This window comes from Marmota flaviventris, chromosome 6 (genome assembly GCF_047511675.1).
Source record: "Marmota flaviventris isolate mMarFla1 chromosome 6, mMarFla1.hap1, whole genome shotgun sequence".
In the NCBI taxonomy this organism is placed as follows: Eukaryota; Metazoa; Chordata; class Mammalia; order Rodentia; family Sciuridae; genus Marmota; species Marmota flaviventris.
In genome coordinates this window covers 31,778,256-31,922,434 of record NC_092503.1, presented here as the reverse complement: position 1 = coordinate 31,922,434, position 144,179 = coordinate 31,778,256, and the positions used below count along the sequence as shown (strand labels likewise).

General features: G+C 36.5%; 1 protein-coding gene across 1 annotated transcript; it reads right to left on the bottom strand.

Annotated features, from left to right (window-relative positions):
• Nucleotides 1-60,550: 60,550 nt before the first annotated feature.
• Moxd1 (monooxygenase DBH like 1) lies at nt 60,551-134,469 on the bottom strand. Its single transcript, XM_027938529.2, has 12 exons — nt 134,206-134,469; nt 113,482-113,628; nt 111,732-111,899; nt 111,508-111,591; nt 80,859-81,038; nt 80,468-80,570; nt 78,798-78,964; nt 77,534-77,725; nt 76,004-76,063; nt 73,375-73,517; nt 61,174-61,342; nt 60,551-60,715 (listed from the first exon to the last, which is right to left on the bottom strand). The coding sequence occupies exons 1-12, from the start codon at nt 134,467-134,469 to the stop codon at nt 60,551-60,553; spliced, it is 1,842 nt and encodes a 613-aa protein (XP_027794330.2).
• Between the last annotated feature and the right edge of the window lie 9,710 nt (nt 134,470-144,179).

Below are 144,179 nucleotides of genomic sequence, written 5' to 3'. Positions count from 1 at the left end.
ATTGGCCAATGTAAAATGAAATAACCTATTATGATTCCTATTAACAGCCTTTTCTGTTTTTTTTTTTTTTTTTTTTTTAATCACTAAGCTACTAGAAAATTCAATTCAACAATACCAAAATAAAAAGTGTTAGGCTATTTGACATTTTGCATGATGAACATTCCCTTTCCACACACAGCAGAGATAAGATTCTATCAGATTAAATATATTAATTTAAAAGTGAACTCTAGATCAGTGTTTTTTTTTTCTTTTTCTGGCTAGAGTATGAGTCACATGAAGAAATAAATCTTACATCAGATTTTATATATGTAATCTGAAAAAAATTATATGTAATTATATTCATGGTTATCTTCAATATGTTTCATTCTTTATTCATATGCCATTTAAATAAATGAAATATCATTTAAGTAATTTGAAATACAAAGCTTTAGATAGTGTTTACTCTGGAGGTCAGTTTGGCACAAAATAAAATCATACCTAAAGTAATAAGGAAATCCAACTCTTATTGAACACCAGGACAAGTGATTTTTTCATGAGTTTATAAATCCCCATGATAATCACTGTGTTAGTCAAATTTTTATTGCTGTGACAAAATATCTGAGAAAATCAACTTTAAAAAGGAAAGATTTATTTTGGCTCACAGTTTCAGAGTTTTCAGTCCATGGTCAGCTGGCTCCATTGTTATGGGCCTGTGGTGTGTCAGCACATCATGGTGGAAGAGCATGAAGGAACAAAGTTGCTCACTTTGCCAGGAAGCAGAGAGAAGGAGAGTTGAAAGGACAGGGGACAAAATGTAGCCTTTGAAAACATGCCCCACATTACCTACTTCCTCTAGCTAGGCCCCACAACTTAGAGAATCTACTACTTCTCAATACTCAATTATGAACCATTGATGCATCAATCCTTTGATGGGATCAGTGCTTTCATGATCCAATCACTTCCCCAAAGCCCCACCTCTGAACATTGCTGCATGGAGAACATTCCAGATCCACACCATAACAACCATATAAGCATTTCATAGATAGAAGACAAAGAGGGGCATTTGTCTTGCCAAAGGTTACATGGCTCATTAGTGGTAGAGCTTTGATGGGAACCCAGGACTTCTGTTCTCAGCCACTAAATTAACACCAACACAGAAGGCTGAGTCTTGGGTCATCTCCTAGACCTGAAAATATTGAATTTTCCCCAGACTCTCCAATGTATAGTGTTCTTTAGAAAGTCCTACTCTGTTCTGACAGGATATCCATATCTCTAGAATATTTGTAGCCTCCTCAACACGTACCTTCTTCAAATGGTACAGTTACTCAATGGGTAGACAAACATATGGTGGAAAATATACATCAGAAGGAGGCTATAAGAGTTCATTGTCTGGGTTGGCCTTCACATGAAAGCTGGTTCATTCTAATGACTGAGAGAACAAATGTACTAATGATTTATTTTAGAACTAATAGAAGGAAAAGTTGAGCTGTTATATAGGCCTATGACCAATCCTAGGGATAAGACATTGGTTTTATCATGGCTCAGAGCCTTTTCTTTGCAGTAGCTAGAGTGATCAAGGTTTCAAACTGCCGCAGTCTGGCTGGGCACAAATGCCGCAGTCTGGCTGGGCACACAATCACGAGCCACCACACAGCTTGTAGATTCAAACAGCAATTCTTTATTCCCGAACTCACACCAGCCGTCTACAAACACGTTCTGGGGAAATCCACGTTCTCTGCCCAAATCCACGTTCTCTGCCCAAATCCACCTCCACTGGGCTTCTGTCTCCCAAAAAATACTGTCTGAATCCCGTGAGAACTCAAGGGGAACTCAGGCAGCAGGATACGCCCTATTCCCAGCAGGAATAATCTTAAACCTGGAACGCCCTAAACTGGGAACGCCCTAAACCCGATTATCCTAAACCAGGAACACCCTAAACCCGATTATCCTAAACTGGGAACACCCTAAACCTGGAACCGCCCTGGTCCTTGAGCAAGGTCACCTACATGCAATGTCACTGCAAAATGTCCTATTTCCATGAGTCCTTCCACTAAGCAACATGGGGTACGCTGGCAAGGAAATTGTCATACCTACTTGGTTAATGGCTCCCAGCATCTCCCCCCTTCTGACTAATTAAACAACAAGCAATGTGGCTTAAGGACCGTGCCTGGTAGGTTGTCCAATTCAACATATGGTTCTTACCCGTCATGGGAAAAACTGACCTTTAGGCGTCAGCCTCCTGTCTTAGGTTGATACCACTGCAATTGGATCATACCCATCACTGACTACCGGTCCAGCATACAGCCATACTTGTGGATAGGTCTATGCACCAGTGGGGGGGTGAGGTTCTTTGCCTCACCTCTGTTGGCCTCCAAATTTGGCCTTGGTGCCAGTGGGGGAGTGAGGTTAATGTGGCTTAAGGACCGTGCCTGGTAGGTTGTCCAATTCAACATATGGTTCTTACCCGTTATCGGAAAACTGACCTTTAGGCGTCAGCCTCCTGTCTTAGGTTGATACCACTGCTATTGGATCATACCTGTCACTGACTACTGGTCCAGCATATAGCCATTGGCCCCCAAATTTTAGACCATCACTAGCAGAAGGGAGGAGGATACAGAAATGCCACGACACCAAGCCAATTGACGGCTCCTTGGGAAAAATTGCATCACTGGTGACACCATCAGCAAAGATATGCCAGCACTACCACAATTAACATGGGGTGCGCTGGCAAGGAAATAAAAATTGCATCACTGGTGACACCATCAGCAAAGATATGCCAGCATTACAACAATTCGCTGCACCAAACGATAGTTACATAGTCCAGGCAAGTTCTGTAAGCAGTTCAAAGCGGAGGAATCTATTAATATGTCCATTTCCTCCCAAAATCCGTTTCCTCCCATAGTAAGTTGACTCCTTGATTGAGCATTACTTGTTGAGTTATATTCATTGATGCATCAGTTTATACAGTTTACTGTGATAGCTATCATAGAAGCTGTAGTTTGGTTTTATCTTTGTCTTCACCGACACTGGGATGAAGATAGGAATTCTGGCAATGATGCTAAAAAGACATTATCCTGAAAAGAATTATTGAATATAATGAAAAGGAAAGGTGAAAGTAAACAAACAGATCTGTTAACCTACTTTAAAAACAATCCTTAACAGCTGTTTACCTAATTTAAATTAAGCCATTTAAATCACGTGAATAAAAAAAATAATAATAATTCGGATCCATTTTTTCATGAGCGCTCCTCATATAAGAAATATGGACATACGCACATACAGACATACAACACAAAACACAAATGTGCACACAAACGTACAACACATAAGAAAATAGTAAAGGCCTTGTAGCTTTACCTAGGTGAAATCTCCATTGCAATGTTTAAAAACTCCACAGTCAAAAAATAAAACTGATCAGAAAAACATTAACCTAGGTTTGTATGAGCTCAAAAAATAAAAATAGAACCTTATGATGTGGAAAAATGCAATAATAAAATAGATATTGAAAAAAGCATCCTGGTTAATCACTGTCGCAGATGTAAGAATGGCCAAGCTGGAGTTCTGGATATCAGCTGTTATGGATTTGAGTCAAATCATCGATCTGTACAAATTATTTTAGTTAATCTCTCTGGAATCCAAATCGGCTGCTGTTCTCCCTGTGGAAACACACAAACAAAACCCCGACTCCAGACAATCACTGGGTCAGGACCTTTCCATTGTCCTGTTAGAATATCTTTCCAAAGTACCTTAGGCTTATGTACATTTTTTGGATACATATGCCTTTCCGCAGTACTAAGTCCTGATGAATCCAAATTTTAAAAGTTTAGAGTAAAAAGGGTTATTTTAAGTTTATCTTTGGGGGATATATACCCCTTTCCAATTCCCTCTTTTTGCTTTAATAAGTATATGTCTGCATCTAATAGTTGTCTTAGCTTTTTGTATTTTCTATCTGTAATACCTTACTTGATATTTTCAACCATTTTTTATCTTATTTCTATCTTCTAGTTTTTTTCCCCCCTAAGGTTTGTACATTCACCCTTAGTTGCTTTTTTTTTCCTCTTAGTTTTCTTGTTTCCTATTTTGTGGGTTTAAAATTATTGTCTTCCTACATCTTTTCTATCTTCCTATATCTTTTTTTTAACTTTCTATACTTCTGTCTTTAAAGTTTTCCACTTCAAATTTTTAATCTATCTTTCTACATCTTCTCTCTTTTTTTACCTTTCTGTACTTCTGTCTTTAAAGTTTTTCACTTTAAATTTTTAATCTTCTTTATCTAAATATCTTTTATCCTATTATCTTCCCATTTTTTTTAAGTAATGCCTTTAAGATTAACTAGGCTTCGAATGATGCAATAAAGCAATCTTTTTTCCGCCATGAAGGTATCTCGACCACCTTCAATTTAACCTTTTAAAGCCTTTTAATTATCATCTATACTGTACTTTTAAATGTACTTTTTCACCACCTACAACTTCACTCTTTTAAACAAGGCTTAGATTTTGTTTAAATCGCTTCAATGTTAGTTTACATGGCTGCCCTTCAACCAAAGGCTTTTTTTTTAACTCCATTGAGAAGCTTTGTCTCAATCTGCCATGTACAAATACCTTTTTCTTCTTTCTTCCTTTCTCAAGCTTTTAAAGTAAGTCTAGTTTCCTCAAAATCTTTTTAAATGGCATTTTACAACTTTTTACTTTACCACACAGAGATTATCTCATCTAGAAACATTTCTTTTTTTTTTTTAACCTTTATATAAAAATATATTTTCACATCTTGAATCTTTTTATATCTCTTTTGTAGCTGTTAACCCTTTTTATAAATTTACATTTTGAAACAACCCTTATAAAATTTCTGATTTAGACAAATTACTCCACTTTAATAAGATGAAATACTTTCATGTTTTTTTTTATGGTACTATAATACCATAATTGAAACCCAACTGAAACTTCTTATACTCTTTGTATATAAATTACACATGATAGAATCTTAACTCTTAGTAACCTTGTTTTAGCAAAGACACAGACACAAAGCAATATTAAACCTTTTTTCCATTCACCAATTTATGAAAACACACGTTTAAATATATTACCTTATGTAACTTAATAAGTAAAGAGTGGTTGATGTTTCAACATTTTAGCTTTGTAAATTAATCAGAACTTTGTAGAAACCAAGATCTTAGACAAGTGTAGCAAACAGAACTAGCCATCTCTTTCTTGTTGAAGAAAAATCTTTCTACAGGATACCATGATGGTCCCATTGATATACTTAATAACTCGTCTTTAAAAGGCCATGTGCTACATTTTTGTATTGTATCAACATATGCCCTAACTGTTGTTGGTCTTACTGGGGTGCCTCCTTCCTCTAACAATTTCTCTTCCTCGGAGGTGAACAACTTCAAATCTTGAGTCAACCATTTTCCCCAGTTTGCCTGAGAAAGTTCTAGGAACAGGCAACTTGAAATAAAAACAAAATAAATCAAAACAATAACACATTGTTTTTTGAAATGTTCACCCATTCTTTCTCTCTTCCTCAAGAGCGAAAAATTTCACTTACCTCCAAGCTTCAGAAGTTGCCCGCACGAGACGCCAAATGCTGCAGTCTGGCTGGGCACACAATCACGAGCCACCACACAGCTTGTAGATTCAAACAACAACTCTTTATTCCCGAACTCACACCAGCCGTCTACAAACACGTTCTGGGGAAATCCACGTTCTCTGCCCAAATCCACGTTCTCTGCCCAAATCCACCTCCACTGGGCTTCTGTCTCCCAAAAAATACTGTCTGAATCCCGTGAGAACTCAAGGGGAACTCAGGCAGCAGGATACGCCCTATTCCCAGCAGGAATAATCTTAAACCTGGAACGCCCTAAACTGGGAACGCCCTAAACCCGATTATCCTAAACCAGGAACACCCTAAACCCGATTATCCTAAACTGGGAACACCCTAAACCTGGAACCGCCCTGGTCCTTGAGCAAGGTCACCTACATGCAATGTCACTGCAAAATGTCCTATTTCCATGAGTCCTTCCACTAAGCAACATGGGGTACGCTGGCAAGGAAATTGTCATACCTACTTGGTTAATGGCTCCCAGCATCTCCCCCCTTCTGACTAATTAAACAACAAGCAATGTGGCTTAAGGACCGTGCCTGGTAGGTTGTCCAATTCAACATATGGTTCTTACCCGTCATGGGAAAAACTGACCTTTAGGCGTCAGCCTCCTGTCTTAGGTTGATACCACTGCAATTGGATCATACCCATCACTGACTACCGGTCCAGCATACAGCCATACTTGTGGATAGGTCTATGCACCAGTGGGGGGGTGAGGTTCTTTGCCTCACCTCTGTTGGCCTCCAAATTTGGCCTTGGTGCCAGTGGGGGAGTGAGGTTAATGTGGCTTAAGGACCGTGCCTGGTAGGTTGTCCAATTCAACATATGGTTCTTACCCGTTATCGGAAAACTGACCTTTAGGCGTCAGCCTCCTGTCTTAGGTTGATACCACTGCTATTGGATCATACCTGTCACTGACTACTGGTCCAGCATATAGCCATTGGCCCCCAAATTTTAGACCATCACTAGCAGAAGGGAGGAGGATACAGAAATGCCACGACACCAAGCCAATTGACGGCTCCTTGGGAAAAATTGCATCACTGGTGACACCATCAGCAAAGATATGCCAGCACTACCACAATTAACATGGGGTGCGCTGGCAAGGAAATAAAAATTGCATCACTGGTGACACCATCAGCAAAGATATGCCAGCATTACAACAATTCGCTGCACCAAACGATAGTTACATAGTCCAGGCAAGTTCTGTAAGCAGTTCAAAGCGGAGGAATCTATTAATATGTCCATTTCCTCCCAAAATCCGTTTCCTCCCATAGTAAGTTGACTCCTTGATTGAGCATTACTTGTTGAGTTATATTCATTGATGCATCAGTTTATACAGTTTACTGTGATAGCTATCATAGAAGCTGTAGTTTGGTTTTATCTTTGTCTTCACCGACACTGGGATGAAGATAGGAATTCTGGCAATGATGCTAAAAAGACATTATCCTGAAAAGAATTATTGAATATAATGAAAAGGAAAGGTGAAAGTAAACAAACAGATCTGTTAACCTACTTTAAAAACAATCCTTAACAGCTGTTTACCTAATTTAAATTAAGCCATTTAAATCACGTGAATAAAAAAAATAATAATAATTCGGATCCATTTTTTCATGAGCGCTCCTCATATAAGAAATATGGACATACGCACATACAGACATACAACACAAAACACAAATGTGCACACAAACGTACAACACATAAGAAAATAGTAAAGGCCTTGTAGCTTTACCTAGGTGAAATCTCCATTGCAATGTTTAAAAACTCCACAGTCAAAAAATAAAACTGATCAGAAAAACATTAACCTAGGTTTGTATGAGCTCAAAAAATAAAAATAGAACCTTATGATGTGGAAAAATGCAATAATAAAATAGATATTGAAAAAAGCATCCTGGTTAATCACTGTCGCAGATGTAAGAATGGCCAAGCTGGAGTTCTGGATATCAGCTGTTATGGATTTGAGTCAAATCATCGATCTGTACAAATTATTTTAGTTAATCTCTCTGGAATCCAAATCGGCTGCTGTTCTCCCTGTGGAAACACACAAACAAAACCCCGACTCCAGACAATCACTGGGTCAGGACCTTTCCATTGTCCTGTTAGAATATCTTTCCAAAGTACCTTAGGCTTATGTACATTTTTTGGATACATATGCCTTTCCGCAGTACTAAGTCCTGATGAATCCAAATTTTAAAAGTTTAGAGTAAAAAGGGTTATTTTAAGTTTATCTTTGGGGGATATATACCCCTTTCCAATTCCCTCTTTTTGCTTTAATAAGTATATGTCTGCATCTAATAGTTGTCTTAGCTTTTTGTATTTTCTATCTGTAATACCTTACTTGATATTTTCAACCATTTTTTATCTTATTTCTATCTTCTAGTTTTTTTCCCCCCTAAGGTTTGTACATTCACCCTTAGTTGCTTTTTTTTTCCTCTTAGTTTTCTTGTTTCCTATTTTGTGGGTTTAAAATTATTGTCTTCCTACATCTTTTCTATCTTCCTATATCTTTTTTTTAACTTTCTATACTTCTGTCTTTAAAGTTTTCCACTTCAAATTTTTAATCTATCTTTCTACATCTTCTCTCTTTTTTTACCTTTCTGTACTTCTGTCTTTAAAGTTTTTCACTTTAAATTTTTAATCTTCTTTATCTAAATATCTTTTATCCTATTATCTTCCCATTTTTTTTAAGTAATGCCTTTAAGATTAACTAGGCTTCGAATGATGCAATAAAGCAATCTTTTTTCCGCCATGAAGGTATCTCGACCACCTTCAATTTAACCTTTTAAAGCCTTTTAATTATCATCTATACTGTACTTTTAAATGTACTTTTTCACCACCTACAACTTCACTCTTTTAAACAAGGCTTAGATTTTGTTTAAATCGCTTCAATGTTAGTTTACATGGCTGCCCTTCAACCAAAGGCTTTTTTTTTAACTCCATTGAGAAGCTTTGTCTCAATCTGCCATGTACAAATACCTTTTTCTTCTTTCTTCCTTTCTCAAGCTTTTAAAGTAAGTCTAGTTTCCTCAAAATCTTTTTAAATGGCATTTTACAACTTTTTACTTTACCACACAGAGATTATCTCATCTAGAAACATTTCTTTTTTTTTTTTAACCTTTATATAAAAATATATTTTCACATCTTGAATCTTTTTATATCTCTTTTGTAGCTGTTAACCCTTTTTATAAATTTACATTTTGAAACAACCCTTATAAAATTTCTGATTTAGACAAATTACTCCACTTTAATAAGATGAAATACTTTCATGTTTTTTTTTATGGTACTATAATACCATAATTGAAACCCAACTGAAACTTCTTATACTCTTTGTATATAAATTACACATGATAGAATCTTAACTCTTAGTAACCTTGTTTTAGCAAAGACACAGACACAAAGCAATATTAAACCTTTTTTCCATTCACCAATTTATGAAAACACACGTTTAAATATATTACCTTATGTAACTTAATAAGTAAAGAGTGGTTGATGTTTCAACATTTTAGCTTTGTAAATTAATCAGAACTTTGTAGAAACCAAGATCTTAGACAAGTGTAGCAAACAGAACTAGCCATCTCTTTCTTGTTGAAGAAAAATCTTTCTACAGGATACCATGATGGTCCCATTGATATACTTAATAACTCGTCTTTAAAAGGCCATGTGCTACATTTTTGTATTGTATCAACATATGCCCTAACTGTTGTTGGTCTTACTGGGGTGCCTCCTTCCTCTAACAATTTCTCTTCCTCGGAGGTGAACAACTTCAAATCTTGAGTCAACCATTTTCCCCAGTTTGCCTGAGAAAGTTCTAGGAACAGGCAACTTGAAATAAAAACAAAATAAATCAAAACAATAACACATTGTTTTTTGAAATGTTCACCCATTCTTTCTCTCTTCCTCAAGAGCGAAAAATTTCACTTACCTCCAAGCTTCAGAAGTTGCCCGCACGAGACGCCAAATGCTGCAGTCTGGCTGGGCACACAATCACGAGCCACCACACAGCTTGTAGATTCAAACAACAACTCTTTATTCCCGAACTCACACCAGCCATCTACAAACACGTTCTGGGGAAATCCACGTTCTCTGCCCAAATCCACGTTCTCTGCCCAAATCCACCTCCACTGGGCTTCTGTCTCCCAAAAAATACTGTCTGAATCCCGTGAGAACTCAAGGGGAACTCAGGCAGCAGGATACGCCCTATTCCCAGCAGGAATAATCTTAAACCTGGAACGCCCTAAACTGGGAACGCCCTAAACCCGATTATCCTAAACCAGGAACACCCTAAACCCGATTATCCTAAACTGGGAACACCCTAAACCTGGAACCGCCCTGGTCCTTGAGCAAGGTCACCTACATGCAATGTCACTGCAAAATGTCCTATTTCCACGAGTCCTTCCACTAAGCAACATGGGGTACGCTGGCAAGGAAATTGTCATACCTACTTGGCTAATGGCTCTCAGCATCAAACATTGCCAGATGCATGAAAATAGATTCCTAGAGCAGTCTCTCTGTATAATAAGGTGCTCAACTTTCTTGGACCACTGACCTCTGTAATCACTTTGGAATGGTTAAGTCAGAAAACTCTTCAACAAGACTTATTTTCCTGTTAACAGATAGTACAATACTAAATAACACAAATCTGTTGAGGAACAACCTTAGTTGGTGCCACAGAGTTTAGTTAAACAAAAGTATTTCCTTATAGATACTAGGGCAATGTGTTCTGATAAAGGTAATCTAACCAATGAACAAGTGATTGGTTCACAAAATGGTCAAAACAATTAGGTAATATAACAGAAATAACTAATAAATTGTTCAACAATTTAAGTTAGTTCTGAGTTAAGTCAACCCAAACTGCAGATCTAAGACCACACAAATTGATAAAAGCCAGGTGTGGTGGTGCACGCCTGTAATCCCAGTGGCTAGTTGGACACTGGGTAGGAGGACTGCAAATTTAAAGCCAGCCTTGGCAACTTAGCAGCGAGACCCTAAGCAACACAGTGAGACCCTGTCTTTAAAAAAATAAAATAAAAAATAAGGAGGATGTGGCTCAGTGGATAAAAGTCCCTAAGTTCAATATCTGGTACCTAATAAAAAAATTTTAATAAAAGAATAAATAGGAGCAAATGGCAGGTCTAGCTGCAGGGCCAAACAATGAGATGTAGATTTCTTATAGACAGGTAGTTGTTGCAATTTTTCCCATTTATTTCTTATATTCGAACAAATAAAAAAAAATCTGAACTTGAGGGTCTTTTTAAAATCATCTTCCCTGGAATGTCTAAGGAGAATTTTATATGATATGTAATAGTTTATGATCTATGTTTCACTTGAACTCATTAAAATCTATGCTTCAGTATCATTGGGATAATTATGTACACTAACTGCTAGATTTTAATACTACAGTTTTGTGATAAATGTGCCCACATGTAGTATATATGTCTCATCTTCCCCTTCTAAAATGTAAACTCCATGAGGACAGGACTGTTTTCTCTCTTTTCTTGTGTTATATCTTCAACAACTACCCAGTTTTCTAGAGGGGATCATAATATACATGTATTCTAAACAGCAATTTATAGATAAAAATTATTTAAATCATTGAAAAATTTTACAGGTCTATTAAATGTTCCTTTAAAATATACATTTAGCCAGGCACAATGATGCATGCCTGTAATCCTAGCATCTCGGAAGACTGAGACAAGAGGATCACAAGTTCAAAGCCAGCCTCAGAAATTTAGCAAGGCCCTAGGTAACTTAGACCCTGTCTCAAAATAAAAAAATAAATAAATAAAATGGGCTGGGGATATAGGTCAGTGGTTAAGAGACACTGGATTCAATCCCTGGTACAAAAAATAAAACAAAGCAAAAAAAAATCATTTAAAATTATCTAATTATTCTTTGTTTTTAAATAATACCTGAGTTAATTCCTACAATACCAGCTGAATATGAACTCTGCATGGCATTCTCAAATATTTAAAGAACTTGAGATCATCAAAATCTGCACTTCAAGATGCTAAAATATTCCTTGCAACTTTAGAAAATAGAGACCTGTTTTTTGAGAAAGTGTCTCATGATGAATTTGTATGTTTTGGGTAGTTAGCAAAAAATATTATTGAACAATAATTCTTGCAGTGATTGTAAATCATTGCTAAAATGGTCAATGATGAAATAATATGAGGTACCAAAGCCAAGTGACTAAACTATTCCCCGAGGGAAAAATGTTCATTTCTGAGAGATCGTTTCCTAAATTGGACCTTGGTAACTGTGCTGGTCTTTCACACAGGTGTTTTAATTACTCAAATCATCGATCAAGTAGAAACAAAAAGTCTATGAACTCCTTGTGAGATGGAATATTTTTGATGTATTCAGGAAAACAACATTCTAAACCAAAGTTTTTCTTAGAGATATAAAATATGAATAGAATTTGTTTACATTTAAAGTTGTAGAGCCAATTTCCAGACAAATCACAATAAAAGTGTTTTTATATTAACCACAGAGATAGTATAATAAAAGATCCTTATGAAAACAAATTCTCATGCATTTCCTAGTTGATATACATTTGCATCTCTGCCTAAGCTTGGTCTAGAAGTCACATAGATCCTAAAGAATTTACATAGGGTTTTAGATGCTGCTCAGTTCATCTGCAAGGTTAATTTGAGATTTTTTTCTAAACCCTAAAACCACTGCTTAAATAATTTGCTTCAATGGAAAATTCTATAACTAAAAGTTCTTTAAGACGTGTTTAAGTCAACACCCCCATCTTGGGGGGAATGTATGTGTAAGTATGCTATAAATAGACTTATATGCTATTGATATATGTGTATATATGTGTGTATATATTCATTTAAATATATGTATGTGTGTATGCTATAGATTTGAATATTATTTTAAATATGTATATACATGTACCATAAATAGACATATTCTACTTATATATGTGTGTGTGCTACTATTAAATTATTCATGGTTTCAGTAAATTATATAACTTTTCATTTTATAGAAAGTAATATGTGTAATCTGCCTAGGGTGAACAACTGATAGGGTATATCTCAAACAAGTGTTTGGGTCAAGTGGTCCTGTCCAGACTTGTGCATGATCACGCTTACGTGCTATAACTTTGCAAATATATTCACATGATAGAGCAATCAGCACTTTCCCTTAAGCCCTGTGCTATGCTGCTTAACAACAATTCAGCCAAGAAATTCTGTTTTGCAAATTTTTAGTTTTCTTGTTGTGACATTGTTAATAAAGCTGCAAAACATTTCTTTCCTATCTGTTAACTACTGCTGAGAGAATTTGAGAGATACACTTATGATATGGGGCTAAACTGCTATCAAGCACTGAAACTGAAGAAGTTGTGTAATTTTTATTCACTGCTGCAACCATGTTTCTAACCCTACCTCTCTTTCCATCAGATGCTATTCATTGAAACTTAGATGACAGAAGTGCACTACTTAGGGACCAGAAGATACAGTTCCTGACCAGCCGGTGTGTGGTCTGTAAAACTCACTATTCCTTTGCCAGCCATCTCATTCAGTGAAGTGGTCAGAAATAGCTCTATTATGCCAATTCATGCATAGGGGTTCTTTATGCTAATGATCAAGTTAAATGAAGTCCAGACAAAAGAGTTCCCTTTGTAACCAGTCCAATTCTGGTCCCATCTCTTTGTGAGGTTTCCCCCAACTCCCCTTCATTCCTTTTCACCCTGTTGATTAGTGCTATGAAATTTAGCAATATTTTGTGTGTTGTTCTGTTCTTTGATTCAGAATGCATTGCAATAACTTCACCTCTCTGCAAGCAACAGATTGTCACTTCTTCCATGCCCATCAAGACTCCAAGTTTATGGTTTATAACATAGCAGGCCATAAAAGAAATATTTATGTTTGATTTATTTATGCAAAAACATGGCTCAAGAAAAATCATATAATATATATATATATATATATATATATATACATATATATATGAAATGTATATATATTATATAAAATAATATAGTATTTTATGATATATCTAATGATTACAAATACTTTATAACATTTAAATACTTTAAAACATTAAAATACTTCATACATATTGTATTTACTTATAATTTATATTTACTATGTAAATATTTATAATATATTTAATAATGTACTTCTCTTCCTCCAAATTAGGAGTATTTTCTCATCGGTTTCATGTTATATATACCTTAGAGTAAATTTTTCACTGTACTTATTAACAGGTCACTTGGTTTACTGCCCTTTAAAAGAACTGTTTTCAGAAGGGCTGGAGAATGTTAAACAGATTTATGAAAACATTCAAGAAATTTCACATAGTAAGCATTTTGGTGAGGGGTTATGAATCACTGGGTCACAAGCAAGGCATGTTTTGTATGTAAAGGAGGGTTGGATTAATTAGTCTTTAAAATCTTCTACATTTTTCACATTATGGAACTTCCTCTATTGAACAACAAGGGCAAATCTCAGACCTTGCTAGGAAGGCCCTTTAGATCCAGTACATTTCAATGCACATAGAGGTCTACAAAAACTATGCTCAATAGCAAGGTGACATTTCAAATGCCAACCTCCTAACATTCCTGAGCCAGTTTACAGAGGAAGGGTCCAGCAGGTCCTCATTTTTCACTGATGAAAGACTGTCTGAAAAATAGTGTTTACAAAAACATTCCTTTGCTGATTGTCTGCATCCCCTGCAAGGTCCAAGTGAGGGGTCTAAGAATTTGAGGAGGGCAGAGTCAGTGATGGGTGAATGAATCCTTTCTCACCATTCTAGAGCTCATCCTCAATAAGGCCACTCTTCCATGGGAGGTGGAAAGGAATCTGATGGTGCCTATTTGTCTTGGCAGCCCATGCCCTGAAGATGCACACGTCCAGAGAATGACAGAGAGCCATTTTTCCAGGCCAAGACTAACTTGTGTTTCCATAACACTGTGGGAAGTTGAAAATGCAAGCCACACAGACTTGTCCCCAGCCTGCGAATAAACAGCCCTCTGCTCCCAGAGATACCGTCCCTAAATCACCTTTCATCCACTGAAGATTCATTTTAAAAATTAAGGAAACAAAATGCTGAGGAGATCCATTCTTTAGATTCCCCGAAATCCAGGTCATCAGGGAAATAAGATTTTCTTAGTCATTATTATCACCTGTATGCCAAGCAAATGACAACTGCATTAGATTGTCAGAATATTGACTGATCACTGTTCTTGACTTTCACGAGGTTACTGTTCTGAGGGCCCAGATGCCAGCAGCTCTCAGATTTAGTATCCTACTCAGCAATGACGACCATGATTATGCTTTGCTGACATAAATCTCATGGCTTAGACTTCTTCACCAATCACCTACTCAAATCCCCAGATTCTCAGAATATAAGGTATCATAACAGTTTAAATCCACAGAAGACATGAAGCATAGAAGTTAAGGAACTCTGTATTAAAGTGTTTGTGTTATTAAAGAATTTTACACAGAATGTTTAACTGCCAACAAATCACAAGCATCACTTTTCTGAAATAAGGTTTAAACAATCCAATATGAATTACTTCTACTTTTTTCTTTAATTCATTTTTCATGGACTATGTACCCTGATTTTTTCCTTTAATTACTATTGCAACTTGATTATAGATGCACATTACAAATGTGTTTGCCATTTTACTGAAACCATTGATGGAAGTTTCTTCTATTTTATTAATAATAACAAAAAAAAATCTCTGGGTGCTGCTCAGATTTCTGTTAGTTTCAAATTTGTGTGGACATATCTTCGTGTTCTCCCAGCTATTTACAGAAAGCTTACTAGCTGCCCTTTATTTTCCCCTATAAATACAGAAATAATAAATCATAATAACTCACCTTTTTTCAGCACTTAATACCATATCAAGCACAATACTATTTTATGAACATTCATTTATTTAAACTTCACAACAATCCTAAAAATAGAGACTGGGGTTATTTTCACTTCAGATGGAAAATAAATGTTAAGTAACTTGCCCCTGCAGAAAGGAATATGTATTGGAGAAGAGATATACTGACACATAGCCTAAAGAGAAGAGTGACCTAATGATATATCTTTATAAATGTCACAGTTAATTTTTTTAAACTATGAAACAGCTATTGAATATGGCATTACAGTGGACTGCTTACTGATCTACTGAAAATGACAAAAGTGCTGGAAAAGACAAACATTTTTTGTATCAACCTGGCAATAATAATAATATCAATAATCAATAATAACCTGGCAATAAAGGATAATTAGAGGGCAAATACCAGGCAAAATAGGAGTCAGAGGGGAAGCTTAATTCTACTTTCATGCTAAAGGTATTCACTAAAACCTGGTGGGTTTGAACTTAATACCATGGCATCCTATTGCAGAGAGGATAGGAGATAGAAACTAGCACCTATTCAATTGAAGATCAAAATGTATCTCCTACCCTGTAAGAATATATAACCACAAAGCCTACACCTCAGCAGAAGATTGAACTATAAATAAAATTATTTGAATTCACTCTGGAGACTCCAAAGAAAAACACATGTACAAACCCTGGTGCTAGGTATTGAGGGTGAAATTTTTCTTTGAAAATTTGAATCAAAAGTTATATCTCATAAAATTTCACAGACCATTTTTCCACTAACTAGGTAGCATTGGAGAATTCTCTAGCCAACACTTTAAAGTGGTAAAAGGTCAAAAAAAAATCTCTAGGCATGTAGTAGAAGCAAATCTAAATCTTCCTTGGAAGAATTCTTGAAACCTAGACTTCAGTTAGTTTCCACAGATAATGCTCCAAGAAATGTGCATCCAAAAAAAAAAAAAAAAACACAAGAAATAATGCATTATGTGAGAAAGCCAGGCACAATAGACAGCAGACTTATTCATACAGGCAAAAATTAAGATCATAATATGAAATAATGTGTTTCTATTTTGAAAATAACAAAAGATGAAATCCGAATATTATTTCAGAAAGTATAAAATTACTGCAAGGCACAATTTCTAAAGGTAAAATTGAATGTCTATAAAAAATTAAAAGTTGATTTTAGACACTCAGTGGTTAACATTAATTGCTAAAAGTGATGTTCAGTGAATTAAGACATATGGAAATAAATTATGGAGCAAAGAAATAGAATATTTGAAAGAAAGTTTAAGAGACATGGAAGAAAAAGTGAGAAGATGTAGCATACATTAAAGTGTAGTCCCAGAATTAGTTGTGATGAATTTTCCAAAAATGAACAAAATCTCCAACTCAAAATTTAAGAATCCAATTAGTCAATTAACTCTTAAACAGGATAAAACAAACAAACAAACAAAAAACCTTATATTGATACAAAGAGTAAATTTTTTTTTTAAAAGGCAATAAGAAGAGAATCTAGCTAGAAAATAACTCTATGCTTGCTATTGGTGAATTTCAGTGTATGTAATTTTACCTAAATCTAGCTGGAGAGTGGAAAAAAAAAAAAAAAAACCCTACAAAATACTGTCTCCAAATGAACAGGCAGGAGCTGATTTAATGAATAGCAACACAAGAAGGTAGAAGGTAATGTAACAAAATCCCCAAAATGTTTAGGAAAAAATAAGTATTGCCATAAGGTTGCAAAAACATTAGAAGTAATTTAAGAATGAAGATTAAAGAAATGTTCAGGCTAACAAAATTTGAGAGAATTTTCTCCTAACATTACCATTTCTCAAAAGTTAAAAGTTATAAGATGTATTTCAGGCATAAAGAAAATGATCCCAGGTGTAAGACACAAAGAAAATTAATGATTAAAAATGGGAAAAGGGGGCTGAGGATGGAGCTCAATGGTAAAGCACTCACCTGGCATGCTTGAGACCCTGGGTTCAATCCCTAGCACTGCAAAATAAAATAAAATTAAATTAAAATAAATACATACATACATAAATATAAAACAACAATTTACCGTATAAAACTATTATAGCAACTTGTTTTTGAGCTTAAAAATCATAATGGGAGGAAAAAGACATATTTAGGACAAATAGAAAATACAAAATAAGAAAGTAGAAATAGATCCAAATATATAAATAATAATAACAAATAGGAGTAAATGCTTCAAAGAACGAAAATATTTTCAGATTGAACTAGAAACTAAATCTAGCTATATTACAATAACCACAAACTGTACTAGATCATTAAAAAATAAAATTTACAAGAATGGAAAGCATATACTTGAAAAATACTAGTCAAAATAAAGCTGGTGAAGTACATTAATATTAGACAATATGAACATGGGAATATTCATTAATTAGGTATAAAGGAATCAATAGATGAAGGAAGAAATTTTAATATTAAACTTGCTTTCTACCTAATAAGACTTCCTCCAAATATATAAACCAAAAAAAAAATGATAGAAATACAAAAAGAAATAGATAAATTTTCCAAAACACCAGAAAATTTTAATATACCCCTCTCAATAATGAATAGCAGGAAAGAATTAATTTGAGCAACAGCATTAACATAAATGATATGATAAAAATATAAAATAGTACACACAAAAAAGATACTATTTACACTTCTTAAGAAGAATTTCTGAAAATTGACTACATACTGGGCCTTAAATCAGATTTCATGCTATTAATAGGTTGACTTATAGATAATACCTCCACCACAGAGAACTCTTATACTTGTGCATCAAAAAGAGACAAGAATTTCATAGCCATGCTCTTTTCAAGACCAATGACAATGAAAAGTAAATTTCTATTGGCTTTAGAATCAATCAATAAGTTTTGATTTTTCCAAATAGGACTACCATATAATGGAGAAAATACATCTATTCAGTTATGTACCAAGATATATATCTTAGGAATATAACTGTGAAAAAGCTTGTTTCAGATTAAATGATCAAACAAGATTCTATTCACAGAGAGTTCAAAAGCACACAAAACTAAACAACATCTTCAAAAGGACAAAAAAATTGTATTGACAACTATGTGAAGAAAAATTACAGTGAAACATGGCTTCCGGTGATAATAATCATTGATTATTCTTCCCAATTTCTGTAGGTCATTAATTTGCCCAGGGAGGGGAGACACATTCCAGGATGTCGGGGCCTTAGCTGGAAGGACCAAGGTCATGACAATGGAATCACCTGGAGCATCTCTCACTCATGTGTCTGGTGATTGATGCTGGTTTCTACCCCAGAGATCTAGCTGTCAGCTAGATTGGCAATGCCCAGCCTCTCTGTGTGTGGCTTTTTCACAAATGGAGACTGGGTTCCCAGGGCTAGTGTCCTGAGAGGAAAAAGCCAGGCAGAAATGGCATCTTTTTTATGAATTGGCTTCAGCAGGTACAGATCATCATTTCCACAAACTGTGTTGATGGGGCCAAACATGCCCTTGGCCCAAATCAAGAAACAACTCAAAAATAGGCTGCTCAGGGTTACTTCTGAAGAGGAGGAAAGGAAAGGGAATGCTAGGTAGGCTCTTGGAGGTCTTCTCAGGCAGTGGCTAAGGTTCTAGTTTTAAACTGGGGCAGGGGGCATCTTGTGATTGTTCTCCCTGCATCTCTTCTCAAACCCTCCGTGGTCATATACCTGGCTTACTTAAACTCCCTGCCCCCAAGGAACCATCATTGATCTAAAATTAAAACGTAATGTTCTTAAGCATATCAAAACAGAATAACTGTACTCTAGCCCTCCACCTAGCTCAACTGTCTTTCACTGTGGATCTCACATTTATTTTTATTATATGGTGATTTTTTTAATTGTTAAAAAAAGTAGGCCCATACCAGTTATAATTAGAGAACAAAGACACTAAACTACTCCAGTTGGACAAATTGACATAAGTCTGCATCCTACATTTGTGTATTGGCTTTTTAGTTGTTATTCTTCCTGGTACCCCATGTTTTTCTCAGGAGTGAGGCCCTGAAGACAACCCCTTTGTTGAAGTTGATTCATCAGGTTTCTTCTAGATGCTGAGAAGGGAAGATGTGTTTCACATTTGAAAAGCTGGAAATAGCTGGTGAGGCTCTGGTTTTATTCAAACCACTGATTTCTAATTTGTATAATTCTTCAAGTGATGTGGACATAGAAGGCTCTTCTAAAATTCTTGAAGGTGTTAACTTCTCTGAATTATGTATGTGCTTTTCATCATTTCCTTGAGGACATTGCTGCTAGTTAGCACCACTAGTGCTTGCCCTGCCTGTTGGCTGGGGATACATCCCAGACCTGACTTGCATTTATTTATTTATTTGTTTGTTTGTTTATTCATTTATTTATGTATTCATTCATTCATTCAGAAGATATTCCTTATGTTCCAGTAAGTCAACAAGTATTTGTTGTGAAATCTTGCATGCCTGGTATTGTGCTAAGCCCTTGGCATTCTGGGACAAACAAGATTTCCATTGTTCCTGCCAATGGGACATTTATAGTCTAGTGATTATGTATGAGGTCTTGGTTTTGTTGTTTTAAACCCACACAATTATCATTTTATTATTATCTTGAAAACTTATTAAAGTGTGAATTCTCTTTACTACTCCTTCTTAAATTTAAGATAGTTTGACTATTTGATCCTTAGTTAAATTGAATAGAGTTTAATTGAAAGGAAAGTAGAAAGAATAAAATAAAAAATAGCATGATGAATTTAATGAATGGGTCTAGGTGATCATGGGTTATCTGCTAGGGAACCAATTCCTCTGTGGCAAAGATTGCAGTTCATAAAACAACTGAGAGGTCATTTGTTAGTCAGATACCTTGTGTATCCTGTATGATATACATTTCAGACTGGATGTTTTGGGTTATTTTTGAGAAAACCTTATTTCCTTCCAATATAGAATAAACATAACATTTAAAAAGAATTTGTCACACTTGATAAAATATTAATACCTTCAGATGCCAAAAGGCACCAGTAAGATGGTCATAGGATGACTACAGCTTTTCACCACCAAGAGGCATGCGTGACTATATCCCTTTGCCAGAGACACAGCATCAAGTTTGCCTCCATAACAACATCAAGTAAAATAGTTGAAATGTTTTCAACTTGCTTGTGAGTCTTTCTATCCTAGCCTAAAATAATGTTCCTTCTCCTAATTCTAAATGCTTTCCCAAACAATAGAGGGAAACAGTGATACTCAATAATACCCATTTGTTATTTTTATCCTTCAATTCATCAATCCATTTCCTTTCTGTGATTGCTACAAAATAAATAAAACCTACTAGGTTTTGGAAATTTGAGTGGACCTTAAGAAATGTTCTCTCAGGTGAAAACAATAGTAAGACCACAATTTGACATTTTTTTCTTTCCTATAGAGTTCATAGAGAAATGATCTGAATTCGGTATTTAGGTCATGTCTCACATACAGCTAACTTTTCATGGGATCTTGAAGCTATGTGGAAAATATTTCTCCCTTAATTAACTTTTCTAAGAGTTTTGTGGAAATGATAGACTAAGGTACATGCCACATTTTTTTCTAGTTACCTGTTTATGTATGTTGCATGCATGTGTGTATATCTGTATATAATATTTATCTGTAAAAGAACAAGGCAGACCTGAGAGAGGAAAAGAGAGTTTATTTTGCTCTCTCTCTAAATACTACCAAAACATCCTCCTTTGCTGCCTATTCAAACACTGGCAAATTACTTAGCAACAAGAGCACATATTTGGAATGTATTTTTTTAGTTACCGCATCAGTGTCAGGGATAAGAAATATTATCAGGTATGTGTGACTTCCAAAAATACCACATTATCAAAAAAATAATATTGTACCAAGTGGGTCAATCATTCATTAAAGTCCGGGTAACAGCAGTCACAGTCTAATGTCAAGAAAAATTAGGTCTGGCACAGCACAGAGAAAAGCAGTTTGTCTGCAGCAGACCAAACACTGAAGTTTGGATATAAAGGAGGAAATTACTTCCTCTTCAAGGATTTTTTAAATAATCTTTAAGGGTTCATTCATTCACAAATATTTATCAAATTTCTCCTTCATTAAAGACACTGTTCTGGGCATTCAGGATGTAGCAGTAACAAACCAGTCTTTGTTCACACAGGTTTTGCTTTCTACCAGGGGAGCAGAAAATAAACAGATTGATAGGCTACAATTACAGGGAACATTTCTTAGAGTTTATCAACAATTATCATCATACCCAGTGATAGCATTGGCATGACCATCTTCAGATGACTTATATTCAACACTCATTGGAATAACCACCAGGCCAGATAATACACAAAATAAGTATAAAGACATTATTTCTGTACTCTGGAGTCTACCTGATGCAGATGAAATTGGCACATATTAACAAAGGTACATCTAATTTTATGCAAAGGAATACTTACTATTTATGAAAATATTTATATTTCATGTTATAAAATAACACATGTACATAGCATTTATAAAGTAATATATAAGTATAATACACATAAAATGCTATATGTGTCCATTTGTAATCAACAATTAGTATTATAGTTATGTGCTGTTATAATTATAGAAGGGACAAGAAGTTAAAATGTTGATTGCTTGTCTCATTCCATGGGTCACAAACTGACTTTGTTGCCACCAACATAGGAACAAACTCTCACTAAACTCAGAGTTGCCGCAGATGTTTTTCCTTTATTCAACTATTCTGAGAACTCTTGGGTAACCCCTTGACACTTTGTGCAGTAGAGCAGAAGGTTGGCATAAGCAAGACAGATTCTTTCCTGGGATTCCTATTCTAATCAATATCACCTTACTCACAAGGAAAGCTCCAGCCCAGAGACAGCCTATCAAGATTTTATTTTTTAAAGTCAAAAAGAATGGATAGGTAGGTCATCTGGGCACTGAACCAGAGAATTGGAAATTAAATTTTCCTACTCACAACCCCCAGTCAGCTACATCATCACTCCTCAGTTCAGATCATAACAATTGGTGGCCTTCTTCTTTAAACTTCCTGAGAAATAATAATATTGACACCAGGCCTCTCTATTTAGACAGAGTCTGTATCAGATGATGCTGTAGGGTGTTGGTCAGATTGCAAATTGCTCTTCCTTAGGCCAGGCATTAATTCCTAATTCAGTCAGACAGAGCAGAGCATCTATGGCTTGTGTTACTTCAGCTAACTGCTCCAGGTGAGATGTTTCTCAGGATAAGGATGTGAGTAGGAGAGCCAGTGGAAAACATGAACATGGTAGTAACTGGAAAAAAATCACCTGGACCCCACCAAAGGCCAATGACTAGACTATCAAATGAATGAACCCTCAGGGTCCCCATGCAATGGGAAAGAGCTCAGTTTAGTTGAGGTGAAGGAGAATGAAGCGTTGAAGATATAGAGTGATCTGTCCAATCTGGAGAAGGTATATGTAGGGTGTGGTGAGTGAGTGATTCTTCAGGAACTTAAAGATAAGGAGATGGGAGTCCCATCTGAAGATGCAATGGGAAAGAGCTGAGTTTAGTTGAGGTGAAGGAGAGTGAAGCGTTGAAGATATAGAGTGATCTGTCCAATCTGGAGAAGATATATGTAGGGTGTGGTGAGTGAGTGCATCTTCAGGAACTTAAAGATAAGGAGATGGGAGTCCCTGAAGGAATAGGGAGAGGTTGCTATCATGTACTCATTCAAGTGGGGGAAATACAAAAGCCATATTCTCCCCTCTCTTAATTTTACTAGAGGCCAGTCATGTTTATGTGACACAAAATGGCAAATTTACACTTTTCTTCTGGATGATTAACAATATAGATGCAAGCTTGTGCATAATCTAGCAAAAGAAAAAAAAAAGGTGAAAGCAGAATATGCAGAAGCGGGCAGAATCCTTCCCATTCAAAGGAGGAGTAAACAAGTCCTCATAGGAAAGAATTGAACACATCTGCCCAAGCCACAATGTCCTTTCTGAACATATTCAGACACTCAACTCCTTGTCTTCTACAGAAGGAGCTGTGATACCTGCCAGTAAAACCACTTACCATGCACTCTGCAAGACCTCTGTTCCTTCCCGGAGGGTCCAACTATGCTAAAAAGCATGAGGAAGAGTAAATGATTTGGAAAGAAACGTTGTTGATGTCTCTCCCCCAAATGTACCTTAAGCAATAAATGAATACACACAATCTGTGTTTATTTTCTTTCAAATATATTTTTGAAAATATTCTGTGATCCAAAATATGTGTTTTCAAGTTTGCTTGCCATTCCCTGGCCATGAGTGATGTATTTGATCCATATTCATAACCATGCACAAACTTTCTATTCATAGCTCACTCTGCAGTATGAATTCTGGCTGCAGGGAGTAATTTCCCTGCAGGGCCACATATGGTAATCCTTTACCAGAGGCCTGGCTCCAAATCAGTGTTTGCATTCCTTCAATGGGTCAGGTTAAATGTAAAGGAATGAGGTACTTGGGTTTTTCTTCAAAATATTAACTGCATTTAGATGTACTGGGAGGATAGGACAGTGTGTTCATAAACTCTTGTTAGCTTCAAGAATGTCTAACCTGATTTCCTGTTATAAATATTTCATTTTTCAAAAAAAAAAAAAAAAAAAGGCTTTAAAAATAGGCCAGTTCAAACTCCGTGCAGACCCTTCCAGCACAGCTCTCTGCAGTGGCAAACCAGCACCACAATCCCCAGTGCCCAACGCCGGGAGGTCATGGGCATCCCCTTGGTCCTCCTCTTCATCCTCAGTGTGAGGGAAAGTCATCCCATCAGGGGTTCCTCCTGGGTGGCAGAGGTAGAATTGTGGGTGGCAACTCAGTGTGTGTGCACTGCTTGGAGAAGAGGCATGTTTACTAAGGGGCAACTTCAAAGCTGTCTCATAGAGGAAGTCTCTGTCCCCATGTCCACCTCTGCTCCAGAGAAGGGGCCTTCAGTTTCAGGTAGGAATCTTGGTTAGATTTCCCTCCTTTGAGGAGCTGTTGCCAGCCCCTCTTCTTGCCCTTTGATCAGGCAGCACTGAGTAATCACAGTTCCCTCTGGGGCCCAGGGTTGGAGGTTGTCATGAAGGGTGTGCCTGTGGGCTGATACCTAGGATGCTCTGGACTTTGGAAGTGAAGGAAGCTGTCTCTAGCTTAAACCCAGGAGGCCAGGCACACCGCTGTTCCCAGGTCTTCACTCACTCACATCTTCCCACTTGGCGTTCATTCCTGGGGCTGCCGGTGAACTGAGACGGAGAGGCTATGAAAATATACACAGGAGAGAGAGGTGGAGGAAGGGCTTGTATTGCTCCCCTGGGATCCAAAGTCATAACTTTCTCTGATTTCTTGTCCTTGCCTTTCCTCCCTTGGCATGCCTGCCCCAAATAAGGCATACTCCTGCTTCCTTTGACTTGCCCCTACTGGGAATGCAGGGTAAACTTTGGGGAGGAAGCAAAGGGATGTGTTTAAATCCACTAGGAAGCAGCCACAGAGTGCTCCTTCTTTCTGCTGGGTGACATTCCTCTGAGGCGAAACAGGAGCAGAATTTGGGTGTTTTTATCGTACATTTCCCAGAGGCAGTTCTCAGGTTTCCCGCAAGCGCAACTCAGGAAGATCCTGTTTTTACTATTAAACTTGGGCCCATTCATGTAGAGAGTTGTTGCAATTGCTGTTTTGACTATTTTCAAACCTACTGGCATAAAGTTAATAACATCGACCAAGGCCAGCTGTGTCAACAGAGCCCAAGGATTTATTGAATGGCTAATTCATTGATTTTTTATAACTCATGTATAATGATGGGTCAGTAATTATAATAAACAATAGGTAATGAAAAGTTAATCTACATTCTGTATATACCAAAGGCGATTTCATCAAGAACCTCCTTTATATTTCTGACTTAAGTTTACATCTCCTTTCAGAACAAATTTACATTCTGATTCACTTGTCAGTTATATACACAATCACTTATCTAAGAAAGGATGAATTAGCACCTACATTTATCTGGGGCACTGTGTGATCTGTGAGGATAGAAGGCAAGTAGATATGACTTTCTTTTTTAGCAGATAATACAGATGAGCAAAACAATAATTACAATACAATGCTACAAATACAATTTGGATGTATGCTTCAAGGGAAATAAGAACAATTGATAGTCAGTCTTGGAAGTGGGGTGTCCAGAAAGATTTCCTTATAGAAGAGAACACTCGTTGAGTTCTGACTGATGGGTATGTTCTAGCAGGCCTGGGATGGTGTGGGCAGTGTGGTGGGTCATTCCTCATATACAAAGGCATGCGTATGGAAGAGTATTGAAAGTTTAAAGAATACTTGGTTGCTATCATTGAAGTAAAGTATGCACTTTGGGGATTCTGGGAGATAAGCTGGAAGAATTAGTTAAATCAATATTTATGAAAACTTTGATGCCACTCCATGGAATTGTAACTTATCCTGACACTATCACTTCTTGGAGGAAGCTTCAGGAGAATAGTCCATAGATTTTACTTTAGAAATAACACTTTGGCAGCACCATGAAGGACTATTAAGAAGAGAGGAGCAAGATGAGGAAGGGAGCCTCAGAGAGGTTATTAAATTGATAAGGAAAATAAGAATTCTAGAGCTCTGAAGGGGAAATACTCTAAAGACCTGAGCCTACTTTGGGTGAGGGTTAAGTACTTGAGTGAAAGAAATGTCAAGAACAATAGCAGCTCTATATCCTATCTGCAAGTTAGCAATTTAGCCTGCCACCATTTCATGGATGCTGATGGTAGACACAAATCTCCCAGGCCAGAGACAAAAGACAGTTCATTACTCAGAGAGATAGCAGTTCCCAGAGTGTCTGCAGTTTTGTGCTAGTTCCACGAATCCGTGACCACAGGATGAAACAAAGAAAAGTCCAGATGACACTTTCACACACAATTGATTGAATTACAAGAAAAGAACTCTGACTTTAGGAGGCCCAAATTTTCGTGGACATTAAGCATGCCTGCCCTTTTCTGTGAGAGACATTATCTCTATCTTACAAGACTGTAAGCAAATCTGTGCTTTGTTGCAGAGGAATAGGAACTGTCTTTACCTAGTGTCTCCACAGTCTTCCTTGTAATGAACTGTGGACACTCAATGCCTTGCTTGCAAAACTTACAAGAATAGGAGCTACAATGAGAACTATTTCCCAACTGAAAACAACTAAGGAAAAGGAAGCAATAGAATGACTCCTAGTTCTGTAGAATGAGCAACTGAGTTACTGCAGTAGGAGTAGGAGGAAAGGGTTTGGTTTCATGTATGTTATCTGTTATGGATTGGATTTTCAATAATCCCCAGAGGCCATGTGTTGAAAAAATTTCCCCAGTTAATGGTACTGTTGTTATGTGATGTTAAGAGGTGAGAGGGAAGTTAGGTCATCAGGGGCATGCCCTTGAAGAGGATCCTAGGACCCTTGTCTCTTCTCTCGTTTTGCTTCTAAGCTACTAAGTGGTGGGCAGATTTGCTCTACCATGTGTTCTCTGCCATAATGTTCTGCCTTGCCAAAGGCCCCAAGGCAACAGAACCAAACAATCATGGACTAAGATTTCTGAAACCTTGAGCTAAATAAACCCTTCCTCCTTTAAAGTTGTGTATCTCAGGTATTTTGTCACAGCAATGCATATCTGACTAATACAGTATCAAAGTGAAAATGGTAAAGAACATGATACAAATAAATCTTCTGTACCACAAGATAGAAATATTGAATCACGTATGACCCATGTCAATCTCTTAAGTTCATACAGTTCAGAAATGTCTTCTTATTAGTTTAGTGCATGCATCTCCTTGACCAGTATAGTTCTTTTTTTCTGAAAGAAATCCAGAACTGTTGTCAAGGTTGAAACAATGGCCAACTTAAATATCCTGGTGTCCCAGACATCCTTCTGATGCCAGTGATGAGAATCAGGGCTGAGTGCCATTTCCCTGATGTGAAGATTGAACACCTGAGAAATGCCAAAGCCAGTGTAGAAAACAAGTTTTATTTAAAGGATACAATAGAGATAGACTTCTCTGAAGAGAAGGGGCCCCAGAGCTGGGTGTCTCAGGGGGTAGGGATGTCCTGCCCCTTACATTTTGGATTTCCTTTGTTCTCATTACATTTCCTCTGTTCTCCTCCCCCATCCTGCCTATGGGACAATAGTGACACTCCCTCCTTGACAGAAAATCTTCATTAAGCTTCTCCAGAAATCTTCACCATAACTGATCTTAGGACTATCAACAAAAGAATCTCTACAAAAGAGTTCAATGTAGTTAAGCTTCCTATTTCCTGTTGCTCTATCTTACAGTCTTTAAATTTGGCCATGGGCCTGAAAGAGATCAGTACCCCAGGTGCTGAAACCCTCTTCACTAGTTTTTTCACAAACATTTATGAACTATTTTATATAACAATTTGTAAAGGTTTTCAAGGGAAGTGTGTTCACAAATGCAGAGTATGATAAGGAAAACAGATTATTTTAACTAGGCCTCTGGCCTTGGGCCAGAGCATCACACAGATGTTTACATTTCAAAATTAAGAAAAGATGTTACTAATTGAGCTCCTTGGTAACAGCTGTCAGGGGGAGGGAAGAAAGGGGAGAAGAAGCCCTCTCCTTCTCAGGCGCTGTCCTTGAAGGGTTAACTTGCCCAGAACAGTGAAAGAAAAAGCTGCTTTTGTGTGAACTTCTGCAGACTGTGAACTTCTGAGCCCTTCCACTTATGCTCTGGATATAAAGTTCTAAAACAACCTGAACTTGGGGTTCAGGGGGATTGGTGGATTACAGCAAAAGCCTTGCCCTCTGAACCTGGCTATAGACAAATAAACCTGCTTCTTGTTTCCTGTTTGGTGTCCTACCTTGTCTTTCCCAAGCAACTGGTGTGACTAGTGACCAAAGGTGGTTTAAAAGGTGGAGTGATCCGAGGGCAGGAACAAAGCCACCCAGGGGTACAGGCAGGAAGCAGGAAGGGAACCACTCAGGGAGCATTCATTCATAACAGCTCCTTGTAGAGAGGAACAATTCCCTGGAGACAGGTATCCTTGACAACAAGTAGAGGAGGGGGAAGGACTATGGAGGCATCAGCATTTTATTTTCTTTCCTTTGGAACTAGCCCCTCTCTTCCTCAATCTGACTCAATCATTGATTACCTACACTGACTGTCCTTTTGCCCCTAGCTTCTCTTCTGGCCTTCTAAGAAGAATCAGTGAAACTAAGAAGTCACTGCAAGCACAGCATTATCAGGAATGCATAACTCAATCTCTGAAATGTAGGTCCTACTTAAACTTTCCCAGACCAAGAAGAGAAACCCTTACTACTCTAAAGATTGTTAATAACCCCCTGGCTTCTTTCATGCTAAAGGAAAGAACACAGAGTTTCTTATGGACTGGTCTATGATTTGGGAGACGTGCCACCCTCATTCTCAATCCTGCTAAGGCGCTGATTTCTCTGTTTTATCTCTTCGCTTACAACCATTCATCTCCCCATATAAGTCAGACTTCTATTGAAGCTAGGGAGTGTCTAATTAATTCTTGTATTTTTTCTTACCACTCATCCTCACATGATTGTGTTATATGAATAAAAAAAGAAAAGTAAATTTAACTTTTGTATTTTAAAATTCTTTTGTCTTTCATGGCATATATCTTGGAAACTGTTCAATAAATCCAAATTTCAGGAACTAATTAGAAGGGCTCAAGCCATTTCTGCCAGCAAGATATAGAAAATCTTCCTTGTGTGCCAAAATTCTCCCATCACTAATCCAAAATATTGATTCACCCTAATCCATATGTTTATTTTTAAAGTCATTAATGACTTTAGTTACTTTGATGGAATAATAGGCTGCTTTATAAAGAAAATAGTGACATCACTGTATTAATCTTCAAATTAAGTATAAAATTTTAATTGCGATGAATTTTAACTGCCCAATTAGCATTTGTCTTGCTGTTAGCGCTTTTAAAGATACAATCTATTTACATCTGTTAATGTTTTGCAGTTGCTATAGTTTGTCTGAGCCCCAAGGCTTATGTCACTAAAACCATTACAGCATTATAAAGTGATTTTAGTGTTACTTGGAGAACAATCCGTGGCTTTGTATACCACCATTGACATACATCTAAAGACCCAAGATCTAGAATTTTCCCATAGGGCAGTTTGGTAATAAGAAAGTAAATTTTACAGGTAAAGCAGGAGACTATTTTTAGATGCACAATCAATATGGATAAAAGTAGTGCTTTATTGACACAGACATAAGAAAAGCCCTCAGGTATCCAGAGAAAAAATAGTGAGGGGATACGTGATATACTTTAGTTCAAAAGGCTGATGTTTTGAAGTGAGATGACACATGTTCAAATTTCTGTCCCACATTTACTTATTTTTTGACCCATTTTAAAAACTTTGTTTTGAAAACTAAACTTGCAAATAAAATCTTTCAGCATTCTTGTGAGACTGGGAGATAATTTATTGCAATTGCTGGGCTCCTCAAGGAGTATGTTACATTCTGGTGAATTTAACATACTGTTACTGTTTTATTGTTGGTATCATTGTTTTATATTCCCAAGAAATAATATGCTAGTTGCTGTTCCACCAAACTCAAGCATCTCTTCCTCTGCAAAAATATCCCTTTTTTTTCTTTACTTTTGACTAATATTCATTAAGGGCAACTATACACTGGCACTGGGCTTCCATTTTCTAAACATGATCTCCTGTAATTCTCAAAACATTGCAAGAAGGAAGCAGCTGTGATTATTTCCACTTGGTAGAAAAGGCACAGAGAAGATCAACTGGCCCAAGGCCCACTATTATTAAGTGGTAAGGCTAGGTTGGCAGTCTAGGCCTGTTGCCTGATCCAGAAAAAAAGACCCTGATCATGGCTCCCTCCGTTCCCTCCCCTCCTTCCTGTCTGGTACTACTGCCCTTGAATAGCGCATCCTGCGTTGCTGGTTAGTTGGAAGTCTCTGTGTCTCCCTGTTAGATTCTGAGTTCCTTGAGATCTTCCACCTTCTCTCTTTTCCTCATCAGTGTCCACTTCTGGCAATGACATAGGAAAGGATGGATCCTAGGTCCTTGGTGTTTGTTGATGTGGATGTCTTCCCCAGAGCAAAAAGTCTATGTATGTATGGCTTGATTTTCAGTTTGATAGCAAGGTCTTCTTATGTCATAAAGACACATTAATAAGGAGTTTTCCTTCTAATTCTAGTTTTCCCAGCTAAACTTTCCAGGGGTGACTTCATTTTACTGTTGTTGTTTTTTAAGCTGGAGAGAGTTATGATGGAAAAAAATAAACAGAAAACAGATTTTAACTGATATTCTGATGTAATTGATGCTATTAGTGAAGAAGTGCTCATTTTCCAAAACTGAGAGATCACAGTAAGTATGTGAAATAAAACAGAATGTTGACGGGATGCTTTTCACATTTTTGCCACATCTCCTACAGCAGATAAACTACTAAAATCATCATGTGTTCAGTAGGAAGCTGGTTTTTAAAATAATAGAGGGAAAGGTACTTGTATATTTTTTGTTTCTCAGGTAGGAACCTGTGGTCCATTATTAAAACAATCATGACTGATTGAAATTTCATCATTTCATCAGGTGGCAGCAAGACAGATCTGGACTATGAATACCTAAACAACAACAACAAAAACCAAATTATACACCATTGATTGCTAATATGTGAATCATTCTTTTTAAAAACATCTGCTATGTAAAACTAGCTATGTTGAAATACTGTAGAAAGAAAAGCCAGTCCCCATCAGCTCTGCCTCCCAGCTAAGCCTTGTGAATTGGACTTACCATGAAAGGCTAGGCTGTTCTTCAACATGCCAGCCTATAAGATGGGACTGTATGCCCAGTAGGGACCAGTTCTCCCCATTTAAGGGCACAGCACTCAGAAGTCATGCTGACTTACAAAAATAAAGAATGGGTTCAATCTCAGCCTTTTGGGCCCTTCAGGGAATATTACTTATGGATAGATGAGTTTGGGTTCTAGTGGGATATTTTCTCTCTAAAGTACTACTTTTCATTTTCAAAAATTATTAACTAATTTGAACAGAAATTCATTCACCTGTCCAAATAGTACTTATCCTTTATTCTTGAAACAATAGTCAAATACAGCTTGATATATATTTTTTAATTGGAACATTTGTTCATCTAAATGGGGGACATTATATTAATTCAATTGATACTTTCTTCATCACTAAGTGTCACCAGCGTGAACATTTCCTAATGAGCTCTGTTGCCGGGAATCATCTGTTGATGGTTCTAGGGCTTGTTAAAATCAATAAGGATCTGGGTCCTTGCACTAAATGACCCTATATGAGTTCAGTTTCTGCTGTGAATATAGATGTCAATATCAACGACCAAATCTGAATTGCTTTAGATTTGGAAAACATTTTTGTCTGCATTGATAATAGATAAGTTGTGTGGTACAATAATAATGGATGAATGATGTACATTCAGTAGCAGGAAATACAGTTGCACTGAGGGCCAGGTATGGCTGCCCAAGAACGTGGCACCAGTGTGATGATGTCTTGTCTTTATGGTATGTACATTTTAGCTGCCCTCAAGTTACTTTTTTCCCCTGATTCCTGGTTTGCAACTGTATTCTGAGTATATATGATTGACAAATAAAGGAGGTCTTTAACAAATTAGGTGCTAAAATGATGCGTTTATTTTCTAGCAGGACAATTATGCTCATCTTCAGCCTTCAAATTTGAACTTACATCATGTAGTAATTAAGATATTGGTTCTTTAATTCAATCTGGCTGTTTTTAAATCCTGGTACAGCTAATTTAATAGCTGTGACTTGGTAAGTTGCTTAGCCTTTCTGTGTCATGGTTTTCTTATCTATAAAATAGAGGTAGTAATATGATCTAACATGGGCTGGAGATGTAACTCATCAGTAGAGTTCTTGCCTAGCATGTGTGAGACCCTGGGTTCAATCCTCAGTACTTGAAAAAAAATATAATATATAATACAATGTATAATATAAACATATATTATATGTTTGTGTAATATATAAGATCTAACTCTAACTCAAGGGGCTATTGTGAGGATTAAATATGTAGAGTCTATAAAAGCACATACTAAAGACTAAATGAATCTTTGCTTTCATTATCCTTGCTATTATAACAAACCTGGGATTGTGGATCCTCTGTGTTCAATTGAGTCACTACACATGCTCAGTATCTATGATTCCTCCACAATTCAGCATCCTACAAAGACCTTTTGACCCTCCTTTAAAATACTAGAGCAACTTTGATCTGCTTTTCTTCTGATGCTTATGTGGTTGTACCTACAACTGCTGTCACGGGAATACTGACTCATCTTCACGGCAGAAAAACAACTCTGTAGAGGGCGAAAACTGTTGTATCCATCACTAGGACTTTAAAAACCAGCACTTAATACCATCTAGAACTAGTTGTGAATTGAGAAGAAACACACATATATTTATATTTTAGGCAGCTCTTTCACTCAAATTTTATAAATAAATTACTTCTTGAAGACTGCCCCTGATTAATGATAGTCCTACAGAGCAGAACTTGTCCAGAGAGTAAATAATGTTTACCAGGAAAATAAGTTTTCTAAGTGCCTTTTTGGACTGCTAAATCGCAGATCCGCAAACCAGTAGAAAAACCAACCACTCCAAAGAATTTGACTCTCAGTAAGAACAGCAGGTCTTTCCTTTCATGCCCAGACCTTTCTCTGGGAAAAGTCAAATCAATACCCTGTAGGGGATTTTCCAGATTGGTTTCCGCCAATGTTGCTCTGCTCTGGCGATGTGTGTTGACAGCCCAGATGGAAAATGTTGAAACACTTACAAGGGTGCTGGTCCAGAAAGCTAAGCCTGTGGAATAGCCTTTTACTATTACTCCACTTTTTTCCATACTCTTACAAATCTCTCAAGTTAAGAAAGGAGAGACATAGATTAAATGTATGGGTCATAGATTTCAGTACTTAGTTCATGTTGTAAAATATCCGTGAACTCTTATCTTATATGGGTTTTATAGCTGAAGAGGCAACTTTTCCTCTTTGGTGTTGTGGTTACTTCTCAAGACAAAACACATCTCTGAAGATAGTTTGGAATGAAAAAGAGGATTCCTGCCAGTTAAAGAGGAGGAGATGTCAGGTCGGGAGAACCCCTGTTGTCTTGAACAGAGGGAAGAACTTGGTTTCTGAAGAAAGTACTCACTACAGAAATGTCCCAAGTTTCTTGACTTTTCAGCACCAGCTCCAGCACTCCCCAGCCCCAGCCCTGCCTTTCCTCTTCTCCCCTTAAACTCCCTGGGTTCCTCCAAGCTACAAAACAACCAAGCTAAACTGGACTCTTCACGCCACCTAGTGGCAAAATCTGAAAACGTTTTAAAAGAATGTGTGTTTTTTTTTTCTTTTTCTCACAAGTGTCCACAGAAATGTTTGTGTAGCTCTTCCTTTTCTAATTTAACAAGCTGTTTTTAACCATTTAAGATAATTCAAAATCTGTTTTAAACCATTAGGTAGTATAACATGATTTGTTTTATACTACAGTAACATAAGTTACTGAAACTTATGTTACTGTAGTATATACAGTATATATATATATATATATATATATATATATATATATATATATATATATCACAGATTTTATTTCTTAAGCTAGGGAGACTGGAAGACCAAGATCAGGGGCCAACTTCTGAGAACGTTCTTGTTGTGTCCTCCTGGGGAAGAAGGTAAAACAGGGGAAAGGGCTGCTTTGAGAAGCCCCTTCCCAGGGAAGGACAGTCCATGGCCTAAGAACATCTTCAAATTCCCACCTGGTAACACATCATATTGTAGAGACAAAATAGAATGATATCCCATGCTTCCCAGAACATCCAAACTTCTTAGGATAACTCAATTTCTGCAAGATTTCACAAGTCATGACTTTGGATAAGACAAGAGTTAAGCTTAAGACATGGAGAGAGGGCTCCCTTCTCTGCTCCAGCTTGCAGTGTTGGATGTGGCCTTACAAGCCATTATTGAGGTTCTGCACACCAGCTCCAACTGCCCACCTACCACATTCCCAAGGGGCTGACTCACACTCAAGTCCTGAAGACTCTCAAGTCCAGAAATCAGAAATGTCACAGGAAATCCAAGGGAGATTAGTTCAAAGACCACCAAAAACATCACAGTCCACACATGCTAAAGTCTCTTACACAAAGGGCAGAGTATTTCCTTCTAAACACTGTATATCTTCTTCCTATTTTACTTCCGTTATCTCTAGATGACTTCTGATACATAATACAATGAAAGGGCAGTGTCATCCTCAGTAATGCTGTAAGATCTAGGAAACAATGATGAGAGAAGTATCTATCCATAAAGACACAACTTCTTTCCTGATAGTTTTGATTTCCAGCTGGTGGGGACCATGGATGAAGAAGAATGGGTGCAGGGCCAACTGCACTTTCTTGCTTATAGGAGCTGATATCCTCTAAGTCAACATCTGAACACATCTGACCTTCAGACCAGAAGACTTTCTTGCAGGGAATCCAAGGACTTGCCTACTGTGGAAGGAATCCAAAATAATAACTTACTTCAAAGGGCGTCAAAAAAGCACTGGTCTTTCAGGAGGGAGGGAGTCAATCCAATTGTCTAGACCACATTTAGAGGTCAGAGGGTGGGTTCAAATGCAAAACACCACAGTCCCATGGAGAATACTACACAGTGTTGGTGATTCCAGAGAGTGTGTGAACCCAGGGGTCACTAGGTCCTCTCAGCCATCAGGAGGGAACCTGCCATGAAGGAACTAGGACAAGAGGTGCAAGGAAGCCTCAGTGGGGAGAGATCTCTGTGTGGAACTTTTCAGGAAAAAAATGATCAAATCTCATGAAGCAACTCTTCTAACCCATGCACAATGCAAGGAACCTGCATGATACCAGAGGCTCAGTTCTTTCATGTCTTCTCGAAATGAATCATTAATGCTTCCTTGAAAGTGAAGCAGAGGCCTGCATTCCCAGCTGCACAGAAGTGTTTGAAGGCACCGTCTCCCAAATGCAAAGATCTATGAAGAATTACAGTCTCCATACATGAATTCATCATCAAAAGCCTTGAGGCAACAGGTGCTTCACAAAATGGCTTCTTGGCAAACTTGATGACCTCCTCTTTGGGCAATGTTTCCACCTGGATGTGTCTTTCTTTTGAATCCACCTCCCTCTCCCCAGGTCACACTTTGCTCAACCATCGCCCTCCCACTCTCCAGGGGGCCTGCAGGTCAGGGTATCTCTTATCTTCAGAAGTCCGCAGCTGAGGTGACACTGATGAGGCCATCTCATCCTGAACAGGACCCTTCTCTGCCACCTGGACCCTGAGAGACCAGACAGCCAACCGATACCTGCAGCTCTGCCACCAGGACGCTACTTCCAAGCTCCTCTGCCTCAGACCTCCAAATGATACCTCATAATATTTGTGCATTCTTATCTTTATGTTAATCATTAAGAATGAAATTTTATTAATCTTTTCAATCAAGAAACTTTGAACTATCATTGAATCAATGATAATAAGAAATATAATGATAATAATATAAAAATTTAATGTCAGAAAAGATGTGAAGAAAGAATCAAAATTGTAATCCACACTATCCACGGTCCTGCTTTCTACAGTATCAGTCACCCGTGGTCAACCATGGTCTGAAAATACAGGACAGTACAATACGATATCTTGAGAGAAGAAGAGAGAGACCACATTCACATAACTTTTATGACAGTGTATTGTTGTAATTATTCTATTTTGTTATCATTTATTGTTACTCTCTTATTTTGCCTAATTTATATTTTAAACTTCATCATCAGTATGTATATATAGAAAAAATATTAGTATATCTAAGGTATGCTACTATCCTTGATTTCAGCATCCACTAGAAGTCTTGGAACATATCCTCTGCAGATACAGGGGCCTACTGTACTGGACGTGTTGAGCTCTGCTTAGGATCTCAGAATGTTATTATCAAATGTGGTCCAGGAAGTTCGAGGCAATTAGCTGCACTTCTGCTTTCCTCCTCCTCATATAGGCTATAACAATTTCGGTTTATTATTATTATATCCCTCCCTTCCAATATAAACACTATGAATAATTGATATATACCAGACTTGGCTTTGTTCCAAAGATTTAGTAACTGGAAAAACATATGTTGTGTCCTAATTGAAACATAAACTCTCTGTAGATAATGAGTGATTTTGAAGACTTATTACTTATTTGGATTAGGTAAAAACAGAAGGGATATGAACAAATACTAGAGGAATGAAGGTGCTCATGGGTAAATGATCATGTCAACTTCAAATGAAGTGAAAAAGAGATTTCTAGATTTGGAAGGAAACTTCCAAAGCCTCATTCATTAAAGGAGGAAATGAAGAGACATAATCAAGGTCTCCCATGGCTTAGGAGAAGCCGTGTTGGACAGAAATTAAAAAATCTCGGATTTCCTGTTCATTAGATTTTCCTACACAAAGGGAGAGATTTTGGCATGTTGACATAATGCTAATGAAGTGAAACAGGATAGTGACAGTAATGGTCCCCTTCTAAACCTAGACTAACCTGGATGCATTATTCTAGGTTGCTTGTACTTTGTAGAGTTTTGTGCAGAAGGGAAGCATGGTGGTTACTCAAAATCTCTGATCCACTTTGGAGATAAACCAACCACCTTGTATAGCACCTCCAAGTGGCCAGGTGAATGAAGCAACAAGAACTACTTTCGGGTTTCTTGCCAGTCACAAGAGGAGAGTTCAGCAGAATGTGAGACTAAACCTCAGTTATAAGCGAATTCTGAACTTGTTCTTATTCTCAGGCTTGTGGCAACTGTAGACTCGCTCCTCTAGTCTGCACAAGAAACCTCTGGAGCAGGCTCAGAATGAGACACTCTATGTACAGTCTTGGCAAATCTCAGTTCCAATAAAGTTGTTCTTCTCCATAACTATTATCTGTTTAAATCTCTCTATATCATAAAAATGTCAATGGAAACTTAATTTATGTAAATATAAAAACATCACATCTGCATTTTTTCCTATGGAGCTAAGGAGAACTTTCCTCTTGTCATGATATAAATAAAAATTCTCATTTGAATTCTCACCATTTTTATACAACTATTGCATGTGCACTTGAAGGGTAAGTGAGGATAAAGTCCTGGTGTCATTTGGAACTCAACATGCTTCCCCAGCAGGTGGTATTCTCTGGGCCACATCACTCTGTTGAGCACAACAGAGGCAGACAGGTTGGGACATTCTGCAACTGGGTGATGTCAAAGAAGAGTTTGCTGCAGGCTTAGGCATGATACGCTTTGAAACATTTCCCAGCTTTTTGGAAGCATGACTATATTTTCCATGTACAATTGAGCCATTATTTTTAAGCTGCTAAAACATTATCTAAGGGAGAGACAATGTGAAAAGTTCCTATGTCTACAGGATTCTAGTTCTTATTTGTTTCTATGATTGATATGTACAAGTTAGGACCAGAGTCTGATCAGGAGAACAATTGCCTTTAACATATTACATTAATATTATGTATTACTGACATATTCATCTTTATATAATATGGTGAGTCTACACATTTGGACAGCAAAAGCTGAATAGGGTACAAAACAGTCGCTAATAGTTTTGGTCTGAGTAATGTCACCTTAATTGATTAGTATGTCAAATGGGAATATCTATCCTTTAGGTTTGCTGCAGATATTAAATTACATAATACAAGTGGATAACTACTCATTACTGATACAGATGAAGTGTTCTAAAAATGTTACTGACAGCATTATATGATGTCAGTGCTTTGGATTTCTCCCTCATGGGTGAGGAAGTGGGTACCTGTTGGAAGGATGGGCTGGCTTCGACATAAAGGCTATGAAAGTAACATATCAGAAAATAAAGACAAAAGGCAAGAATATTTTTAAAGCAGGGGCATGACCAGTTGAGCAGACCAGAAGAAGGGTCTGGCTTCTAACAAAGAAGCCCCTCCCCTTTATTTATAGAGGTACAGTTCAAAGGGATCAGTAGGTATAAGATTTTGGTGTGGGAGGAGTCATTGTGGCAAGTGTCTTGCAGTAAACAGGTTAATTGGCCTTTGGCAGGCTATGCCCATCTCGGGGAGGCTGTTTCATCCTAAGGCTGTGAGCTAAGATAGAGGCCAGCATGATCGGGGCATTCTAGAACAGGGGGATTCCACCCAGGAGTTCCTGAAAGAGTGGTTTCCCTGCCTTAATGGCTTGAACAAACCATTATTTATATATATGTATCATGGATTGAAAGTGGAAACATGACAATAATCCAGATTTTATTTAAATGATTAAGGATATAAAAATATTTTTTTTAATTTGACTGACTTTTTTTAATTTGAGAGAACACAGACTTATCTTTGAGTTGCCTTCTCTAAACATTTTCTTTCACACATTGTGCTTTGCATATAACTTGGTACTGCAATATTTGTAAGATGATAAATGAACAATGCAAATTCTCTTCATAATACATCATATGATTCGTTCTTTCAAATTTATGCAAACTGGGCATCTTGGAACGTACCTACAATCCCACAACTTAGAAGACTGAAGCCGAAGGATAACAAGTTTGAAGCCAGCCTGGGCAACTTAGTAAGACCTGCTCTCAAAAAGTAGAAAGGTCTGGGGATATAACTCAGAGCACTCCTGGCTTCAATCCCTAGTACTGTGCAAAAAAAAAAAAAAAAAAAGGCTCAAAAATAAAATAGACATATATCTTTAGCTTCCGTTATCTCAAGCACATGTGAAATGTGAAAACTACAGTAATGAATATTCTTACTTTCTTGGTCTTTATTTGTATGAATGGGGTCATTCTTAGTGACAGCTTTGTTAGTCCCAATGAGAATATCTTACTAATGTAGAGCACATCACCATATTCAAAGCACTTTCACAGAAAATATTTTGTTTAGAAGCAGATGGGGATCATTGCCATTACTTAATTTAAAAAAAAAGGAAAAATGTTAAGTTATTTTGTGATTTGTCTAAGGTCATAAAATTAGTAAATGAAAGAGAAAATGGATGGGTGGATGGATGGATTAATCAGCTGTACATACTCTAAATCTATTGCTTTTTCTACTGCATCAAGACAAAGAAATTGCCAGGCATGGTGGAATATGCCTGGAATCCCAGCAGCTTGGAACGCTGAGGCAGGAGGATTGCAAGTTCAAAAACCAGCCTCAGCAACTTAGGGAGATCCTGTCTCAAAATTAAAAAAAAGAAGGGGGGGCTGAGGACATGGCTCAGTGGTTAAGTAATAGGGGTTAAATCCCTGGTACACCTCCCCCTGTAAAAAATACCTAAAGAGATTAAAGTATTGTTCCTTTCTTAGTGTTTACAACTATTTCTTATTTGTACACCTTTCCTGTATGTTTATGACAATATTTACCATGTTTGATTACAAAATTAAGCTATGTACAAATAATTATTGGTAACCTACAAGGTATTAGGCAGTGGTATAAAATGTAACTAAGAAAGAATTTCTTCAAGCAGTTCTTATTATTCTCTTTGAAGATTGGCAGTATGGCCAAGAAAAACTATATCAGAAAAATTAGTATGATCTTTTCAGTTATTGATAACTCATGGAGAAGATCAAATGGAATATTATGATAAAAAATAGAATATAGGACCATAAAGGGAAGTTGATGATTTTGCAGGCATTACCAGGGAGAGTTTTCCAAGGAAACCACTGGAAAGATGGAAATCACTGCAATTGTGAAGATGTTAAGAGGGAGCCTTACTCGTTCTTTGTAAAAGCTTTAAGATATCTGTAAATGTCATCTAGTGGATTAGCCTGCAGTTAAACTTAGACCTTGGGAGGCAGAGTGTTATCAGTGTCACTTACCTTCAAAATGAAAGGCTATGAGTTTAAATGAAGGATTAATATATATATATATATAGGTTCATCATTAGAATAACGGCCACTCATGTTAACCAGGAGATGTATAAAAATGTGTTATTGTTATTAATATCCAAAGAGTATTTTCCAAAGGAGCACCACTGGAAATGGTGGTTCAGTAACCACCTTCAGCTGGCACCTGCTACTTGGTCTTTGAAAGCTCTGGTATTCCTAAAAATCACGAAGATAGCGGATCTACCCTTTATAGTAGGATGTTATGAGTCTTACTTTATGATTACAAAACTGTTTAGCTATTAATCAATTCATACTTCAAACTCTAAGCCAATTGAATCAATACTGAGTTCTTTTAATCAATAAAACAAAATATTTTTTAAGATAAGTAAATCTTACCACCAAAGACAACTGCTTTTCAAAAATGCACCAATTGTATTTTTAAAGTTTTTTGTTTGTTCTTTTTAGTTATACATGACAGTAGAATGTATTTTGACATATCATACATACATGGAGTATAAATTCTCAATTCCTGTGGTTGTACATGATGTGGAGTCACACTGGTCATGTTTTTAATATAACCTATTAGGATTTTGTTTTCTTCTTCCCTAGAGGTAGGTGTTTTTAGTCGAATGTAGTGACAGAATCTACAGCTTGGCTCTCCTCTCTCCAGGCATTCATATGTTCCACTGCCACTATTTTTTAGCTTTATGCAGTTGTTCCAAGAACATACCTTTTCTCAGAAAGCAATATTTTCTCCACCTTCAAGGAGAAAATTTGAGAAAAGCTCAGAAAATGCAGACTCCCTAAAAGTGGACTTGGCTTTCTTCTTCTAAGAACTAAAAACAAACAATAAACAACAACAACAACAAAAAACAAAACTGACTTTCTTTAGACTGGTCTAAATTTCAGACTCCAAAGAACTAAAGCAACAGCAACACTCATGGCCGTAACTACTTACCTTTACCATTACAACTATCAAGCATAGACCATCAGTCACTTATGTCCCTGTTAGGAAATAGCTTTTCTTGATCTGTACTTGGTCCTCTGTTGTCAGCATCTCTTGCAGTCAGGACTTAGTTTGATAGTCTAGAAAACATTCACCCAAGAGGCTCAATTACACCTTTTGGGCTTTCTGTTTAAGAAAACGGATCTCACCAGTGGAACGCTAGCTGAGCAGTATCTCTACTAAGAGGGACCAGCATGCAATGAACTGGAGGGATTTGTGTAGTAGTAGTTGCATTTATGTCCTATTTATGAGGCTGTGACATGAGGAGCTGTTGTGGTATAGATGTGAGGTCTCCCCCAAAAGCTCATGTGTGAGACAATGCAAGAGTTCAGAGGTGAAATGCTGGTGTTATGAAAACCTAATCCTAATCAGTGCCTGAATCCCCTGATAGGGATTAACTGGATGGTAGCTATAGGCAGGTAGGGTGTGACTGGAGCGAGGTGGTCCCTGGGGGCATGGCTTTGGGGTTTGTGTTTTGTCTCTGGTGAATGGAATTGCTGTCTCTGCTTCCCATTACCATGCCCTAAGCTGCTTCCCTCGGTTGCATCCTTCCACCATGATGTTCTACTTCACTTTGGGCACAGAGCATGGAATTGACCATCTATAGACTGAGGCCTCTGAAACCATAAGCACCAAATAAACTTTTCCTCTTTTGCTTTATTCTTGAGGGGTCTTTTGGTTGCAGCAATTTAAGAAAGAAAGAAAAAAAAAGGCCGACTAAAATACCCCCAGAAGCTTCTGTGAATGCATGAATATTCTGAGGTGAAATGATTGAATTACAAGAGCTGTGACCTAATCTGTCCCTCCTAGTTAGAATGGCCTGACTGGTTGGTAACCAATTGTAGACAGGTGGAGTGTGTTTAGAGGTGGGTCACTACAGGGTGGGTGTGTGGGGTGCTCTGGAAGGGTTATTCTTCCTGTGGCCCCTTCCTCCTCATTCTCTGTCTTTGTCTCTCTTTCTTTTCTTCCTGACCCCACCATGAGCTGAGCATCTTTCTTCTGCTGGGCCCTTTCCCCATGTTGTGCTGCCCGACCTCAGGCCCAGAGAAACAGAGTCAGCTGCCTGTGGACTGAGACCTCTGAAACTGTGAGTCCTAAATAAACTTTTTCTCCTCTAAGTTGTTCTTTTAGGTGTTTTGGTAACAGGGATGAAAAAGCTGACTAAAACAGGAACTTACAAAGGAATAAAGTCAAGTGATTCTAGTGTTTTGGTACACAGGCTCGGCTGGGTGGTCTCCAACACACATAGTAAGGGTACAGAGAAAGTGTGAGGAAGGAATTGGAAATGGGAAGGGAAGAAAGGGAAGAGCTTACCAGAGTGAAAAAAAAAATCAAAGGGTAAAAACTGTGGTATAGAAATATCACAAAAGAGTTGGGGGGTTTGTTTTGTTGTTTTGTTTTTGTTTTGCATGGGGTGTGTCCAGGCCAAATCAGGCACTCAGATGTGTAAGAGTTTCCAGTTTGACAGCAGTTGAGTCAAGAGAATCTGATTCTTCCCCATCTCCTCCTTGTTCCTCGGGTGCCACATACGCATCTGACTCACATCAAAACAGAGTGCTGGACTCCTCATATAAAAATGTGCTGGCAGGCAATCCCAGTGACCTTTAAAAATCAATCTTGCAAATGGGCATTGGAGCAAGAGGAAATGATCTTCAGCTGGGCTGTTTCTGTCCTACAAATGCTGGCAAAGAGGCAGTTGTACAATTACAGGCAGCACAATTTTTGTTTTCAAACTGCCTGCCTGGACCTTCCAGTATTTTCCATAGCTTTACTGCAGAAAATAACACTAGCCTCAAGTTTAACAGGATGTGAAAACTCCCTCCATGTCTTGAGACGCTTCCTTTCCTGTGTGTCTGCTCAGCCCATTGGCCTCTTCTTATTCAACCCAGTGTGATTTACGTAAGTTGTTTTAACAGCCAGACGTTGAGAGCAAACATTGGCCTTTCTTCTTCCCATGTCCCTGAGTTATCTCTTTATCCAAGTGCACATGGCAATGCACCAAAGTCCTGAATTACTGCCTGGATCGCATTTATTAGGTCAGTGTGGATAAACACAGCTGATCAGTAGTCACCAGCCTTCCATCCTTACTCAGCCCTTCCATTCCCATTCCAAGTTTGGAGCCCCACTGACTACCCTAATGGCTCATTTTGTAGAGTTGGGAGTCAGGCAGCAAATTCATCACCTGCTGAGATCTTTAAAATCAAATAGAAGATGTGTTTTCTAAAACAGTGTTACTCCTTTGGCACTTCTCAAAGTTCCTACATGAAAAATGTATCAATGTGTTGCTTCTGAATAAATGTAATTTGACAGCTCCTATTATTCTTCTAATGAACACAAACACCTACACATTCACACACACACACACACACACACATACCCACCTTTCTACAGAAAACATGTTTTTTGTTTGTTTGTTTGTTTAGGGATTAGGAAGGAGTAGATGGGGAGAGGAAGTTGCTTTGTTTTATGGTATACATATATTGGTTTAAGGCCAAAAGAAATATGGTGTATTAACTTTCAAATATTATATTGTATCAAAATATTGGTTATAGTTTATTTTTTCCTGAAAGATAAAATGTCTAGTACAAATAAAAAAGGTCAGTCAGAAATAAAGGTAAGATATTTTCTGCTGAATGTTACAGCAGAATAATAAACTTTGGGTTGATGATAAGTAATTACTGATAATAAGTAACTATTTCCCTGAAGAAATTTATACAATATTCAATAGCAAATATAAATTTGTAGATGAAATACCACTGATAAAAACATTTTTTACATTTTGAATGAATCTGTAAACTACAATGCATATAAAAGCCATTATATATCCAGCCCCCCCCAAAAAATTGTTTATGTAAATGCTTTTGAATAAAATTTGCAAGTCTCACTTTCTAAACAATTGTATTGGCATTTTCTTTTTAAAACACCATACACAGGAAAAATTGTAAAATCTCCTAATCTCTGTCCTTTCTTGTTAATATTTGTTACGGTTTGTATATAATTTAAATGGGTACCCCAAGGGCTCATCTGTGCAGAGATGTTAGGAGGTGGTGGCTTCCTGCAAGGCAGTTATGTCTTTGGTGTATGGAAGTGATTAATGCGGATCTCATAGTGTGAGTTGGTTCTCCTGAGAGTGGATTGTTATGAAAGAGCAAGACTAACGCCTCCCTGCTCTCTGGATTTCTGTCTCACCATACGATCTTTCCCTCTTGCCCACCTTCCCACTATGATTCTGTTCACCATGAGGTGACACAGTCAAGGAGTCTTTTTCCAGAGACCTAACCAAGGGGCCTCAAACTTGAACTTTCACCTCCAAAACCAGGAGCTAAATGCATCTCTTTAGTTACTCTCAATGTCTTATACTTATGGTCTCTATCATGATCACTCCAGATTATGCAATGCCCAGTATAACAAACATGGCATTATGTGTGTGTTAATCAGCTTTTTGTCACTACTAAAAAACCCTTGAGACAGTTAACTTATAAGGGGAAAGGTTTATTTTAGCTTATTATTTTAGAGCTAGTTCACAATAAGGAGTACCCGTTGCTTTCAGTCCTATGACAAGCAGTACATGATGGCAAGAGCCGTGGTAGAGCAAAACCCCTCCCCTCATGACCAAGAAGGAAATAAAAAGAAGAAGAAGGAAGAGGTTAGGATCCCCCTATCCCCTTCAAGGACATGTGCCAATGACTTAAAGTCCTCCCAATAGGCCTCACCTCTTGAAGGTTCACCACTTCCCAATAGTTCCATTCCAGGAATCAAGACTTTAACATACAGGCTTTGGGAGAATTTCAAGACCTAATCCATATCATTCTGCCACTGGCTCCAAAAGGATCACACCCATCTAGCCATGCAAAATGCATTTAGCAAATCCCCAAGAGTCTCTGAAGTCTAAACTGTTACAGCACTGCTTAAAAATCAAAGTCCAAAATCTCCCCTGAGACAAGGCAAACTCAACTGTGAATCCCTATAAAACATCAAAACAAGAGTTATATACTTCCAAGATACAATAGTGGGAAAGACGGGACAAACACTCTTATGCTAAAAGGTAGAAATAGGGAAACAGAAAAGAGGCAGCGGTTCAAGGCAAGACTGAATCCTAGAAGGGCAAACATTAAATTCTAAATCTCCATGTCTGGTGTCTGAGGCACACTGTGGAGGAATATGAACTCCCAAGGGCACGGACAGCCTGTCGATACAGACATTGCGTAACACGTGGTCTGTCTCAGGCAGGTTTTGCCCATTGCTTACAGATTCCTTTGGAAGTCATTGCATATTGCTGCCCTCTCTGCCTCTCTGGGGTCTCCATGGCAGCTTTGGCTTCACTCCTTCAGCTTCATACATCACTTGTATCAGGGACCACCTGCAGGGACCCTAATCCTACAACATACCAACTGGCCTTCCAGGCTTTCCTTTGAAATATTGGTGGGAGACTCTATAACACAATATATAGGCTCTATAACACAATGCATTTTGCATGCTTCAAAAAAAAAAAAAAAAAGCTTCTCATGAATGCTTATCTGGGCCATGTGAACCATGGCTGCAGCAGCTGTGGGGCCTTACCAACTAGACACAAGAAAATTATCCTCTTTATGATCTTGGCCAGCAGAGCACCTGGAAGCTCTTTACCCAAATGATTCATCTCCAGAATGTTTTAGAAACAAATTTTTGTTTCTACACCTTTAAAGTCTGTGATGAAATGTGGTGCCCCTGCAAATTCCTGACATGTGCTCCAGGTATCTTCCTATTGTCCCAAAGGCACACAGCTTCTTTTTATGGCACTAGCAACTACATACTCCTTGACTACACTATTATAATCAAGTTTCCTCTCTTCCAGGTTACAAATTGTTCAAAATTTTCTACTCTGCTCCTCTTTGCTTCCTATTCTCATTTGTAAATTTGATTAAAAGCAAATGCTGCCACCTGAATGCTATGCTGCCTAGAAATTTCCTCCACTGAATAAACTAATCTGTCACCTTTTAGTTAAGCCTCCCACAAAATCTAAGAGAATGGACAAAATACAGCCAAATTCTTTGCCATGGGGGCCTAAAGTTCCCTTCCCAATAGAGTCTTCTTTCCATCTGAAGCTTCCTTAGCACAGTCTTTACTGTCCATATTCCTTTCAGTATTCTGATCTTCTGAGCCCCTTCAAGAATCACACATTAAGCTGCACAAACAAAATTATGGGTTTTTCTAGCCTGCTTCTCCAATCTTCCAATTTCTTCCATAAACTAATTCCAAAGTCTCCTCCACATTTTCAGATATATAGTTATAGACAATAGCCACACTTCTTAATGCAAATTTCCTGTATTAGTCAGCTTTCTATCAGTATAACAAAATGCCTGATACAATCTATTTTTAAAGAGGAAAGGTTTATTTAGGCTCATGATTTTAGCAATTCCAGTGTTTTCTATAGTAGACTCATGACTTTTAGGATTGTGATGAGGCAACTAATCATGGCAGGAGTGTGCTGCAGAGCAAAACCATTCACCCTATGGCCAGGGAACAAAAAGCAAAAGAAGAAAAGGCTGGGTTCCCATTATGCCCTCCAAGAACACATTCCCAGTGGCCTAAAGACTTCCTACTAAGTCTTGCCTCTTAAAGATTCCACCCCCTCTAAAATGGCACCTCCTTGGGGACCAAGATTTTGGGAGACATTAAAAATCTGAACCATAGCAACATGATTATCTACTATTCTTTTGAAGTTTTGAAGTGTAGAGGAAAATGCTTTTGACCACTCCAGTTTTTTGTCAGCCTCTTTCATGTCCTTGCCCACAGGCTGAAAGAAAGGGTGACCCTCTAAGACAAGTTTAGAGGTGCCCCAACCACTGCACAGCCTCATTCAGTGGAACCAAGAAGACAGGACACACACATCATATGATGCCAGTCATGGCTGCTAGCTCCCCACAAACGTCCCCTGATCTGAGAGAGGTTCTAGGGCCACATAAGACTGAAGAGGTATTCCTGTCATGTACCCCAAGCTGCCTCCAAGCCAACAAAAACCATAAAATTTGGATCTGATTACCCACCTCACCCCTCTAGTTCTCTATTTTGTCTGAAGTGACTTCCCACCTGCTAGAATCTGGTCCTGCTGCCCTCACCGCAACATTACTGGACTCTCTTCTATGACCCATGCAGACCTGAGGTCTTGCCTTCCCGCTGATAACATGTGTCTGTGCCTTCTGATCTGCTCTCTCCGGCCTTTAGGGTCTTCCTGAAACCCTTCAAAACAAGATTCTGCTTCCTAGAAAGCAGGAAGTTGGGTCAGCACACCAAAGACGGGTGCCTAGTGGTGGACAATGTGGCAGGAAAGATAAGTGACACCCTAGGACCCCTATTCCTCAGTTGCTTCCTAGTATTACTCAAGTCCTTTGCCTATTTCAAGACCTTGTTTGTTTACCCTATAAAATATTGGACTAATTCCCAAGGAATAATTATATATTCTTTGCAAAGCATTTACTATTGAGCCAGCAATATGTTTTTTTCCTCAATATTTACTTCTATTTTATAGTGGCATTAATTAGAGTAAATTCTGAAGACACTAACCTCATGATTTGCTGTACAAACAGGGTCCCACTTCAAGTATGCTTGGGAAATGCAATGAACTGAAGCTTACCTGGGTTGCATAGAGATTTATAATGTTTAGGGGCAGTTCTTCCCCCACATAAGTTATTTAACTGCTCCATTTTCATCTTCTTATCCACAAAAATGGGACTAATGATAGTTTATCTCTCCAATTATTTTGTGTGCACTAAATTTGGTATCATATTTTAAACATTTAGCAAAATACCTGGTATATCATATGTACTAAATATTAAAAAGTAGTAGTATTGCAATTTCTACTAATACAAATATTTAACTATGTTTAGAATTCCTGCAATTCAAAAACAAAACAAAACAAAAAAGCCTTTCTAATGTTGCAGAATTGAATGTTGTTATATATTATTTGACCATGAAAATATAAAAAGCTGTAAATATTAGGGAGTTACCATGTGCTGATTCAATAAATGTGAAATGTTTGCATTTATTTATGGGTGAAACTATTTAAAATCCTGTATTCTAGACGATATATTTTTCAAATGTACAGAACATTACTGTTATCTTCTTGCTCCTATTTAACTGTAAATTACAATCTCAAAGTCTGGATTGCTTTCTCCGAGAAACGCACCACTCTTTGCAAAGTGAAAGATCTACCACAAGAGGGCGCTGTCCTCCCAGTTCATTCAAAAAAACTCAACATTTGCAGAAGCAATAGCTCTGCCCTGGCTCATCCCGAAAAGTTTTGGTGTTGCAACAGGAACGATTGCACGTGTTCATTGACTGTGGATAGAGATGGAACAGAGAAGCCATTGTGAGCTCAATAGTCCAAAAGCAAGAAACCTAATGTGACAACTCTTGATCAAATCTTAAAGTCATTTTCATTCATGCCGCACGATGGCGCTTCTTCCTCAGTTATAGTTGTTTTGCCAGCATGAGCCAGTTGTCAATTTTTTTAGAACTTTGTGTTGCCAGAAAGTTTTCATTTTGAAAATGGCCTAAAAAATAGATGTTTTATTAAGAAACATTGTAATTGTTAGTTTACTTTTTCTCATCTACTTATAAACATTTGCTGCAAAATTGAGAGAGAGAGAGAGAGAGAGAGAGAGAGAGAGAGAGAGAGAGAGAGAGAAAGTGAGCAGTGGGGGGTGTGTATGGATATTTTCCCGTTAGAGATAACCAAATGTTAGAACAAAGAAATAGACAGCTATTTTCACTGTATTCTTGTCATTTCTCACCAGTCCCTGAGCAGAGGTTCTGCTAAATGTACATGCTGCCCCAAACAAATATAAAAATAGACATTAGTTAAAAAATAAAAGGTTGGAAAAATACCAACCTTTTATTTTTTAACTAATACCACTAGCCAATATTAACTCAATACATAAAATTTGTTTGCTACATAAAATGCCACTTGTACCTAATATGGCAGGATAGATGAGAGGAGAGCTTTATTATGTAAGTATGATCACCAATGTTATAGATTTTAACTCCTATCTTGAATTTAAGCATCTTCCTAACACTATACTTTTTCACTGAGGACAGATTATGATTGAATAAGTTATTGATCTGTGTGATTTTTTCCCCAGCAAATACATAGTGAATTGTTTTCATCACATCTTTTAGTACTCTTCACTCAGCTTGCCCCAATGATAACACCTTATATAATCATAGCACATTGTCAAAAAACAATGAATTGACATTAATGAAATACAATTAATAAACCACAGAAAATATTTTTGTTTCATCAGAATTCTCATGTATTTGGGGGAGTAGTATATAGTCCCATACTTTTTTTATTATATATGTGTATGTATGAGTATATATATGTACACACATATACATATATAAGTATATACACACATATATACACATAATATATATATATATATATGCATGTGTGTATATATATACATTCTCTTTATCACATACACACATGTACACAATTGCATACAAACACTTACACATGTATATATGTAGACATTCATGTAGTTAGCATCACAGTCAGCATACAGAAATCTTCTTCCACCTCAAAGAAACTTCATCATTTTAAGTCTGACTTTAAAGTCAGACTTTAGCTCAACCCTAATTCCTGGCAATCACTGATAATATTGTCCATCACTACATTCATGTAATTGTGATAATGTGGTAAAAATGGAATCATTTATGTAACTTTTTGAGACTGGAGTTGTGTATCTATCATTCATTCATTTCTATTGCTGAGTAATATTTTATTGGTTACACCTAATCCACTTTGTTCATCTGATGGAGGACATTTGAGCTATTGTAGTTTTTTAGCTTTTATTTAAGAAGCTACTGTGGGTATTAATGTAGGTTTTTTACATGAACATAAAGTTTCTTTTCTCCAGTACATATACCCAGATGTGTGATAACTGAGTTGTGTGCTAAATGTATGCTTAACTTTATAACTGGCTGGGCATGGTGGCATACACCTGTAATCCCAGTGGCTTCAAAGGCTGAGGCAGGAGGGTCGCAAGTTTGAGGCCAACCTCAGCAACTTAGCGATACCCTAAGCAACCTAGAGAGGCCCTATCTCAAAATAAAAAGGGCTGGAGATGTGCTCATTGATAAATTGCCCCTGGGCTCGACCCCCAGTAGAAAGAAACAAAGAAAGGAAGGAAGGAAAGGAGGGAGGGAGGGAGGAAGGCGATAGAAAGAAAAGGAAGGAAGGAAAGAAAGAAAGAAGGGGAGAGGGAGGGAGAAAGAAATTGCAAAACTTTTCTCAGAGTGATTATATTACTTTCTATTCTCAGCAGCAATGTGCAAGAAATATATGCATCATTGCTTCACATTCTAATCACGAGGTGTTAAAAATGCCTAGCCATTTGAATATGTGTATAACATTATTTGTGTGATTATTGGTCAGCATATTTCTTTCCAGACCATCAGTTCCAGAAGTTCAGGCAGTGGGTCTTTTTTATGGCTTGGCAAAGTTAAGTGCCCAATCAATCTGTGTTATCGGCATGAGAGTAGGCTAGAGAGAACCAATAAATTTAAAGGGAGAAATGGAGCACAGAGAGAGGGAGAGGAGAGGACAAAGAAGGGAGTCTGTGTGGCCACAGTTTGCTCAAGTCCAGGCCATAGTCCTGTTGGCAAGAGCAGTCTGCTGGACTCTCCGGGAATGTGCCTGGCCCTCTGCTCTCACAGGGCCACTCATGTCGTGTTTTTTTGGTACTGAGGATTGAACTCAGGGGCACTCAACCACTGAGCCAGATCCCCAGCCCTATTTTGTATTTTCTTTAGAGACAGTTTTTCACTGAGTTGCTTATTGCCTCACCATTGCTGAGGCTGGCTTTAAACTTGTGATTCTTTTTTATTTAGAGACAGGATCTCCCTGACTTGCTTAGGGCCTCACTAAGTTGCTGAGACTGGCTTTGAAGGGCCCGTATGCCACCAAAGAGGAGGAAAAGCCCCTTGATCTCCTAGCCCATGATTTTGTTCTTGGTTAATTGAGTCCATTTCTAGTTGCAGAAGACTGAAAGAAAATTTCTGGTGTACACAGGGGCAAGGGCATTTTAAATTCTGAATTAGACTTTCCCTCTTGTTAAACCATAGGTTTCTGTTTTACGCTGGGATGAATATTAGGTTGCTTTTGTGGGTGGCAGCAGAGAATGCATGAAATAACAATTTTCTTGAAAAAAAAATATTGAGAGTGTAGTCCATTCACATCTGTAGTGCTAACTAAGGAAACAGGAGAGAGGATCGTCTTAAACTTCCCCAGTGCCCATTACCTCCTCTGGGCACTCTTGTTCATTCTTCACCTAAATACACCAACTAGGGCTGGGGTTGTGGCTCAGCGGTAGAGCCTTCGCCTTGCACGTGCAAGACCCTGGGTTCCATCCTCAGCACCACATAATAATAAGTAAGTGAAATAAAGGTATTGTGCCCGACTAAAAAATAAATATATTTTTTTAAAAAATACATCAACTAGTTCACCTCCTCCAGCCCTCTACCCTTACCACATTCCCGTTCTATTTCTTCTTTCTCAGGAAGGAGTTACAATAAGATTTAAGGTTATCATCTTTTCCATTACCAAATAATGATATGCCACTTTTATAATCATGGGAGACAGTCACCAAGTGGTGTGGTTTACCCTCCATCCCAGAGGCTTCTGAGTTCCTGAAAAATCATGGGAATGGGGATCAGTTTTAACAAAACAAGCCCTGCTTATAAGACATAGCCTTAAGCCAGGATTATAGTTCTATTTACTGAGCTTTTCTACCAACATTAAGATAGCCCATGAAAAAACTTTCCACAGAAAATCTTGATTTATTTAGTCTGACAGTACATGCTCTGTATCACATTGAGAGGAAACACTCTAAGTTCGAATTTTTAGGAGTTTTAAAAAGCATATTTATGCTGAGCCTTTTTATTCCACTGTGCTTTTGATGGCTTACTTTAAAAAAATTTAAAAGCATCATTGGAGATAATCTAAAATTCTAATTTCAGAGTGATACAACTAATATTTATTGCCAAATTACTATATAAATTCATTGTGCTAAACTTTATAGGGGTTTTGAGAAGCAATGATTTAAAAAAAAAAAAAACCTTTCCTAAGTTACTCAAGACAGTCTAATAGACATGGATTTTTAAATAAATATTTAAATAAATTTTTAACGTTTTATTCTGGCTGGCTTCACTGTAGTCACAATATACTGAAAGCTCGGCCCTTGTCCCTGAAGTCAGTCTAATTACAAGGTCAAAGTTTTGAGAAAAAGGAAAGAGAAGCTTTATTGCTTTGCTAGCAAAGGAGAATGTCCCAGAGTCTGTGGTACTAACTGCCAGGGGAGCAGAAGGCTTCAAAAAGGGGGATACAAGGCTGTTTGTAAAGTATCATCTAATTAGATCTAATTAGCATCATCTAGGTAGATCTAATTAATGTTTAGCACATCCTTGAAAGAGCTGTGGATCCAGTTTCAAGTCTAGCATTTTCTTGCTCTTATGGACAGGGAGTGGAAGAGCAGATGACTTGGCAGAGGGCAGGAAGAATGTTCATCTGCTTCCTGAACAGTTGGGAGGGAGATAAGGAGAAGAGGAAAGAAAAAAGTTTTAAAATAAGCTGCAAGCATCACAGAATGTACCTACATAAACCAAGATAGCTGGATATCACTAGGTGAATTGCTCTTATAGGACCAACTTGGGGACCACTGTAGTTGGCTGATCACTGTTGTGCACTGTGGGACTAAACTTAGGTCAACTTTGAATCAATCTTCTGTTCTCTGTAATGAAGGCAGGCAGAGATTCTATGCCAATTCTTTTCATCAAAATAGGTACTAAAATGTATCGTTCTCCAAAGAATAAGCATTTTATGTGAGAGTTCCAAGTACATGTGTTTTCCTATAGATACACAAAATCAAAATCAGATACAATACAGAACAGGACTCATCTCTGCTGTGGGTCCCACTCCCTCATCCTACCTCCCTGCCTCTTCACGCCTGGAGGCAGGAGGCTCAAAAAAGTAATTTATAAATTAGAGTCAAGTGGAACTAGATCACATCAAAATATTATTAGAGAGGCAGACATATCTAAAATGAAGATCTTTTACATTATTGAATTTAAATAAAGTCTCTCCTGTAGATAATATATAAAATATCATAGTTCCCAAAACACCATTGACATTGAAGGTAAATACAACAGTCAGTTGTACACAGTACATATGCCAAATACTATGACACAGAAAAATGTATTCTATAGGCGGAAAGAAATTATGTACTATGGCCATCAGAATTAATGCTATATTAGCAGACTCAAGAACAAGGTTCTTTTAAGTAAAATACCTGCAGTTTCATTTTCTCCAGTAGATTTTAGCTTCAGCTTTCATGTTCACCCATGTAGTAAGTATGCGGCAGAGTGGCTCAAAGGTGAATGACTGATGGACAGTTAAGGTTATATGAAGGCTGTTCTGGACTTCCTGCAGAGTCTACACACTGGTTAAGAAGAGGACAGGCCACGGGAAAGCTCTGTTAGCATAAAATGGGGGATTTTAAAAGATGGAAAGGGAAATTTTCTATAGCTAATTAGCAAAAATCACCCAAGTGATAGAAGAAAACTAGCAACTTGTGGAGCAGAGTGAGTAAGCCATACTGCTCTGTTTCTCATCTGCATTGATCATAAAGGACTCCTGACTTGGAGAATGGAATTGTCCTAGTTTACCCCAGGTCCTGTGGCCTTATAATTTGTCAATTGTGGAGTTCTAAAGAACACAGTCCTTCGAATAAGGACTAAATGGTCTGTGGAAAGCATGGCTGTTCTTGAGAATCCTGAATGCTCTCTGACTGACTGTGGTTATGACCCCAGCAAGGACTAGCCAGGGACTTCAAGCAAGTTCACTGGAGAATTACAGTCTCTCATCTTGCTTGGGAAATTTTTTACAGTGATAATTGACAAGAAAAAAAAAATGTGTCCACTTTTCCTTGTTTAAAAAGCATATTCTCACCAGTGTTCAGAGTACTTCCTCCAGCTGTCACTGAAGAAGCATATCTTCTTAAAATAGAGAACTAATGGATTAAATAATAAAGGATCCAATTAAAAAGTGGTCAAGATGATTAGATTATAACTAGGACTGGAAATTAAAAAACAAAACAAAGCTGGGGGTGGTGGAATGTGCCTGTGATTCTAGCAACCTGGGAGCTGAGACAAAAGGATTGAAAGTTTGAGGCCAGCCTCAGCAACTTAGGGAGGCCCTAAGCAATTTAGTGAGACCCTGTCTCAAAAATCAAAAATAAATAAATAAAAAGGGCTGTTGATGCAGCTCAGTGATAAAACCCCTGGGTTTAATCCCCAATACCCCAAAACAAAACAAAACAACAAAAATGAGACATAGGAAAACAGGAAGTTACAGATATAAATGTTCCCCCAATAGTACCAAGTAAAGTATAAAATGTAAGCTATGGTGAAAAAATTATTTGGAAATTTAAAAAAGAGGCTTAGAATCATTGTACAAGAAATCTAAAAGACTTAAGGTTGATCTTGGAACTAAACCTTCAAAAAGAAAGCTTAACTCTTAGGTAATTTAAATTAGAATTTAGCAAAAATAAAGGTAATAGGTAAAAGGAGGTAGGCAGAGTCAGAACTGTAAATAGTCAGAGCAGGTCTCAGAGCAGCCCCAAACTCCAGGCACTGCTCCAGCATTGATTGGCAGGGTTTGTACCAGACACACAAGTGCCCTCTAGTGACCATAGGAGAGAAACGCCTCCCCTCCCTTCCTTTGTTTTCCAGGTCTTTCCTTATTTTAGTTAATAGAATATCATTTTGTTCAGAAGGATTATTTGGAAAAGTGTGTTTTTCTAGACATATCCTATTAAGGAAGCTTACAGAGTAGTCAAGGTGAGGTGAAAAGACATTAATCAAATGTCGAAGAGAAAGTCTCATGAAGCAATAAAAACTGCAGCAGAAGTTTAAAGCTATCCTTAGAAAAATTTTATCGTATTAAAGACGAAAGGCAGATTGATTCAATTTAACTCTGAAGTTTTATTCATTTTAACAAGAGCAGACTATTTCCAAGAGGAAAAAGAAGAGCAAAATGTATTTTTTTTCCAGAAACAAGAGACCTAAAAAGTTCTCAGAGAGTCATCAAAGAATTCTTTTTTATTTTTTATTTTTTGAGAGTGATTGCCAAATTTGCTCAGACCTAAATTCATTTGATTAGGTGTCATTCACACAGCAATTTCAATCTGGTATATATATATATATATATATATATATATATATATATATATACACACACACACACACACACATATATATATATGTATATACATGTGTATATATATGTGTATATACATGTGTATATATGTATATATATATACATAGTTTGATTGGAACTTAGGTCTCCCATGATTATTGCAGTACAATAAGCCACATATTTAGCTTTTTAAATGTAATCATTCAGTTGCAAAAGAGGTGTTAAGCATTAAATGAGAAATATTGTGAACTCACTTTGCAAATTCCAAAGCACTGTATATAACAATATTTTGTCTGACAATATTTAATAGGTTATTAGGGAAACTGATTCAATCCAGGCTTCCATCCTACATTTGTAGATTATACTCCCCACTATTCATTATTTTTCCACATGGCATCAATTCTGTTTCCAGTATTAAAGAAACTGGGAAACAAATGTCTTCACTAAACAAACCTTAAATTGGGGCCTCAAAGTCCTCATGCTTTCATTAGTCAGAGGACAATGAATGGAACTCTAACAAAATGATGCTCAGGAATAAATGTCATTTAGTCTAAGGGCTCCTTTGTGGGAAATGATTCAGTCTCATAATGATGACAAAACAAATCATAGAAATAGTTTCTTCTTAGTAGTACAAAACAGAAGGTGAAAAGTTGTGACTGGTGAGTCACTTGGACATAGCTCAGGAATTTTATTTCTTATTCTTTTTTTCCCTCCCATTGTTAGGAAATAAGGCATGATTTTAAAATTGTCTTTTCTTGTGGACTAAAATTATTGAATAAACGTAAGCCATACTATAGGACAGAAACTTCCCAAAGATATTTAGTCTTATTATTAACATTTCTGAAATACCTTATTCATGTCATATAATTCATTTTCACACATCTTCTTAGGAAGGGTAAATTCTTTTTCCCCCTCTCCCTATTTGTTGTATCGCTCTAGATTAATAAACTAGGCTGCTTATTTGTTGGCAAATTAGAACAGTAAGTAATGAACCAATGAGCCCAAGTGGAAGGCTTGTCTGTTGGGTTGTGATATTGTAGTTACCTGTGAACATGTTGTTTGGAAGCTTCAGAATACTTGTTACACAAATGTAGATATATTCTGCTGAGTTGTGCGCCTGGAGTTTTTTCCTGGTGCAGTGTCGATGAATTTGGGAAATATTTTACAGTATGCAATTTTTCTTGGACTTTCAAAAGCACACTCACATGTTAGTGATTCTCAGAAATCCAACTGCAGTCAGCCTGCTTAACTTTGTAACAATTTTCTAGGACTCTTCATGTTTTCCATGGAACACAGCTCTCACCAGTGCACTGCTGCTGCTATGAGTTTAGTTAATTGACCCTTTCTCATAAAATGCCAGTTTGATAGTTAGATTTGGAGACAATTGCCAATTGAGGTCTCATAGGGATAATATTATAAAAAAATATTAAGTGGGTTTATGGTCCAATCATCTGGAAAAGTGAGGATCCTGGATGATGAGTAAGCATCTTGTATAAGTAAGCTTTTCATAAAGCTGTATTTATTCAATTGAAAGGGCTGACATTTGTTCTGAATCCTTCCATTTTTTAAAAAGATGTAATCTTGGAGATAGCTTTTGCTTTACTCATTTGATCTTTATCATGAGACTCTGTAGTCTCCATCATGGCAGGAACAATCCAATTTGCTCACAATTGTAAACCCAACACTGTAGTTCGGAGGCGGGATCTAAAAGTCATTAACTAAATAGTAATTATTTCATTTGTGTCTTACTTTGAAAAATACATAGTTGACATAGTATCATAATTATTTCTAAAATGCAAATCCAGGAATCATTGGACTAAAAGAAAATCAGATTTTGCTAAAAGTATATATATGACCATGGACATGGCTTCCCTTCTGTGGTGCCCAGAGATAACATTTCCAGCCCCTCTTGTATTCCAGTTGGGCCATGTGACTAATTTTAACCCACAGAGTGAAAATGGAAGTGATATATTTATGTCACTTCTTAATCCAATCTTTCTTCATTAGCAGGAATGAATACAGAGTATCCTTAATTTCTGAGAATGATGGGACCATAGATGTCTGGGTCCTTGACTCATCACAAAAAAGAAATGCAATCACAAATCACCAAATGAATCACACATATTGATCTATTTATCAAATATAAAATGAACTTTTTGCAATTCAACCACTGTTATATTTAAATTTGTTTCAGAAAGTGGTGTTACCCAACATCTCTATCCACCTCTATATATAGATATACACAAAACTATACCTTCACAGACATATACTAGAAGCACTTGCACCAGAAAGTCAATAGTGGTATCTTCCAGGTAACAGGATTGCTAGATTTTATTACTTTTCCAAATCACCATATTTTCTAAATTTTTAAGTGAACAGAGATTACTATACATTACTACCATACATTAAGATTATAATCAAGAGGAAAACAAAATAAACGCTATATATGTATATATATACACACACACACAAAAACACACACACATATATTTAATGATTCACAGCTTTAAGCCCTCTTTCTTTTGTTTTTGTGAATTCTTCAAGCCCTTTGTTTCACACCTCAAAACTGGTAACACATGTATCTTAGTCACAACATGGAAACTGCCAGTCATCCCTCCCTACTCCCAAGGGCATCTAGGGAGTAATCACCCCCAAATAGACGGGTAATGTTTTTGAAAAAAGACTCACCTGGATCACTTTACTGTAGCAGGATCCTTCATTATGTGGTCTGCATGTGCAACTTTTAAATTTTGAAATAATTTCAAATTTTAAAAAAATTGCAAGAATGGTACAATGAACTCCTATAGCCTTCTTCCAAAATTCCCAATTATCATTTTACTATATTTAAATAAAGTATCATTCTCTGTGTAGATAAAATATAGATAAATGTATGATAGATTTTTTCCCCCTACTTGAACCACTTGAGGGCAAAATGAGGACAACTAGCAATATACATCCGAATTCTTGAAAATATGCATGATTATTTCTGTAATTATGATTATAGTGACTTAGTTGCAAGGAAATACTTGGAGATACCAGAACATTTTTATTATAAGAATGTTAGCAATACTTATCATTTTGAAAAACTAGAAAAGGTCTTCATGTCCAATAAGAATTTGGTTGAGTAAATTGTCCAGTGAAATTACACACTGCTTTCAAACGTTCATTAGGATAAATGTCAAATCTCTTAACGTGTCCGCCTTTGTTGACTGAGTCACTCTTGTAGCTACTAGGATTCCTTTGAAATTGCTTCAATCACCTTTATAAAAGTGATCACCCAAGGCATCCTCAACCTTGATGGATGCTGACTTTAAAAATGTCTCCCTCGCCTTTCTGCATCTCAGGATCAAACCAGGTACCAGGATACGTGGAGAGTCCATTCTCCTCAGGATTCAGGCACTCCTGACCGATACTCTTAGGAAGCAGGTGATCTGACTGAATCCAAGACAGCAACACAAAGTCTCTATAAGAAGCCTGAGATGGTCAGGAAGGTCTGCTCAGTGTAAGAGCCAACAGCTTAGCATATAATGGAAGCTCCACAGAATTCCAACAAATGACCTATCCTCATTTCAAATAAAGAGTCAGTTGCTCAAAACCATAGATATTCATGAGTATCCCCAGGAAAAAAAGAAAGCCAACTTTCTTCTTAGTTACATCAGTGGAAAACAGGCTTTGGCTGGCTCCACAAATGCAAACTTCCAAAGCTCTTTTCCCTTTTATTGTTGGAATATTCACCCTCTGTACCAAGAACAATGAAAACAAACACAATATTATTTAATTCCCAATGAAAATCCTTTGACTTTGGTACCACAAATTCAGAAATTCTAAAATAAACATAAAATTTCAAATACAGGACATCTGGGATGGTCATATTTCTCATACAACTATTTGGATGGAAAACCCAAATGATACAGTTTTATACAATAAAAAAGTAAAGGTAACTACAAAATATATCTCATAAACATATTTCAAGCATTTCATCAAATGCACAAAGTTTAAGAATCAAGAAGAAAACACTCCAAAACATATTTATTGAAAATACAATACCATTTATGTTGACATTTTATGTGGGTCAGAAAGTAGGGTGGAAAAATGCAACATTCTCCATTGAATTAACTGACAACATCAGATGGAGTCACCTGCTTCTCTCTAGGAGTGCATGAGGTACTATACAAAAATTGAATTTCTTTTAATTCATTAATAGGACCCAAACATATTTAGCTTAAGAAATAAGAATGGGACATAAAACCAGATATGGCTGAACCAAGAAAATGACAAGATTTTCAACTGGTGGCAACTAAAAGTTAGTTTATCAACTGCAATAAAAATAAATCTGCAAGGGCAACCATGACTCACACTGAGCCAGTGTTCAGCACGGGTGAGGTGCCCAGGGCCTGGTGAGGAGCTACACAGTCCTCACGCCTCCTGGTGGAGCTCTACCTTGATCTGGGACTTCATGAAGGACCCCTCATGGCTCATGGGGATTGCAGTCATTTCTCTGCCTCAGTCATCTACTACCATTTTTATAGTTCTTATAACATCCTTCTTTAGAAGTGACAGAGCTTAAGGAAACCCTTAACTGGCCACTTCTGAGCAGAGAAGAGGTGAAAGTACTTTGAGATGGTGTGGGATGGTTTGGAGGTACCAGCAGATAAGTGGAGAGACCAGAGCAGGCATCATCAAAAAGCTTCTTTTTATACTGTTATGATGAGAGCATTAAAAAAAAAAAAAAAGAAACATGAATGTCAAGTGAAACAATGAACATTTAAATAAAATGGAGGTGGAAGGAATTCAAAAATTTTTCTTTTCTTTCCATATGACTGTCCAATCTTTTTAAATGGTCATGCTCAGTAAGGCCAGTTTTATTTTATTGGCCATCTGTACAGAACATTAGACACTTCTGAGGAAAAGCAGAGCCTCCATTGACATCTTCAGGTAGACTGGGAAGAACATGGGAGGGGATGAAGGGCGTATATGAAACCAAAGTCTCCATAGTTTTCATGCCCAGGTAAGTGGACACAGTCTTTAACCTTATGTTAAATGACAGGTTCAAATCACAGAATGTTTTCTGGTCACTGGGTCATCAAGTACATCGGCATCATAATCACAAGCACTCAGTGCCCAGCATGCTGCCGAGTAACGTAAAACACATGAGCAACTTCAGAGAGAAATTTCTGTGCAGAAAAGAGGTGGAAGACCTTTCACACACCAGAGGTTCTGCTTTGTATGGTCTGACTATATCCGGAGGTAAGGCGGTCATTCCTTGAATCTGGAAAGCAAAGAGCAGACAATGCAGAAGACATGTGATTTAAGAGCAGGACTGGGCCACACTTGCTGGCCACCTACATTTCTGCAGGGGATGAGGGGCAGGTGATGGTGGCAGAATCAAACACCAGGGAGTCAGAAACCCCAGGGCTTAGGAGGGAGATTGAACAGAGGGCCAGATGCTCCTCTGAAAGAACTACAGGGCAGGCTCCAATGCTTTCTGAAGCTCTCACCTAGCCTATTCCCACTTCAAAACAACTTCAATTTTAGAATGAATTTTCCTCTTCAAGGGGAGCTTTCATTTTCAGTCAACCCAACTAATCATAGAATAAAAATATTATCAGACACCTCAAAGGACAAGTGGATTTATAAATGTGGTATCTGATCCTGAGATTCTCCTGTTGTGGATCCAGGCAAAACATGCCACCTGGGCTCTCAGAAGTTAGATGAGTTTGGGCTCACCGACCACTCCGCGTTGTCTGTCTTAGAACATCTCACGTTCACTGGCAGGCCAAGGACAAGCTTGTTGAAGGAGAGACCTTCCTTCTTAGTCCATTTAAACTTATTCATGGCATCCATGAAAGAAAGGTTTTTATACTGCTTGGGGCTTTTGATAATGAAAGGCCATGTCCTGAAATTACATCAAATAACCACAATTACATTCAGAACAAAAGCATTGCATATTTCTTTCACTTTTCAACATTCTAACATAGATGTCATTTTTGCTCATTTTTACACACATGGATATCTCAATGTCAAATATTTATAAACTCATTAGTGGTTATTAGAAGAAATATATACCAAGTGAGGAGTCTTTTTAAAGAACTATATTTCTTCTTTGAGGAGCAGATAGGTATTGCATTTATCTATCTATCTATCTATCTATCTATCTATCTATCTATCTATCTAATCTATCTTGGGATTGAACCCAGTGTGCTTAATTGCTGAAACATGTCCCCAACCATTTTTATTTTGAGACAGGACCTAAAAATAAAGATCTTGCTAGAGCCTCACTAAGTTTCTAGGCCTGGCTTTCAACTAGCAATCCTCCTGCCTCAGTCTCCCAACCACCAGGATTAAAGGCATGTGCCACCATGTTACAGGTATTACTTTTGGAAAAAATAACATGGCCTAAGAAAACTTCCCCACAGTCTCACAATTCTAGATAACAATATAACCCATAAGTATTCATTTCTGAAGAGTGTGACACTCATAATGCAACAAAGGAACATGGAGATTCTCGAAAGATACTGTTTACAGATGTAAAATTCAAATCCACACAGTGGAGAAGCCTGATCCCTGCTGATTGTCCTGTTTCTGCTCACCTAAGATTTGAATTTTAACCAATGGTTTAAAAATATTAGTGAGACTGCAGAATGAAATTGACCCAATTATTCTATGTATGTATATGAATATACTTCAGTGAATTCCACCTTTATATACTTATAAAAGCACCAATTTAAAAAACAATAAATAAATAGAAGGAAGAATAGTTGAAGAAGGGGAACTGGGACAGGGAGGAAGAGGGGGAAAGAGAAAGTACTGAGAACTGAAATAGAGCAAATCATAATATACGCATTTTAGATTATGTCAAAATGAACCCCACTGTTGTATAACTATAATGCACCAATAAAAACATTTTAAAAGTTTACTGAGAATGGATATTCAATAATCAATATACTTGGCTTTCACTTGTTGCTTTAAAAAATGCTAAATTTTGTCCAAGAAAGAAAGAAGATATCACAGAAATATGACCTAAAAAGCTAGAAAAGATACTTTTCAGGTGCAATCTTTCATTAAATATTTTATGCTATTGATTTCTCGAGAGAGGACACGTGTAATTGTTAGCACATCAAAAAATGTTCATTAATCCATGGATACTACAGAAGATTATTATGGGTGACCAGTAGGTATTTGACTACATAATACCACAAGAAGATGGTCCAGTGATTTCCAGTAATTACCAAATAATTAGCCATCCACTGAGCAAGCCACATTTTAAATATTTGATTGTCTCAATCTCTTCATTTCTGTCATCACTTCACTTTCTCTTACATGCATAGCTGAGTAGGTGCACTAAATTATCTTATTAAGTAAATTAGACAATATTTATTAATATCTTGAAATTATGAAAGTAAATTTTAATGTAAAATTTGAAAATTATTTCTCCTATTCTGTAACAAATGGGAACATAAAAATGGTAACATATAAAGATATTTATATTCTTCAGTTCCTAATCTCCTTTTTTCTTTAATTAAGAGTCAGCATGTTTGTTGAATTTTAAATGCATTATTTCACCTAGAGATCTTAAAGTACCATAAATTAAAAGCAATAACACTACCTTAAACTTCTAGCAGTGACCCCAATCTAGAGCATTTCCTAATTGTGGTGACATATAATCTGAAGTTAATGTAAAAACAAAAACTTGAAAGAAACTTATTAACTTTCAGACAATGTTGCTTTAAATCCACTAAAACTACAGATAGGTTTTATTAAATATAACATAGTTTAAAATCAAATATTAGAATAAAATTTATTTCTCACAAAGACAAGTTACTGGGCACAGAGACACACACCTATAATCCCAGCTTCTTGGGAGGCTGAGGGAAGAGGATTTTGAGTTTGAGGTCAGCCTAGGGAATTTAATGAGACCCTGTCTCAAAATAAAATATTTGTTAAAGGAGCCTGGGGAAGTACTTCAGTAGTAGAGTGTCTCTGGGAAAAATGCCATGTACTGCCAATAAATGAAAATTAATTTTTAAAAGGTGCTTATTTTGAGAACAGAACAGCAACTTTTATACCCAGAGAAATGCTGGAGGAGATGGGGGGAAATTATCAGTCTGCAACCACATAAAACACCACAAGAGGGCACTCGCACTTGAATTTTCACTATGGTTGCTTAAGTGGGATAAATCTGAATTTTTTGCAGCCTTGCTGGTTAGAGTAATCACTGTAACCATTATGTATAGATAAAATCTAAAAACTCTGCTGCTGTAATAAATCATTAAACTATTATTTATTGATATTGCATAGCATAATGTAACAGAAGAGATGTAATCACATTTGTTAACTTATAGTACAGGCGGGACAGGGCAAACTCAATGGCTCATACATGAAGACAATGCCCTAGGCTGGAGGACCTGGAATGTGGCCACTGACCTATCTGAGATGACATCTCTGACTCATATTTTTATCCTTTGATTTCTACTAACTCAATTGCAGTCCATTCTATGATAACATTGTATCAACAGACTCTTTTCCTCTCTAACCTACCCAGCTGCTCTAACACCACATTTTCAGACTGACATCTGGAAATTAGAGAAGGCGAAGACAGAAAGATGAGGAATCTTCAAAAAGTAAATATCCTAAATATTTTTCTCAAAAAGACTAAGCTTTAAACCTAAAGGAGGTAGCCTTAAAGTAACAAGTGTTGCTGCTATTACTGGGACTAAGGGTTAGCTAGAAATATTAAGAATGCTACAGAAATGAAAACAGCTACATTATTGCACATCTGAGCATTGTGTAAGTGTCCACTCAGATATACAAGCAAAGAAAAGAATACTATTTATATATTACTGTAGTTGATAGAAACAAATTGTGTTAATATTGCAACTTAATATTCATGGGTAATTTTCCTTTATAAATCTGATCTAAATTCTGAGATGTTTTTCTTGAAACATAGAAATATTGCAATACACCATAGTGCAAAGTAAGTTTTCATTTTCCAGCAGAAATCCATTTATATCTGCAAATTTATACCAATTAATGAAAAAATTAAAGTTTAATGATTTTTATACTTGGCCTCCTATTCTGAATAAATTGGAAAGCAGAGAGAGAAAGGTTATTTTGTAGCTACATTTCATATCTGAGGCTCCCTGGAAATCCCACCCTTGTTTTAAAAGTGTTACTGCTGTAGTTTTTCTGGAGAATGACGGGGGAAGAGAAATGTGGATGGAAGATCCTACCAAGGAGCAATGCCCATGTATAATACAGCTGAATGAATAACATCCCAGACTCTCCCTTCATCAAGCAAGTAAACATATGACAAAAAACTAGTAAACAAACAAAAATTCATTAACAGACTTCCACTTCTGGCCATGCTGGAGTAAACGGTACCAATTTACCATTTAAAAAAAAAAAAAAATCACCACCACCACCAACAGCAGCAAAAAAAAAAAAAAAAAAAAAACCCTCAAAACTGGAAAAACTACATGGAATAGATGACTTTAGACATTGGAAAACAAACAGCAGAAAACTATGGTTCCCAAAAAGGATGGGAAAAAAATGAAAGGATTAAACATTATGTTCATCCCAGCTTTCTGCCTAAAAGCACTTTCTGAGCCAAGATGCAGAATGGGGCATTTTCAAAGGGGAAAGAAAAACACAATTTCAATAAGTTAAGGAGATAAAAATCAGAGTCCAAGGAGTCTGAATCACTTGAATATTAAAATTAAAGTACTACAGAGGAAAAAGTCTCCTTAGATAAGTCTCTAAAAATCTGTGCAAGGATCCCCTAAATATATGTGACTGAATAATGAGTCAACTATATTTAGGATAAAATTTCACAAGGCTGAGAAAGAAAAACCAAGAGATCATAAGTCAAACATTTCACAGAGTTCACAGGGAGCTGGAAGACATTCAAGCTCCAGAAAAGAGTATCTTTGCTGACTACACTGGCATTCAGGAGAGACCTGAGAATAGGTCATGCCACAGCAGTTAAGCTAAACAAGCCCTAAACATCTAATTCTAGGTTCACAATGACAAGGTTCTCTGGAGGAAGAAGAACAATCTAGCACAAATCAACATAGAATTAACAATATCCAGTGTCTATATTTAGTCAAAAATTACAAACTATATGAATAAATACATAATGTGGAGAAAAATCAGTGAATCCTCTAAGACTTAGGAATGACTGAGAGTTCAGAATTAAGAAATAAGTATATCAAAAACAAACGAGAAATATTGTTATCAAAACGTGTAAAATTTCTACACTGAGAACTATAAGACAGTAAGAAAAATAAAAGGGCAATAAATAAGCAAAGAAACATACCATGTTCATAGAGAAGAAGACTCAAAGTTGGTAAAGTGTCAGTTTTCTCAAAGTGATCTAGAAATTCAATATAATCCCATTCAAATATTGAGAGACTTTTAAAAAGAAATGGGTAAGTTGATTTAAATATATATGTGAAAATGAAATGAACCAAGACTATCAAAATAATTTTGGAAAAAGGAAAAAAGATGAAAAAGTTCAGAGACTTACATTCTCTTACTGAAGACTTCCTATAAAACTACAATAATCAAGTCTAGTATTAAAGTAAGGCTCCACATGCACATCCATGAAATATAATAAAGTTGAAAAAGAGTAGCCAGGCATAATGTGGCACATGCCTGTAATCCCAGAGACTTAGGAAGCTGATAAAGCAGGATCACAAGTTCAAAGCCAGCCTGAGTAACTTGGTGAGGCCCTAAACAACCTATTGAGTCCCTGTCTCAAAATACAAAATAAAAAGGGATGGGGAGGTGGCTCAATGGTTAAGCACTGCTGATGTCAAAAAAAGAAAAGAATCAACATATGATCAAATGTTTTTTCAACAAATATTCCAAAGCAATACAATAGTTAAAAAAGTATATCAAATGGCTCTTGAACAACTTCATATATATACAACAAAATACTCCCATCTTGAAAATAGAAAACAAGCCCTACTCAGAGACTAAATCTGCTGGCATCTCAATTTTGAACTTCCCAACCTCCATTATGGTAATAAATTTGTTCATAAATTACACAAACAAGGTTAATTTGTTGTAGCATTGCAGAGGGACTTAGATGTTCCCTTAGTAACAGGATGTCCTTCAATGCTTTAGCTCAGAAAAAAAACAGTACATAAAAATTTATTCAAAATGAATCATCAACATAAATGTAAAAGTTAGGGGTAGAACAGAAGAAAACCTTGGATAAGCAAAGATTTCTTAGAAAGGATGGCAAAATCACAAAAAAACAAAAAAATGATAAAATGAACTTTAAAATATAATTTAAAAATGAAAATCAAATTACAGACTTATAACTATTTATAAACATATGTCTGACAAAAAGGTAATAACCAAAATATAAAGAATTCTTTACAAAGAATTCTTTCAATTCAACAATAAGAAAACAAGTAATCCAATTAAATAATATAGAAAAAGTTGAAATAAAAAGTAAAAGGACATACAAATACATCCATATAACTGCAGGAAAATTCTACAGGTAGTCTTGAGTCAACTGAGGTCTCCCTTCTTTTTTGCTGTAGTTTTAAAGAATAATGGTAGAATATGATGGGGATGCTATATCCTGAAATATGAAGAGACTAGCTGGAAAAGTACAAGCTTTGTCCAAGTAACCTTCTGCTATGGTCTGAAAGTTTATGCCTTTCTAAAATTCATGCTAAAATCTAATCCCCACTGTGGTGGTATTAAGAGGTGGGGCCTTTAGGAGCTGCTCGGGTCATGAGGGTTCCACCCTCATAAATGGGACTAGTTCCCTTATAAAAGATGCATGAGGCAAACTTGCATCCCTTTCAAAAGAGGAAAACATAGCAAGAGGGTGCCATCTTGAAAATAGAAAACAAACCCTCCTCAAAGACTAAATCTGCTGGCACCTTGATTTTGAACTTTCCAACCTCCACTATGATAATAAATTTGTTCACAAATTACTCAAACTAAGTTAATTTGTTGTAGTATTGCAGAGGGACATATATGCTCTCTTAGTAATAGGATTTCCTTCAATGCTTTAGCTCAGCAAATCACAACATCCGTGGGTATAAAACCCAGGATTGGCTGCATTTCAGGGACTCAACCACAGTTTGAGTAAAGCATATGCAATCACGCTGCATCCATCAAGAACAGCTTTCTGTTCTGGAGTGTGATGAATCTTAGACTTCTGTTAACCTTGCTCCTTATCTGTAGAAAATTTGTTTCATGTAATTTGTTGTATATGAGTTTGTTGTGTCTTACCAGTTGATAACCAGTATCAGTAAGCCTGCTTCACAACAACTGGCAAGCAAGTAAAAAGAAGCTCTAAACCATAAGTCATAAGGGAAATGGAAATAAAACTATAATAAGATGCAGTGACGAACACATTAAAGTGGGCAAACTTTAAAAGATTGAATTTGACTTGACTTTCCTGGTACATATATAAATACACCACAGTGAATCTCTCACATCATGTACAACCACAAGACTGGGATCCTAAGTAGAATAAGATGTACACCATGTTTGTATAAATACATCAAAATATGATCTATTGTCATGTATAACTAAAAAGAACAAATAAAAAAGCAAGAAAACTCCACAGAATTGGAACTTGAATTTAAAAAGAAACTGATACATCAGCAAAAGTAGTAATTCTGAATTTAAAAAGCTAAAAAATTTTGGAGGACACTTTTGAGAGTCTTATGATGTAAACATAATCTTAGTACATAATCTGATAACTCCATGCTAAATAGTAATGCCAAATTGAAAACATGTGTCCAAAGACTAAAATAATAATGTTCATTGCAGCTTTCTTCATTATAGCCAGAAACTAGAAACAATCCAAATGTCTTTCAACTGGAGAATCAATAAATTAATCGTGGTATATCCACACAAGGAAATATTACCCAGCAATAAAAAATAATGGATTGCTGATACATGTACAGGCATACATAAATCTCACAAATATTCTGAGTAAAAGAGCCAGACACAAAAGAGTGCATATGATATAAAATTTATAAAAGAACTAATTAATATATAGTGACATAAAACAGATTTGCAGGGGCTGCGGTTATGGCTCAGTGGCACAGTGTTCGCCTCGCATGTGCAAGGCCCTGGGTTTGAGCATCAGCACCACATAAAAATAAATAAATAAATAAGTTATTTGTACAACTACAAAAAATAAATATTAAAAGAAAATAAAACAGATGCAGCTTCTGGAGCTTCGTGTAGAAGGTGGGGTTGTCTCTACATGGGAATAAGAGACCTTTGGAAACGCTCTCTGTCTTACTTGTGATGTGGTCATAAGTTGTTCCACATATGACAAAAAACTTTCTAACAGTATATTTAAAATAGGTAGACTTCATTGTATGTAAATTATACCTCAAGCAATATGGCTATGAGAGATAAACACAAAACAGATAAAAACATATCATCAGTAAGCAGACAAGAAGAAGGAAAAGGAGGAGACACAATACAATGCATGAACTTTACAATCTCTGGTAAAGAAGGGAAAGGGAAGATCTGACTCAACAAGGTGAATTCCCAGTCCTCCTCACACCCTCTGCAGAGATGACTGTTGGAGGAACAGAGCAATGAGTCTCCCTAGGAGAGAGAAGGGCTGAGCTGAGGGCTGCAGCAGACTTGACAACCATTCCCCCATGGAAAATGGTTCAGCCCCAACCAGATTACAAGTTTCTTTAAATAGATTTTTAATAAAATCTGAGAGAGACAACTCACACATTCTAATATCAAGTCCCACCCATACACACAACCTTTATTCTCAAAATATAAAAATATGTGTACATAAATAAATCACCCAAACCTCAAACTGTGGTATGGAAAGCAAGATAACTAAGAGGATTTTTTAGAAGTAGTTTTGGACAGGAATACCTCAGCACAATTTTAAAAAAAAGACAACCATGGAAAAAAGAACAAAAAGAAAATATAAAGAAACAGGAAAAACTGAGTCTAGAATAAAATACAAATTTTATTCCACTGAATTTTACTAAAGAGAACTATGACAAGTATTTCATGATTCAAATTTATCTCATAAAATGAATACATTACATTAAAAGCTCAAATACAAGATGACAAAATAACAGTGAAATCAAAAGAAAGACTGCAAAGCAAATGAAATAAATTTAAGACAAAATAAATTTTACATCAGATAAATTAGAAAAAAATAAGAATCAGAAGAGGACTCTGGAATTTTTAAAAAGAAAATGCTTGAGAAAAATCTCAAATAGGCTAGAAAACTATATGTAGATATAATACAAAACAAATTCTGTGAAATGAATAAAACAAGTGAATATACGTAGTACAAGAGTACTTTTGTGTCTCAGGAAAATCTGATTCAGATGCGTAGCACTTAAGCATATTCAATTTAACTTATGAGTCCTATCAGTAAAAAAAGAATTCTCCCCTTCCTCCAGGGTGATTTCCCCAGAGATACAAAATATGACCTCCAAATACTATATCCAGACAAAATGTTGTTCACATAAAAGTGCAGAAATTCTCAAACATGAAAGAACTTGGGTTTCAAAGCATCCAGAAACTCTTTCTGATTACAGAACCAGAAGATTAAAGCTTGAGGACTCAAATTAACGAACTCAGAACATAGAAATAATACAGAGTTCAGGGGTTCTCATGGACTCTATCTAAATATTTACATATTAAATTAAATATTGTAGGAATTATTGCCTCAGAATTAAATGTAAAAACTAAAAATCTTGAAAATATAAAAATTATAAATAATAAGTATTTGGTGGTTTAAACAGAGAGGTGGGAGAAAATGTGAAGGTATTAATGTCCTCAACTTTCATGACCTAAAACTGAAATTTGTAATTCAAAAAAGGGAAGTCCAATATCTCTTAATGTCTCTTATGATCTATTTCCTCAATATTTGAGACCACCATTATAAAACATTATCTCTTATGTTTAAAACAATAAGAGCAACAACTTTTATTTCAAATTCAACAAATGTTCAGTTTTACTTTAGTTTCTCTTTCTGAGGGTACATAAGACAAAATTAAAATTCAATATTTTGTTTATAACAATGCACAAACATAACCTTGGTAATATTTAATTTATACATTGTTATATCAATATAAAGTTTCTGCAATAACATTCAATTTAATGTTAGCAATGTTTATTTCTAATGGAATTTGAGGCGATGGCCTTTGCCTTCTTTTAAAAGACTTCCTCTGTATTACTTGAGCTCTTTATAATAAGCCAGTGTGATTTTTAAACTGTAAAAATGCAAAGTAATTCTCCTGCAAATACAAAGAAAAAGGTCTTTCAATTGTCTTTTAGAACTAGAACCAATAACACTTTCCATCACATAAACCTCACTGGAGCTTCATACTCTGTTAATATTTGGTATAACAGAGAACACAAAATTTACCTAAATTTATTACTTGTTCTTTTATTTGATCTGTGATTTTTTTTGTTTTCCTTATGCCTTGCCAGGTCTGTTAGGAGACAGAGAAAAATTGCATCCCCAGAACAGACAATAAAAATAAGACAAGATGTTATTCTTTAGTTTTTATCAATCCACCCTCTAAATTCTAAGATTGCTACAAAATGTTGAAAAGAAAATGCAGTACCTAATTAGTTAGTTGTGATAATGAAAGCAATTAATTAGTTGTGATATTTAAAGCACTAACAGTAGATTTAGGGTCTTGTGTTATATGACATTCTTTTTTAACACTATATCCTGAAGGCCCAGTAATATTAATTTTCAGTAATATTACTCTCAGCAAAATAGAAAAAAACACCTAACTCATTTCTCTCTTTTGGTCATTTAGCCAGTACCAGGTTGGCTTGGCCTTCATGATCATTTATGTCACTATGATGATGAACTATATTTGAAAGTCTCATTCAAACACCATTCCATTGGTGATGTTGATAGTTAAGGCAATTATGAGTGTCAGGGTTGGGGTTTATTGGAACTCCATGATTTATGAATTCTGCTGTCAACCTAAAATTGCTCCATAAAATAAAATTCATTACTTAAAAAATCTAAACATGCTATTTAAAATAGAGGTTCTTTTTGATTCATATTTTCAAAGAAAAAATTTAACCACAAAGTTAAATGTTTTTTCTCGGCAATGACAGTTTCAAAACTGGCTGTGTTTTGTGGTACAATCCTCCCTGTCTTTCCAAGTGATGGAAACCCAACTTCAGCCTTTCCTGGAGATGATCAAAGTCATGGACACTGGTGATGCTCTTCAGGAAATGGGAGCCAAGTATTTTTAGAGGCTTCACATAAGTCCAACATAAAAAAATGGGCCACAGAGTGCATTTCATTCATCTTGTAAACACATAGCTTTGCAGATCCAATCCTTTTCAACTTTCTCTCCAATAAACCCATGATTAGGAAAAGCTCCTATTTAATATGCAAAAAAGCATTCTAAACAAAGAAAATTCTTGGGGCTGGTGTTGTGGCTCAGTGGTATGGAGTGCTTGCATAGCATGTGTGAGGCCCTGGGTTTGATTCTCAGCACTGCATATAAATAAAGATAATAAAGGTCCATTGACAACTAAAAAAAAAAATTAAAAAAAGAAAGAAAATCCTTTAAGTAAAGGACAATATGATATCAATATTTGGGGCCTGGGGTTGTAGTTCAGTGATAAATCATTTTCCTACCATACTCTAGCCCTGGATTTGATCCCTGGCACCATAAGACAAACAAAAACACAAATATTTTAAAAACAAGATTATAACCTAGTATTTTTAGAATTGCACTTCATGTGCTACTTTGATCTCTATTAATATTTAAGTTATTATGTGTATGATTTTGACTAAATACATTATTCTCATTTTGAAATGTCCTGATTACAAAATTATTATATATATGGATATGGATATGAAGAAGAGACCAGAGTATGAACCCTAACTTTCCCATTTCTTACAGTATTACATGATGTTGAACAGTTCCATACTCTCTTAGTTTTTATTTCTTCCTCTATAAAACTCAGATTGAATGTCCTTTCTACCTACTAGAATTGTGTAAAAATAAATTAAATAAAACAATGCATGTGAAAACACTTAGAAAATTACAAAGCAATTTACATAAGTATGTACTTATAATGTAGACAAACTCTTCTGTTCTGGTGGTCATGGGGTTGTTTGGATAGAAACAGTAAAACATATCTATGAATGATTAATTTAAAAAGAATGCCCTCAATTGATAATTTGAGGAAAAAAATGATACCATATTTATATTTCCCTTAACCATCTGCATTTCACCATATCCTCATTTTACCTGTTTTTTATTGTTCTTAAATACACTCTCTGAAAATCTTTGTGTATACTTTTGTCTAATTAGATCAGTCCCTTTTATTTTGAAAAGTCCTAATTATTAGAAAATTCTTTCTTATATAAAAACGTATCATGCCAAAATTTCTACCACTATTCCAATTCTTCTTACTGATATTCCAAGAACAGACAGAATGCTTTTTTAACATCAACTTTAATATATCCTAAGCAGCATTCTCCATATCTGCCTCCCCTAAAAACATTCATTGAGCTTCTCTCCTTTCTTCCTTTCAGTATTTCTCTGTGATGCAATTTGCAATTCTACTGGAGAGTCCTCTTGGAAATTTGCACCTGGTTTGCTCTGAACTTTGCCCATGTACCCTCCACTTTGTTCATTTTTCTTTGTATCCTTCCACTGTAATGAACACTGTCCATGAGTACAACTATATGCTGAGTCCTTTAGGTCCTCCTAGAAAGTCACTGAACCTGAGGGTGGTTCAGGAGATCCTCAATGCAGCAATCAAGAAGTTTATCTGATCTCCCCACTTACAAGAAATCAAATAGAACAGTACATGAAATAATTCCATTCCATAACAGGTAATGATTGCAATGTAAGAATAAAGACCACCCTTCTCTGAAGTACATGACCCACATGACATCCATCTACCACTTACGTGACTGGTCTGTAGATCTCCTTAACACCGATGAACTGAAGTTGTTCCATGATGTCTGGAATACTTGCACATCGGGTAAGATTAATTCTTGGGTAATAAAGAAGGTATGAGAGACACATTTCACTCCTAGTGCTCAGACCTCCCTGAAATGGAGATATTTTAATTAGCAAAATATACATTCCACCAAGTTTGAGACACATAACACAAAAGACTCCAACATTGTGCAAAAGTATCTTCCAATTCCAAAACATATTATGTTTCTACAGCTTTTCATTACACATAATATTCAATTTATTAAAGTGTGTATCCCCACACAATCTATGGTTCAATGTTGTATGTTCTTGAGCTTTTACATACATTTCACATTACATGTATCCTGTGCAAACCTGCTCTTTCAATCAATACTGTGTTCTTCAGATAGATTCATGTTAACATGTGTAGTTTTATTTAACTGATTTTCATAACAATATGCTATTTTGTTATATGGAATATGTAATAATGTATTTATTTATTCTGCTTTTGATGGGTATTTGAGATGTACCTCTTTTTTTGTTCCTGTATTATTAAATGTTACTATGAATATTGTACATATTTCTTTCTTGGAATACATTCTGCCAATGTTACCCCAAGGGTAAATATGCATAGAAACAGAACTAGGCAGAGCATATGCAAAGCTCCAACTTTACTAGGTTATATATTTTTTTATGTTATGTTTCTCCTCAGTTATTTTACAAACTTATACTCCCATTAACTGTGAATGAGTATTGCAGTTTTGACACACTAGAAATACAACTTTAAATGTTGCCAATATGGTGGGTTTAAAATACCCCATTCCTGTTTACATAGGCATAACCCTATATTCAAAGAAAATTTAATATATATTCCTATATGAATTATTTACTCATGTTTTAATTTCTGTGAATTTTTTTGTCTTTCTCTCTGTTCTATTATATGCTTGTCTTCTGTTAGTGATTTATGGAATTTCTTTTATATGCTATATATTAATACTTTGTTAAAACGATGTATTAAAATATTTATTTTCAAAATAAAAATTGTCTTTTCATTTTCCTAAGAGTATCTTTTGGTAACAAAATGCTTCAAGGCAGCTAAATTCATCAGTTTTTTATTTATGGTTTTTGTTTTTAGTTTCATTGTTTAAAAAATTCTTTACTACTCAAAGGTAGTTTAGATATATTCAAACATGTTTCTTTCAATTTTTGTTGGTTGGTTTGTTTGTTGCTACTGGCAATTGTACTCAGGAGTACTTTACTGCTGAGCTATCACCAGTATTTTTACATTTTTATGTTGAGACAGGGTCTTGCCAAGTTTCTTTTTCTTTTTTCTTTTTTTTTTAAGAGAGAGAGAATTTTTTTTTTTATATTTATTTATTTTTTTTTTTAGTTTTCGGCAGACACAACATCTTTGTTTTATATAGTGCTGAGGATCGAACCAGGGCTGCACACACGCCAGGCGAGCGCGCTACCGCTTGAGCCACATCCCCAGCCCATTGCAAGTTACTTGAGGCCTTGCTAAGTTGCTGAAGCTGCCCTTGAACTTGGGATCCTCCTGCCTCAGCCTCCTGGGTTGCTGAGATTACAGGCATGTACCACTGTGCTCAGCCTTCCAATGGTTTAAAATTTTGCTCTTTGCATTTAAATATTTAATCTATCTGTAATTGATTTTTGTGTATTTTTTTGAAATGAAGACCCAATTTTATTTTTGTCATATGGATACTCAATAGTGCCAGCATCCTTTAATGAAAATTCCACCCTTTCCCATTGATCCGAATGCTCTGTCTGTGGGTCTATTTTTGGAAACCCAATTATTTTCCACTGTTAACTCTGAATCTAAACCACATTGTACTAATTACTACAGCTTTAAAATAACCTTCATAATTAGTTAGTTTATTTCCCATCTTGTTCTTTTTATCAGTCTTGCTTATTGCAAATCCTTTGCTCTTTTAAGTAGATTTTAGAATCAACTATTTCCATATACAAGCTAAAAATAAAAACAGTTTTTAAAAATAAAAAAAAAAATAGGAGAAGGTGAAGAAGAAGGTGGCTAGGTGAAGATTTTTTAATTAGGATACCAAAAGCTGTAAACCATGAAAACATTCTAAATTATCTTTTACTGGAATTATATCAAATCTAAGTTCATAAAATGAGCTGGTGGGAGGCATTCTGTCTTATTGTGTTTTGTGGATGAGACTGAGCAAGGCATGAATTATCTCTTTTTGAAGGCTCAGCAGAACTACTCACTAACTCCATTGGGACCGGATCTCTCTTTGGTTCAGGCTCTGAGATCATGTGGTTCATTCTTCCCTTTGAAGTCTAGATTTATCTAATTCCCAACTGGAGTCATCAGTTAATGACCCATGTCTTATCATACTTGGTGAGGAGAAGCTAAAAGACTAAGGACAGCTTTTCATGAAAGAGTCCATAAATTATACTGCAGTTATTACCATAATATCAGTCATTATTTAGTAACTAAATCACCTCTGATTTCACCTTTAGGATGTTCCAGACTTTTCTTTTCAAATAGAAATGGTTTCTGAATTTGTTCTTTAAAGACCAAAGGTTATTTCTTCAGCTTCATAAGTGAACTTTAATTATCATAAAACCCTTCTTACCCAAGTCATCCCGACTCTATCCTTGGTGTTGTAGCGACATTCAGTAATTAGGTTATCTCCCTAAAACATAAAAGGAAAAGCTTTCAGGCTGAAGCTTTATGCTGTTTCATTTGTAGACCAACAGTCAATACATGCTGTATGAATGGATGCTTCTAGAAGTTTGATTCAAGAGAAGATCAGGCCAGACTCCACAGTATTCTAGCTGGATAATTTATATAGGAACTGAAGAGTGATTTTGCACAGCTACTGAGAAACTAAGTATATACATGTTTAGTTCTTAGTAGAGATTAAATATTTAACGAAATGTTAGTCATAGATTCTAAGTATTGTGCTTACTTATTCATTACATCATTTTATGTAGTCATGACTTTATCATACAACAGAACTTGTAATGATTTATTGTTTTCATGATTTCCAACCTTTGAACTTACAACACCCACGCAGAATGTATTTATGGCTCCTCATTCAGGAAAGTGGACGGAACACGGAACAACCGTTCATTGAAGCAGAGGCTGCCGTCTATGGGCAGTAACCCCTAGATTTGCTTTACCTGCCCTGCTACTCAGAGGACTGAGAGGTCAGTATCCTACTCATGTAACCATTTAGGAAGTTCTGAGATAACCACCATAAAACTGGTTGGATGTAAGGGATAATCCTTAAAATATCGAGGTCCCTTTTCCTCTTCGTAGTTTTTCTGCTTTTCACCTTTTCCTTCACAACTTCTTGTGCTGTGACTTTGCCTGGCAGTTCACCCCATCTAAAAACCCTGTATCCAGTATTATGTAGAGAAGATGTTAATGTTACAGTCACTTAATAAAAATTGTATAAGAATCTGACTTTTAAGAATGCATCAAGGGTAGAAAATGATGTGACTACTGAGCTTGAGGGCCATGGAATAATATATTTGAGAAAATGAAGCATCATAAAATTAAAGGAATAAAAAGGTGTCACTGTTTTAAGATGTGAGATTTTCTTCTATCCTTCCACCATAACCTCATTTGTTGTTGCAAGCGGAGGTGCACAGCAGAGTGTAATTAACCATCTGAATACCTTTGTAAAATGAAAGAAATACCTTACATTTTTAATTTTTTTACTGAAATGAAACTTCAAAAAAAATCCTATTCTTCAAGATAGTATAAAGAAAAATCCAATTTCATCATTACGAGAATTGCAACCCAAAGAATCACTAACTAGGGAATCAAGAAAAAACGATTCATGCATAGTAATCAGATTTTGCTGATTGTTGAGGGTCTGTTGTTGTTGTTATTTGATTGTTGTTTTCTGTTTTTCTTTATTTTTAAATCAAGAACTTGAATTTCCCATGAGAATAGTAATAAAAATGAGTTGTGATTTTGGAAAGCAGATCAAACACATTCCCTTTGAGTTATGCAATATCCACAGTGGGTGGCTTTCAGGCTATGGGTATGGTGAGCAATTCATTTCACTGGTAGAAACTTTGCTACATCTCAGCTGATAAATGTTCTCATGACTTTTAAAAGAGTCAGTGAAAAAGAACAAAAACATGCATACTGGTAAGATTGTTTGTTCTTCCTTTAGATACTGAAACTCCTGGAAATTGAAGTCAAAGTCATCATCATAAGCAAGTAATTTCATTTCCTCCCCTTTGCGAAAATGACGCAGCCTGATGCCTCTGCCAGCCAGGTGAGCATGGAGAAGAACAGCGAACACGTGGATTCCACTTGGCTTTTCAGCTTCCAGAGCCTGCGGGGGACAGCGAGGAAGAACTGATGAGCCCAAACAAGTGCATGTTCAGACAGTGCACCTGAAACATACTTGGAGGGACAACTGAGAAGAAAAGCTAAGGCAATTCAAATGAATGGTTGAGCTGCCAAGCATTGTGAATCTGGATTGCTCAATGTTCTCTTTGTAAAGCGAATCTGCCAGGAGACAAGAAAGGGAACCTACCATACCACACCTAAACGTATCCTTCCTTTACCTTCTTTTAGGAAGCAAAGAGGCAGTCAACACTCCTGGCAAAACGATTCTAGCATGCCAGTAACCTGAAAATGGGAACTCTAGAAAAGAGGATTCTATGCCCCCCGACTTTACCAGATAAGACCAGCATGGTCAGTGGAATGAATGAGATTCCCTTGGTTCTACAGCTAGTAAATGTTGCCATGGCAGTTCGAGTCTTTTGATCAAGATATCAAGATATCTAGATATCTTGATATCTTGGTCTAGATAGCTCAGAAGAGCATAATTTTTTCACTTCACCAATTTCCCATACTACCCACAACTGCAGTATCTTAAAGTTCACAACGACTATGATCCATATTCAAATACTTCAAGAAAAAGGATTATAAGTATTATTCATGTTTTTCCTTAAACAATATGTATTTCTACAATAGTTACTCTTGCTCTTTGGTGAAAGGAAAGGAAACTGGAAAGCAGAAAAAAAATTAAAATGAATTATGGAAAAATTAAGTGTGAATAAAAGGCAGAGAAAGAAAAAAGAGACTTTGAAAACAAAGGAAAATTTGTGACAATGACACAAAAGAAATTGTGGCAATGACATAGTGTCTGATATGAAACAAAGAGGTCAGAGTAGGAAGGAAAGCACCTTGCAGTTATTCTTGCCTTCTGAATTCTCCTCCTGTAGCCTTTAAGATTTAAAAAGGCAGTTTAAAGTCATGCTGAAATGACAATCATGGCTTTACAAGATACAAACAAGAAAAAGATCCATAATAAACAAGCAAGGAATTCTTCACACCATAGTTGCTAAGAGCATTGTTTAATATGTAGACAGTAGCTCACAGACATGGACACTGCGTACCTCCTGTAGGCATTCCAGAGTACAGTGACCCTCGGACCGGAACTCAGGCATCCCTGGAGGGATGGTATGGAAAAGGCTCACCCAGAGGCCAGCTTCGATCACCCCAGCATCATATTTCCTTATATCCATTGTATGAAATAACCTTAGCCCAGAACTATCTATTAAGCCTGGAACAAAAGCACATAATTAAAAGTGAGTTGGGATTCTTAAAAAGAAAGTTTCTATATTCAGTTGAAATGGATTCACTCGTTTTCTGTAAAATCTCACAAGGTTAAGGAATACAAGAAGAGATTAATGGACCCCAGCAATCAGCTTCATCAACAGAAATTAAAACATGGGTCACCATATTGTTTGCAACCTTGGTAAACTCACAGGCAAACTAGGGAGAGATGTTTGAGTTACTGAGCTGATTTATTTCACAGTTATCTAATGTAGAGAGTAGAAACTACAGCCATTCATTAGAACATAGAATAACCCTCCAAAAGTTTTATTTCATATTATTTAGAGATAAAGTTCAATATCATTTACTTAGGGGTACAAATCCCTCAGGCTAGAATCCATCTGCTAATAAACTACTAAAGATTAACTTTCTTTGTAGTTTGCCACCATTCTCTTATGTTTTTAAGTCATTCAATCAACACACTGGTATTACATCTATTACATTTACTACTGTGAACAGTAAGTACTACATTAGGCAGTGTGAAGATTAAAAAATAAATAAGGCACACTCCTTGGTTATTATGAGCAGGGAGAATTATAAATCTGTTCCACTAACTTTGAAATTAATTGACTTCCTTCACAATACTGAGTTTGTACCTACAGCCTTAAGAAGTTTCTTATTCCAGGAAGACTTTGTAGACCACCCACCACATACTCCTGGCTAGATCAGGCCACCAAGTTAAATCTCTTGGAGTGCCAGTTACCACCCTTTTGGATCAAATGACATATGTTTAATTTTACATTAATTTCTATGAGTATCTGATTATTGCTCTTTCCAACTGAACTCTAATTTCTATGTGGGTGGGGACACTGAGTTTTTCACTCATATGATATCCTTCAACTCAAATTCATAGCATATTGGTACTCAGTATTTGGAATAATGGCATAAATCAAAGTAAAATAATTACTAGAGGTTGCTTCTATTGACAGTTTCACATTGAACTTATCATTTTTTTAGTTTTGGAATATTACATAAGTAAATCAGAAATCAAATGCATGTCTTTACACTTATCTCTCTACCACATGACATAGTTGCACTACATAGTTCTTGAATATATTTGACTTGCCTGCCACATAACAGAATGCTTAATATTTTTAATATGATGGACGGAAGCTTTTCCATATGGATAGTTAAACAGAAAATGTTTTATGAGCATCATATATTTGGAACTAATTTATTACAGAGGGAAAAAAGGTTATTACTGAACTTCCTAATAGGTATTGGAATGACCACACATACCCATTTGCCTGGTTTGTGCTGGTTAATGACTATTGTCCCAGGGTAATTATGGATAGTAACCCCTTTCACTCCAAAAATGATCCTAGTTTGGATGAAAAACGTTTAGGTTCATTCTTTCTAATATTGGTTGCTATTTTGCTTCACTTCTGTTAAAGACAAGTTATAAAACTTTCTTAAACTCATAGGTAAAATATATGAAGAATGAACTCACCTTTCTTATGTGTCGGGTTATCATAGTGGACTTCTAGAAGCACATAGTGAGGATCTAATGGAGTGCCAAGGGATAATCCAACATGAGGTGGATAGGAAAAACCCTAAACATGGAAAAATCCATGAGTCAGTGTCCTTTGAAAGTCCCTGAGAGCTATTCTCCATTCATAAACCAAACATTCTCAAAGATATTTCAACCTTTTAGAACAAGATTAGTCAATCATTGATCAAATAAAATGACTTAAGGAAAGAATCCTTTCCTTTGAAAATAAAAATACTCCACTCTCATATCAAAAAATAGTATGAAAAGCTTTACTTATAACTATTAGCACTCTATTATGTGAGAGGGAAACATGATGATTGTGTTATAACTCAGTAATTATCAGCCCCACCTCTCCACCAATGGCCCAGGCAAAAATCACAGTCTCGCAGGTGAGGAAGGCATCGGGCATGTTGGGGTGGTAGCACTCGTGGCCATAGTCCAGGACACTGTCATTGAAGCTGCTGCTGCACTGATAGAGCAGGATGTGGTGGACCAGGTTCTCATGGCCCCGCTGTATCACTGGCTCCACCTACACAAACACAAAGGAGATGGGGATGCTATCGATGAAAACACCCTGCGATATCCCACCACAAGCACAAAACTAGCATGGATGACTATCTGTTCTTCAAAGGGATATTCTCAAGTCAGGTGAAGATTATGTGGTTCAAGTATAATCTGTTCTGGAGACTATGATGATGATGGTGATAATCATGATGACAACAGCAACAACAAAGATTAGTTACCATTCACTCTGAGAATGACAGGACTTTGCTAATCTGCTCTCTTTGTTTTAAATTCACTTTTGTTTCCATTTACCCATTCTGCAGAGCTGCTGTTTCAAAACTTGCTCACTCTCTCTTCTAGGCTTCACTGAACATTGCTCCTCCTCCCTCTTCCCCCCTTTCCCCCCGCAAATAGAAGGGAAAAAGAAGAAGAAGAAGAAGAAAACATATCTTACTCTCCTCCACCTCAAAAAGTTATTTTACACATCTCTACTAGAGATTACAGATGGTGTCTCATTCATCTTTATAAATACAAGGGACTGGGCACAAGGTAGGGCTCAAAAGTGGATATTTTTATTTTAATGATAAATAAAACATTCTAATAACAATTTTATTATTAGATGTTTGGAGAGAAAAAAAAAACACTCAAAACCATGTTGTTAACGATGTGCTGCTGGGACAATGCGTGATTTGAGAGGGGGAAACTGGAAACGGGTTAAAATAAAATGGGCAAGGAAGTTGGCTTGGTTCTTTGCCTTGCCAGGCTGGAAGTGTAACCATTAGCTAAAGGGTTCTGTCAATCAAGAAGCCCTGGTGTGCTCCTAGATTTCCAACAGTTTGGCTGTCTTAGAGCTCATCAAAATTTGTGTCATTTGCTCTAATCAGTCAAGTGCAGACATTGAATTTTCAAACCTTTGCCTGATCTCAATTTTAGATTTGCATATTTAGATGAAGTGTTTTTAACCATTTAATCTGAGAGTTTTGCATTTTTAAAAATATTTTTCCATAGCTTTTCTCTTTTCTGTAAGAAAATCTGAGCAGCCAAAAGGGAAATGGTATGTAGTGGGTAGAGGTCTGAAACAAGCAGCAAAAGAATTCAGGTTTTTAAATTCTGTTTTGTTTTGTGTGACATGATGAATCACCCATAAACTCACCCATACTTTTTTTTACATCATATTCATGGAAATAACATTTCACATGGTTTTGTTTGTACTTGTCTTGTCTGTAAAAGATCATGAGCCCTGAAGCCAGAAATGATTTTCTATTTTGCTTGAAAATGACAGTTATTGTGCAAGCACAGTTGCAAAATAAACAATGATTGCACAGAAGTGTAACCCAGAATTTCTATTAGAATATAGCTTCCATATCTAGATTGAGTTGTTTTGTGAGACTGGACTTATTTGGGTACCTCAGTACTCCAAAGGAGACAGGGCATTGATAATACATCAACAGCAAAATACTCAGACATGTAAGATTTTTGCTAAATGCCTTATAAGTTTAGGAGAACTTGAAGGTTGTACTGATCTCTACAAGGAAGGCCCTGCAAAGGAGCCAATCAGGTACTAGAGAGTTGGCTGCTGTCAAGTCAGCCTCAGGGAACTAGAAGCCTTTGTTGAGGCATGGTGACAGGAGCTAAGAGTGTGGGTGATGATGCTGGCGGGTATGGAACTTCAAATAAACTGTTAAAAAATATTTTAAGAGAAAGTGTTTTTGTTGTTGCTGTTGTTATAAGAACAATTGAAACTAACACCAAGTTCCCAGGCTACCAATACATTCTTTTATTTCATACCTACTATTTCGCCAGATACCACAGTAGTTATTCCATATATTTCACTTAATATTTATAACATATCTATAAGCTAAAATGTTATTAGCTTTCTTTTCTTACTGATGTGAACACTGAGACTCAGAGAGATCAGGCAACAAACCATAGTACCACATTGTGATTTGAAACTAGGCTGCTCTGATAGCACAATCTCTTTTATTGCAGTGCATAATTGCAGAAGATGTGTTGGAGGGGCACCAAGGACCCCAGAAGTTGCTGCCAGTGGGAGGGAGGATGAACACCTTCAATAAAGCAGGCTAGCAGGCAACATCTATCATCAGTGGAAGTGATGCTACTACTAGTTAAGGCCAAGAGGTTCCCCTTCGAACCACTAGCAAGAACCACCACACAACCCTTCCATCAAAGAACCATCACCAGTGTAATAGCAGTATGCTGAGCGTCTGCTGGTCTCTGTGCCACCCCCTTCCCATAGCTTGTCATTGTGCTCTTCCCTAAAGAGAGCAGACACCAAGGCCTCTGTTTGAAACCTGGTAAGATCTTCAAGGAGAATTCAAGTCTAATCTGACTTCTGGATGAGGGTACCACCTGAAAAAAAAAAAATGAGGATTTCTTGAGAAAAGAACTACTTATAAAAGAACAAAGAAACTTTCTGTGAACCTGGGTGCTGACGGTGGAAGAAGATAAAAAGGCTTGGAAGGAACAAGTCCTTGGCAACATTGAGAGGGTTTGAGAGCTGAGACAAAGAAAAAGAAAGGCTGTCTTGATAAGCAAGGATGGCCTGGCCCTTCTGGGTGATCTGTGAGCCAAGGTGCATGGCAGAAGAACAGCCTTGGAACCAAAACACAGAGGAGAAAGAGAGGGGAAGACTTCAACCTGAAGGACTTTTTAAAAGACTTTGTCAATTCAGCACAGAGCTTTGGGATACACTTGTGAGGTCTTAGCAGTAAAACAGAAAAGAAAGAAACAATACCATAAAGCTGCCAAAACAGGGAAAGATCAAGGAGGAAATTAACACTGACCGTAAAACTGAACCTGGAGAGTCAAGAGCTCCTATTTATACTGATTTTCCTGACCCCATTATCTCTTACCATCTCTATGCAGGTCAAATAGGCACAAGACAGCCCCTGCAGCACAGGGCATCTGTAGTAACTATTCACTGAACTGAACATGAAGCCAGCATCAATGAGGTAGGGTCCCTAAGTTTCCTTCCAGTTTCTTCAACTCCAGTACTTTCCTGGCATCTCATACGAGCGACTAAATCTAACCCTCATACCCTTGAACCGGCCATGTTTTCCCTCCCCTTAAATTCTTTCTGACCCTCGTTCCTGATCTTTCAGCTTGTTCACATCTTTCCAGTCACTCAACCCACCATCTTCTCCCGGGAGGCCACCTGTGTGCCTCGCCCACAGATCCCTTATGCCTCATTGGCACACTGCCAGCTGTGGCTCAATCCTGCAATCTGCCCTTCTGAGTCTCTACTTAGAACGCTGAGGATACACTTTCTTTTCTTTCCTTTTTTTTTTTTTTTTGCATCAAACAAAAAACCTTTTAATTTTAATTAATTGGATAATTATGTCTATGGTCCTCTTTACTAAGTGAGTGTGTGTATGTAAATATATACACACTTAGTAAAAATATACACACTTAGTTCATATATATGAACATATAGATATATGTTAAACCAGGGAAAAGCATTTAAAAAATACTTTGGCTGCCTGATTAACCAGAGTCAATAAATGCTTTGTTCTCAATACTTATTCAAAAGGTTTTCCTCCGTGAATTACAATAATAGGCTTTGTTGTGACATATTTATACCATAGCAAAATTTGATCTACTTCATTTCCCTATGTCTCCTTTTTCCTTTCTCTTCCTCTCTCCCGCTAGTCCCCACTCTCTATTATTACTGGTCTCCCCTCTATTTTTATGAGCTACATTTTCTCCACTTTTCCTGTCTGTCTTCCATGTATGAGAGAAAACATGAACATTTACATTCTGCCTACGTGTCCGTCAGCAGATGAGTGGATAAAGAAAATGTGGTGTATATATACACCATGATGTTTTACTCTGTCATGAAAAGTGGCATTATGTCATTTACAGGAAATTAAATGGAACCAGAGAACATCATGCTGAAGAAATAAGCCAGACTCAGAAAGTCAAAAGGTGAAGATACACTTTTATAACCATTCTTATGAGACCTCAAATTTTATAACTCATACTTTTGCCTTGGTACATCAATCTTTATTTTGTTCTGAATTCTGTCCTGTCCCCTGAAGTGGCTATTCTGAACGTTTCCCAGCCTATGCACACTTCCTACTCTGCACTTCGTAAATTAATTAATTATTTGGATGAGACAGAGGGAATTTCTTCCCATTCTGTAGCTATGTAGTTGCATGAGGGCAGATGTGGATGCAACTTGGTACCAAGGACACAATATAATTGCAAAATCTTAAGTGCAGCAATCCATTCTAGGATGTGTGTGTGTGTGTGTGTGTGTGTGTGTGTATTGGAGATTGAACTCAAGGTGTTGTAAGTGGTAGGCATGCATGCCAATGAGCATCCCCATCCCAGTCCCCATCAACCCATTCTATATATTCATCTTTAAATGAATGAAGGAACAAAAATGATTCAAAGAATCTGTACTTGGTGGAGCCTCACAGAGTGGGTTGAGACATGGAAAAACAAGAATCAAGTGACTGAGAAGTGGGTTAAGACAAAAAAAAAAAATTAAGTGTTGCAAAATTCCATAGTACTTAAAGCCAACAAACCATTTCAGAACACGAGGTAGGAAAATCTTAGGGGAAACATCATCCTTCTGTCTTTGAAGGAAGGGTGTCCTTGACAAAACTGTGCCTCTTTGCTTGTCCCCTACCACCAGCACTGACTGAGAAAGCAGATTTGGTTCTGAAAGGACTTATTTTTGAAAGTAGCTGAGAATCAACAAACTTACAAATCCATATGCAGTCCTCCAACAGCCACTTACCTAAACATTAGCACCTGCTGAAAGAAACACATTTTTTTTTTTACCTAATTCTACTTATTGATGAACAGCATTTCCTCAAAATTTGTGTTCACTTGGTCAAAAAAGTTTAACACCAAAAAACCAAATAACCCCAAAAATAAATGGATAAAGGAAATGAACAGACACTTCACAAAAGAAGAAATACGATCAGTTAACAAATATATTAAAAAAAAGTTCAAAATCTCTAGCAATTAGAGAAATGAAAATTAAAACTACTCTGAGATTTCATTTCACTCCAGTCATAATGGCAATCAAGAATACAAGTACCAATAAATGTTGGCAAGGATGTGGGAAAAAAGGTACACTCGTACATTTCTGGTAGGATTGCAAATTGGTGCAACCACTTTGGAAAGCAGTATGGAGATTTTTCAGAAAACTTGGAATGAAACCACCATTTGATCCAGTTATCCCATTCCTCAGCATTAAAACAAAGGACATAAAATCAGCATAAGCTACAGTGAAGCAGCCACATCAATGTTTATAGGAGCTCAATTCACAATAGCTGAGCTATGGAACCAACCTAGGTGCCTTCCAACAGATGAATGGATAAAAAAAGGTGGTATATATGCACAATGGAATATTGCTCAGCCATAAAGAAGAATAAAAATATGCCATTTGCTGGTAAATAGATGGAACTGGAGACTATCTTGCTAAGTGAAATAACCAGTCCCCCCAAATCAAAGGCCCATTGTTCTCTCTGACATGTGGATGTTAACACACAATAAGCAGGGGAGGGAGGTCAGAACAGAATTTCATTGGATTAGACAAAGGGGAATGAAGAAAAGGGAGGGGTGATGGGAATAGGAAAGATAGTAGAATGAACTGGACACAACTTTCCTATGTTCATATATAGACAGACAACCAGTGTAACTCCACATCATATACAACCATAAGAATGGGAAGTTGAACTCTGTGTATGTATAATATGTCCAAATAGATGCTATTGTCATGTGCAACTAAAAAGAACAAATAAAAAATTCTAAAAAATTTATGTTCACTTGGAACCTGAGAATATGACTTTATTTGGAGATAGGGTCTCTGCGGATGTAATAGATTCAGATGAGGTCATACTGGATAAGGATGGGCTCTACACCCAAGGACTGGTGTCTTTATAAGGGAAAGGAAAGGGAGATTTGGCCACAGACACACACAGAGAGAAGACAGCGGAAGGCCAATGAAGGAAAAGTTCTCCCCACAGTTGTGGAAGGGATACTGGCTCTTCCCATCCCTTGATTTCAGACCTCCATTAAGAGGATCAAGTTCTGCTGTTTGAAGCTGTCCATTCATCATGGATATCTTAGGAAACTGATCTGGCCCCCATCCCCAATTTTAAATCATGAACTAAGGACTTGCAGATTTGTACATTTAGACCTAGCTTAGGATTGTTCCTGTAATTATTGTGACACATATTGTCACAGATATACGTTTCCCTTCATGATTGAGGTTAAATAATGTCTTTCTCTGTAGTTAAATATATGTATGTCCTGCTTCAGTTTTTAATTTGGGAGTAAAAAGAGAAAGAAATGCCTTTCTTGTCCTATCCAAGTACACTAAGCTCTATTAGAGAGACACAGGGAGGTAACTGCAGCTCTTTTGAGCAATTTCCCTAACTAAGCTCATTCTTCCAAGTCTATCAATTTAAGATGTGGCTTCTTGCTTGTTGAAACATGCATGGAAGAATGAAACAGTTCTGCAAAGACAACTTTAAGCAGAGCTCAATAAATTAAAAATTAAAACAAAAGGAAGAGGTAATGGGTGGAATCTGTAATGAGCTGGAAATTCTGTAAATCCCTATCACTCTTCTTCTTGCCTGTTCTTGTTCCTGGCACTCTGCTTTACATACCCACCTGAGGCCCAGGTTGCTGTCCACATAAAATCCCATAAATTATCTCTGACAAAGGGCATCCAAAGGTTAGCTGGCTCATGAAGTGGTTCTGCCTATGATAACATTCCAGCCAGAGCTAGCAACATAGGTAGATCCCCTTGTGATCCCGCATGTGGCTGTGGTGATGCATGCTTTACCCTCATGACCACTGGGTGGGGGGCTCTTCAATCTAACAATACTTCTCAGTAATGAAAGGTAACTAAACTGAACAAAGGAATAGGATCTTCACCCAAAGATACTCCACTCTGAGAAAAATCAAGGATCAAAGCAAAGCCCAATTTGCTGATGTAGTGTCAAGGTGTCTCAGAAATTCATCCTCTCACAGCTCTGGAGCATGAACGGACTGGCAACTAAATCCCAGAAGGTGACTGCAAGAAGAGGTCATGTCAGATACAGATGAAGAAAAGGGATGAAGAAAGAGGAAGAACTGAGGAAGAGGGAACTCTGGGAATAGTTCACCCCTTACTGCAATCGGAATTCTCAGGGGAACTGCCATCTTCATACCTGACCTTGCCGCCAGGCACAGTTGACCAGTTTAGGGATAGATATCAACCTCCTAGTCTTGCCTTGGGAATTTTTCAAACTATAAAAATAAATATTTTTATTTTTCAAACTATAAAAAGGAATCTTCTAGAAGCTGGATATTGTGAGGTTCAGCAAGTCCCAAGGCCCAGCAAGTCCAAAGTCCCTGATATTTCCCAGCACATGGAAGTGTGCAGGGAGATGAGAGAGAGTCAGCACACAGAAAAGTACTAGAGGCAGTTAGGACAGTCTTAGCCAAGGTTTGAACACCAACTTTAAATTGGTTTTGAAACCAGCTATATCTCTGCCGTTCTGTGGTTTACTTATTCAACCTTCCTGTTAATTACTAAATCAATTCTTTTTCTTAAGGTACTTCAACTTGGGTTTCTGTTATTTTTTGCCAAAAGTCTTAATGAACAAACTCAAATATATATCATGAATTCATTGACACATATGTGCACCATTCACAGGTTACCTGAAATTGTCTTTTCTCTTCTCTTAGGATCACTGTCACATAAAATGCTTATAGTTTAATTCTCCTTTTTATTTACCATTCTTAACCGGATCTGGGTAAGTTAATAACAACAATACTTTAGTAAATTCCCTGGAAGAGCTAGATGGGAGAAAAAAATCACCCCCTCTATTATACACAAATGTCTTTCTCTACTGCTTACTGAGTCTTGAATTAAAGCTGTTTTACATGATGAATATGGAAGTTTCCTTGAGAGACACCATTTACTGAATGTGAACTAATTAGGTCCTTTGGCCAAACACCTCAGGAATATAACAAACAAAATGACTTCAAAGAAACTTTCTAACACAACATGATTGGTATGTATGTGTGTGTGTATATATATATATATATATATATATATATATTTCTTTGAATTTTAACAGGTTACTCATGAACCGTCAAGTAGCTTTTGGCTCTATATTAACACGGAAATTAATTTTAAGTCAATTAGATATTTATATTTATATTTATTTATATTTATTATATTTATTTATATTTATTATATTTATTTATATTTATTTATAACATGGAAATACAAGTCAGCTTTTAATCTGTTATAAAAATTACAGGAAAAAAAATAGCATAGCATTTTTAGTGATCATTAGTTGAAAACTGTTCTGAGTTCTGGACAACTTAGCACATCTATAATATGTTTTTATTGAATACAATTATTCCATACATGACTTTTTTTCCATAGAAAATCAACTCGTTTTACCATTTGATACCAACCCATTACATGGAAAACACTTTTTCAAGGCTTTTATTATTTATTTGTGTGTGTATAAATTAAAACGGCATGAAGACAAGATCTTGCTAGTTATTCTTTGACCTGCTGTTGTTTACAAATGTGTGAGGGGTTTTGAAATAATACACTGAATTGGTTTTTAGGTTAACCTGAATTTAATTCTGGCAATTCATAGAGTCAAATGAGCATATAGTTCATATATAATGACATAATTTTGCTGCTTCATACTGTAGAATGATTCTGAAAGCTTTTCTAACAATGTTGTCTTTTGTTTTTATTATTTTGGTTAATACACTCTTTTCAATACAGCAATATGTCAAAGGTGATAGTACATTGGATTTTTGCCAGTCCAACATAGGACATACACACATGGACCAACATGTGTTATGGAGGATGAGGACTGCCAAAATGAGGAACATCAACTCCATCACAGAATGGCAGGGACAGAACTATGCAATGAAACATATGTGCATCCAATTTTTATGTGACTCATCCTCCTACACTGGAGAAGTGAACTAAAGGTAACAGAAGAAAGATCAGAAACAGCACTCAGCTAAGCAAAGATAAACAACCATTGCATTGCCAAAACAATGGAGAAGTATTTGCAACGTTTTTGTCAAATGCAGGGCCCATTCCCTTAATATAAAAAAAAAAAATTATAAATCCAAAAACACATTAGTCAAAATGAGCAAAATACATGAACAAAAAGTTCACAAAAGAGAGGAAACAGCAGTGACATACTCACCTGTCAGGTAGGCAACATTTTAAGTCTGTTAGTAAGCAATGCTGGCCAGGGAGAATGTAATGGCAGACAGCTGGAAATGATTTAATGTTGTTGATAAAATTATATTAAATTCAGATAGTGGGATACTATACAGTCATAGAAATAAAATACTTCTATACATACTGAGGTGGGATATTTTTCAACAGGCACTGTTAATTTTAAAATGTGTCAAAATATCTAGTATCTATATATCCTACAGGGTCTAAAAATAAAAACAAAAAATTATATATATATATATATATATATATATATATATATATATATATATTATTTTTCTAACAATGTTTTCTTTTGTTTTTATTATTATTATATATACATACATTTTTGTTTTTTATTATATATATGTATATATATACATTTACACATACACACACACATATATGTACTGAGCAAGAAGTCTAAATCAAAACAGACCTAAAGGTATATGATTTCACAGATAGAGAAAATATCATTAAGAAAACATTAATAGTGTTTTATTAGAAGTCAAATTTGAGTGGGAGAAGTTGGGGCATTTTGCTTTCCACTTTACAACCTTCTGCATTTGAATATTTTACAGTAAAAAATAATAATTGTACATTATATTTTTTAAAATTCTGTTTCCATCACTTACTAAATGAAGTGTAGTCTTAACCGTATGGGTCTTCATTCCCTACCTCACAGATGATCATGAGAATTGTCTCAGATACTGGAATATCCCATCCAGGGAATATACAAAGCATTCACAAAATGTTCATTCTCTTATTTCCTATTCATATCTTTTTTGTCAGTTCCTTGAAAATTACATTTGTATTACATTTATCATAGGCAATAACATATGTAATTACATTCAAGTCTCCAAATACCTTTATTCCCATTGATCAACCTCTTCCCATACTAAGTTATAGTCAGATAGCAGCAAGAAGTTCTGGTGTGCTATTGCATAATAAAGTGACCACAGACAATGATAATGTTCTGCATATTTCAAAAAGCTAGAAGAAAGGATTTGGAATGTTCCCACTATAAAAGAAACATAAATTTTTTTAGGAGGTAGGTCCAACTGGTTTACATGTTTTGAATCATCACATGTATAATGTTTACATTTTTATAAATCAGTTAAAAATTGAAAATTTTAAACTCCCCTAATATTGAGTCAATGAAACAAAACTTCTCTTATAATTTTCTAAATTATAATAAGTATTTAGAGTATTAATTAATTATGATGGATTTGAAGTTAGGTTTCTGGAACATATATTTTCTCTGAAACCCGAGTATAATTGCTGTGGTTTTAGGTCCTTAAAATAACTAAGAGTTTTCTTGCCCAAGTCCACTGTCAAGGCTTCCCAGCCCAAATGATAGAGGCCAGCTCCTGTGGCTTCCCCCTGACCAGTCACAGCTCTTGATGGGAGGATCCCAGCAGGCACCAAGATCTTGCTTTGGTTCTGCATCAAACATTTTCCATTTCCCTGGATTGCTTCCTGCTTTCTGGTCTCCTTTGAAGTTATAGTTACTGGGATGTTTCTTGTTGTGTTGTTGTTGTTGGGGGGAGGGTATATTTATTTTATTTTATTTTTATGACTTCAAGGCCTAATAATTCTATCCATGAAAGGATAGAACTTAGTTACCAACAGATGATTTTAAGGATAAAATACCATAGCCCCAAATTAGGAAAAAAAAGAAAAGCAAAAAAACTTAGTTTTTCATTTAGCCCAATAAACCTACTATTTTTTTTAATTTAAAACATGACAATTTAATTCTGCATGTTTTAAAAATAACTTTCTTTACAAAAACTGTTTTCACATCCTGAAACTCCTAGTACCTGTGTTTATATATAATTTATCATAATAATTTTGGCAGGTTAAAATAAAGTATATCATTTTAGCACATATTCATCATAATTTAAGGGTTTTGTTTCCTGGAGAAATTTAATAAATAAGGCATCTTTTTTTTTTCTTCTAGGAGGAGGGAAATAACAGCAAAGACTTTGTTTTATTCCTTCAGGCGTTGTCTAAAGATTAGATCTACTGGTAGACAACACAAATTAATAATATTGCCTCATGAAGAATTTTATGTTGGCTTTTATCCAAAGGCCCAGAATTTATTGCTCTTTTAAATGCCTGCAAAATAAATTTTACTTTATTCAGTAATGAAAGTAGGAGAAACTGATGCTAAGTGTTTTCCTCTAAGATATTAAGTAAAGTTGCTTTAAAACTGGTAATTATCCAGGTCTTTGAATTATAGTTTGCTTCATTGAATTTTGGCCTCTTTTATGGTATGTCTGTAAGTAGCATAGCAGAATTGTTCTGTTCAGCCCTTAAGTTAATTAGGTATATAATACAGTGTCACTCATTTGAAGTTCATTTATCCTAGGGATAAAATAGATCTTTTGAACATTGTTACAACTCACCATCCTGATTCAAGTCTAAATTTGAGTCATTTATTTGACAAACATTTACTACGAACTCTCAGAAACTATGCCAGGGGTTGAAGATCCAAAGATGGGCATGGTGCAATAGTCCAGGGACTTAAGTTCTAGAGTTCGGTAAAACTATGAGGCCACCCCCCCCCAAATATAGGTGCTATGATATCAATATAGCTATTGTCTGGATCTATAGGTACCAAGGACATTAAAAATTTAACACATCATCACATTTAATTTCACTTTATCCTCATACACGTCTGAGACGGGTATTAATATTGTAAACAAAAAAACAAAACAAAACAAAATTGAGGCACAGTTAAGCAGGTAGCAGGCTTGAGTTTGCACCCAGAGTTCACTGGCCTAATCCCAGTCTCAGAGAGTCTTTTCTTTGCCTACCTTTCTTATTTATATAGGCTACAGTGGAGATGGAGGGGAAGGAGCTGTGGTCAAAAGAGGAATTAGAATAGGGCTTAAAATAATTTAACATTAAAATACTTTAGTATTATAGTACAGTTGCAAGAAATTACTTGGTTTATTTTAGGGAGTATGACTCTCTGATTGCAAAAGAAATAATTTTAAGAACAGAAAGAAAAGAGAAAAATCGGGGCAGGGGGGATGGCGGATGAGGGAGAAAATGGAGGAGGAAAAAAGAAGGCAGGAAGAGACTGTTTGACCTGTTTTATAAATTTGTGCTTTACCATTACTGCCACTAAGAAATATACTTCAAAAAAGTTAGGCAAATAAATGTATAGCAAGGGATGATTTTTATTGTTATGGCTCTTTTGTTTTCTCTTATTCTTTGTGTTTAAACATGATGACTCCTTTAAAAAAAAAGCTACTTTTATGTAGGATGATTCCATAAAAATGAGAAAGTAACAAAAGAAATGTGTCTCAGACTACAGCTGAGTTCAACATCAGTCTTCAAATCTGTGGGTAAGTCTTCACTGATGGTGGCTGACTCCCACTCTACCAGACCTTTGTTTTTCTTAGTAAACAGGTCCACAGTTTACCTTTTGAAAGCCCTTAAGGCTCCAATGCCTTCCTGCTATTTCAATAAATAAAGCTTCTCCCATGCGTATAGGTTTCTTGAATGCAAGACAAATGTCTTATTAATCTTGGGGGTTGTTTGTTTGCATTTGATGTGAAAAATTCATACATAGAGAAAATAATATAACATTCTTCATGTAAGCACCACCCAGAATTAAATAATATTTTGTCATGTTTACTTTGCTATTTGTCTTTGCCCCTATTTGATCCGGACATTTCTGTGTTTCTACCAGGTCCTCAAATGGTAAATTAAATCACAAAACTCAGGGATCAAGGTGAGTCTCAAGGACAAACTTAAGTTTTTTTGTTTTGTTTTTTAGTCCTAAACATGTCAACTGTCTCCTTAAAATTAAGTCTAAAATAACTTGCAATATTTTTTGTCAGAGTTTGAATATTCTGAGGTCTATAGCCACAGAAATGATATTAAAAATGGCTGTACTCAGGAAGGAAACATATAAGCATAAATGATTTATTCTATATTTTTTTCCAATCAGATGAAAGTCACACTCAGTCTATCTTTCATAATTCCCAATCTGCAAAGGGAAAGTTTCCAGTTTCAGAAATGTGGCCAAACTCTTTTCTTGGCAGATGAAAGGAGAGATCTAAACAAGATCTGATAAACCAAGTTATGATCATAGTTCCAAACAAGGAAATCATCACCTCCTTCCCTGTGGGAACCATCACTTCCTTAGGGTTTTTATTAAAGACTTAACCCCCAACATCAAATGAGTTGAGAAGTCTTTCAATTTCTACCTCCACAACAACCCCTGCATCTACTCTCACTTACCCTATCCTGATATGTGAGACTGAAATCCAGGCTCTGCTTACCTGTCACTAACATCTCTACAACACATCACTCCACCCTCCAGCCAAGCTCAATAATTCCACTTTGCCTTATTGGTTCAAGAAGCATTCACTTCTTGGCCCACCACTCCTGCTCTCTGGGATCCTTCACAAGACCCCAAGCATCACCTGGATCATCTTTTCTCTGTGCCTTAGGTCATGGCATATCAGTCTTCTAAATCCTGAATCTGGCAAAATAGAGTTGCACCTGTCAAAACTTGAGTCCCTAGTGGAAGGATAACTAGATTGTTCTGGACAATCCTGGCTTGGAAAACACCTGCATGTCTGAAAGCCAACAACAAACAGGCCTTAAAACATATTGCCAAACTTAGCAAGAAATTAAGAGAGATTTCCCAAAGGTAAAAGAAAGAACATTATAAAACTTAAATCAAAATGATGAACAAAACCAGAAGCAAAGACTCCAAAGAGCACTTTTATTAATGTATAACTGACATGCACTAAACTGCACCTATTTAAATTCAAGTGCAAAATTTGATAAATTCTGATGTGCACACCCTTGTAAATCATCATCACAATCAAGATAACAAATACACTCCTTATCCCCAAAAGCTTCCTCAAGCCCCTGGACAGTCCCTCATTGTCTTCCCTTCCTGTTCATCCTCAATCCCAGGAAACTGCTGAATGGTTTCTTGTCACTATAGATAACAGACACTTTCTAGAATTTTATTTATTAAAAAAAAGGAAAACTGGAAATCAAGCCCCATACAATGGTGCATGACTGTAGTCCCCACTACTCCAGGAGCTGAAACAGAAGGATTACTTGGGCCCTGAGTTCCAGACAAGCCTTGGAAACAGTCGTATCCCCACCTCAATAAGAGAGCGGGATGAAAATTGTCTTATATGAGCTCTGCTTTTTTTTTACTTCATTCAGCATACTGATTTGCACATTAATCCATATTGGCTGTGTATTAATAGTGTTTTAAATTGCCAAGAAATATTCCATTATATTTTATTCCAAGTGAAGCTGATATTCCAACTTCATTTACATAGTCATGGAGAATTGGATTGTTTCCACTTCTTGACTATCATAAATAAACCTGTTATAAAAACTCAGGTAGAAGTCTTTGTGTGGATGTATGCTTCATTACTCTTGGAAAAAAAATCCAGGAGTAGAATAGCTGGAATATATGGTAGGTATATTTTAAATTTTTTACCCAAGTGCCAAGTAGTTTCTCAAAGTGATTGTATCATTTTGTAGTTCCACCAGCAATGTATTAGAGTCCTATTACTTCACTTTTTACCAATGACTAAATTTTAGTTATTCTTATAGGTTGTAGTGGTATCCAAGTGTGGCTTTAATTTGAACTTCTTCAATGAGTTATGATATTGATCAGTGTCTCAAGACAATGGATATCAGAGAAAGAAGGAGAGTGAGTTATGAGAAATGAGAAACAAACAAGGTCAGTCCTGCTCTTTCTTCAGTTTACTGCTGGAGTTTACAGGCTTCCACAGGAGGGAGGAACCCAGGCAGAATCTGTTCTCCCTGAGTTAGGCACACAGAGTTGGGAGTCCATGGGGGGCCTCATAGGTTACAGTTCACACAGTAAGAGATGGGAGAAGAGAGAGATGCCCAGGGAGGGAACTTCAGGCATCTTCAGAAGGTCCTCAAGTCCTCTACTCAGTACTGAGCCTCCCATGAATAAATTTAAAAGACCGAGATTATCCAGGGCTTAAAAGAGAATGAGAAAATATTTGCATCTTGTCAGTGTATGAATTCTAGAAAGCAAGTCTGAAATTTATATTAATATTCAAAATACACATAAGTTGACTCAATGCATTTAGCAATGCATCCTAAAGAAAGGTAACTACTGATACATGAAGATATGCATAAAAGAACATTTATTGAAGCATTATTCATGATAGAAAAAAACTTTAAGTCACCTTAAATGTACACCAATAGTAGATGGCTGCAAAATTATGGTTTATACTTAATGGAAGATTGTTACGTTAATATTAAAATAAATGTGTTTTTATATTTTGACCTGCAATGGTAAGCATGGTAATTTGAAAAAACAAATTAATATATGTATAATAATCACAAGCTTGGTTTTTTTTAAAGGGAGATTAACCTAATATAAACATATTAATGTTGTAAATATTTTCTGCAGTATCAAGTTATAGAAAGATACAAATGAATCTGTTCCTATTGGTTACCTCAGGGAAGTAGAATTTGGAAGAAGGGGAACATCACTAGTTTTTCTTTATATGTTGTTCACTTTTTTACTTGTTTTAGGGAGTATATGTTGTGCTGGAAATAAAGCTAGTCCACACAGGAAGCATTCTCATGTTAAAATAAAGTGTTCTCTTGAGAAACAGAGTATAAAACAAACTCTTCGTCTTCCAGACAATGAGGGAAAAAATGCAAAGTTGTGATCTCTTTTCAAGACCGTTAAGGGTCAGTCAAGGAACACAACCTTTTGCTTATGAATTCTATATGATTATTAATTTAAAGTGAAGAAAAAATAAATTATTCCATAAAATAACCCTTACTATTTTGAATAAATATAGTTTGAAATAATGTGAATTAACAAATAATCCAGTGGGAATTTTTAAGAGCTATAAGAGTGGAAAATATTACTCACAGTACTGACATTTCCTGTTTTTCACTAAAAAAAGAACTTAGTTCTCTTACCTTGTAAATTTAATTTGTGAATTTTACACACCCTTACAATGAGAGTTTGACTTACATATGAATAAGTGCATTTGGCAGCCTGTTTCATAAAAAACTAGGCTTTATCTTAAAAGTGAACATAGAAATAAAAAGCAAAGATAGTAAAAGTAATAAATTTCAAGTTGTAAAAGGACTTATGCATCATATTAAATTCAGTTCAATATAAACAAATACATCTCAATTTTCTCCCTCTTAAATGTCTCAGGCAACTCAATGAAATCAAAGTGAAATTCCAACTGTTCTAAATTATTGGATAATTACATCCAAGTAATTTAGAGCTCTTTCAAGAGCTCTAAAACTTCTTTAATTATAGATTATTAAAAGATGATACAGTAGAAAGGGATGTAAATTTTAGGTACATTATTTTACCTTGAAGTTGTTCTATATTTCATATGTTAAAAGAGAGAAACAGATAATAGCAATTTAAAACCTAAATTTGAAAACCAGTTTCAATTAAACTGGATGAGAAAAGCAGTGTTCTTCACTGGACTTCATTTTCTGCCACCATGAAGTACAATGTTGAAAAAAGCAAACAGATGGTTCAGACTGTTCAAGGTAATAAAGGTTACGGTAAAATGATGGTATATTACTTCTTTCATGCCTCAGGTTTCCAAATAATTTTGACAGTAATCTGATTCATAGATTGTATTTGTTTTGCCAATGAGGAAACTGTAAGATTCAGAGAAGTTCTGCAAGTTACTCAAGGTCATATAAGTGATAAATGGCACAACAAGTATTTGAAATCAAGCCTATGTAACCAGAAAGATAAAGCCCTTCAAACATAAGCATTTATAAATTCAGTCAATGGTTCAGGTTCATAGTACTCCTAACACCTGTATGTGTAGCAAAAATTAAGGGCTCAGACATTAGAGTCTGGTAAGGCTGGGTTCCCTACCCAACATTTGCCATTCTCTAGCTCTTTAACATTAGAGAAGACATCAAATTTTTCTAAGCCTCAGTTTCCTCATCTGAAAAATGACATAAGCAGTGAGTAAAGCATAGTTTCTGGTATAGTCAGTATGTATTTGTTTTCTAAAATTCAACTAGTTATTTTTGTTGTTGTTGTATTTTTGGTACCAGAAATTGAACCCAGGGGCATTTAACCACTGAGCTGACATACCCAACCCTTCTTATACATTTTATTTTGAGACAGGGTCACATTAAGTTGCTTAGGGCCTCACTAAGTTAAAAGTTCAACATATGTTTTTAAATTTTTTGGTACCAGGGATTGAACTCAGGGGTACTCAACCACTGAGCCACATCTGCAGCCCCATTTTGTATTTTATTTTGAAACAGGGTCTCACTGAGTTGCTTAGCTCCTCCCCATTGCTGAGGCTGTCTTTGAACTTTCAATCCTCCTGCCTCAGCCTCCCAAGTCACTGGGATTACAGGAATGCAGCACCACACCCAGCTTTGAAAGTTCAACATTTTCAAAGCACCTTCAGGATGATATTAAGATAGGAGTTATTTCATTTTTCATATGAGTATCTATTGATACCAAGATCATCATAAAAGCTAAGGGAAATGAAAGGCAGCAGATTTACTAACAGACCAAGATATTGATTGAGAAACATACAGTCATTTTTCATCCAAAAGGATTAATTTTACCTCGAGGTCATATTAAAATAAACTCTGATGAAGAAAATATTTGATCTCATTAATTAGAATGATTTTAGAAAAACCTATGAATGATTTTAATAATTAAGAGAAACAAATACACATTTGGTGGGGTAGCTTTAAGGTAGTGCTTTTTCAAATGTTGGGCAATGACAAGAACATTTTAGGTCAATGAGTCACGAAAATGACAAGCTACAAGCTCTCCTACAAGGTAGCCAGATACATGACATAATTTAACTATAAAAAACTTGATGGACATCGAGAATGAGAAAGGACACAGGTTCAACAAACTTCACTTAAGTTACCAGAGCTAAGGATGATCCCTTCCTTATTTCTACCAGAAGTGAAAGACCATCTCCTCTTCTTTGAAACTGCCTGCAGCCTGACTTTAAATGGTTCCATGCATATGCATGCAATTAAGAGGTAGCCTTGAGTTCTATTTGAGAGAGTATGATGCAATTTGTGAGTTTTAACACTAAGCAAAACTTGTTAAAACCACACAATGGTATCATTCAAGATAAAGTCAGTGACCCCATTTAGGTATTAAAGGCCACAGTCTGAAGTCCCTTTCAATTTTTCACACTAGGGGCTTTGGGATGGTTAAGGCGTCTCTGATGAAAAAAAATGCAGTTGCCCTGACAACAAGGAACTGCGAGATTCTGCATTCTAACTCGACATATTAGACTATGGGTTGAAAGTGGAGCCAGCAGCTGCTCGTTGGCTCTAGTACAAGCAGATGTTGGTTATAGCATCAACTATTCTCTGCCACATGTGGAACCAAATGGAGCTTCCGCCCAGATTAATATGTAAAACTTCAGAATGTTAATGATGAAGCAAGAATCCTACTTTTAGCCATTGATGGCTCTCTCCCACAGACAGATCTGAAAGTCACGTTCTGAGTCCAAACATCAAAAGTGCTAATACATGTGCATTTTAAAAAATATACTATCATCCTCAGGGAAAAGAATACCAAAAGAGGGTTGTCCGTAACAGACAATTTGCTTAACCTCTCTGGGCCTCAGTTTCTCCATTTGTAAAACAAGGATAGCAATGTTGCCTTCTTCAGGGGCTTTTATTTTATGAGTATAGATGAACTACAAAATGGACAGTGCTCTGTGCTCAGTGTTGGTTCTGACCATTTAATTTTATTTTGGTGCCTCAAGTACATAAACAGAGAGGTTGCCTGCTACTCATCCCACCACTTACTCTACTTACTCCAAAATTTAATTTCTTTGTACTTTCCCCAAATTATTGTTTTCAAATGGCTTGGGACTGTGCCCCAAATCTTACTGGTCTCTCATTTCTTCTTACCTTTACTGTCTTTGTCATGCAGTTTGACATGTGTTTACCTGCTAGCTTTGGGGTTTCTCTATTATTTGAATGCATCTTTTCTCCTCTTCTAGTCTGTGAGTCCTATTTTTAAATTGTCATAAAGGCTTTTTTCATTTTGTCCTTTATCTGACAAAACACATTACACTGACTGCTGTCTGAACTAGACACTCAGTAGACCTTCTGTGAGTCTTCTTTGCAATTCAGAGGTATAGGGTGAAAGGATGTTTCCAGCTTTTTAACATATATAATGGGCATATTGAGTACATATCTGATTCTAAATCACTCCACAGACCAAAGTGCCAGTTCTATACTTTCAGGACTTCCTCAGGCTAGCCTAAAGGCTGAGAGGCTATAGTTAGTATAGACACACATATTAGCAGTTATTTACATGGTCCTTTCTTTCCTTAATATTAAAATTCCAGATTCAGCCATTCATGATAAAAAAAGATTACTCTTTACTGATAATGAAATGCATGTTAAAGTAAGCAAGGTAACTTCCAGAATACTGTTTCTAAAATGCATCCATTACAGTAGAATCATGTGTAGAGTTAACTACAATGCATTTACTTCATTAGAACATAAATCTTTTTTTCCTTCATCGAAGAAAGTATCCCTTATATCTGAATTAGTTCAAATTTTGTAATGAAAGCCAGCTGTGGTTTCAGGAAACAGCTGGTGTTTTTGCGTCTCCACTTCCACAAAGAAATGTGCAGTGTGCCAAGGAATAAACTATGTCAGAGCCATAAACTGTTTAATTCTTCTTCATGTGCGGGCAACTAAAATAGTGCATTGTGATAGTAGATGTGCAATGTGTGTTCATGCTTCCTTGCATTTGTTGACTAAAACAGTTTAAGGCTACAAAATACGGTAATTAATGCTACTTAATATGAAGGGCATTTTACTGGGTGCTAAAAAATATAGTTCAACAAAGGCAGTTTCCAGAAAATTCTAATAAATAGAAAATAGTGTTCTCAAACAGGGCACTTGGTTCAAGGCCACTTGGAGGATATCTCCAAACAATAGCAACAATCAGATCCATCACAAAGGCCTGAACGTCACTGCCAAAGATCTGATTGGGGTCATTCTATGCATACTCTACAATATACATCAATAACAACTCAATGAAGCAAGACTCAACCGTAACATTTTTGATATGTTAGTGTAATTTTTTTAATAAAATATATGTCGTATTAAATGTCTTATCTATAACCTGAATTTTTGATATAGAAATACCTTCAAAGTAAATATATCAAGAGAGCCTTGATATTTTAAATACCACTGTGCAGCCTTTTTTAACTTGACCAAAAGTGTGAAAAACTATACTCTGGATTTATGAGCTTTATAAATTTGAATTTCAAATTTATTAAAATGAGTTCCTATTACATATGTAATTCTTTATTCTAATTACTAAAGCTCTATCCATAAAAAAAAAAAAAACTATTAAAAAATCATGGTGCATCAAAAGGGTAATGAATGCCATCTTATTTTGATAGGTACCCAAATTTTTACATTGAAAAGAGACAGTGAGGGGCTGGAGTTGTGGCTCATTGGTAGAGCGCTTGCCTAGCACATGTAAGGCACTGGGTTCAAGGTTTTTTAAAAAAGAAAAGAGACATTGAAATAAAATTGGCTTATTATGTCCTATGGGAACACACAAAAATTATTTGCATTCTTTTTTTAAGATGACCTTGGCCTTTTACTATAGAAGTGTCAATGTCGTAAATAAGTAAATATTTATACACTGGTTTTATCAATTTCCAGCTTTGTCAATTCCATTATTTAGTGAAAGAAGTCATAGAAGTTTAAGGGTTAGCAGTCACTTAGAAAGACCTCTCAGTTACACAGATTTATAATCTTTAAGTCATGTTATTAACAAATTCAATCCCTTGAGAGGCACCATGTACAATCACATTAATCAATGGCTGATGACCAATGGCTAAAGTCAGCTTGGAACCTGGACACCCATTGTCTTGTTTTTAGGCCACTCTAAGATGCCAACACTTCAGTTTTCTCCCCAACAGCGTGAGTCTTCTTGTTTCGGGGTACTTTAAGCATTTTGTAATAAATGTAAGCCCCAAATGAAATTGTGAGCATTTCCTCTCATGACTACTCACTTTTTACAGACTGTTAACTGGGAAGGGGACTAAAACAGCCCATGACCATTATTTTCATTTCCATGGAGGATTTTGACTCAGCTCACACAGAGGCTGTTGGCTTGTGTCCAACCATCCTTATGCTACAGCATGTGTCCAACAAGATTAACAGGCTCATTACCTTCAATCCACTGAAATTACTGCCAACACCTTTCTCTTTAACATCATCTCTAACATTCTGCTCCTTTTTGTACCCATAAGCATAATCTTCAGCATAATCATCTTAACTCTAATCTTAAATATAATGAATTCCTAAATCACAAATGAAACTTTAATGCATTTTCTGTTATTACTGACCAGTTTTCAACCCCTCAAGGTAAAAACACCAAACCCATGTGTACTCATCTGCTAGTTACCCATATCTTTGAACTGATGTCTCTGGATGGTTCTAGCGGGGTCTGTTCATATAGCTCTGGGAAATTACACAGATCCTATAAGACTCAAAAGTAGCCCAACACTATATGGTATTATGCACTTTAAATTTAAGAGGGTGGATCTCATGTTGTGTTCACAAAAACAAAAACAAATGTGCATTGGGAAACTTGGGAAGTGATAAATAGGACTATTACCTTGGTTTTGGTGATGGCATCATGGATGCTTGAATGTGTCCAAATTCATTAAACTGTATACATTAAATACATGCAGTTCTCTGGATACAATTAGATTTCAATAAAGCTGTCAAAAAAAATTAAAAGTAGCCTGGGACCTGAGAAGCTTATGGAGAAATCTCAGGCCAGATATAAACTATCAAAGATTTCCCATACAGATTATTTTTCATTGTAACATATACATATTAAAAAGATCTTAAGGCCTAGCTGGTAAACTGTACAAAGTTGCACTAGTTTTCCTAGGAAACTCCTGTGTTCACATGTTGACTCTCCTTCATGTAATTTGTACTGTGTTGAATAAGTTACTTAAACTTTCTCTGCTTCAGTGTGTTAAAGTGGTGGGAACTCGCCGGCTGACAGTCAGGCTGACAGTCAGTCTGTGGACATTTAATAAGACGATTATTTCAAGTAGCAGTAAGAGGCAAATATTTATCTATATACTTCTCTTGTGTAAAAGCCATTCATATCTTACTGTTATCTCTTCATTCTTTTGTACTATGAAGATCTAGAATTCAACATAAACATCAGTATTCTATCAATAAAAGTGCTGTTAATTAAATTATGTACCCACTTTCATAGCTAATAAGTAGTATTAATGAGGAAGTGCTTTTCAATTCTGTCATCAACCTTTTGGACTACTTGAAAAAGATATATGAGTTTGGTGGTAGAGTTGGGTGGTAGAAAAAGGACTAAGGAAAATAAATATATTTTTATGTCAGTTGAAAATGGCATTACGGTAAGGTCACAGAATGGAAGGCTAATGGGTGACCCAAGAATGGGAAAGAATATTTCCCAGAGGATAGTCGCCAGTTGGTGTTTATCCTTACTTAGACAAGAACAGGAGGAAATTAGCTTAAATTTCATTTGGTTTAGAGTAATGGAAGGAAGCTATGAAATCTAATTCCCAAGGAATCTTTTCTTCAGAATAAAAAAGGAGACTTACTGCCTGCCTTGGTTTCAGAGCAGCCCCGACTCTAAGTATGAGAAAACACGAGATGAAGTTTTAGTCATCCATCTCCATAATCCCCTTCAAGGGAAGAAAACAAGCAATTATGAGCCTATTGTGCAACAGGTGTTTTCACTTGTATTCATTTAATCTTCACTGAAAATTATTTTTCCTACTTTGTAAGTGAAGATACAAGCTCTGGGAGATCTGTTTGCCCCAGGGCATGAAGCTAATGAAAAGCAGCATTAAAACACATCATCATGCACTTTACCTATTTCAATAAAGCCTTCCTACTCCCGTGGCACTCTTCATTTTTATCCTTATTTTTTAAGATTTAACAGATTGGAAAACAAAGTACATTGGTAATATAGCTATTATTTATTGAGATATCTAGTATATGTCCAACATAAGCAATGTCTCCCTAGACTATGACCACTAACATTTGAGATAAGTACAACTACTGGCCCCTTTCACAGATGGAAACCTAAAACTCTGGAGAGTTACACTGCTTGCCCTGGATCACACTGGTAGGTTGTGAATCCAAGATTTGAAATACACTGTCTGACCCCATAAGTTATGCCACAGCAGCTGGATAACAGGGAAACTGTCAAGATTTGTGGTCTTATAGTTGGATTTGATTTGAATTCTTAAATTTTCGTTACCTTTACATATTATAAGAAGCTATTATAGAAACTTAATAGTCATTAAATATCAGTAATAAGCTCAGTTAAGTACATGGGTAAAGATTAAAAAGTGAATAGTGCCGGGCATGGTGGTACATACCTGTAATTACAGTGACTTGGGAGGCTGAGGCAGGAAGATCATGAGTTCAAAGCCAACCTCAGCAACTTAGGCCCTAAACAACTCAGTAAGACACTATCTCTAAATAAATACAAAAAAGGGCTGGAGATTTGACTCAGTGGTTAAGCACCCTTATATATATATATATATATATATATATATATATATATATATATATATATATATAGAGAGAGAGAGAGAGAGAGAGAGAGAGTGAATGGTTTCTAGTCCAGAAATAAGTCTCTGGGCCTCTTTCTAAATACGTGGTATTTATGTTAGTGGACCAAGAAGCCGTCAATGTCTTGAGACATTTAATTCTCTTGGGGTTCTGGGACATTTATCATGCTCCAGAAAGGTTTGGGATGTGCCAAAATAAATGCTAAGAAACCCATGCCTGAGGAGCTGAAGATGGCCTTTTAGCTCTAAAGGAGGTACTTCACCCTGATCTGCCAAGGGACTATGAGAACCAAGCACATCAAACCATGGAGCATCCAAATCCAGCACACACTTCATTTTTTGTTTTCATCAACCCACATGTATATAGAAATAAAAAGAGCCAATTGAGATCATCTGCTTCAATCCCTTTATCTTACAGGGAAGGAATCTGAAGACCAGGCAAGGTTAAGTACTTTCTCTAGGGTCAGAAAGCTAATTAGTGCCAGAGTTAGCAATAAGTCACTTCCACGAACAGACTTGCTTTCAAAGTGCATTCAATTACCTCGTACTCCTAAGTGACTGTTAAGAACACCCACGTAGCCAGGCAATCTCTGATGTTTCTGTGAAGTCAATGCAACCCAAGGGGATCTAGAATGAACTTTTCAACACTGAGCATCCTAAGTCAGCAATCTTTAAATTATACACTTTGAGTTAAATTATTTCCATTTGGTGTTCCTTCCACCTTTTTCTGTCCAAAGTTAAAGTTTGGGCCACAGGAAATGTCCAAGTATTTTCATCTATTATTTAATGGATAAAAGATATATAAAACTTCAGATATACTTGCATATAAGGAATAAAATTATTTGACATTTATAAACTTTATAACAAATTTCTGAAACACAATTGTTTTGATTTCATAAATCCTTTTCTAGAATCTGGGTCAAGAATCATCCACTTTTCAATTGGTGAAAAAACTCAAAGGATATAATGTAATCCACTGGCATTAAGAATTTAACATACAGTGTTGCAAAGTATTTAAAAGTATTTTCACAAAGAACCCAATCCCCAAAAATCAGAGGCTGAATGTTCTCTCTGATATATGGATGCTAACACATAATCGGGTGGCAGGGGTGGATAGAAGTTCAATGGATTAAACAAAGGGAAGGAAGGGGGTATGGAAATAGGAAAGACAGTAGAATAAATTGGACATAACTTTACTATGTTCATATATGAATACACGAGCAGTGAAACTCCACATCACGTACAACCACAATAATGGGTCCTAATTAAAGTAAGTTTTACTCCATGTATATATAATGTGAAAATACACTTTACTGTCATGTGCATCTAAAAAGAACAAATAAAAAATAAAAAAGCAATATATTTCCTAGCTGTAGGTGAAGCCTAAATAAAAGGCAAGTGTTTATTTTTTTTAAAGTATTTTCACATGAAGCCTATGGTAAAAGTCAATTTGTTTCAACTTGCTAAATAGATCCATCTAAAGATCCAGAGATTTGCCTTTGAGAAAGAGGGTTAAATTAGCAAAAGATAAAAGGCAAACATAAGTGAGCAAAACAACTTCTACAGGTTGGAATGGAATTGAGGTAAAAACAGCCAATCATTCAGTCAACAGATAACAGCAAACACCTACTAGTCTCCCACATGATAAAATAAAACAGAAATGAGCACATTAAAAAAAAAAAAAGAGCAAGAACAAATGGCTGGGGTTATAGCTCTGTGGTAGAGCACTTGCCTCTCACATGTGAGGCACTGAGTTCAATCCTCAGCACCACATAAGAATAAATAAAATAAATAAAGTAAAGACGTTGTGTCCATCTTTTAAAAAAAAATGATAACAAAAGCACAGAATCTGTGGAAATGCATCCTGAGAACAAACCAAAACACTAGTTCCATCAGGTAAAAAAATCCTACACCAATTAACATATTTTTGAAATACCATTTCAGGGTGGGGGGAGAACAAGACACACTGTCAGAGATGAGCTAATTCTGAGAGTTGTAAAATTATGTAGTTTGACACTGAGAATGCTTAAATTCTCACAACTTAAAATTAACCCAGAAAGCTCACACATTTTCAAAAATAGAAACTCTCTACCACACTTGACATTTCTGAAATGCATAAATGATGAAAATCGCCAATTGACAGTGTATTTTATTCTTAAAACAAAACGGAGTCAACACAACAGGGAAATGGCAGCAGAATCCATTTAGTGTAGTACATAAAGCCAAATATTCATGTTACATGCCTAGTATAAGAAATCAATTTTGAGTAACTATTTCACGGCTATACAATACTCGGGCTTCAAGAACATTCCATGGCTACTTACTGTTAATTATTCTTAGATTTTCTTGTCCTAGGAAACATTCCCTGAAGTGAATCATTGAGATTTATGAATGCCACCAATAGAAGAGAATGGCAGTGTATCTAATTTCATGTCATGAAAGATATTCTGTTCAGTAGCAAGTTAGAAAGTATAGCATTTCCCTTTCTGCATCTATTGATGGTGAAAAGAGTTAGGACAGTGTTTTATTTTCATCAATTTTATATTCTCCAAAGGAGAATGTTTTCAAGGTGACCTCCCTATATAAAATTATTGACAATCTAGTCCTTATTTCTTAACTCTGTCTAGAAAGGACTGATTGGGGATCCCTTGGCAACCCAGAAACTTACCAAGATAATCAACAGATTAGCAATTGTGTATTGCAAATGATCTGCATAATTTTCTTTAATAGATGCTATGTGCCAACCTCTGTTCTAAATGCTTCACAAATATTAAAATCATTTGATCTACTTAGCAGTCATAAAATCCCTATTAGGTATAAACCATTATTACCCAAGTTCCATATGAGAAAATTGAGACAAAGATAAATAATTTGTCAGAGGCCATATAACTAGTAAAAATATAACTAGTAAAAGTAATCCTACCTTAGAACTCAGCAATGGTCAACCTTTCTCCTTAAAGGACTCAGAAATGGTGATTTTGCCAGACTGTTTTTCTATTTAACATAGTAGGCTGTCAACAAGTACTTACTAATTTGAAAAAGACACATGATTTTTAAATAGATAAATCAGAGTTGTGGTTTATCCATGAGGAGAATCCCCTGTCAATAAAAGTCCCTAAAAGAAAAAGTTTTAAACCAAATACCTGTACCTTCTAACTGAGCATATCCAAGCATTATTGTTAGTCTTAATAATAACATTACTGAGAATCACCTTCCATTAAAACTTTAGATTCAGGATCAGGTCACTGTCTGTGAAAGGTAGAGTCCTGCTGCCACAGGGAGAGATGGGCTGAGCAGTAAGTCTCAAGCATGACACAGAGATTGCCTCAGATGAGGAGTGGTTTTAATATAAATTACCAAAAAAAAATTTCTTTTCTACAATTTCTATATCCACCTGCAAGTGTGACATGCTGTCATCTAACAATACACACATCTTCAAGTCATAATTTTAAAGATTATTTTCAAGAATCAAAAATACAGTCAGGCACAGTGGCACACACTTGTAAACCCAGCAACTTGGGAGGTTAAGGCAGGAGGATTCCAATTTCCTGGCCAGCCTGGTCAACTTATCAAGACCCTGTCTAAAAATAAAAATTAATAAGGGATGGAGATGTTGTTCAGTAGAGTGTCCCATTTCCAATTTCTAGGACTACACATACACACACAAAAATAAATTAAAAATACAAAATAATAAACCAGAATCACAAATGAATTGGAAACACCATTTTACTATAATCCCATTTTTCCCACAAATATTTTTTTTAAATAACTTCAGTAATGTTTGACTTGAGGAAGTACTGAGGAATGAAATTGACCAAATTATGTTATATACATGTATAATAAATCCCATTATTATGTACAATCATGATCTACCAATAAAAAATGACCTAAAAAACTTTTGACCTTATTATTTCATAATTTTAGCAGTAAATAATTTTTACATGACTAAAATTTAAATTAAAAAATGTTTTTAGATTTAGTAATTCCCATTAAACACATTCATAACTGAATTACTGATATATTTTATCTATTTAGTTCTATAGTTATAACAGCAACAAAATGTATAGTATCAACACTGAAGCTGCAAATATGAACTATTTCTTTGTTTGAATTACAGTCCAGACAGTGAAACTGATTTCTCACAATACTACTTTAATCAATATTCTTAAAGCTCACTGCAAATGACATACCAAGAAAACAATACAAAAGCAATGTTCTGTAAAAGTACTTTTTGAATCAGAGATGGACTGAGGCTTTTTGATATAGTGATTTGTGGAGCATTAAATAAGGAATAAGGAGAAGTACCACCCTGGATGGCTTTTAAAAAATGTACAAGTCTTTGATTCTATGAAATAATATACTTTTGCTAAATTATTACAAATCATCTCTACTAGGAAAAAAAGAATGGGTATTAGATGTTGTCTTAAGGGAAGATCTGGACCTATAAATTTCACTTCAAATTTGTATTGAAATTTAATTGTAACCTGGCATAAACTGTAAATTAAAATGGTTTTGGAAAAGCTGTCTCACAACAACCTATATAACCTAAATATTTTAAATTTATTTTCCCAGTAGAACTTCTTTTTGTATGTCATCTTATTTAAATACATTTTTGAAGAAAACATTTCATAATATTCAATGAACCTTAAGATGTTTTAGAGTTTAACAATAAAATCAGAAATTTATCCTGTGATATTCCTAAGTAATATCAAAATTTTAAATTCTGGCCACAAAAGCTCTGGCCCCTACAATGACAGAAGTTGGCAAGCATGCTCCTCTCCAACCTGCTGTCCCTCCCTCAAAGCCCTCTTGCTAAATGAAAAGACCTTTTGGTATTTGGTTGACTTCCAAACATTGCCAAAAATGCTCCAATGTCTTTCATGCCACTAAAATCCCTCTTGATGCAAATGCAATATAGTTTCAAGAATATTTAATTTTAGGCCCATAGTATTTTGATAGAAACTCTAGCTAAGAATTCCTGGATGAAGAACCAAGCAAATATCTGACATAGAGGGTAGAAACAGATTGGTGTTTCTTAACTATAGAGTCATTATTTTTTTTTTAATTCTACTCAAGTGTTTATGTTAATAGTGCTAAGAACAACAAGAAGTGGTTAAGGTCTTTATATCCCCTCAATTAATGTTTGCTTATTAAAGAATAAATTATCTATTTTGTACAACACTGGGTTTTACTTCTGAACCTACAATTTTACATTTGTCCCTTAAGCCAAGTAACAAATTTACTAACACACAGTGTGTGTGTATGTATACACTTTCATAGAAAGACATTTCACTTGTATGAGGGAAGGACTGAGGCACCATAAAAAGTACAAAAGATTAGAATTTGCATTCACCTATCACATGCATGAAATACAAAATAATTTTTTGCACAGAGGTAAATGATTAATCTAGGGTCACACTGTTGGCAAGTCTTCCTTTGGCAAAATTATCCTACAAGTATTTAGGACTACATATCAACTTGAACTTTCCTTCAACTCACCCCTTTTACTTCTCTGTGAAGTAGTAAATCTTCTTGATAACAAAAGGCAGATATGTCCAATGAACGAATACATTAGATATTAACAAATTCGAGTCACTTTGTAGAATGTGCTCAATGTTTCCATCTCTGCTAAAGGGGTTTGAGGTTGGTAGGGATAATATTATGACTGCCTGCTTTTTACAGATATTAAAGGCAAGTCTATAGAATAATTTACCTGAGAGCACACAGTTTAATAAAAAATGGACCAGCAATTCAAATTCATGTGGTCCCCTCAAAATTCCAGAATGTAAACATTTGCTCACTTCTTGCAGCCATATCGCTTCGTAAAATGGTCTGGGGCTGCCAGAAAAGCAGTAATGTCTGACTTTCTGCAAATTTACAATACTCTGTATGCCTTGCCTAATTCTATCTCATTCTTTCTTGTGTTTTGGCCATGTTTTCTACAATCTCCTGATAAGTTCTTTGAGAGAATAGATCATAATCTTCAGCCTCTGTGGAACTGCCAACAACTACTAATACAGAGCCAAGGATCTGTAAATTTCTTTTAAACACTTGTTCATTCACTAACTAGAGGCAAAAGTTGTGGGAGGCCCAGTACAAGGCTGGGAGGAAATTTCACAGCACAGGAAAATTGAGCTTATGTATTATCCAATTCTATATTTTTATAATTATATAGAAGTTCACAGATTTTATTTCTTTCCTATTTTCAAAAAAAAAAACTATTGCAACAATTTTTTTATGATACTATCTAGTATTTTCAGTGAAACAGAGTCTCAAACAGCATTGATGGGGAAAATAACCTTCCTGGATTGGATTTATCTGTGTGTAAATATATTATTTTAAATTGCAACCCTAGCAATTTTACTTATAAGAGTATTTCCTAAAGAAATAACTCAAGTGCATCCCCCAACTTTCAGCTTTGACACATAATATTAGTAAATAATCAAAATACTTGTTACAAGTTTTCAGACTCTGGAAACAGTGTGTGGAATAGCCAAGTCAGTTCTTTGTTTCTAAATAACTTTCATATAATTGAAAATTGCTTCTATATGTTTTACTGTTTCTATTTTAAGGTCAGAAATTTCTCCATCTGTGCCAATTAAATTTAGCCTGAAGTAGTCACGTACCTTAATCACATGATGCTTTTCCTGGAACACAGGAATCTTAAACATTTGGCACCAATACGTTGTACCTTTGTTTGGGATGGGGACCTGTCTTAATAAAAAGGGAGGGGGACACAGAGTCACATTCTGTTTGTCATGTCATTTTAAATACAGTGATGTAAGCCAAAACTCTCACATACCCTTTAAGTAAGACCATTCTTATGGTCATAAAACCTAAAGAAACTTACGTCCTGATTCACTAGGTCAAAGTATGGTAAGGCTGTAGGCAGCACACTGTTTTTTTCAGGATTCAATAATCGCAGACTCTTGGTGCCTCGATTGGAATCATGGTACTTGGGGCCGGCTTCTCCCACATCTTCCTGGTGGTAGGCCCAGATCACTCTCACCGTGCTATCCTGATGATCAGATATGGCATGTTACCTTGCAGAAAAGCACTTTCCTCACCTGATTTGAGTTTAAAGAACTCCATTTAGAGCCAAATGTAAAAATAAAGAGAAAAATGACAGCTGCAGTTGTCAATCTGGTCTTTAACATTGATTTCATAAATTTGATTAAGTCATTAAGGATCCAAATAGGTGAATTACTTTTGGGAAAGAATTATCATTCTCAGCACACAAGATATGTGTCCTCAAACAGATTATACTTTTCATGAATCAATGTCAAGCCAAAATTCTAAATCAGCAGCTAGTAGTTAGAAAGCAAGTGTTCTCACTGTGTAGCAGGAACTTTGGAAAATTAAAACCTGCCCTAATGTGATGAAACATTTTTTTGGGGGGGGGGGGCAGGGGTAGAATTCAAATTGAATGAAAATTAAAATTACCAGAAGATTTTTCCTTTTGCAATAGGTTTTTTCCAGTCATACATATGTATTAGCAGAAAGGGCAAATGCAGAAGGAATTTCTGATTCTGGACTTGTTTTTTATAACAGAGGCAATCCATAGTCACTTTATGACTCTTGGGAATTTCCAAGGGACTGGGGTACCAAATTAGGGAAAATACTATCAGGTGTAACTGGTTTCTGAACCACCAAGAGAGATTGCCCAGGGGGATGTAGGGTGGGAAAGGTTTGATCAGGTACAGAGAAACTGTTCAGTCCTTCCTCCCACAGAAAAAGGTGCTTTTGCCAAACCTTAATAAAACTTTGAAAACAGACAATAAAGCAAAAGCTATTCATTTTAAATGTTCTCTTTGCTATATTCTTTCTTAAAAAGTCAAATGACTATAATTATTTTTCCAATTAAAGTATAATTGCACTGTATATTACACAAAAGTGATCCACTTCTTTACATGTGTACTTTCTTCCTCTTTTACTCCTCTGCTGAAAGTTAATCAGAACGACTTCAGATTTTTTTATATTCCCATTTTTTAAAATCCTAATTTAGTGAATAAAAAAGAAAATTTTATTGTTCTATGCAAAATGAAATTAATGCAAGCAGTTCATGGAAATTTCCAAAGTGCCACATGAATTACACGTCCTCCAAATATTTAATTTGTGTATGCATAAAGATATTAATTTTGCATGAAAGCTGAAAATAAGAAATCTCATATAATATGCCAGCAGGTGATTATAATTAGCTGACTATTCATCTTGATTTTAGAAATTTACAAAGATGAATCAATTATAAATCAGATGAATTATATTCTAGAACTTGGACTCATAATTCTTTCTTGAGTAATACATTTTTTCAAAACTTTATTGACAATTTTTACATTTTACAGAGAAGTTGAATTTATAAGTAAGCTTATACAAACTTTAAAGGGCTCTTCAAAATGTTAAAATCACGCAAAGCTACCTTTACTGAAATCTATAGTATTGGAGAGGTTTTTTAGCTTTTGAAGAGATTTTCAAAAATAGTCCCAAAACCCATGTGACTTTGTTGTCAATTCTTCAGTACTTATTTCTTTTATTCTTTAAAGTGTCTCACAAGTATAAATATACAATTTAGTCAAACATGCATTCACTCATACTGTCCTTACCGTTATGCTCTTGTCATTTAGGTCACATGTCTGCAGTTCTCTGGTAAATTCAATTATTGTGTGTGTACTGTTTTCCATGGCATACTCCAGGTGGTAATCTTGCTGAGTATCTTTTTTCAACTCTTTATTTGCATTTGTAAAATAATCCTGTGGAAAATATTAAAAAAAAAAAAAAAAGAATAGTCTAAGTATAGAGTGTAAAGAATTTCAGAGAATTTACAGAACCTGAAAATCACAATTCTGGGTTTTCTTAGTACAAAGTCTTTTACCTAGACCCATTTTATAAGTCCTGGAAATTTCCTCCAGAAAAAGGCAGAATAGATTTACAATATCATAAAATATTTAAAAAAAAAAGAATGAGCGGGGCGCAGTGACACATGCCTGTGATCCCATAGTCTCTGGAGGCTGAGGCAGGAGGTTTGCAAGTTCAAAGCCAGCCTCAGCAAGTTAGTGAGGCTTTAAGCAACCTAGTGAAACTCTGTCTCAAATGAAATAAATAAATAAATAAAACAGGCTGGGTGTGTGCCTCAGTGATTAAGCGCCCCTTGGTTCAATCCCTGGTACCAAAACAAATAAATAAATACATAAATAGATAAAAATTTTTTTAAAAAATGAACACTCCAGGTCACTGAGGATTTTCCCTTCATTGTACAAATGAAAAAGGGGACTAATGTCTTACCCCAAAGCGAAAAGAGCTAGCATCAAAGCCTTAGAAGCAGCCCTAAGGTCCACACTTTCCAATATCACACCTGGTGAAGCATCCCTTCACCTTCCATAAAAACCAAGAGACCCATGGGAAGGATTCAGAATGAGTTTTAATGGTGCATGCTTATTATAATGAAAAATAATGAGAAAATATGCAAAACAATGAAAGTAGTTAAATTACATGATATTGGGAAATCTAGGGAAGTTTTGTTTTTGTGGATCAGCCTTAGTTTCCTTACTAAACTTGCTCAGTAGTGTACAATCCACTTTTGGTGGGGGGTAGACAGGGCAATGGTCAGAACATGGGCTTTGAGATCCAATGACTAGGATCTGACCCCTTACTGTCTCCATACAACCTTACAGAATTACTGAAATCAAACTTTGAGAGCTCTGGTTTTAACATTAGTAAAATGGGGGTAGGGTGTGTGGGGGATGTGTGATAGATATTTGTTTCTAGATTTTGGGCTATAAAACAATGAAATATAGTAGGGGTGCCTACCATGGTTAGTTCCCATCCACTCTAATTTTCTTTCTTCTTTGGCAACATAGTTTATTTTTTCCCAAAAAAAATATTTCCCTATGCTCTTTGCCACTGGCTTACTATGCTGAGAGCAATGCTGCTATTAACGTTCACCACTATAACACATAAAACTTGCCTTAATTATACTTCTTAGTACCCCAAATATCTTGTTTTTGGAAAAAAATGAAAATTTTCTAGAATGTACATGCTGAATATAAGTAGTTTTATTAAATTTTATTAAAATTTACTTTAAGACTTGATTAATGTTCTTGACTGAGAAAATACTTTATTCAAAAAAACTTAAAGTTCATTCATTAAAATCTCAAAAAATTAGTAAATTTTTTTACTCTAAATTTTTTTAAAAATGTCTATGAAAGTCACTCTTAAATGGATGGCATTTGGCTCTTTTATTCCTAGCACCTTTTTATGATAACTATCAAGTGTGGATAAATTTAACATCTGAGGTCTACAAATTCTTTAATATGGTCAACCCCTGGTAACATTAACTACAACTTATGTTCTACATACCTGGCCCTGTTTAAGCAAACTACATGTATTAACTCATTTAACTTCCATATGAAATCTATGAGATGAAACTGTTTTCCCATTTTGCAGAAGGACCCAGAGGCAACATGTCCAGCATTCTACAGCTGAGACACTGAAAAGGCAGTATTCAAATGCTAGCAGTCTGACCAGAGGTTGTATCCTTCTTCACTACACTGTAGCCAACACTGTTGGGATAGAATAGGTGCTTTATTCCTGTTTGTTTTTTCTGTATAGAGAAAAGAGCTACATTAGGGTTTTTTGTTTTGTTTTTGCTTCATTCATTTTGTTTTACAGAAAATGTTACCTTTATGTAGCTAAACTTGGGGTTTGACAAAAATTTTACTCTGAGAACCAGGCTGCAACTGTTAAAGCAATTTAAATGAAGTACTAGTATGTTACTGAGATGGGCCCATTTGCATCTCATACATTGTCAACGGAAAATGAAATAACAAAGCTTACGAACAAAGATTTAGACCAACTGTGCTTTACACTAAACTCAGATTTCATTACATTATTCATGCAATCACAGCTTTTGCAAACAAAGAGAATCCAACAGAAATTGTAATTAGTTGAAAGAGTAGAATAATTATCCTAGTCTGTTTCCAAAACCATTAATTCCACAAAATTTCTAGCTTGCTTGCCAATTTTCCATTCATTCTATTTCCACTCAACACCATCAATTCCTTCCAGCTATTCTACCTTTGTATGGCTTTTCAGATAATTTAGCTATGGGGAAATGGGAGAAGCTTCACTCACTTTGCTGTGATCCCTTGAGCTCATCTATCCTGTGCAAACCAAATAGCACCTGATATTGAAAGACAGTTGACAACTATTTCAAAGTTATAGCACCTGATGAAAATGCGATTGTCTAAAAGGAGCAATATCTTCAAATTTAGTGAGGGAAATATGGTTGGATCTTACTAAAACTAAAAATGTGAATTAACCTAACCATTGCTGTAATTGCAGCATATTTTTTTCTGATTTTTCAAACTTTAGGGAATATTCTGGAGACACAATCTTCAGTTTTGATCATACTATACCCTTGTTATCCAATAGTATACTTATTCACAGGTTTACTTCAGCTTGGGCCCTCATTAATAGTTGGAAATCCACAGACTAATCTTGTTTTATCAAGAGACTTCCCAAAACGAATAGTCTAAACCTTCTCCATACAAGATAACCAACATTTGTGCACCCTGAGATTACATCTCACATCTCACCTTAGTGAGAGAATTTTAGCTATGATACATGAGAGCTCCTGCCCTGGCTTCTTTCTATCCTAGAAATATCCTTAATGTAATCATAAAACCTACTCAATCTAAAAGAAAGCAGGAAAAAATAAATAAATAAAACGTATGAAATAAAAAGAAAACAAATCAAAATGAAATGAAGAAGAAACATCACAACAGATTTTAAGACATTCAAAGGTCAATGATATCTATAACTTGGTGCCAAAAAACTAAATGGATAATCCAGATGGGAAATAAATGCCTTGAAAGCCACAAGCCAGTAAACTCTCAAAAAACACAGATACTGTAAATAACCCTACAACTTACTAATAGGTAAAGACCTTACTACAAGAAAATTGTAGGCCAAGATGCATTCACCTGGAATTTTACCAAATATTTGAGCAACAGAAAATACCAATCCCTCACAAACTTTTCCAGAAAATAAAAGAAGAGGGAGTATGTCCCAAGTCATTATTTTTACTCCAGCATTATCCTAACACCAAAGCAAAAGATGTTACAAAAAAGAAATTATAGATTGATATCTCTCATTGGACCTAGATGCAGATTTTCTTAAAAACAGCAATAAAGGTATCTATTAGCAGACAGAATCCAACAACATTGAAAAGGGGTAATATATCATGAGTGCAGAGTTATTTAAACATTAGAAAATCAATCACACAAATTCATCATATCAAAAGTCTAAAAAAGAAAAATCATATGATAATCTCCATAAATGCAGAGAAAAAAAAAAAAAAACATTTGAAAACATTGACATGTGGCACAAATCTCTCAGTAATCTAGCAATAGGTCTGTCCCCTACCTTATAAAGAGTACCTATAAAAGGCCTATAGATAGCATCATACTTAATAATGAAACACTAAATTCTTCCTAAACTTAGGAGGAAGCCCTGGGATCAAGGTATCCTGCTTTCTACTTAGAGAAAACCCCACTGTTGGTTATCCGCCTCTGACAGTTCATCTGTTCTCGGTTCCATTTTCTCCTCCCAATCCCTAAAAAAAAAATGTTTGGCTTGCCATTGCATCTTCTGTATTCATATTTTACCCTTTGGTAACCTCATCTAATCCAAGTTTTAAATCATCACTTTTAACTCAGTATCATATGTCCAAAATTTGTTTCACTTGTCTTACTGTTGTTTCAAATGCAATAAGTCCAAAATTGTACTTAATCTTTTACCTGTAAGATTTGTTTTCCAGATTTTTATTTTTTATTTTACTGCCACCCTCTCAACTATCCAAACTCAAAACTGCAGTTTTCTTTAACTTCTTTGCTACTACTGCTACCTCCACAGAAAGGCTCCTATGAAGAATTCCTTTGAAATAATAACCAACTTTGTATTTCTATCTCATTTCAATTGCCATCTCAGTTCAGACTCTACCATTTATATACTTCTGTCAAGATCTTCCTTGTAAAATCATTCTCAATACATCACTGCAATTTTGTCACTAGTATATAGTATAACATCCTAAAGTCTAGTTTCCCAGTTCCCTAAAATTCAGCCTGACCTGGACTTTAAGGTTATCTACTGTTTGATTTTGTCATATAATACTATTTTCTATTTATGATTCCCTTCAATGCTAGACCATTTTCTATCTTTTTGCTTTTGTTCACATTCTTCCTCTCTGTCTCTCCTACTCTTATTAATTTTTTTAGCTGTAGATGCACAAAATGCCTTTTATTAATTTATTTTTTTTATGTGGTGCTGAGGATCAAACCCAGTGCCTCATGTGTGCTAGGTAAGCTTGTTCTACCTCTGAGCCACAACCCAGCCCTTCTCTTTTAATGCAACCAAGGCACCTCTCCACGAACTCCATCTATTGAATCCCTTTCCTTTAAGGCTAAAGATTCCATTTCCTCTGTGAAGTGTTCCTTGATCCTTCCCATGGGAAGCAATTATTTCTTTTCTGAATCCTTATTCCTCTACTTACATCTTCATGTAGTATGCATGTGATATATTGTAGACATTGGATTATCTTCTCAACCATGTGGCAATTGACTAGAAACAGCTAAATCTCATTAATCCAGTTATAAACATGCACCATTAGAACAGTTGTTCACACTGTAAAATGGAACCCCCCAAAAGCAAGTTGATAGATTATTTCCATACTTGCTCTCAAATATATTTACATATGGTTACGACCTGGTGTGAAATGTGTTTAGCCAGATGCTAGAATGAGTTTGGGGCCACATGATTTGCCATGGACACACATCTGGCACTGAGATCCGGAAATGCTGTTCTGACCTTTTAGCCCCTATGTGGACATGAATCTTAGGAGACTGACATTAGTATTTAGAAAAAAGGATTTATGCATGCAACAATTCTGAAATCCTTTTTTACATGGAGAGCATTGCCTATCTATTTTAAATAATAAAAAAACTGAGAGAAACCATGTTTAAGAATGTGTTCTAATTTATATCCCCAGACTGACGTGCATATTGAAGATGCTCTTTGAATATTTGTGTACTTTAAAAAGGAGCATCTACCTTTCCTTAATGAAGAGATTATTTTGAAAATAAAAGAATGCAAGAACTGTCATGTGACATTCATGTCTTTAAGGTGGAGGAACAGTTCAACTTGATGAAACACAAATATTCCTCAGGGGTACCTTTTGTCTTCCTTTGTACTAATAAAATACATGGATATCAATCCAACACAACTTTAATGGTGCCAAAATTATACAGCAAAACGACATATTGACAAATATTAAAGCAAGTTACTTGAGTAAAAGGAAAAAAAAAAGGCCAAGAAACAATTCTGGGCTCCAAAATTCATACCATTCAACTGTTTTTCCTGGGAGGAAGAAAAGGAAGGAAACATGACAGCAAACCACTCAAAGAATGCTCTGTCTTGAAATGAGATGTTGAGATGCAGATTGGGTAAGCCTAAAAATAAGTTGGATGAGTTGAAGAGTTTCTGACAGTTTGACAAAGGGATAATGTTATTCAATTGGAATAATCATTGGGCTAGTTATTGTTTTATTACTGTCCTCTAGAAAAGAAAACAAAACAAAACTGAAGAATGGAATGGACATAGTACAACATTGACCAAATAAGTGTTCAAATACAGATAAAGTCACCTACAAGTGGATATTTACAAAACAATAATATATAGTGCTTTTCCAGCACATTCTTAGTATATCTGATCTCCACCTTTAAAATCACCCCACTCCCTGTTTCACTCTGTAAATGGATATCCATATATACCCACTGTGAACTCCATGCCTCAGCCATCTTCCTACTAAATATTCTAGGAATTTTCAAATAAAAGTAGGAACATGGATCACAGTACACATTCATTGTAATGGTCTAATGTCACGATCACTATAAAAACGTAATTATACATTGCTGGTGGGACTGCAGATTGGTGCAGCCAATTTGGAAAGCAGTATGGAGATTTCTTGGAAAACTGGGAATGGAGCCACCATTTGACCCAGCTATTCCCCTTCTTGGTCTATTCCCTAAAGACCTAAAAAGAGCATGCTACAGGGACACTGCTACATCGATGTTCATAGCAGCACAGTTCACAATAGCAAGACTGTGGAACCAACCTAGATGCCCTTCAATAGACGAATGGATAAAAAAAATGTGGCATTTATACACAATGGAGTATTACTCTGCATTAAAAAATGACAAAATCATAGAATTTACAGGGAAATGGATGGCATTAGAGCAGATTATGCTAAGTGAAGCTAGCCAATCCCTAAAAAACAAATGCCAAATGTCTTCTTTGATATAAGGAGAGTAACTAAGAACAGTGTAGGGACGAAGAACAGGAGAAGAAGATTAACATTTAACAGGGATGAGAGGTGGGAGGGAAAGGGAGAGAGAAGGGAAATTGCATGGTAATGGAAGGAGACTCTCAGGGTTATACAGTGGAGGAGGTAGAGAGAGAGGAGGGGAGGGGAGGGGAGAGGTGGGGAGGGGGGAGGGTGGAGGATGGGAAAGGCAGTGGAGCACAACAGACACTAGTATGGCAATTTGTAAATCAATGGATGTGTAACTGATGTGATTCTGCAATCTGTGTATGGGGTGAAGGTGGGAGTTCATAACCCACTTGAATCAAAGTGTGGAATATGATATGTCAAGAAATTTGTAATGTTTTGAACAACCCACAATAAAAAATTAAAAAAAAAAAAAAAAAAAACGTAATTATATCGCATATATTAAATATATCATATAAATACATACAGATTCTATATTGTAAATATATATTATATAGGTCATATATGTTTATATATCATAAAATACTGATAAATAGAAGTTCCCACGAGAATCATTAAGAAGGCAGACGTGGTGGTACATGCCTGTAATCCCAGTGGCTCTGGAGGCTGAGGCAGGAGGATTGTGAGTTCAAAGCCAGTCTCAGCAAAAGTGAGTTTCTAAGCAACTCAGTGAGACCTTGTCTCTAAATAAAATACAAAATAGGGCTGGAGATGTGGCTCAGTGGTTGAGTGACCCTGAGTTTAATTGCTGGTACCCCCTGACCCCCCCCAAAAATCATTAAGAAAATGGACTTCATGGAGATAAGAGATTGGCGAGGATTCAAAGAATCATGATTCTATGCAAAAGAGTTCAAGAATAAAAATATGCATTTTTTTTGGCCTTTTTGTTTTGGGTTTTTGTTGTTGTTGTTGTTGTTTGTACTGAGAATTTACCTCAAGGGTGCTTAAACAATGAGCCACATCCCCAGGTCTTTTTATTTTATTTTATTTTTAATTTTTGAGACAGGGTCTCATTAAGTTCCTTAGGACCTCACTAAGTTGCAGAAGCTGGCTTTGAACTTGCCATCCTCTTGCCTCAGCCTCCTGAGCCACTGGGATTCCAGGCATGTGCCACTGCCTTTGACAAATATGTTGATTTTTAATAATGTAAATGTAAAGGCTGGTATGCAGAGATCATGTTAGTTTGTACTTAAACCACTTTAATACCTTGAAAAGTGAAATGTGAAATAGTTACCCCATATGAATTGTTTTATGTGCATTTCAATCACATTTAGCTGAAGTACTTAGCTCAGCTTCAATATGGATTTTCCTTGGGGTATTATTTTTTTGCTTTCATTGTGGAATAAATATTGATCATGTATTTTTCTAGATAAAATACTACCTGGCACCCTTGAAAATTTGAGTATCTAAACCCTAATAATAGAGTTAATCTTCTGCTGTGTCACAAAAACATTTCTCCTGAAACATGCTCTCACAAAATCCTTTTTTTCATTGGAATCTTTTATGCTTTGAAAAAATTATGAAATATATAATTGAGGTTTCAAAATGCTGTGTGGCAACTGTAAAATAAGTCACCAACAGCAGAAATTGGCAGGAAGTTGAAATTTATCATTTAACATCATAGCAAGAATTACTGTCACTTTCAAACTAAGAAAACATACCAAAAAAGCCAGCTTTGATAATCAGCAAGATTGCTGTGACCCCTTGTTCAAAAACATGATTACACAGATGTTAAATTGGTTCTCATTGTCAGTCTTTTTTTTTTCCCTGTCTCTCTTAAATAAAATCTTTGCTACAGAATAGAGCTTTGACTGGCACTGTGTTAAACAGGATGAATTGAAAACTCTTATGGGTGTAATAAAACATATGAATAGACTTTGGTTCAGCTTGAAGAACTGAATGTAAGCACAGCTGTGGGACAATCCTTGAGAAAAATGTTACCATCTGTCATCATTTTCTTCAACAGGTGCCTGCAGTTTTTCTTCTGTTTCTAAATCTCAAAAGCCTTGTTAATTCAAACATTTGTTTGTACTATCTATTTCTATAATAAGTGTTATGGTGGCTTAATAATATTGATAGTATAATAATAAATATTTTCATGGTAAAGAGAATCTTTGAGCAGAAAAATATCATGAGGCTGTATAAACAACCTTTATAAACACAATCCTCAGGTTTCAATAACTTTAAAAAGTCATTTCTTTGTTAATCTTAGAAATCTAAATGGAATGTCAAATAGAAGAGGATTGCACTTTAGAACCCACTTCAGATAAAACAGAAACTCTCCAGGTCTAATCACGGATCTTTCAAATGCCTATTAAAATGCTAAAATATGAACCCACAGCCTATGTTCCTAAAAGAAAGATGCCCATTTGAGCACCCTGGGTGTTTGGCAAAGGCCACCTTCTGAAACACATATCCTGGATTTTCTACCACAGCCAAACATCTCATTTTCGTTTTCATGTTGATTAATTTAAAACTTTTCATTAAATTATAGAATTAGCAGAGATACATAATAAAATCAAAACGTTCATTGTTTACCTCTAATAATATAATTCAGCAGAAAAAAAACAAATTCAGTTTTCACTATTCAAAGAATATTCTTTTTCTTTGCCCTATTCCATCATCTAAATTTAAACTTCTCCTAACTGTCCATAACCATTTTATGCAAGGAATAAAGCTCAATTCTTCTGCCTGCCTGCCTGCCTTGCTCATTCCCTCCATCCTTCTGTGTGTGTGTATGTGTGTATGTATGTGCGGTGTACTACTGTGGCTATCTGTGAGGAATAAAGAGGAGGAATAAAATATGGTGGCCTTGAGATACCTGGGAGTGCTGTGGTGGTCTCAAAGTCTTGAGTTTGAGAAGTAGTGGTAAAACTGGAGAGAAGTGAGCATGTTTTAGATTTGTATAGGAGGAAAAGTCAATAGAACTTGAAGATGGGTTTTTATTTTGTTTTTAATTTCTTATTTGTTCTTTTTAGTTATACATGACATAGAATGTATTTTGACATATCATACATGCATGGAGTATAGCTTCCTATTTTTGTGGTTGAACATGATGTGGAGTTACACTGGTCTTGTGCTCACATATGAAATAGGAATGTTATATGTAGGATTAATTCTTCTGTCTTTTCTATTCCCATCTCCCTCTTTTCCTCCCACTCCCACCTGTCCCATCTCAGTGAACTTCCATTCCTCTTCCCTCCCCACCTGCCCTCCATTGTGAATCAGCATCTACATAACAGAGAGAACATTTGGCCTTTGGTTGTTTGGGATTGGCCTATTTCAACTAGCATGATAGTCTCCAGTTCCATTCATTTACTGGAAAATATCATAATTTCATTCTTCTTAATGGTTGAGTAATATTCCATTGTGTATGTGTACCATATCTTTTTTTATCTGTTCATGAAGATGGGTTTTTAGATAAAGGGTGAAGGAAGGAGAAGAAAACCAATTCCTCATTTTTTGACTGGAGCTAACAAGAAGTGCCATTTACTGAGATAGGGAAGGCTGGGAAGAAACCATGTTGAAAGTAAATCACATGAAGTTTGAGAAGTCTACCTAAATACTGGGGTGGGCAGGTCAGGAGGTGAGACTGTGCTCCTAGAGAAGGCAAAGTAATGTACCAATGGGAGGCATAAAAGGGGTTTAGAAACTCACCAAGTTTACATTTGCCTTTGTTCGTGAGGCCCTCCAAATTCTTGCTTTCAAGCATATGCAATTGGTAAAATATTCTTTTCTTCTTTATTATTCTTCAGATTTCAAGATGAATAAGTAGCAATTGTAAGTAATTCAAATATACTAAAGTTTACAACAGGGAAGGAGACTAAATACTCTTGTGTCATTGGAACAGTTCATTGCACACAAAGACTAGTTGTATTTCTTGAGATACGTTTAAAAAGCAGTACAGACAGTTTTGTGATGGCTAATTATCTTCCCTTCTGTCCATTTTTTGAATAACCTAAAAGTATGAAGGTGGAGTGAAGTTATTTCCAGCATCACACTCAAGTGAACCCGAAAAATGCCTAACTCTGGCTCTGACCAAGGAAGATTTCTCTCAAAAATAGTTTTTCAAAGAAACAATCACAAAGCATTTACACTTAGAGTGATAAAGCTCCTAGCCTCACCAGGCAAACCCATTCAATTTCAATACCTCTGGTTGTCAGGAATGAATTTCTTATACCAAGTTAAAATCTTCCAATATTAATTAGGATCTACTAATTGCACCCCCCCCCTTTTCTGGAAAAATAATACATAATATCTATTCATTATTTTTTGAGGAAGACTGTTTACTACTTCAAAGACAATCATAATTTCTTTTCTAATTATTGTTTCTCCAGGCAAAACACTGCCAGCTAAGTCTCATCCGAATGCTCAGATTTCCAGCAGTTTCAACCTCCTTGTAGTTCTCCTTGGAATGCTCCCACTTACTCACATGCCCTTTAATAATGCTGTTCCTAGAAGGGAACCTCTGATCAGCCTAGGACAGGGGGCTATGTCAGCATTACATTCATTAATGTGAACAGTAGAGATTATAAGGTAATATAACGTGTTTAGCAGCAACATTATAGAGAACTTAAAATGAACTAATATTTAGATCTTTTTCATATGAATTCTGATTTAATACAATGTTACACATTTTGTACATATATGGCTAATTTTACTTGAAGCAACTTGTTGAACTTCATTCATATTCACAATGAATTTTTTTTTTTTTTTTGTACTGCGGATTGATCCCGGGGGTGCTTTACCTGTCTGAGCTACATGCCCTCCCTCCCTCCCTCCTTTCCTCTCTCTCTTTCTTTCTTTCTTTCTCTCTTTCTTTCTTCTCTCTCTCTCTCTCTCTCTCTCTCTCTCTCTCTCTCTCTCTCTCTCTCTTTATTTCTTTCTTTCGAAGGGTCTTGTCAAGCTGCTTAGGTTCTCACTAAAATGCTGAGGCTGGTGGCCTAGAACTTGTGATCCTCCTGTCTCAACCCCACCACCAGGGTTGCTAGGATTACAAGTGAGCCCAACTCACAATGAATTTTTAACTTTTATTTTCCATTTTTTATGTTGGTATAGCACTGGATTTTAACCTCATTTTGTAACCTAATGTAGCCAGTCTACTAATAGGTTTTGGGTTTGGGTGTTATATTTTTATAAATACAATTTCATTAAGCCATCATTAACAAGGGTATCATGCAAAACTATGAAAAATCTCTTACTATCACTCTAATGCAATATTTCATACCTCAGTCTACAGATGCAGCAAATCAAATGCAAAAGGAAATGCAGTTTTGCTCTAAGCTATGTCTATTGAAACCATGTTGGCCTCTATTCATTAATGACTGCAAAGTCATTCACAAATCAATTGCTTAAAGCTTGGTCTGGAATTGTCTCAAACGCTATCTATCTCCCCCTCCTATACATTTAATGTACACTTTTTTCTCAAGTTGAAAAGGGGCGATTTTTGTCTTCAATTACCAATGATAATACCTCCTATTTATGGAGTGCTTTTGACATGTCACATACTCTGGAAGAGCTTTTACGTGACTCCTTCATTCAATCCTCACAAAAACCCATGATCATGAGCTCCCTTCTGCACAACAGGAAACTCCCTAGGAGAGGTTTAAGGAGTTTGCCAAGGGGCACACAAGGAATAAGCTGCAAGCAGTGCTGGGACTCATACCCAGTCTAGAAGATTTCCTGGTCTTAACCACTCAGCAGTTATTCAGCAGGTATTTCTTGTGCATCTGCCAAACACAGGAAATTGTTCTTGGTACCTCAGGAAGGTTTGGCAGCAAGGACATAGTCATCAGATTGCAAATGTTCTATCCATGCCCTAATAAGATACTAATTATCCACCACTCCTATTGCTCCTCTTCTTCTTTCTGCTGCCACTATAGCTTGAGGGCATTTCACTGCTTATTAGCAATCTTGGAGAATGGGGAGGAAAAGGAAAGAATATCTATTTATGTAATGAATGACATATGATAATTTTTCCAAATACTAAGGGAGTCCATTTTGTTATTGTTAATTCTAATCAAAGGTCTTAGATCTGAACACTTCTGGACTAAATAAAAGAACTACCTGGTACTCTCATTTATTAATGAAATGAAATTATGTTACTTTGCTACCCTCTGATCATGCATAACTGATAAATTTAGACTCTGTGTGGGTACCCACTCATTTGCTTGGAAATACAGCAGCTGGTGCCAACTGGCAAAATGTGTATAGGAATGGCAGAGGGTTATGGGGAGGAGAGATTCCTAATTCAGTACATTTTGAAATATACTTCTACTCTCAGATTAAAAATTGCTGCTCTTGTCTCAGCATGTAAATTTGAGAAAATACTTAAATGAAAATACTTTCATTTTCATTAAACTGATCTCAGAAGAGTTCCATACCAAAAAAAAAAAAACACCTTATTTTAAAAAACTGATGTTAAATCTGCAAGCATATGGTAGCCCTAGCTCCAAACATCAACTGGTCAGTATGAATGATTCTTTACAGAATCCTGCTTTGTACCCCACATCCTAGGTCTGCAATCTCTCAAGCTTCTGCAGGTTGAGTTACAGGATCCCTATCAAAGAGTCTGACCACATAAAGTCAGCAATTACCAAACCTGTCTCTGCATTCGAATCACCTGAGAAACTTGAAATATATCAATGATTTTGTCCAATTAAGTGAGATTGCACTTTCATTGGTTTGGGGATTGTGGAGGTAGGAAGAACTAAGAACTAGAGATTTCAAAATTTTCTTTCAAAAATTGCATGAAAGATGGAAATCTTCCCCCAAACATGTGTTGTTGTGTTGATGTTGCCTCAAAGACCTTCAGCTCTCCATTATTATTAAAGACAAGAAAGGATATAGAGAAAAACCTTTATACCTAGTATTAAAAAATAAGCGTCTAGGGAGCTGGGGTTATGGCTCAGAGGTAGAGTACTTGACTAGCACATGTGAGGCACTGGGTTCACTCCTCAGCACCCCATAAAAGTAAATCAATAAAAATAAAGGTGTTGTGTCCATCTACAACTAAAAAGGAATATTTAAAAAAATAAAAACTAAACTTCTACAAAATCACCAGCTTTGGAGCTTGAAAAACTCTGGTTGAGCTTACTAAATATCATTGTAACAATGCACACAAGTAGAAAAGAGCTCATGAAATTTGGACACATTTGAAAAACCATTAGTTATATTTTCTCCAGCTAGACAGTTTCCCATATTAAAGGTCTTCTGGGTTCTTTGATGCCCATGCCAGATTATCTTCGTCATTGTATGTAATATTTTGAATTGTAAGCCCATGGTTAACTTCCAAAGACAACCTTCACAATGTAGGGCATGTGTTTTCCTTTGTGTTTTGATTATTAACACACTAATCTGAAATAGCCACAGAGTCGCTCCTTGACAACACTCTAGTCTAATTCTTTTCACAGCACTTAATAATCCCTGGATTCTTGTTTATTTATTTGCTTGCTGCTACCTGTACCAAAGTACCTGCATTTCAAAGTATACTCCTGATTTCATCTCACTCAATGCTATGTCCCTGGCATCTAGAACTGTCAATGAACATTCAATAAATACTGGCTGAATAAATGAATGAACATTCCATTATCTGTCTGTAGGTGCTACACAAACACAGCCATGTGAAAACCACAAGTGATTTCCATGCTGTGTGACCTGGAGCTGAGGGTCTGTACACCTACAAAAGGAGAGAAACAAGATAGTGACCTCAAAGAGGTATTGCGAGAGTTATACAAGATAGCACACTTTAAGGACTTACTACAATATGAGGTGTAAATGAAGAACTCAGTGATGAAACAGCATAAAAATCATATCCTAGAAATGTATTTCTATGACATTTACAGTGGAAAAAAGGTAGTAAGAGAAATACTCAGAAATACATGTTTTTTCGTTATTTAGAAGAAAGCTAGAAATGTTTCTATGGAAGCTTCTTATAGAAAAAAAGTGCATCAAGCCAGGGTTCAGAGGAAATAAATCCAGACTGTGGTGTGTGGCCTCCAAAAAGGCTTTGAGAGTTATATCCAAGGCTTAGTTTCCTCACCTGTAAAATTGGGTAGAAGGTTTGAAGGAAAGCTGCCAAATTCAGAGCTTTTAAGAGGCAGCAAGGAAATCACAAAACATCAACACTTAACCTATAAAAGCAAGAATGGTACAAAGATTGTAATTCTGGCTACATTTGATGAATAAGGATGATGAATAAAAATTTATCAAGTATAGTAAATTATATTTGGTCTGTATATTATTTGTATAGCGCTCAGATGCATGATCCCAATTCTACACTTAATAAAAATTATCCATTTATTACCCATTTTTTGCAGAAATATTTGCTTATATGCTACATGTTCTCTTTATATGAAAATTTTGTTGTTTGGTTTATTCTAGAACTGAACAAGTTTAAAAGGTATAGATTTGGAAGAAGCTCTCTAAAGAATTTTTTTGCTGAAAAGTTCTTTATTAGGTATTTGCTTTAACTTACAATAAAAAGTATTGTGAGGTATCCATGTACACTGGGTTTTTTTCTTATTACATGTGGATCAAACATTTCCAGAAATACCCATGATGTGTAATGAATTCATCCCTTTTGCCAGCAACTTTATTTTAATAGGGCCCCATTACAGACGATGAATCACTAAACTACGGTTCAGTTTCTTTGAAGTGGACTCTTGCTTCTCCTTCCAAGACCCCAGAAATATGCTGTCTGTGGTCTGAAACTTTCAACTCCATTTGTCAATTCAGGTGCATTGTTGCCTCGGCTGTTAGGTCCACTTGTTTCCTCAGGCTAATTACGAAATCCTCTGCTCTGCCAGAGGGGAGCATACAGCTGAAGAGCATCAGCGTGCATTTGAACACTGAAGCATGTGTCCCCATTACTAATGCACCAAGCATGAAGCCTGGAAAGGTCCCTTCTTCATCTGGAAATTGGGGGGCATCATCCCAAGACTTATAAATATCTCTTAACAAAGCTGCAGCTGAGCTGTATCAGGGTTGCACACTTTCTTCATCTTTCCCTTACAGCTTTCAATTTGCTTTGCAAACATTTCTTTGTTGCCGTTGGCTGGGGTGTGCTTAAAAGAAGCACATCGTTAACCACAAAGAATGCTCACTGTTTTCTGTGATTTCAAATCAGTTCCCAGCACTTCCTCAGAGAGTAGCCCCGGCAGCAATTACTCTGCGGCTGAAGACACTTCTCTGCAGAGAAAGGGTTCCGGTTTTGAGACAGCCAACAAGCAAGGCTATAACAAATGATGACATATGTTTCAGCCTCCATTCATGAGTGCTTTATACCCCCATAGGAAGGGTGAATCCATTTTTGTGCAAATTCAACAGGCACATCCCACAATGCTGCTCTCTTCTCTCCCTCACACAGGATGGGCATTCATAGCCCAGATTACTTGCCTCAAATGGGCACTCACAGTTGCTTAATGGTTCGGGTGGGGGTGGAGTTGCTCTGTCAAAAGGGGGCAAAGAACAAGGAAAGGACACGGATCCATCAGGAAAATGAGTTGAGCTGATTCACTGTGACAAAAGAGTGAGGTTCCAGAAAACCAAGGCAAAAAAGACAGATTGCTTTCCACATCCAGGCCCCCATCTAGGCTGACCTTCGCAGCATCCTAGAGGGGAAGTTTCCATGCTGCTCCAGAACAATGTATTGGGTAGATTACACCAAGACAGGTTTCACACCTGAATCTTTCTCTTTCTCTCTCTTTTTTCTCCCTTTTGATGTCACCTAGTCACCCACCCTTAGAGGTACTATCCTCAGGCAGGGTCAGAGAGGTTATAAAATGGGCAGGGCAAATTTTCATAATTATGCCAGGGTTCTAGTTTCAGGCTTCTAGGCCAAGTTTGCTGCCTTGATGCAAGGAAATTCAAAATCTGACTTTTTACCTCCATAAGCCTGGACTGGGCTACAGCTAGGCCCTGAGTTCAATCCCCAGTACTACAAAAACTTTTTTAAAAAATAAACTTGTTAACTCCTTAAGCTTACAGGCAAATGTCACACTGCCCTCTACAGGTAGTCTCATTGGACCTGACCCTTAACTAGTGATTGGCCACCACTGAAAACTATGGGGCTGCCAAAGTTCAGAACTCTTACTGGAGGGAGGGCGTGAGGGGAGGAGGCCAAAGGAGTAGGGAATAGGGCAGTGGAAAAATTACCAACCGTTCACCAACTCTTTCATTTTATATATATTTTTATTTGTTCTAATTAGTTATACATGTGTTCACTAACTCTTGAGAGTGGGGGTTTATATGGGGGGGGGGAACCAGTGAATAAGTAAACATTGCCTCTCCATTTAACATAATGGAAAGAGAATGGATACATGTACACAGGCACTAGAAATTGGTGGTGTGAAGGAGACTCTGGCAAGTGGTAAGGATGGGTGTGATAGAAGGTATTTTCCAAGGACAGCCACACTAACATATTCCATTCCCATGATGTTAAGGTGGTGTCTGTGCTCCTTGACTTGGTGAGCCTGTGGCAAGAGCAGAAGACACACAGTATGACTCAAAGTCTAAGTCATCAATTGCTATTCAGCTTCTGCCAGGGATTTTTTGGAATGTTCACTCCTGGGACCAGCCACTGTGCATTTGAGGATGCTAAAGAGCCACATAGAGAGGCCACAATCCCACCCAAATCCCACCAATAGTGAACATCAACCGCCAGTCAGACATTCAGGTGAGCAGCCTTCAGGTACTTTCAACCACTGCTTTTGGAGTCAATACAGACTGGAGCAAAGAAGAGCTGTCCTCACCGAGCCATGCTCACATTTCAGACCCCTGAGCAAAATAAGGGTCACTATATTAAAAATACTATGTTTTGGGTGTGGTTCATTATACAAGAATCGATAGCCAAAATAATGGGCAAGAGTCCCTGACACTGGACTTGTTTCCTGACACAGAATAAATCTGGTCCAAAAAGAAATAGGATTTTCCTCTCTGTCTTTCATGGGTTTTCATAATTTGCGTTGATTCTTTATTAATCTTAACTTTTTTCATCTTGGCCCCCAAATAGATTGTCTATGGGATATATCGCAACTGTTCACACTTTGTACAAACTGGAATTATTGTCATTATTTAGTAATCAGAGTATTTTTACATTCTCTCTATCTTGTACGCCCTCTCTTTTCCTCTCCTATCCTCCCCTCCCTCCCCTCTTCTCTCTCTCTCTCTCTCACTCTCACACACACATACACACACACACAAACACACGCGCACACACACACACACACACACACAATATGAATTTCTGTCTTTTCTCAAAAATAAAACAAACAATCTGGCAACATTGAGTTTGCATTCCCCCATAACAGTAACTCACTTGCAAAAACTTTCCCTCAAAGCTGTCTACTATCTGTTGCAGTCTGCCTGGTCCACTCAATCCCATGCCACCCATTTCTCTGCTGACCTCTATAAGCATTTAGGCTATTTAGTCAACCATTCCCTACCTGATCAATTAGAATTTACTCTTAAATACAGTTTTCAAGTTTAGTGCATCTCATTAGAAAAAGAAAAAGAACAATTTAAAAGATCTGAAATTGAAGTTTAAAATTATGTAAAAAAGGATGAAAGAAAATATATGTGGAAAAGGCACAAATGGCATGACTGGGATGTCAACTTGTGTCACATCATATAGCCTGATGCCATTGTCCTTCTGTGGCTGCTGCACTTACATTGATACCCCATGAACTAAGCCTTTTTCATTGTTCCACAAAAAGTCTGTTTTCACTGGGAGAAAAATTATACAAAATCCAAAGTCATCTAATGAAATCATATAGGTTGTACTTAAGAATCCTATTTATTTTTGGTATAGTTGCTAAAGATGATCTTATCACATATTGTGTGAAGAATCTCAAACAGTATCTAAGGAGAAAACTCAAGCATTGAAAAATGGAATCACATAGCCTGGATGATCCTGCTAGAATTGATATATTTCTTGTATTTTACATTATTTAGTATTTTTCATGTAACCAGAGTTTTTAAGTATTTTAAGCAAACCCTTCATTTAACTGATTAGCATAATTTAATATTTTTAAAATCACTAGAATATTTAAGGAAATGGAAAGGTAAAGGATGTTGGTCAAGTGAGAAAAATCGTTTCTATATGAAAATAAGGATTTTATATCATGAGGAATAAAAAATAAAGAAGAAAATTCATTTTTTTCTTTGCTCATTAAGTATATTGAGAAAGTGCCCAGCTCTTGATTATGTCACAGTGGTATATAATCACAATTTATATATATTAACAATTTATTTTTAAAAAAGTTTCATGTCTCAACATCAATCTAAAAAGCACTTAATTGAGTCTTATGCAATCTTTATAAAGAACCACCATCAATGTGAAAATATTCTGCAGTTTGTAAAGTCTGTTTGTGGTGGTTCCATTAAGGCAAGCTGAGTCAGGACCTTACTCTTAATTGTTTGATATCAAATTGGGTAGACTTTCTAGAAATGCTACTCTTTGACAAAAATAATAGCAAGTTAACTTTTAAACTATGCCTTTTTGTATAATATTACCATAGTAAGATTTCTCATGCCCTCTTCTAGGAACATAAAAGGGTAGTTGCTGGGCCTTATACTCCTCACCCTACAGTAGGCTAAAATGGGTATTTAAGTATTGTCTACTTTATATCACAGAAGAGTGAGTCTTTCAGCCCATGAGGACCATGTTTGGGGATCAAATCCTTGGTTCAGAAATTTAAAGCCTGAGATAGTGCAGAAGAAGAAAATTTATACATTAGTGACTTTAGCAGAGTGCAGTCCTCATAAAACTTTCTTTTATTGGAGTCGTCGTAGAATAACTAGCTCCTTGGGGAGGAAACAGTGAATTTATGAAAAAAAATAGATAATAGGATGGTTTTGAGATTTTATTGCTGTCACTTTATTTTTAGCCAAAGTCAAGATCAGGGGTTCAAATGTGATGGCACCTCAGCACATAGTGGAAATTGAACTTAGAAGTTGGGATAAATTTACTGAGAAATATATTCAGAAATCCATCAGGAATATTGGTTTTCATACTATCAAAGCCTTAAGACAGTGTCAGAACAATTGAAATTTTCATATGGACTTTCTACAAAGGGTAGTGTTTTGAGATCCTTTGTTTAACAAAGAGTGTACATTCACCACAATACAAAGGTGGTCAGGATCAAACAATGATGTCCAGGAAACCTAACCAGTCAGTCATTCTAATCGTTCTGATCTGTCTTTCCCCTGTGCTTAGTGACACCTATGAATAGGCAGCATCGCTTCTGCACGGCCCCCTCTACCCCCCAAGCAAATCTACAGCAAAGCAAATCAATTCAGTTTGCTGCTTCTTAGAATAAACGTAATTGTGTACCACTTAATAGGGGACTTTGTCTGAGGATCTTAGATAATGAAGGTGTCTGCAGTTTCCTAAACAACACTTGGGATAACAAACTTCCTTAAGCGATTCTTAAGGACCTTTCTTTTACTAATCTCTCCGGATAAAGTAGCTAACATCAGCCCCGCGCCTGGAGGCTCCAACATAGCCAGCAATAGGGACGTTCTGAGATTCCCAACCCTAGACAGCAAGACCGCAAAATACCAAGCTTTCTCCCCGGATCCTCGCCCAGAGCAGTCCCTTAGGTCTCCAAAGTTGGGGGTCCCGCTCCTTTCCCATCCGGAATAAATGGGGATGCTGCGTGGCAGGTGTGTACGTGGGAGATTTATTGAGTGGGAGCTGGGGCAGGAAAGTGTTCAGAGCAGGAAAACTGCCTGAGCTCACAGTGCTCAGCTTCCCGGGGCAAAAACTCCGAACGCAGAGCGCCAGGGAGGCGCGAGCACCGTCCGCTCCGCTGATGCAGAACCTGACCGCGAAGGTGAGAGTGCGCGGGGCTTCAGGGACCCAGGGTTTCCAAGCTCGCCCGAGGCGAGACCCGGTGGCCCCAGGGTAGCCTGCACCCGCGCTCTCCTCGGGATAGGGACTGGACCACCTTGGCGGGGCGGGAGCCGGAGGGAACTCTCTTACCTGGAGGTAGGGTCTCCCGTGGGTCACACCGCCCACGACGATGTCTGCTGCGGCCATGGTCCCGGTGGGCGAGAAGCCGAAGCCCACATAGCCGGCGGTGCGCACCTCGAGGCGGAAGGCAAGCCGGCTGCCCTGCTGGCCCCAGCCCAGCCAGTACTTGCCCTCCGAGTCCAGGACTGTGTGGTGAGGGAAGGAACGGCCCGAGCCCCCCGCGCCTGTCCAGGGGAGCAGCCCCCACAGCAAGAACAGCGGCCAGCAGTGCATCCTCCGGCGCTTCCTGCCCGCCGGCACCTGGGCTCCAGCCACTGGGCAGCAGGAGCAGGCACGAGGAGCAGGCACGAGGAGCAGCAGCGAGCTGGAGGACTGGGACCGCCCCTGGGGCCGGCCGTGCGCGCCAGCCCGGGAGGGCAGGACCTGCTCTCCCCGCCCCGGGTGGCGGGCCCCGCGCGTCAGGTCCCCTCCAGTCCTATCTACCCACCCTGGTGCTGTCTGGCCTTTTCCGCGATCCACCTGCCGCCCCCTACCCGGGACTTGGTCCCCGTTGGGTTGTAAGGAAAGCGAGGGGCTTCCTGAAACAAGAGAGGAAGAGGCAAAAGCTGAGACCAGGGGCCAGGAGCAGAGGGAAAAAGAGGGAGGAGAGAGTCCTAGTTGGGGAAAAGCCTTGGAGAAGAGGGTTGGGGGTAGGGATTCCTGGGGAAAGAATGGGAAATTGGGATTGAAAAGAACATTTAACAGAGGAAGAAGGAGTTGAATAAGCAAAGAGGTTGCCCTGGAGTGTGGTGGAGAGAAAGTTGAGAGAAAGCCTTCTTCCTCGTATCCTTGAGGTGGATTTTTCCAGAACCATTGTATTCCGAAGTGCCCAAGTCCCCATGGATGAAGCTGTGTACCTCCCCCAGTGCATTTCTTTCAGGCTTTAGCCCTTGGGGTCCCAAATCTTGTTCTTCACATCAAGTCATCAGAATGTTTGCCTTCTGCCTGGATTTGTTTTGCTTTGATTTGGTTCAGTTTGGTTGTGATGGCACAAATTCTATCTACTTTGTCATGCACAGAGTAGGTCATGGTTGATTTTTATTTGAAATCCTCTTTTTCTGATATTTCAAATTCTGGCCCTAGGCATGTGTATCAAAATGTTGCTCTGTTTGTTGCTTCCACCTTTGAACACAACACTCATGCTTGAGAATGCTGAATACTCCATATGGCAGATGTAAATGATCGTCTTTATTCATTTATGTATACTCTGCCATCTTTCGAAAAAATAGTTATAAGGTATCTTACAACAAAATATAAAAAACAAGTGAGAGGACATCAAAATAAAAACATGGATAAGAGGAATACTACAACTATCTACTATTTACTTCAGATTTTGAAGCTCCGCACAAGCCACCATACTTCTTATTCTCTGTCCTCAAGTTATCATATTCCAGCCTGTTTTTTCTGACTCCTGATTTATCTTCCAATTTCTTTCCCCATAATTTTTCCAAAAGCATCAGCAGGCATCTAAACTGTTAATCTAAGGATTTAATCACATGTGACCATGTCTAAAAGGCAACCTGTACATGAATCTGCTCACCAGGGGCTTCAGGAATTTGCCTAGAAAAGGATTTGTCCCAAGGAGAGAAGGGATCAAGGTCCACATGTTTATCCAGTGACAGTACCAATATCAGAGAAGAGTGATCCGGAAACTTTAGGATAAGGGGAGCTGCTGGTGCTGTTGCTCCAACAGGACCCACTGGGAACAGGGGCAGCAACATCTGCCAGCAACCCAAGGGTGGCAGCCCTGGAACTGGGTTGCCATAGTCACTAGGAACTCCACTGCTGCCACTGGCTTCAGCCTTGACACAAAGGAAGGACGTGGAGAGAAAGAAATAAAATGGGGGACACTGAGGTCAAGAGGTGTGGGTTGAGGTTCCAGAGGAGGCACGCTCATATTGAGCAGCCATTCACTATTCTAGGCAGGAATTTCAGGGCATTCATGATACTACAAGGTGATCTTGGCAAACCTGCTATTTTGTGGGCTTTCCTTATTCCTAGCATGCAGGAGCCTGGAACCAATAAATGACTATTATCTGCTTCTTGGGGTTCCTTATGTAAACCTCAAATTCACATCCACCAGGATATTTTCTGTCTCCTTATAAAAACAAAATGATGTCAGGCTTTCTAGAATTTGATTCCCATTTACTTTTCTGGCTTTCCCTTCTATTACTCTCCTCTCATCCATTGGCCTCTGGACATATGAAAATCACCTTTAGGATCTCAGTGGAGAGCCACACTGTTTCACATCTCAGTGCCTTTTCAAATTTCTGCTCTGCCATGTTTTTTCTTTCTCCCCTCCATCCTCTTCCACACTTGACAGTTGTGTGATGGTGTCAGGAATGTTCTGTCCCAGAGACATATGGCGTGCAGACACTTACTGCACTTCTTGTCTATATGCTTGTTTTCTTCCAGTAGCCTCCTGGTCAGGGACCACATCTGGTTCCTTGTTTTAACCCCATTGCCCAGAATACAGACAGGCACACAAGAAGTACTCAATAAATATTTGTAGGAAGAGTGAATAGATGCATGTTCTGATCCTTCTGGAAATCTCAACAACATTGGATCATGGAGGGATAGCATAGGCCCCATATATGATTAATTGTTCTGCACTGGTACTGAAGCCAAAATAGAATGGACTGCCCATGGCTAACCCAAAGATAAAGGTATAAATAGTTTCAATTATTTTATCAAGTAAGATCACTGAGTGTGGATTGTCTTTTGCTGTAACTGACATTGCTTCTAGCTTTGAGTATTCGAGATATAAGACTAGAGTATTCATCTTGAGATTATATCAATAAATATTATTACCATAATTCATGCTCTAAAGACCCACTCTATATTGATGTGGCTTAACCCAGTAACTTAAGATAACATTGAAAATTTTGTCTGTTTTGTAGGCTGAGCTCCCTAGATCAAAACCAACTCTACACTCTAGTTGCATGTGGGACTCAGTTGCCCCATTTAGAAAACAATTACAGTATTACTTCTTGTCTTAAATTTGCACGAGAAGCAGGAAGGGAACTTGTAATATGGCTCAGTGGTAGAGCATCTTCTTAGTACTTGTGAGGCATTGAGTAGATCCCAGCACTGTCAATTAAAGAGAAACAGGGGAAAGCAGAGAGAGAGAAGAAATCAGGTCTATGGTGCATGCCTGTAAGCCCAGACACTTGGAAGGAGAAGACAGAAGGATTACAACCTGGGCAATTTAGCAAGATCCTGTCTCAAAATAAAATAGAAAGGATTGGACATGTAGCTCAGTGGTAGAGTTTAGTCAGAGAATGAAATCAATATTAAGGGGTTTCAAAATTAGTTTTGAAAAACTATTGTTTTTTTATAAAAATGAAACTTTGCTAAAATTTAAAGAAACACAGGAAATGCAAAAAAAGTATGACTAAGAAAGTAAACTAAAAAAAAAAAAAAATCACCTGAAATTCCACTCTCCAAAAATAACCCTTGTATGCATTCCCAGAACATCATTCCAGACAGAACCTAGTTCCATTAAAGCGTTGGAGGAACAGCCTGTTGAGCAAGAATTTACAAAGAAACTAGTGAATTAATTTTGTAAGACTCCACTTGAAGTAAACAGAGTGACTCTAAACATTCTAGCTTCTTTTCTCCCCTCATATCCTTGGGACAAATGAATAGATAAAACAAACAAAGCAAACAAAACTAGAGATTCAGTGGGAATTTAAGTTCAGGACATTCAACCCAATTACTCATGCTTAAAATGAATCATTTTCTCACACTCTTCAATCAGAGATTTGAAATGTAATATTTATTTTTATTCCACATCCATTCTGATACACAGCTTGCGATCAGCCAGTGTGACTGTACCCAAGCTGAGCTTCCTCATCTCCAAATGCTCTGTTGCTAAGGTTTATTTATATTTCTACATTAGTCAACTGCAAGGGGCAGGGAGGGGTGAAGAAAAAAGAAAACCTAGCAGACATATGGGAAGGAGCCAATGTAGTCTCTTAGTATAAACCCGGATGGTCTGAAATAGTTTATTTCTTCTTGGAAGTATCATAATTTTCCTGTCTACATGTGCCTAAGGTACAACAATAATACTAAATATTTATAAAGTTCCTGTCTTTTAGGGAGCTCAAAGAAAAATATTTATATAAGTGATCTTAGCAATTCTCTTAACACTGAAATGGAGAAGCTGAAGCATTTTCTCACTTTAATCTATAAACTAAGTCATTTGTGTGAATATGTGACTGACCCAAGTTCGTACTATGAGTCAGTGGCAGAAAAAGCAAAAACAGAACTTTGGTCCTCCCCCCTTCTCTCTCCTACATACTTTCTCTAGTTTTACCTCATTTCCAATAACAAATAACAAATTTTAAAGCCACCAGGTGATCACCATGAAGCTTTCTTTCAGCAGAGCTGATACTTTTCACATGAATGAGATGCTGTGATCTACTGTTAGGGGATGTTATAATCCCCTCACTTTAATAATGGATGTTATTGTTGATAACAGTGGTGTGAATGAAGAAGGTGAGCATATAGTGCATTTTCTTTTATTATCAGGAAACTGCAACATGCTTAGCTGAGTTCTTGAGGTTACTTTGAAATCTAGTGCCAGCTGGCACAGAAAATCACTCTTAGACTATTCCTTTAGAAAATCACAGCAAGCAAACCACTTTGCACAAAACCTATACTTTAGTATTATCATGTTCTGAAATAACTAAAAAAGCCTGGAAAAAAAAAGCAAGCCTCATTCTATCATTAGTGACATTTATCAGAATTTCCCTTTACAGGGAAGTGTGATGTATACAATAATATGATAGGGAAGACATGGATTAATACTAAGACTTTGTTACTGTAAAGCCATCCTTAAAAAGTTGTCTGGAACTTGAGGAGAGCAGGATTCCTTGGAATTGTGCTGATTATCAGAGTGATCTTTAGTATAAGAAAAGCATTAATTTCCTCAAATTTTGGCAAAGCTCACTTCTCAGGGACCAAGCAATTAAAGCTGTCAGTGACTATAGGAGGGCAAAAAGGGGTGATGAACTGTGCTTAGTTAAAATAATTTGTCAGCCTTGCAGAGAACCTTAGAAACGTTTCCATATTCTTACCTTCTTGATAAGGAAGTGAATCATAGAGAAGTGGATTGTTCCAGGGTACAATTTTTGTTGTTGTTGTTGTTAAAAGAATGTAGGATGGAAGGTTGGTTGCCTGACACAATTACCAACAATTCCCAACGCCTCCCTTAAAGGAAATCCCTTAAAGGATGGTGTCCCAAGTCTACCATCAGTATTTTATCAAATTTTGAGCAGATATGTTAAGAGAAGCAAAGGGCATCATAAAAATAGTGCTTTTCTCCCCAAGCCTAGGAGCCCCTAGCAATCACCCTTTTCATTATTCAGTAGGGTTGGCACTTACATACTTTGGCACATTCATCCTTCCCATGGCCATGAATTCAAAGAAATATCTAGGCCTAACCAAATGAGCAACTAGCATCAACTCAAAGCTGAATACATATGTATTCCACATTGAGAATGGCAAGGGGATTCAGTACAATTTGATGGACTCCAAAACTCCACATGTGGTTTTGGAAAACTTGAAGAAATTTGTACTATAATGAAAGAATGTAAAGACTAGAAAATTAAAAATGTATTAATCCAAAACTTAATTGAAGTCATTACAATCATTATTAGGAATAATAGACAACAAGTAGAATTTCCCTTAAAGGAAAGAAGGAAACAATTGACATTCTAAGTGATTATTTTCATATGGAAAGTGACAAATATAAGGAATGGGTGTTATGGCTTTGAAGATTTCTAAAATGTGCATGCTTATTTCCTCTATAAGACTTTATTTTTTCTCATTTCTAAATCTAAACTCTATTCTCAATTCTTTGGAAATTTCCACACTTATATATCCAAATTAGATAATTAGCTCCACATACATACAATTTGGTTTTTAAAAAGAATCTTTCCCATTACTTAGATAATTAAACACTTTAAATTTTAAACCAAATCACCAGATTGAATATCACTATGATAATGGACCAGATAATTGTTTTTATTCACTTAAAGCAGTGTTTGCCCAGACAGGGTCTACCCAAACTCCAGACAAGATCGGCCTTAGGATAAACCCATCAATAATGAGGATAACACAAGGGCATGACCCACAAGGCCAGGGCTAAGATTCCTAGGCTTGGGAGAAAATCGCTGTATTCACAAGGCCCTTTCCCTCTCTGCTCTTTCTTCTCCTAACCTATTTATAAAACTTCATACTTGATAAACACCAATCCAACAGTGAACTTGAAATACTAAAAGAGTAAGAATAAGTTTTAAAAGGAAGATGTGAAAAGAATTGTCAGCATTAGGTATAAAACCATAATAATAATAATAATAATAATAATAATAATAATGCAGTGTGTTGTGAGTGTGTTACACAGCAACTTCATAAGGTCAGTGTTCTTTTTTCATTTGAAGGAAACTGGAGAAGAAAATTGTTTTTTAAGTTCTGTAAGAGCAAACACCACAGGATCACCTTTCAATTGTGAAGAAATTTGTAATAACATTAAATACTTATCAATACCGTAAATGACTGCATGTTTTAGAAAATTTCTATATATTTTACTGAATAATTCTATGGGTAGTATTTTGGTTGAATACAAATAAAGAACAGAGAGATGTCTGGAGTTTTTCCTGACACAAGTTTCCAAGACGTTATATGGTTACTGAATTTTCTATACACTGAAAGAAGTTACTATACACTGAAATTGGTTTAATGGCCATGGAGCATGTAAAATTTTAACATAACAGAGGCCATGAGGGGATGTATGATGTCCAAGGGGAAATGAGTTTGAGCTAAATTTAAGAAAGCTAGTCATTTCTCTTTTCCCCACCTCCTCTCTCCACATTCCCAAAACACACCCCAGCACATGCACGCACACACACACACACACACACACACACACACACATTAAAGTAGTAAGTGGTTCAGTTATTCATGTTCAGGGGAATGGTAATTATTGAATCCAATTTTTTTCCTCCTCTTTTCAGATGTTAGGAAAAGGAAAACTAGACATGTTGAAAATTTAAACTTTGTGCAGTATAAGAGAGGATAACTTGTAAGGAAAAACTTCAAAAAATAAGTAAGCCAGCTTTTTTATTTCAAGTATATAATCAGTGCTTAGAATTCACAGCAGCAAAAAGTTATGGAGAAATTGCTACGTTCACATTTTTTAAACTTATGGGTTAGTCTGACAGCATTAATCTGCCAGTGGATATGAAACATTTTCAAATCCTAATAAAAAGAAGAACTTGTGCTCTTTGAAAACTGATAAAATAATGTTTTATTATTAATATGAATATTGCAGGACTATAAAGTCAGTAAAGTCAAACTTAAAGCTGTCAAAAAATATCATCATTTGGAACACAAACCAGAGAAATCCAAACATTATTTCTATACCACCAATAGGATAAAAAGCTTTTTTGTGTAGTAGAACTAATAATGTTTTGATTTGAAAAATGTCTTCTTTTCTGAGGTAGGTTTACCCATGTAAAGAATATTTTGGAGACTAAATATTCAAGGAAAGGGGCAACGGCCTGACCTGGGGGAATTGCTTTGATCTGCCCCCTCATAAAGAGGAAGCAAATGACCAGGCAAACAGACCATCTCTGGCTCCATTCCTGCTTCCTCTTTAAAAGTGAGAACTTGCTGCAATGAAGCAAATTAAATTCCATGCATATATGATCATGTCTAAATGAATCCCACTATTGTGTATAACTATTTTACACTTATAAAAATATTTCAAGAAAAAGTGAGGTCTTAATTCCATCTTGCTGAAATTCCTGGATCAATCCAGTTCCTAAGGAAATAATAAGGAACGTAGAACAAAGAACATTAGTATGAATTCTTTAACTCATGATGAAGAAGAGTGAATGAAATGTGATAAACTCATCATATGATGATCATTCTTAATACATATTTACTGTCAATTCTACTTAATGGAGAAAATGACCCCTTTAATATGAAGAAATTACCTGAAACAAATAATAGAAATAGTTCTGTATGTTTCATTGGTGGCTGACAGGAAAAGACAGAACTAGATAAAGCAACAGATTGAACACTCTGAAAACCTACACTATTGGCTAGTTTGTGGCATTTCATCACAGAGCTGTGCACAGGGAGAGGAGGGGCTTTGGTTGATTCAACAGAACTTGCCCTGAGTAGGTAAGGCAAGATACCTCTGCAAAACTAACAGACGCAGAGGAGCAGGAAAACAAGATGTTGCAAAGATGACAGTAGGAGAGGAGTTATCTAAATAGCCAACCTGAAAAGGAAAGTTGAAGATTGAAATAAAAATTAAATATATGTCTTATATACTAATGTAATTATTATTAATACATATTCATCACATATGAAAAAGAGATCTCAGATTTGTTGGGAGTCTTCTCTATGGTTTTGATTCCAAGAAAAGATTTTCATCTACAGGACACAGTTTGGGGAAAATCTGAATCTTAAAATTAGAAAGGCTAAGGAATCATGATTTTGAGGAAAGAAAATTTAAGAAACACTACTCAAATATTTAAGTAATATTATATATAAGAAAACAATCACAATATTCATTCTATAATGAAGAAGGTGGTCTTTCTTTAAACACACACACATACACACACACACACATTACAGCCTTTTTCGAATAGTTAAAAGCATTTACAAGTCTCCATATTTCTAAGCAGCTGATTTTCATAGAACTAGAAAATTCTGAACAAGCAAACATAAAGAAGTAAGTATATACTCAAGCAAAATCTTTCTTAAAAATCTCATGCTTTCACAGCTCTTTACAAGAACACTTTCTTAATTCATGGGATTAATCCTTTTATATTTTTTGTTTGAAATTCATGAATTTTTCCTTTAGATTTCATTCCAGGATGTTACTTTATTCATCTTTTCAGAAATACTTTTGAGAACCTGCCTTGTACCTGTGGGTTTCTAGTGCTGAGCAAAAGTAGTTTTTCTCCCCTGGTGGATCCTGCATTGTAAGAGACTCAGTTAAGCATTAGGAAGAGGCAAAATATAGGTGGTCACAAAGCTATCAGGGTTTTCTTCCCCTTTTGAACTGGATATGGAACACATTTTTCTTTAATATGAAATCATTTTTGAAATATTACCCATTTTCTCATTTTGAGTTCCATCAAAAGAAAATACAAAATGAAGGCCTCATTCTTCCAAATAAATAAAGTGTTGTCGTGCTTTCTCCATGTGGTAAGAATTGTTGGTACATGGCAACTAAAACAAAGCAAAAATTTGGGGGAAGAGTATTTACATAAGAAAGAACTGAATCAAGTCACCTTCATGGATCCAAGTTTAAAGCAGAAATCATGCATTCAAGTACTTAAGAAACAAGGGGAGATGTGTCCTTCTGAACAGGGCTGGAAGTCAGGCTTCACCATGGCCTGAAGTGCCAGTGTATTTTGTTATGTGGTACCCAAAGCACAGATGCTTAAACTTCTCAAATTAATTTATTAGGAGGCAAATTCAGTCAATCAAATAAATGGTTGGGTATGTCTGGGACACTTTGAATTGCCAGCCATCGTGTGTGTATTCTCAGCCTCCTCTCTTGCATTTACTTAACTGGAGGTACATCTGCAGTCATTCTTCGACCCTCACTGTTCCAGCTTCACTTCTCAGCATGATTTCTTGCACAGGTTGACAGCACTCTGGAAATCATGGACCAACTCCCATACACGAAGTTAAAGACACATCTCCATGTTTTATAATGTAATTCAAAACCACACATTCCAGGATAGCTGTATTTGCCTAGGAAACACATGTGCACATAGAGCATCCCACTAATGTCTATTTAATCCATTTTGCAAAGATTAAAGATGATATCTATTTAACCCACTTAGTCTCTGAGTCTGCATGTTAGAACAGAAGGCGACTTTAGGAACACAGCAGAAACTGGGGCCTTTCTTCTA

Bases quoted from the DNA above. Each gene is read 5' to 3' on its own strand.
- Moxd1 (XM_027938529.2), bottom strand. From the start codon at position 134,469: ATGCACTGCTGGCCGCTGTTCTTGCTGTGGGGGCTGCTCCCCTGGACA. The intron at 81,039-111,507 runs GTACGTGACTAC...GTGTTTGTGTAG, and splicing joins AAAAGCATCATGTGATTAAG to GTGGAGCCAGTGATACAGCG. The intron at 76,064-77,533 runs GTATGCATGTTT...TTTATGTTTTAG, and splicing joins AAGAACAAACAATCTTACCA to GGAGATAACCTAATTACTGA.